At 39.5% G+C, this 121,896-nt stretch overlaps 1 long non-coding RNA gene across 1 annotated transcript; it reads left to right on the top strand.

Moving 5' to 3' along the window:
- The first annotated feature begins 2,260 nt into the window (after window positions 1–2,260).
- Window positions 2,261–62,922, top strand: LOC122182948. The gene is made up of 3 exons (XR_006180045.1): window positions 2,261–2,305; window positions 16,406–16,463; window positions 62,906–62,922. It is a non-coding gene; the product is annotated as an uncharacterized LOC122182948 (long non-coding RNA).
- Window positions 62,923–121,896: the final 58,974 nt, after the last annotated feature.

Genomic DNA, 121,896 nt, shown 5'->3' with positions numbered 1-121,896 from the left:
AGGAAAGTTCTGTTTTATTAATATGAGGAAAGCCATTATTACAAAAAGAACACTCGACCCTGCCAAACAAACCAAGATAATTCTCTTCTGTTGGCATTTGTCTGTGAGCTAGTTGTCATGTGTACATAAATAAGAGTTTTCCATAGACAAGTTGATAATAATTGAATAGATGTGTCTTACGTTACAATTTGCAATTGTAGTGTAAAGTGTATTGTAAAGTGCTTGCTGTAGGTGTAAGGTATTCTTGCTGTAGAAAATTGAGTTACCTGAATTAAATGCCTTATTGCATTTATTAATAAATCTAATCAGTTTGGTTTTGGTTTTGTTGAAGGAAAACAATGAAGACACAGATGTTTATTTTCTTCCACATAGTACATGCAACAACATAATTTCTGAAGTCTATTTAAGACTTCCAGATATCCAGAAAATATATTCAGTGTTGTGGAAACACAGAATTAGTGAAAAAAATTCTATAAACCTGTGCATATCAAGATGATGCTCTCTTTCAGGAATGCCTGTTACATGTTGCGGAAACATTTGGTGCAACTTGGATGTATTTTTTTGTCATGGATTTTAATAGCTAAATGTGCAAAAGTGGCTACTGCAAATATTTCAGGAGTTTTTCTGGTAAAAGTTACAGATATTAATTCAAAGGCTAGATTCAAGGGACAGATTCTGGCTTTTTGGAGCCCGAAGCACATTATGCCATAAGGATTCTGTGTTCTCCTCCAGCCCCCCTTCCTATTTCTTTCTTCACACACTCATGGAACTGCAGTGGAAAGAAGACTTTCCCCTGGGGGAAACATCACTGATCCCTTTTTCTTTACATACAGGGAATTTCTTGGAAAGCACACAGCTATTCTCCCCCATTCTTTGAAGGCTCTCATGATCTGGGACAATGAGGAATGACATTAAGCTGTTTGTATGTTAGCCTCTTCTATCTGGAACTGTTCCCCCAGAGTCACATTTACTGGCAACACCACAGTTCTTAAATTTCTGAAAAAGAAAACTCTTCTCTGTAAGGGAAAAAAGACAATGGCAGAACAAAACAATGTTCTGAACATGAAACAACAAGATTAAATTATTCTTATTTTCTAATCTGAGATTCTTTGTTTCTGTTGATTGTTGACCATGTCTGATTACTGATGTTTCCACATAACCTATCTCCAATTCTCACTGCAACTTTTTCTCTCTTCCAAAGAAAGAAATATTGTTAGAGCAATAAGTGACTTTTTGACAAATGCATTCTCTATTATTTAGAGCAAAATTTTACTCTATCAGGTATTTTCAAAAGTCATTGTGTGTTCATGGCAACTATTGCACTGGAAAGCTGGGTATTTGTCTGATCAAGAGCTGTCTCTTGGTCGTACGGTTAGGATTAAAGTCATAATATTCAGGCTACTGACAGTGGTCTTCAGATGCATTAGAGATTGGGAATAGCTGGTGTAGACTTGCAGTAAATACTAGTTGCCAAAAGTGGCTTCATCATGAGACAAAAGCAATGAGCAAACTGCTGAAATGAAGCACAGTGCAATTGTAGGAAAAAATGATGCACAGGTGTTTTTGCTAGTAGTTCCAATGAGAGCATAGACATATCAGATAAAGAGAGATGCCATATGTACAGTACTACAAATAAATCAACAGTGCTGGCTGTGAAAAACGCGTCAGCATCAAAACAGGAATTTGCCCAATAGTTGACTAGCAGCAGTAGTTCATGCACTAGAAACTACAGTTTTAAATGAAACAGATCCAGTACTTGAAAGGAACTTATAAGCAGGAGGACCAGTTTTTTACATGACCTAACAGTGACAGGACAAGGAGTAATGGAATTTGGCATTGAACAAAAAGAGTGGAGATTTAAGTTAGATGTTTGGGAGAAATTCTTTACTCAGAGGGCGGTGAGGCCCTGGCACAGCTGCCCAGAGCAGCTGTGGTGCCCCATCCTTGCAGGTGCTCAGGGCCAGGTTGGATGGGGCCCTGGCCCTTGGGGGTGGGCAGACCTGCCCATAAAAGGGAATTGGGGCTGGGTGGGCTTTATGGTCACCTCTTCCAAACCTCTTCCAAACCGTTCTGTGAGATCCTGTATTGGAACTGTTAGGCTAAGGTCTGAACCAGTGATTGAGCACCTGGGAAAGGGGCATAGCCAGCCCTGGGAACACAGGTGGAAACAATTCATCTGTTCCCCAGCAGGGGTGGAGTCAGGCCCTAGCTCCCCTCACCTCATTTAGGGGCTGGCCTGGGATGGAAGGTGTTCTCCTTGGTGATCTCTCGGGAGTTTTTGGTGAGCCTTGGTCCTCAGAAGGAGGTAAGCAATTCCTTCTTTATTTTCTGGATTGTGACCTTTACCTTTCCTAGGTAACTTAAGACTGATTAAAAGCAGCTATATCTGCTACTGCCTTTCCCTATGGATATGTGGTAAAGCTGTGAGTTCTTCAGGAAGCGTCAGATGCAAAGGCAAATGGTTTTCAGACAAAAAATGTTAGAGAGAGAACAGATTACAAAATCACAAGGTGTAATGGCTAAAGCGGTGGAAAGTTGAGAGAAGGCAAACTGTGAAAAGATAGGCGGAACCCTATTAAAGCAAGCAGTTGAGCGTGGTCCAATCTGAAGATTGCTGTTGTCCATGAGAATACCATCAGGCTGAGCAGAGTGGGAGTGCTTGCCTTCTGGTATCTTCTCTGTATTGTCAGACCTTGGTCAGTGTTTACTGACAACTGAAAATTTCTAGAAAGCATGCAGTAATTACAGTGTATTATCATCATATGTAACTCTGATACACAGATTATCATAAAAATCTTCTTAAGCAATTGCTTGTTTTTCCTTGAGTGTTGCTGTGCATGACTTCATTTGTGTGTGAACTTCAGTTGGTCACAATAACACCTTATAAAGTAGTTTTAACAAGACAGAAATGCTAAAGTGAAGTTTGGATTTGGTTTCAGAGATCAATCCTTTAGGAGACTACAGTAAATTCTTCCCCTGATTGATGCCTAGTTCTCTGAATAAGTTTAGTTTTCCATGGGTAACATTTTTTTCTTTGTGCAATTTAATTGCTTTACAAGAAAAGACCAGGATAGCGCTATATAGCTATAGTGGCTTTGCCTAGCTTTTGGAAAATGTATGGTTTTACAGTTAAGCAACATGGATGCTCTAATGTGTCACATATTTGGGTTTGTTAAATCCATTAGCAAGCAATAAAAGCTCTGCCATTCAATCTTTCTTGTTATTTATATATTATTTTGATCCCACCCTTTCACCCTCAGCTTTGATTTTTCTTTCACTTTTGCCAGTTAATTTATAACCGTGAAATAGAAACTGTACCACTCCTGCTTCACAGCTCAGCAGACAGGTGATTGAGAACCACCACACTGGGCTATGGCTGCTCAGCCTCTACTGCCCGTACCTGTTTCATAACTGAGCCTGGGTTTCTCTATCACACCTTTAAAGTTTCCCTAAATGAATTCCATCCGATAAGGCCTGTCTCTTAAGATGGATGTAAGTACGACAGGTTTCCTGTAGTTCTCTGTTTTAAGCAATCTAAGCGCAACTGTCTTTCACAATATCCTTTTTTGACCCTATATACTTGTATGCTCTCCAGCCCAATGTAATCTATCAAATGCTAGCAGAGTCTGGGGATCCCAACTGATTCGATAAAATACCAGTGTATTTTTCAGGCCCAAATCTATTTTTTTAATGAAATAATAAAGAGAATGCTGAAACGGAATAGATTGTGTACACAGTCCAAAAGCACATGTATGAAAAACAATGCTCCTTAGCTGAAAGTATGCGTAATTCCCTCTCTCTCTAGACTCTGACTAATCCTGGACAGGATTGCACAAGAAACCCTCACATATAGTGTTTAATTTTATGAGCTCAGAGCGTGTGTATCCTCTCTTAAAAGGCAAGAAAGGGAAAGGACCTCAGCCTGTTAGTCACCATGGCGGTTAGGATATGTGCTAGTTGTGGATGAGAAAGAGTAACCTGTGACGCTTGCTCGCTGTGGACGTGCTAGCCATTGGGCTGGTTATGGGGAAAGGCACTCTTTGGCACAGCCTGTTGGTATTAAGGGTGAACTTACTTTGAATCCTCCCTGAAATGAAGCAGGCATCTAGCAAAATCTCCTTTGTTCTGAGCAGATGCCATTCGCATTGATGTTGAGGAGAAAAACTCAGAGAAATACTAGTCATGGGTATGTTATTGAATCTGAAATTTTACCAAAAAAAGGTAGAAGATCAAATTTGATTCAGATAAAATGTGTATGTGAATAACATGTCACAAGTTTCTCTATGCCTGAAGTAAATACAATTTCTACACAAAGCAGAACACAGATGGAGAAGTACTGTTTTACTTTTGTCTGTGAGACAGTAGTTTATAGTTGTGGTCAGTGTGCTGTTGTTGTCAACACAGTACTGATTCAGAAAAGGCTGTAGGCAACAAGTGAAATGAATATTTTACAACTAAGGTTTTCTCAGTGTGCGTTCATTAAAAATTTGTTGAGGGTAACATTTGCTGTTTTTTTTTTTTTTTTTTTCTTCAGGACAGAGTATCTTTTACTAGATCAAAACCATGTCTTTCATCTCAAAAGAATGCACTCATAGGAAAAATAGGGAACTTCAATTAATGAAGTGTTTGAACGCCTCTGTCAGGCAAAAGAAAAATTCCCAGCAGAGTTTGAAGTGATCCAGGGAATGCCCCTAGGACTTCCTGTATTATGGAAGTGGATTCATAAAAAGCCTCCTATGTGTGTGGCTCAGAACTAGTAGACCAAGTAGCCAAACTGTGGAGAGTTATGGTTCCACTGTCTGTGGAAATGGAATAAGTTTATGTGTGCGCCTTTAATTGTGAGTGGTGGTGGGGGATGTCTTTGTCTTGCTTAGAACTGCATGGAAGAGCTGAACTGGGTCTTCTAGGCATTCCTTTGAGCCACCCCAGTGTTCCTCTGAGGAGCCGAGGCCCGTTGGGCAAATTGCCTCACTGGGCATCAGTTCAGGAGTGCTGCTGGAGCAGGGCCTGAGGCTGAGCCCCACTGCACTCAGCTGCAGAGAAGAGCTGGGTTTTACTGCTGATTTTTTGCTGGCCTTGCAGAAATGTCACCTCATGTCCCCTTCCCAGTGTGCTTAGTGGGACTCGCAGCCCAGGACGTGAGGGAACTCAACTCCCCCTTGGAGCCAATTCAGGATTTGGGGCTGTTGCTTTTCAGGTTACAGGGAGTTCAATTAGAGTTTACTGCAGGCTGCTGACAAATTGGCAGCCGTTATCTTGATGATCTGTTTGTGAGTATCCTACTGAGAGTTTAATTTTATTTCATTTGCCTGTTGGTATTTGCTGTCCCAGGCGCAGGGCATCATATTGCACGCTGTGTGTATGATGTTATGGCTACTCATCAAGTATGTAAATGGAGATAATTTGCATCTCTCAAATCTCTAGCTATGAGGACTCATTTTTAATGCTATGCATCCCTCAGTATCTGAAGCCCTTGCTTCTGTTTTCAAATCTCAAATTTTATCTAAAAGTAGTACTGGAACTGATTAACTGTAAAAATCTGTTTTTGCTATTGAAAGCACTGTCCCTAAACATAGCAGATAAATGATTGCCAGTGGCTGATTCAGGCAACACCACAGCTTTCTCAGTCTTTGTAGTTACTATTATGAATGCTATAATTTAGTTATCAAGACTGGTAGTTTCTTCTCACAGAAGAATCTTTATTACAAGGTTGACTTGCCTAACACCTTTCTATTAGTAACAGAAACAAATAAGAGTTGATTGTTCAGCTGCTGTCATTTAAAAAGACTAAATCAACCTGCCACAAAAAAAATAATTCCCCCTGGTAACTTTATCCATTTGCCCTTGGTGGTGACACTGTGGATACCACCCTGGTTGAACTATATATTAGTTCCTGGAGCAGCGCTTTGAAATATATAGGTCTGTACAACGTTGTAATTGAAAAAAATTGAATAGCCATGCATGGTTCAATAATCTAAAATGAAAGCAAAGGTTCAGTTCTAATTGCTTTCCACAATTTAATGCCATTTTGCTGCATTTTCCAAATGGGTATATTCTGCTCTTCTAGATTTATCTATTATGCTATTTGGCAGTGCTGGCTCTGTATTAGTAGCATGGAGTTTAAATTTTTTTGAAAGGAGGCACGGAGTTTTTATTTTATGTTTGGGCCACATTTTTAAAAGCCTTATCTAATCAACTGTACCGGTCTGGGTGCTCGCTCTTCCATTGAGGAGGGCCCTTAGAAGGGGTTTGTAACCTGTGTGTTGAGTTAAGGGCAGAAATTTAGTTTTATCCATTAAATTAGTCTTTCTTCTATTATGTCTTGAAGGGAATCGAGTCTCTAAATTTTCTTTGGATTGAGGGAATGTTAAAAGCTGATGTGAAATACGTGCTTTTAAAAATGAATACACTTTTTTTAACAACCTTTCGCATTGACTTTTATTTTAAATGCAGTACTTCTAGTTATTTTTCTGGTTATTAAACACTGTACATTGACTATCTATGGACAGAAACTATTGAAATCTATGGAGAAATGGCTCTGAACAGCGATGGCTTAAAATGGAACTTCAGCTTCAACTTAAAATTGCTTTTGTTTTGAAACTGTTGATGTTATTTTGATGTCACATTTCACTTTTGGACTATTCCTCACATAAATCCTACATATGGCTGTACTTGAGACTACTTTGTTTAAAAAAAAACAAAAACAAAAACACACCACAATAAAAAGCTGTTTATATAAAAATCTGATATAGTTTTAATAGCTATGAATACCATAGTCTAAATTACCATGGTTATTTTCAAAGAAAATTATATCACTGCTGATTGGGATGATAATAAAAGTTAGTTTACATGTATTTAAAAAATATGTATTTCAAGTCTTTTTTTTTTTTTCTCCAGACTAAGTAGAGGATTCTTTTGATTGCTGGGTTTTTGCATCTGGTTGGTTTAAAGTTTCTGTGTTGTTTTTATAATGATATGGGTGAAATAAAGAGTGAAATGCAGGGATTTAAAGCAGGCTACACCAATAAGGTCAAATTGTTAAGAAGCTTAGGAAAAACACTTGCAATGTTTTGAAGGTCTGTAGATGTATATACACAAAGGGCATGAATATAAATACAATTATATGTTTTATGTGTGCCAAAATGTATACTAGTAAATATTACAGTGCTTTTGGGAGGCTTACTGGAAACATAATCCAAGATGAGGGAAGTGTAAGGGAATAAGCATATTGTCAGACGTTCATGACGTGAATTGTACAATGGAACAAAGTGAACAGCAAAGAGAAGCAGCTTCCACACTTATGGTGGGAAGAAATGATGAAGGAAAAATTGCTGACAGTTAAAAGAAAGATGAGATTGAAGCTGTTTGGGTGTTACTTGGTGGAACTGTGAAATGTTGTTTATTCTTAAACAGGAGCAGGCATTAGAAAGCCTGTAGGAGATGTGGTGTTCACTCTGGAACTTCTAGATGTTGGAGTCTATTTTGTAGATAAGTCAGACTCCAGGTGGTTCTAAATATAATTCTTGAAGTATCCTTACATTCAGTATATTTGTATACCAGTGACACTTCCTTTTCTTATTTGAGAATAAAATAGATAATAGTCCTGGTACGCAAAATGATTTCTGATTGTCTATTAGTACCTTGTAATGCTGTTTTATGAGAGATGTTTTTCTTTTCAATCAAGGCAGCACACTGTAATTTTGGTAAGTTCTTCAAACAGTTTAGAACTCAGATCTTGGCTAACCACTGCTCAGGGGCAATCAGTGTTTTGCAGAGGGTGGTATATTATTCACTAAATGTTGTTTTATTGTTAATGAGGAAATACTGGATTGGAACTCAATAATAAAACAGAATGAGAGAGTTAACTCCTACAGCTTCGTAGCTACTGGTCTGTTGTAGGGACATTATTAACAATGGCTTACTTGTTATTTTAGCTGCAAGTATTAAGTACAAAAGAACTTTATGAAGGTCCCAGACACAGACTGGCATTTAGACTGACTGTCCTTTTCCAAAGCAGCTCTTGTATTAAATGAACCCACTATTAAAACATGGTAGTTTTAATTAAATGTTTATGGTCTCTAATCAGGAAAATGGCACTAGCCTGCTAGCCAAGGAAAACATGGTAATTCCAAACGGTGCCTGGCTATTAGTGCTGGATTGTCTGTTGAAGTATTTGATCAAAGGCATGGAGAGTTTGATGTTGTTCTACAGTAGGGCTAGCCTAAGGTATTCAGAAGTGTGTGTACGCAGGGGTTTATAGCAATTACAACTCTAAGTACCTGAAATCCTTTAGGATGTACAAAAGTACTGGCCTAGCTCTTCCTTGTGTGTGACTGCCCCACTGTAGAAGCACTTGAACTAGCGTTATTTATGGCATGTGGGAAAACGAGTAAGTGTGTAAAATGCATTTGCCTAACAGTGTCCAACTACACGTTACTCTGAAGGTGTACCCAGGTCATCTATCTCACCAGATGGGCTAATTCTTTCTTTTATGTTATTGCCTATCTCTAGAAGGCGATGGAGCTGTTTGTGCTGGAAGTCCCCATGTTGCATGCTCATCTAATACCAGAGTCCTTGCTTCCCCTGAAATCCCTGACAGCTGCTGTTGAGTTCAGGGGGATGAGGATGAAGTCATACATGACAAGTATGAAAAAGTCATTCTAGACTTCTGAGTTTTAAAGAAATGCAGTTACCTTATGGGTATGGGTTGTTATTTCTGAAATAAAAATCCAAAACAAACAAAAATGCTCCAGAAAATGGTGATGGTAGTGGAGGGGGATTGGGTTACCCAGAAAGCATGTGGTACACTTTTAATTAATTAGACCGTTTCAAATTCCTCAGTATTTTTCATTTTCTAGACTAATTACCACATTATGTATTTAACGGGTCTCTTTGTTGTAACTCATTTGCTTTCAGGTCCAGATTTAATTTTTCACTGTATTCTGATTCTCCACTATCATATCCTGTTGCTGTGCATTTTACCTCTCTCTACAGATGCTTACTTGACAGAAAGTTTCCGTTGACTCCAGAGAATGGATGGCATAAATAGCTTTTATGGTTCTTACATGGGCTACTTGCAAAATGGAATTGATTTAAAGGTCAAAAATCATTTCTGTTTCAGGGTCTGAACTGCCCCATCAAAGTGGTATTGTGACAAGTGTGTGCAAATCTTTTCAAGGGACTGGTAACAAATCTTTTAAAATGCAAACATTGGGTTTTTGGTGATTCCCAAAGAGACATTTCAATTTATGGATACAAACAAGTTCCCTCTTACACTAGTGTCAGTAGTAACTCTAAGAGTAATGAGGTTTCTGTCATTTGAGTTACAATATAGATTGAGATCCATAGTATTTAAGCTGTGTTCTGAATTCTGGCTCTGTGTTGTTCAAAATAGTTTTTAAAAATTTTCAAAATAGTGTTCAAAACATAGACCCAGAATAGTTTTAGTTTTGAAACCAATAGCATTATTGGTATAATCAGCAAAGGGGTGAATCAGTACAGAATGTGCAAGTAACTGGAGCATATCTGGGTCTTAGAACATCAGCATGACTGATCAGGACCTGCTAAGCGTAAATAATTCCAGGTGTTTTTTGCATGTAGTAGATGACATGGAAGATGTAGCAGCTGTATGTCTGTCTGTCAGAAAGTCATAGAAGGATAATGATGTCTCAAAGGTGATGATATTTATTTACAGGGATAGCATGACCAGGGTTTGGAAGAAACCATGAGCATACTCAGCAGCTTTTGCTATCATGTTGTTTAGCCACTCTACTTACGAAGGTAGATCTGCCCCTTACCATTTAAAATACATCTCCCATGAATAATTATTAGCTACTGCATGTTCATTGTCTGCATTAAATCCCAATGAAGACAACATGATTGCAACTTCTATTGCCGTCTAGGTAAGACCTACATTGGGCCTCCTCTCTGTGACTTTTTTTCTGTGAAGAAAGCAAAGGCTCAGTGTGAATAACCTGTGTCTCTCCGTTCACTGGAGAGTAGAGAGAGATAACTTATGTCTGTCTGCAGCATCGTTAGTGAACTGAGCACCTGAATTAAGCATCAGGGACTTGAATAGAAAATTGTTTCCACCTTTCCTATATGCATTCTTAAAAACAGAGCTTCTTTTGGAATGCAGTAGGTCAGTTTGACTCACTTTTTTTATTTAGTTAGGCAACTTCTTGGCAAAATGTCATCAAGTGAGACCTGTCTCATTAACAAATTATTCGCATTCTTTGGTGAAGTTCAGATGTGGTTTGTGTGGATTTAGAAATGGGCTTTACATGTGAGTTTGAGGGATGTTTCTATCAAATTCTTGTCACAATGTCACAGAATGGCTGGGGTCAGCAGGGAGCTCTGGAGGCTGTCCGATCCAACCCCTGCAGGTGCACTGGTTTCATGCAGTTTGCTCAGGCTCATGTCCAGGTGGCTTTTGAAGATCTCCAAGGCAGGGACCCCAGAGCTTCTGGGCAGCTTGTGGTAGTGCTTCATCACTCTCACAGCACAGAAGTGCTTCCTGATGGTTGGAGGGAACCTTCTGTGTTCCAGTTTATGCCCATTGCCTCTTGGCCTGGCACTGAGCACCACTGGAAGGAGCCTGGATCTATTATCTTCATAGACATTGACGTGATTCCCCTGAATTTTCCATTCTCCAGGCTGATGAGCAGTCTGAACACCAAATTCTGTCACCACTGGAGAAGGAGCTATTTCATTTTCTCTTATAGCTTTTTCTGGACAACTTGAGGAGCTGTACACATAAGCTTTTCTGAGTCTTTTTGGTCTGCTCTTACACATCTGTACTACAGTACTGCTCTTAGCTGATTGCCTGTACCCTGGAAGCTTCTTATCTTCTGCCCATCCATTCTCACAAAAGATTCAGAGTTGGTCTGAGATGGACAGCATGTTTTCATGTCCCTTAATATATCTTAAGGTGCCAGTTCTAATCTTCTTGTAACTCTGTTTAGTGTTCCTGCTTCAAATTTAAACCTACTTTGTTGTAATTACAGTGGTATAGAGAAATATGTGAGCAAGTAAACAGGCAAAGCATTGTAATTTATGTGCTGAAGCATGGCTGTCATCCCTCCAATTCACCTGCTCTAACAGCTCTGGTCGTTCTCAGCTATCACATATGGCTCTTGCTGCTTTGCCAGCAGTGTTGGTCTCCCCTCATAATGTCCCTGTTCTGTTGCTGTTTTGGCAGGCCCCTAGCATTTTCCTGAGGAAGGAACACATACATGGGAGGAGGAACAATGAACTGAAAAGTTTAAGCTACTTAAAAATAAGGTTCGCTGCTGCCTCCCCCACCATTCATTGCTGTGAGTAAAGCTTCAGTGCTAACGTGTACAACAATTGCAGCGCAAGGTTGTCAGTTCTCATTACTGAGAAACTGAGCAAGTGGATTGCATTACCTCTTCAAACAGTCTTCTGAAATCAGGCTGTCGAGCAGAACAAGGCACTCGTGCAGCCACAGACTTTCACATGGTTTGAATTGAAGCAGTTGTCTTCCCTATACTCTCCCAGCAGCACCAAGCAGTGCCAGAGTTGATGCACTATCACCCGGGAGGTACTGAGCTGAAATGCGGAATAATCAGGTTTCATCATTATCTGTGAAAGTGTAGGACTGAATACAAGTTTTAAGTGAAATGTTCAGTTAAGAATAAGCCTCCCAAGAAGTAAAATATAAAAAAGCCTATAGCATGCACTGGAAATCGTTGCTTTTGACTGAAGCCTTGTCAGCTGTAAGAGTGCAGTGGGTATAAGAAGTCCATTGTTTGGATTGTAGTCTTAACTTACATATGAAAGTGTAATGGGAGGTGCTGCTGTCTCTGCATGTGGGAGAGTCATTGCAGGGGTATCTAGATGCTCTGGAGAATTGGACAGTCAACAACAGCATAATGTGCAACATAGGAAAATGCTGGGTACTGCATCTGGGACAGAGTAGTGTCTTCAGTAATGTGTATTAACTTTTGATTAGCCATGCCTGACATTGTCAGGCAGTTGGACTTCGTGGTCTTTGAAGACTCTTTCCATCTGAACTATTCTGTTCTATTTCTTTATTTATTGAGTGGAGACAGGACAAGGGGAAATGGCCAGAAACTGGAGCATAGGAAGTTCCGCACAAACATGCGCAAGAACTTCTTTACAGTGAGGGTGACGGAGCACTGGAACAGGCTGCCCAGGGAGGTGGTGGAGTCTCCTTCTCTGGAGATGTTCAAGACCTGCCTGGATGCCTACCTGTGCTACCTGGTGTAGGGAACCTGCTTTGGCAGGGGGGTTGGACTCGATGATCTCAGGAGGTCCCTTCCAACCCCTACAATTCTGTAATTCTGTGATTTACATTGTTCACATGACCCAGCTTTTTCTGTGTTAAGTTGGAATCACGTACCAAAATATGGTATGCACGACCCAAAGACAAGGCTGTTTATCACTAGTTTTTATGATGTGTGGACATCTTGTTTCTGTGAGACTGCTGTGGTCAGTGGCACTGATCTCTCTGCTGTTTTCTCTTGGCCTTTTGCTTAGGGGTTGCGCAGAGCCTGAAACATTTCAAAAGGAAGTTTAACACTATGAAGCTATAATTCGTCATCAAAATAAATGAGGAAAAAAACCTCTGTGTATAAAACATCATGTTAGTGTTAATGCTAGCTTCCTATTTCCATTAGCATCTTCTTTGCCAGCTTGGAGAGAGACCAGTATCTTCTCCAGTGATAGTGGCAAGAGGGGCTGGATATAGAATTTGACCATGCATGAGTTTAGAAAAACTCAGATACTTTTATGTAGAAATAGTTCTTGCTTTAAGTGAAAATAAGAAGCTGAGAACGGAATAAGAAATCATTCTGTTGTTCTAGAATTACAAAGACTTCTTTATTAAGCCATGATTTAAAAAAAAAAAAAAAAACCAAACAAGCAAACACCCTCCGAAAGCCCCAGTCAATGAAGAAATCCCTTTTCATCATAGAGGAATTACTCTTGTGAAGCGTGATGCTGCAGTTTCTTATTGATTCACTTTTGTATGTATCTACTCGTGTCTGGGAGGTTATGGTGTAGAATAGAGTTCTACATTCATTACTGAAGTCCAGGACTTGTTTCTTTGTGTGCTGCCTCCTCTCAATTGTCACTTTCAATCAATAATGCTGTGAGCAAATTGCTTCAAGCACATGTTCCTCCTTCAAAAAGATACATGTTGTTATTTTGACAGACAAACTAGAACCAGAGTAGTTTAATCTGATCCATGTATTTATTCATTTTCAGCAGGTCAGATTGTAATAGCAACAACAAAATAAACATGTAAAATTATTAGAGAGACAACTTCAGTGGAAGTAAAGGAGAATCAGAAGGCTGGGAAATCAATTTTATAAATCCATCATGGTACACATGTGCTCTTGCACATGAATTTTAGTTTATTTTTAAATATAAAGAAAATGAGGGGAATAAGGGTAACTTTTCCTTTTGTCTATCTTCTGATTTACTGCAATGCAATTTACAGCAGATAGGCAGTGCCACTGTAGGCACTATAGACAACAACTTGAAACAGATAATAAAAATTCTCAGTTTATTAGATTTGTTCTTCTGTGATTAAAAACATATCTTAACAGCAGACATCTGTTGGACAACTTACGTGGTTCCTTATTGTCTTGGTATGTGAGAAAATACTGCAGGCTGTATTGCTTAGCCTTGTTAGACACTGATACTTTGTGGATGCACAGGAAATTAAGCATATGCTCTCTGGTGGAGTTGTAATAATGTGGAAGTTTGGTGTAATCTGCTGAAATGAAAGAGTGCTGTTCCGTGTGCCATACCCTATGAAAAGGAAAAGGAGGAATGATAGAATCCCTCTTTCCTTTCCTGATTTCATGCAACGTATCTGATTGGCTGTGAATCAAGTTTGACAGAAAAAATGTGTGTGAGATAAGCAGCATGTTAACATCAAAATAACTTTGCAACTACTCCTCTGAAGCCCTGTACTATGGCTGTTTCGTAAAGAGCAGCATTGCGGAGGAGAGCACTGCATTCCCTGTTTTTCACAAAAGAAGTTGGATTAATTTTTTTTCTTCAGTAATCACTCTTTCTTTGGACTTGCTCAAATGGGGTGTCTCTTTCCTTAGTATGAGTGGGTTTCTTCTCATGAGCACAGCTGACCACATTTTTGAAGAGTGACTGCTTTGAAGTCAAAATAGCACTGTGGGCTGCTGACATGCAGCGTAATCAAGGCTATGCTTTCAAAGCAAGAGAGACCTTGTTATATCAAGGTGTTTCAGAGATATCCAGGACCCGTTCTGTGTTTTGCAAGTAAATGTGCAGCAATACTCGTAAAAAAAAACCACTCAGGACATAGTATTTATTTACTTACGTATGATTCACTGAAAGTTTTTGTTCGACAAAGATGTCATTGCAGGTAAAAAGCTTCATGGGCCAGGGTTTTTAAATGTTGAACCTTATCTGAATAAAAGTACACTGAAACTTATGATAGAGAATATTTCAATCTTTGTTTCAGGATGCAAAACAGCCTCTCTAGAGGTTTAGGATGGAACTTATCCTGAATCTAAATAATTATGACTTCCTGCTAAAATATTGTGATATTTTCCATCGAATTCAGGTCAAGGATGGTATTAGCAGTGGGCCACCATTTTAATGTTGTGGTGATTGCTGTTGAATGGTATCTCTCTATACTTCCACGAGGATGTAAAACTACCATAATCTTGCTGACAAACTAGTAGCAGCAGTAAGTGCAGAGTCCCTTATTTTTTTATTTTTTTTATAGTGAATACCAAATTAGCAATGAGCTGAAATTCAGTAATGGGCAACTGTGCTGTTCTAAGACATGGAAAACAACTGAGATAAGCCTTTGGATCTCAGGTCTTGCATCAAGTTAATGTGGTCATCAGCCAGGAAACATCAAGGTGAGAGTACTTTCTAAGCAGCTGCCAGTCTGCCTCTTCATGACTGCTGGTCATTGCTGCGGAAATGCTCATCAGAACTAAGTAAGGATCAGATAAGTAGTGGCTTCTCCATTCTTGCCATTTTCAAGTTCACACTGGAAATGTCTGGATTTTGTGTTGTTAAATCAGAGTGCAATAGATTCAATACCAGAACAACCAAGGTAATTCTGTGCAGTGTGGTATATGTTCATTAGGAAGAATCAAAGTTAAACTGGACAACTTTCTTTTTTGTTGTTGTTTAAGAGTAGAGATGGCAAAAGACTAAGGTAATATCCTGCCTAGTGGTTTTGTCTGGCTCCAAAGAGTTAATTTTCTACATGCATTTCAGCTGGATTCTCTCTGCTAGCTATATCTGAACTGAGTGATAGAGAAATTCCTTGGAGCTAAGCTGTGAGTGTAATGTGAAGAAAAATCAACACATGCTATGAGAAATCAGGAATGTCTTTTTAAAGTGTTTACCTTTAGTATGCTGTGTGACTAAGGGTTTTCCTTCCTGGGACAATGTGAGGAATATTGGTGGCATATACAAAAGACTCAGTGAGGAGAAAGTAAGGATGGCTGAGAAATTCTTCCTCTGTGAAGTGATGAAGGCAAGGCAACCAATACCTAGCAAGCATGGGGAGATGTTTTTAGCTGGTAGAAGCTGGAAGTGCCTTCGGGCTATGTTATACTAAATTGTATGAATTGAAAGTTGCTTATTTTTGCTGAGAGTTGGAGCTTTTCCTTTTCCAAAACTTTCTAAATAGGTGCTAGATAACTAACCTGCAACTTCTGTAGACTGTGGAACTATTTTCTTCTGCAAGATTTTTTCCTTTTTTTTTTTTTTTTAATTTATTTTTCCCTGGGTCTGATTAAGCAGGTGAAGTATTTTGTGTGTGTTATAAATAGCACATTTTTCCTAGAAAGTGGATCTTTGGTACCTGATGTCAGAATTATTAACTTTTTTAAACATACAGCCAGTGCAGCATTTTTCTGCCTACTTTCTTACAAATAAATATTCCAGACTAAGTGGATTGAAATAAAAGCACAATCTGCAGTTGCTTCTTTCAAGAAATACCAGATTGGGATAGTCAGTTTTGCTCTCCTGAGTTTTCTGTCTCTTCTGATTAGACGTTATCCAGCATTTAACCAAGAAGTCTAGGAAAAGCTTACACTTGTTTTTGGACATTGGTCAAATCTGACTGTGTTCTGATAAGGAAGATTTAAAACAGCAGGTATGTATGTGAATTGCACATTTTCAAGCAAAGTTGCATGGGCAGATGTAACAGTTATACAGCACTGCGTAAGCCCGTAAGCTTTCTTATGCACGAGATCCCTAAGTCTCTCCTTTTGATCTAAGGAATTCAGCAGGCATCACGTAGCGAATATTTGGCAAAACCAGGAATTGTTTCCACTTTGGTCTGCCACAAAAAGACTTATTCTGTCTTTACTGGTTGACTGAGTGATATATTTTTTTTTTTTTTTAGGAGGGCTGCTTAAAATGAGGAGGAAGTATAGACTCTGATTCTGAACTTGGTTGTCTTGGTATGTTAATTTTCATTAGGAACTAGAAAGCTCTACCTCTTTCTGTTTTTGTTTTTTTTTTTTTTTAATTTTTTTTTTTTATTTTTATTTTTTAACTCCCTGAAGTTGGAGCACCATCCTCACATGTTTTGCTGTGTCTTCTGACTGTTAATAATACTGCTGACTTCTTCGCCTTGCAGTGAACCAGTACCACAAGGAGATTGCCACATCAGATTATGGGAGTTTGCTTCACTTCCAGGCAGCTCTATTTAATATACATCTGCTATGTAATACATGCAAAAAACTAAAATGATTTTCAGTTGCGTTAGTCTTTATTGGATCTGACCTCTGGTCCAGGAGGTGAAGGGAGAGTGGAAAATGAAAGCTGATTTGGTATTAGCCTACTATTCGTATTAGAAAAAGTAAATGCTTCTGCGGTTTTCCTTACAGAGGTGTCTTTATTCATTTGACATGCCTTTAATAACTAATTCTAGTTGTCTGGTTGCCAAGATGGATTTCCTACATGCAGACTTAAAAGTGATTTTGTCCTCTTTGAATGTATGGCTTCAAATGATCCCAGAACAGCAAACATTAAACTTCCCCCTAGACCTTGAGCTTTTCTGAAGCGCTATAATAATATAAAAGGATAAGAATATTAGAAAAAATAAATAAATGAATTAAGCACACATCATATGATATAAGCAGGACAATGAAACTCCTTGTTTTTCTCTGCTAGTTGATATCTCTTTTCTAACATTGGACATATGCTGTGGATTTCTCACTGTAGCTATCTTATGGATTTTCATATTGTCATTCAGATACTCCTGTGGATGAGAATGTTTTGTATGTTTCATCTGAAAGCGAGAAGTCAGCAGACCCCCAAACTTCTTCACAAATGTCTTTGTCCACATGTTTTTCTCACACTATCACAGTTTTAAATAAGTATCAGATATGTGCTAGCTTGCACAGTACGAATCTGCTTAAAGAATTGTCATTTTAAAAGCAGAGCAGTTGTTTTGAAATGTAATTAAATATCTTGAAAAGTTTCAAATAAGTATTGCATTATTCTTTAAAGAACTCTGATTTTCATGCCATGCAAGTAATATCCATTTAATTTGCTACCGAATTGCAGTATTGGAATGTTTTTTGTTGATAAGGGTCTATGCAACATTACAGCACTTACTGCATCATGTGTGACACATGTTTCTATGCTTAACCTTTACAGCTAGGATATTTGAGCCTGCTTTAATCAAATGTTATGCTACTAAGTGGGTGTTATTCTTTAAAGCTTCCTTGCTGAGGAAACGGATCTGAGTTTTCTTATGTCCACCTGCTGGACCTTGCTATCAAATTTAATAGACTCATAATTTATGACAAATTGGCACATGCTGGAGACCAAAACTTAAATTTGGTTGCCTCTGTTCCTTTAGCCACCCCCCCTTTTTTTTTTTTTTTTTTTTTTTTTTTTCTCTTGCAAACATCCCAATGCTCCTGTTACTAAGCAGGTATTTACTGAAAGATGCATGTTGATGTTCAAGAAATGTGTAGATGTGACACTTAGTCAGCACGGGGGTGATGGGTTGATGATCGGGCATGATATTAGAGGTCTTTTCCAACCTCAGTGTTTCCATGATTCTGTGCCTACATTCTTGGGAAACCAGCAGCTCCTTGCAGGAGACAGAGTGGAGAGATGCTGAAGTTCTTCAAGTGCTAGAAGTCTTCTGTCCCTTGCAGAGGTTTCTGGCCATCCCTATGTTGCCTTTTCACAGCTGTTAAGACTGGCATCCACTTCAAGCAACCCTTTCAATGCTGCTGCATGCAAAGTCGTTGGGGTTGAATTTCACACCTCTCAGGGTAACTGAGAGGAGGATTTGCCCGGTTACTAAAGAATGTGAGGCTAATAATAGAAGAGCCCATGCAAAAAATGTTGCTTTCAGCTCCAACAAGCTACAATGTAGCTAAAAGTAATGGCCCCACGAGGGCCCTTCTTTGTGGATCTACTGATCGAACTGACAAATATTTTTCCATGTATACCACACAGTATTTTATACCATCTTTTGGGAAACTTAGGATTTCTTTAGCGAATGTGATATTGGTATGATGGGAAGAGTCTTGTGAGTGCCCTTCAGAACAGAAGGAAGTCAAACCCTGGGTAAAGAAATGCTCTCCTTTCTCTGTGTCCCTGGGTCAGCTGTGCAAATGTATAAGAAATGTAGCAAAAACTATCCCAAAAAGCATGACACGTCTGTCAAATTTCTTCTAGTATTCTCGTACAGTTCTAAAGCTCTCATGTACTGAAAATTCAAGTCTAGAACTTGAATGTGGAGATAGCATTGTGCTGGAAGGGTGCCAAAAAAGCTCCTTGATGAGCTGCTGATGTAGAGCAACATGCAGAGCTTAACAAAAGCATGTGGGATCTACTTCAGGTTCTTATGTGGAAGAATGGGGCCTCTGACATCAATCTCATTTCACTTTCTTCAAAAAAGCTTTTTAAAAGTTATGTACTTAGATATATTGTGGAGTTTCGGCTTAAGGTTTAGCCCTGTTAGTGAAATCAGCAGTGCTGTCTTATGCGGTTTCTTAAAGTAAATGTCCAAGTCCAAAGCCCTTTCCTAAGGATTCCCACATGTAGAGATGCTTCTGCTCTGTCCTAATTAACATACACCAGGAAGTTCAACTCCACTGTGAAATAAATGGAGACATCAACTTACTTGTCTGGATCCTAGAAAAATCCTAGTGTCAAAGATAGTAGTAAATAGATAACTATCTTAAACTGTTCTCCCAGTAAAGAAGGCAGTGCATAGATAAATTATCAAGTTACAGATTCTCTTGACTAAAGTTTAACTGTTTAAATAGATGCAGATTTTTAAACAGTTTTGTGATAACACATCTTTTGCCAGTTACTGTGTTTGTAAACACTGAATGTTAATTGAGAATACTGCTACCTATGAGCCTGCATGAAGTTAAAGGAATTATTGGAGGATGGGGTGTGGGGGGCTTGGCTGGTTTATTGCTTGACTAATCAGAGTGTTTCAGTGCCATTAATTACACTCAGTGGCTAAGCCTGTGTGTAAGTTAAAGACTTAAAAATGATCTGATTTGAAGTTCTTTTCTATTTCATTTTGTAGGTAGTGTAAGTGATTTTGTGTCATGAGAAAATGTATACAACACTGATAAATCCATAAAGTATTTGACCTTTAATCAATCCTAATATTTTCAATCCACAGAGCCTTCTTAAATGGCTGTAACCTTAGCCCTTTCACTGCCATTCATCACAATTACTGTTAGAGCTGTCTGATGCAATGCATAAAGCATTGCATGTTGACATCCAATATTTGATCATTAATAATAATAATAATAAAAAAAAATTGTTAGAAACATTCCAAGTGCTTTTGCTGTTCTGATATTTTCCAGTGCAGTGCCCAGGAGAAGAAAAGGGACAGTTTTGATTTATGTCAGTGCTGGCAGATATTGTTAATTGATGTTTACTGTTGGCAGAATGTAGGCATAGTTGATTCTCTAAACAACTTGATGCTTGATGCTACATTAATTTTCAGTGATTGTTAACCCTTTCATAATGAGAATAGCGTTTGTAAAATATTAAGGTAGTGTATGGTTTACATTTTATGAGAGTTTTGGAATCCCCAGATAGTAATAGGCATTAATTGAGAGCTTCTGGCCAAGCCAAGCAGACCTTGCTTGTGCTAGAATACGTGAGTTAGGGCTAGCAGGATGGTTACAACAGATCTACTGTTTTCTTCCCTTTCCAAAGGCTTTTATTGCTGTCTTGATCAAGGAATGCTGCCGCGATGGAGAGAAGTGTTAACAAAATTTACCCGTAGAGGGGCTGTTTTCCATAGATGACTAAATGATCTGATGCAGGGAATGCTGGACGGCTTGTGGAGAAACTTGTAGTTTTGCTGCGCATGTGGGCATTTCTTTTACCCTTTCTCGGGCCTTTTACTTTCCGCGTGCTTTGTCAGTGGAGATTTCAACATTTTTTTTTCTTGGGCAGTCTCCTTACATACATTCTTTTGACAAGTATGAAGAATAACACATTTGGATTGAGATAAGTATGATAATATTTCTGAAATTCTCTCTTGTGTAACATAAGCTTTCACATTCACCTACGATTCATAACACCCTTGAGGCTGTAGGTGCTGCTCAGGTTTTTTTTCCTGAAAGAGAACTTCCATTGTCTTTGCGTCCTGAATGAAATATGACCTGTCCTATATGAAAATAACACTCAGATATGATATCTCACTGCTATTTGTCCCGTTTGAGACTTACAACAAGCTCCCCACATCTCTCTCATACAGAACCAAAATACTCTTTAATTAAAGAGTATTACATATATTTATTTGTGTAACTTTATATATTTCAGAATAAGAAAGTATCATGACTACTTCAACAAAGAAAGGTCAGAAGTGCAAAGCAACGGCTATATTAATGCTTTTGTACATGCGAGCTCTGTCTAAGCTAGAAGGGCTTTATGTTCTTTTTCTCCATCTTGTAGATTTTTCTTACCATAGTTTTTATAGGTCTTAACAATTTATTAGCAGGAATTATACTTTTACAGAAATCATGAAAAAATGACATGGGAAAATGATCTAAGTCCTCTCTCCCCCCCCAGCTATAGTTCTCTGTTTTCATAGCAATTTTGCCAAGCCAAACAAAAATGATTAAAACTGAGCAGTGATGTGTAAGAATTAGCATGATATGTCTCTGGAATACTGGATGGAAGAATGAACGAGATTTCATTTTTACTGTAGTTACCCTATAGACTCTCTGTCTGTGCTGTTTGTGTTGGTGGAAATTTCACAGGAACGTCATGGAAAGATTTGCAAACTTCTGGCCAGGTTGATCACTAGCTGCTCTGACATCCTCCCTCCGTTGACAGGGTTGATATTAACTTCAATATAAAATCAGCTCTGTTCCAGAGTGCTCAGTGATCACATCATTTGAGTGCAGGAAATACAGATTGTGACTGTGTGAGGGCACCCACAGGTAGGAGTGCCAGACCTCCAGTTTTGCATAAAAGAGATTCTGAGAGATCATTCTATGTGTAGCAGTAGAGAAATTTGGATCATTCTACTGTCTTTAATGAATCTAGAGAATGGTAAGGGAGCTAATAGTGTTTTTTTTTTTTTTTTTTTTTTTTTTTTTTTGAGAAATAAGAACTGTAGGAGCTACTCAGTTCTGCTGAATACTGAGTATCCTTAACTCCCAGGAGAAAACGGCTGATCATCAGAACTCACATTTTCAACCATTCTTGCAGTAGACTTGAACTTCAGGAGTCCCAAAAAACATCCATACCTATTGTTTATGCACTAAAACTTCACTGTGCATATTTAACATTTTTGATAGGCTTTATCAGCTAGTGTGTGCTGTTTGTCCCAGTTTGGTATAAAATGGAGGAAAGGTTTTTGTCTTGGTCTGTGTTGGTAAGGTTTTCCTTGTCAGAAGCTTTGGAAGGAACCTCTCTTAATAGCATTTCCAGGCTGGCAAATGATACTGGATTGCGGAAGCAGTTTCATATTTACCAGTACGTGGGTAAAAAATGATCTGGTAGATGTTAAGAAAAAATTATTCTCAGAAAGAATAGTAAAGCAATGGAATAGGCTGCTCAGGGAGTTGATGGAGTCATTCTCCCTAGGGGTGTTCAAGAACTGTGGAGATGTGGCAACGAGGGACATTGCTAGTGGGCATGGGGGTGATGTGTTGGCAGTTGGATTAGATGATCTTAAATGTATTTTCCAGCCGTAATGATTCTCTGAAATTGTTTTCTGTACAGTGCCTAATTGTAGGGCCAGTCTGTGACTCCACTTGTGATTCCAAGTGGAAACCAAAAGGATTCTTTCCTGTGGTGCCACCATACAGTTTGAAGAGTTCTAGACCTTGAATACTTATCAGAAGATCTGATATGTTCTCAAGTACTGCGTAATGACATCTTCCCTGCTCTCTTGGGCTTTGCAGTTATATAAGTGCTGTAAGAAATTGGAGCTCTTGGCTGCTGTACTTTGTGTTATTAGTCCCATATTTTACGGCAAAAGTATTGCTTGTATTTGTGAATAAGAATTACTGTTGCATAGCTCTTGATTAGTTAAATTTGAGTTAAGTTTGCCGCTGCAGCTGCTTTCTGCTGATTTATGTAAGAAATGCAGTACTGGTGAGACCCATGTCTTGTTGTAGACCTCTGTTCATTAATCTTACTGTACAATGAACATATAACCATTGGTGAGATATCTATTTATTCCTGCATAAAACAGAGCCAGTTATCTAGGAATAGATCTGTGGGGGAAAATAGCTGTGGAAAGTAAGTAGTCTGGACATACTGATGGGCAGGGTGTAAGCAGGGTGGGGAACAAGGGAATGTATACTGCTTTATGATAAATTCCTCCATGCAGGAGGATTTTACATTGGGGTATCTGAGCATCTGTACGTGGCAGCTCTCTCGTGCACCCTGTCTTCCTATAAATTCTCCCTCCTCATCCTCTTGTACAGAGCAGCTGTTCAAGCTGAGGTAGGACACTGCTTGTTAAGTACATGCAAGAAGTTTCCTCAGACAAATGTTTGGGATATTAATAAGAATGTTGCCTGGGCAAATAGAGCAAGATTCATCCCTCAGGCTCAACTCTGTTTTTCACTAGTTATGTTTCCTTAATGCTCACAGGCGATGTCCTTTCTCTTCCTGTTCCCTGCCTCCTGTTTCCTTTCATACCCAACACTCATTAGAAAAAGCCAAACCATATACAGACACTGAAACTGTTTATCTTGGTAGAGGAAGTGTTATCTATGCTGTTCAGCTTTTTGCCTGAAGTCTTTAGTGTCGTCTTTTTCCCTGAGTCCTGTTGCTTTTCCACTTGACATCTTTTTCCAGATACTAAACTGAAGCAACCTTCTCCTGCAGCATCTTTCTCTCCCAATCTGAGTTTTTGTTTTTCTTTTTTTTTTTTTTTTTCTTCTCTTATTTGGGGGAAGAACTGAAGCTGATTTAGGGAGGTCAGTAGCCACGGACAGGTTATGCCTAGCCACTCAGCAAATACATTTTTAGGCCAAGTATGGTTTCAGGTCAGAGTGGGAGACTTGGTAGTGTGGTAACATTACTTTCTGAAGATGATATGAATTTCACCTACTCCTTCATGAATTTTCCATGTGTTTATATTGAATTTTCTAATTGTACTACTTTTCTTCAGATTCTAAGCTGAATGAATTCCCAAGGACAGGGCCAAAGGAAATGCATGTTGCTTTTCCGGTGCCCTTAGACTTCAAAAGGTTTTACAAGGATCTAGGGAAATATGACTCTAACTGTGCATTCCAGTTTGGGAGTTTAGGGTCACCGTTGCCCAACTTTGTGCAAAACAAAGGGAGAAATGCATGTCACCAAGCAGGGGGTCAAATGTTCTATCTGAAGATATTTATGTGTATGTTGTGGTATATGAAACTCTCCCCTGAAAAATCCTATAAATCTGCTCAGTAATGACCCTTGAAGAACTCAAGAACCCTATAGCAAAAAAAAAAAAAAAAAAAAATTTTTATTCTGTAGAGCTGCTGAATTTGCTCTGTGATCTTGGTGCGTTCCTGTGGATCTGCCTCACAACAGCAGGCAAACTGGAGTCGTGTGGGTAGTACTGTGTCACATATGAAAGTAGCAATACTAAAATAAGGAGATGCAGCTCTTTGCTAGAAATTAGTAACTTGTATCCAAGTTTCTGTGAGGAGTTCTCTTCCAACAGATGAGACTGCAGAGGCATTGCGGTTGTTCATGTCTACATGTATGGCAGCTTTATCGCTGAAAAATCAACAGCTCAGAAACAAAAATCAAAGTAAATAAGTTTTCTTTCACTTGATTTCTGTAAACCATTCACAGCTGTTATTTCAGCTGTCATATGGGAATATTATGTGAAAGAAGAGGAATCTTCGTGGGCTAAAGTTCAGTTCCTTCTTATCCCTCCACCAGTGGCTTGCGGCAGTGCCTTGTGCATATGTGGAGGGGCCTGTGTTCCCCTGCTGAGCTCATGGAGCTGCAGGAAGCCTGGGCTTGTATGGATGCATATCTTATATGTGTTTTGTGCTGCTGCTAAGAGAGCCTGAAGCTGAGCTCTTCTTGCAGACCTTTGGACAAACACAGTATGGCAGCTGATACACTTTACTTTCAAGGCTTGTGTTCTCTGGACGACATGATGTAGGAGGGTGCTGTGTTCCTCAGGGGAGTGCAGGCAATCTGGAGACACCAGTTCATTTCCTTCTCCTAACCCTGACATCTTCAGAGCAGCATGGTCTATCATACAGGGTTTTCTCCAGGTACAGGAGCTGTGATTCCATCCTGGTTTGTGCATTTACATACCTTTCTCATCCCCTAAGGTAGTGACTCTGTTATCTTAGGAGACTTGATGTTCCAGAAAAAACTGAGTGTAAAAAATCATGTGGCATACTGAGTTTCCCCTCAGCCCCTGCTAGAGTTATGAGAATTCAAAACATGCACTTCCCATGAGCAGCAGGACTTTATAGCCCTGTGGCTGTCCCTGATATAAATGTATGAAACTGTGGCTGAACCTTACGAGGCGCTTCTATTTAGAAGTTTCCTTTACCACTGCCTGCTTTTGCAAAAGCCACAGAAATTCCACAAAAGCTCGTGGATGTGAACCTCTGGATGGGACTTATCTCCAGATGTGCAGAGCTGAGTGTGTGTACATGCTATTTAAACTGGTGTATCCACAAAGAACTGGGTGTTTACCTATGAGCTGTAAATGAGATCAGCTGCTGCTGCTGACAGCAGAGTTACAACAGGTCTGGTCTGTGACTTCACCAGTCGCCTATCGTGATCAATACAGTATCACTGGTTGCAAGAATGGGACATAAAATGTATACTCCCAGCCTTTATTCCAACTATGGGTAAAATTGGTCAGAGAGCTATAATGGTGTTAGGAAGAGATTTGATAGAATTGTATGAACTTATGCATTTAGAACTGTTTTTTTCAGGATGCTAGAAATTGTGTAATGAATCCCTTTTGTTTTGCTTCTGATGCCTTCAGGACTGTTTTGACTTTACATTCCAGATTTTCTCATTGCCACATGAGATAAAATTTTACATTCCTCTGAAGCAATAAAGACAAAACCCCAAACCTGCTCTTGCTTCCAGAAGCTGAAGATGTGAAAAAACTGCCAAACAGTTAATCCTTGCAGTAAAATACAGCTGGAAATGCTGCAGCTTTTCTCTTGTACCAGGGCATATAGTGCATGTTCCTGTTTAGAAAGTGAATGTTCAGCTTCCAGAGAGTGTGCTCGCACTTCCTTTATAAACCAGCAACTACATGGAAGAGGCAGATTGAGTGAATCTGCTAATTAGTAAATATACCCAGGGCTGTTCATTCCCTACCTCCTGTTTTGACAAAGATGTACAAGCTATTTTGCCAGTAGATACCACTATGTGTATCCAAATTGCTAGTGAGAAAAAGTTTTTCTTTACTCACAAATGACAGACTGATTTAGGAATGCTGTCTGGAGCATATGTGCACTACTGGGCACATCTTCAATTCTTTAGTCAACATCTATTATGAAGTGGTTTCACATGGGTACCAATTAAAGAATAATTTTTCACCTTCCTGTTCTTGATTCATCAGATAGATATATTTTTAATGTGTTGCGTGCTCATGGCCCCTAGAACAATCCAAAAGCCTTTAACTGTCTGAACTGAACTACTGTGGCCTTTCTTGTCAAAAAGAGCTCTGAGATTTATTTCTGTGCACAATGTCACCATAAAATGCTACTTTCTTTTCTCTATTCTGCAGGCAATGACCTATAATAATCAAGTTTCATTGTCATTTCAACCTTTGTTCTAAAACATTATGATGTGTAGAAAATTGATTAACTGGAATTTAGTATATACAACAAAAGGAAACTTTGTTGAAACCCAGAGGGCCATTTCTGTTCAGTTGATAAATGTATGAGTTTCTTTGGTTTCCTGAATTACCAGGTAAAGGGCAACATTTTCCAGATCTAACTAATTTCACTGAAACATATGAAAGACAAATACCAGAAGTCAAATCTAACATATTCTTCCCAGGGGCCTTAAGGAAGAAAAAAAAAAAAAAACCCACCCCAAATTCTTTATTTTGAAAAGCTAAAGTGAGAGTGCAAAATTAAATGGCTGACTCGTGTGAGATATGTGAACTGAACAACACATCAAGCTGTTGTACCAGCTGAAATGGCCTGGGTTTCCTCAGCACTATTACAGAAAAGAAACGAGGTGAAAAGAATACATCACTGTGTTATTCCAGCCAGGCAAGCCGTCAACGTATCTCAGGCTCGCAGCAAACCAGACCCACTGCAGCGAGCTCTCCATGTAGGGCTGAGGCATTTAGCCCCAGAGACAAATTTTTCTTCTTGTGTCCCCTCAAGGCATGGAGGAACTGGGTCCTGGACAGGGTCCCTGAGAAGGGGAATGCTTAGCACTGGTAGCCTTGTGAAGGCCTTGCTTGTGGTGGTAGCTCTCCTGCTATGTGGTCAGATACCATCCCCCTGTTAGGCTCTTCCCTCCTGCAGCTACTCGCTTTATGAGGAACAGCCAGATTCCACCTTCTCTCCCAAAGGAATTTCTTAGCCTTACAGACTTGTGGATGTACACAGAGAGACTTGGCAGGCTTGGTGCTAAATGTTGCTGCCTTTGTGCTTAGGTAGTAGCAAGTAAGAGCAATCATAAGCAATAGACATGTTATTTATCAATTCCTCGATGTGATTGTGTCATGTTTCTTAGTGAAGACAAGCACAGTAAAAAGTATAGCGTATGTTGGTGCTTTTTTGCTCAACAGCAAGTTTAACGTGAGTCAACATGTGCCCAGGCACCCAGGTAGGTCAGTGGTACCCTGGGGTGCATCAAGCATGGCACTGCTAGGCAGTTGAGGGAAGGGAATGCCCCACTCTGCTCTGGTAAAGCACCTCTTGGGTGCTGTAGTACAAAAAGGACTTAAAACTATTAGAGAGCATCCAGAGGACTGCAGAGATGATGAGGGGTCTAGGGGTGAAGAGCTATGAGCAGCTGCTGAGAGTCCTGGTTTGTTCAGCCCAGAGCAGAGGAGTTGAGGAGATGCCTCATGCTGGCTGCAGCTCCTCGCAGGGAGCAGAGGGCAGTGCTGAGCTCTGCTCTGTGTGACAGCGACAGGGCCCGAGGGGATGGTATGGAGCTTCGTCAGGGGAGGGCAGCTGGGGGTTAGGCACAAGATCTGCACCAGAGGGCAGTGGGCACAGCCCTGAGCTTCTGGAGTTCAAGGAACGTTTGGACAGCTCTCTCATAGGGTTTGGTTTTTGATGGTGCTCTGTGAAGCCAGAGATTGGACTTCATGATCGTTATGGGTTCCTTCTAATTGATTGTATGACTTTTTGAGAAACAATAATTTAAGCAAATGTAAATGCTCTCAGCTGGGCAAATGAGAATCCTTAACTTAATCTTCTGTAGGAAATGTCAGCCACCACCTTGCAAGGCATGAAAGCCCTCTCCCATTGTCAGTGTCTGTTGTGTTTATTTCAGTCCAGCCAAAATAGCTCCTAGGTATCATGGAAAGAAGCAATGGCGTCTGAGTGCCTCCTGGACAACACTTGAACCCTGGGCATATTTTGTTTTGTGCTGGAGTTGAATTTGATGTGATAGGTCTGGAAAAATACAGAGCTGACAGTCTATATACACAACCAGGATTTCAGTCCACAGGGGTAATGAGAACCAAGTACCCAGCCACTTTTTTCGTCCCTCTGTCAATTTAAAGTGCATTTTTAAATGAACAGTGGGGTTATTTGGGTCTATTAATTACAGTAATTGTTTCCTGTGTGCAAATCACATGTATGAGATGTGAAAGGCGCGTGTGTGTACGAGGGAATGCTGGCGTGTGTGAGACCAGAGCAGTTCCCCTTTGAAGATATTTTTTTTGTCCCTAGAGATGGAGCCTGTAATGAGCAACAACATTTACAGTGAAGACTTCAATGCTCCTTGTTGCCCTATCGTTGCCTTGCCTTTCACGTGGAGATTAAAGCCAGTGGTTGAATCTGCTCCTCCTTTTCCCATGTGGTTGATATAAATTCTACATCAAATGGAAAGGAGGAAGGGCAGGTTTGGCTGTCAGCAAAAAATGAAGGAGAGGTCTGACAGCAGCAGGAGCAGGGGCTCAGTCCTCATTAATCTGGAGGGTGCCAGAATAGTAAAAATAAAACCTGAGGAAGATGCCTACTGTGCCCTTTAAACAGAGAGCCCGTGACTGGCATAATGAGAGGGCAGCACTGATAAGTACATGGGGAAAAATGCTTTTTATAAGGCTTACCTACTGGTGGATGTGATGGGGAACTCATGCAGGTTTTGATAGGTTATATAAAACTTTGAATGCTGTGGTTTGTGTGTTATGGAAGTACAATAATAATTCTGTACCTAAGTTTCTAACCTGTTTTCTGTTACAAGTCTCTGCCTTTTAACTTTCATAAGAAAGCCTTCTTTCTGCCTGATTATTATATTTTTTTCTCAGCACAAAGTGATGCCAGAAAAAAATTGTTTGGGGAAAGTTTGGGATTAATCTGGATTTTTGCAGAGCGTTGTTTCCCCTTTTATGTCTCCTTTAGCTGCAGTGCGTCATCTCAACAGTGGCCCAGCTCCTGTGCTCCCTTGCACTTCTCCTCTGGAACAGCCCAGTTTGGAGGGGAGAGGAGAGGGATGGAAAAATACTCAGCAATGCATCCTGAGAGAGAACAGCCAGACAGTGTGACTTTATTGAATTAGGAAAGAGCTATGCTGGGAAGAGAGGCAGATCTCCTGAGATAGCTAAGAGCAGATAGTGAGCCCTTGAGCTGTGTACATGGTTTGTGCATTGAAGTCAGGATGTGGTCGTAAATCACCCCTCAAAGGCACTAGGGTTCATAGATTGTCAGCTTGGTTCTACAAAAATTTGCGTATTCTCAGTTCTGCTTTTTAATTCAGTCCTGAGTCCTGTTCACTGCTCCTTCCTGCAGCAGACAAGCAGCACCGACTCTGTTGTGAAATTCCCAAAAACTTAAAAGCAAGAGGTGCACAGACATGGTGCAGGGTTTCTCTCCATCCTTGGTTTGAGATGGTTCCTGTACATGAATGCAGCTAAACTCATTTTCAATGCAGCTGGAACAATAAACGCTCAAAAACCAGAATATTAGCTACTCTAATCAGTGTTTTCTTTCTTCTCAGAGGAAATTTTTATAGGTAAGAATATCACTCTTTTTACCCCTTCTCACCTCATCTAAAGAAGTATGGAAAGGCTTCAAGGTTCAAAGACAAAGCTGTGAAATAAAACTCTCTTTGTTAGCTGAGCCAGAAATTTGAGACACTAGAGAAGATTATTAGAAGAGGGTTAGGTCAGGGTACACTTTGGTTCTACTCAAACATGGAAAATGGAGGGGCTAAGGTCCTATTGCACACAGAACCCAGGCTGTACATCAGAGAAGGTTTAAGTTAGCAGTGAGACCCAATTAAGAGGAAAACACATTTTCTCTGTCAGAAACCCTCTTGCTGCCTAATATTGTTTATTATCAGTTAAACTATTTCAGGCTTTACTGATTTTTAGCAGCACAGCTTATCACATTTGAGTCTCTACTATTTTTAATGAATAGTTGGATCCTTTAAAGCCACTCTTAGCACCAGGTGGCATCATGTCATGTGAGCACTACATTCCCAAATTGATCAAATGAAAGAAGTGGCTTTGTTTCAGAGATGGTGTCCTTTTGCTCAGATAATTGAGCAGCTATGCAAAAGATTTTGTTAGAAGGTGAAGTTTGTGGTTGTGTCCAATGTTCATTCAGGGACATCAGTGGCAAGAAAGGTTGTTCTCACCTGGGCTTAGTCACCCATAAGAAGGCTGTTAGAACATGAGTTGAGCTGTTAGAGCATGAGTTTTCTGGGATGTGAGTATTCTGCAGAAATTAATGTAAGTTAGAGGTACCTTCACAGATGCACAAAAGGGCAAAGTTATGAGCTCATTAAGCTCTGGGTATTGGAAAAGGCAAGGCAGGAAGATATTAATCTGGTAGGGAATCCTGATCAGTTTTACTAGGTGTTCTGGATGAAAGTGAAAAATAAAAAAGACTATTCCTAAAAATGTCATTTATTTTGAAATGCTGCGTATTATGAAGGATTTTTGTGGTGATCAAGTAATCCACCCAAGTCTTAGATGTAACTAAAATGAAATAATAAAATTAATTCTTCTAAATAAATAATTTTCAACAAACGTTTGAAACTGAAAGTGTATGAATAGTGTCTTTGTAAGTGAACTGCATCAACCTAGTGGCTTGCTACATTTTGTATTTGCTTTCCTAAGTAAGAAAACCAAACTTCAGTATGAGTTGTTTTATGTTTAGGCATGATTAAAGGCTCTCGTAGTATCAATGGGATATTAATGGGCAATTATATCTTGAGTTAAAAATGGATGGATTATTCTTTTTTGAGAGAACACCACTGCACAGACAACGCTGCATAGAAATAACATGTCAGTAATATCGCACTACTGTACAGATTTTAAAGATAAATTTCCATCTGGCAAGCAGACATTCAGGAAGGAACTGTGGCTTTCTCACAGATCAAGTTTGTAAAGGATAAAATACAGCTTGAAGCTTCATTTCTGCTTCTCACTGTTGGCAAATGTAAATACGCTTTAGATGTATCTCAAAGAAATTGAACACAAACAACTGATACGGAAAAAACTAGTTTCCTCAGCTTGTCCCACTGGAAGTTTAAGTCTATTCACATGGTCATCCCAGAGAACAAGAGCCAAACAGAAAACCGAAAGGAATTCAAAAAATGACTACTACAAAGCAAGAAGAGAAAGCTCTGTTAATGCTTTACTGAAAACTTCAGTGTGCTCAAAAAACATCAGTTAATTTAACCCCTGTGAGGTAAGATAAATAATGAAAACCACATTTAGGTACCAGAAGGCATTAATAGGGCCTATCAAATGATGCTGTTGCTGACTTCAGTGGTCTTTGCAGAAGGTCCCCTCTGGTTTATGCAGAGATGGGGCTGGTGGCTGCTGTGGGATGGAGGAGCCTGGCTCTCTTTTTTTGCTCTTTTGCCACAATAGTAACCCAACACGATAGGAGGTAAGATTGTGGAATGCTAAGTCAGAGTAAAGCAGTGTGTAAACCTGAGCTTTACTGTTTGCCTAATGTACGTGCAAAAGACAGACATGAATAATGATATTCTCTGTTACTGTAGTAGCATTTGTCCTAATTATTCAAGGATAGTTTACGAATGATACACAGCATAGTTTGAAGAGAAAGAAAAATACATTTACATCAGACAAAAAACATATGGTGTTTATAAAAAACATGCTGTAATCTGGAGTTGTCTTTGCTTCCAAGATTGAAGTTTAAGAGTAAATGCTACTTGTAAATGATGTAAATATTAAACCTAGGAGCAACAGATAAGACTTGATTTAAAGATGCAGTTTCAAACAGAAGTGATAGCTGTATTTACCTCATGGTGAGCTGAAATTAAGAGTCAATCCCTGAATTTCCTATAGAGGAAAAAATCAAATATTTATATTAAAATATGTTCAACAGTATTAAACTCTTCTGTTTCAAATTCAGGTGAAATCGGTATGCTAGTGTAAATATTATGTAAAACAATTTTGGTCTTATTCTGTCTAGGAAAACCTGTTTGTCACTGATCTTATAACATGTCAGCTTTATGGACTAGAGAACAGATTTGAGTGGCACTTACATGCTTATCCACAATGAAATAGGCAACTACTGATTCATAAGCACCAATGTCTTCTCTTTGAAGACCACCTGAAAGATTTCTGATTAAGCATGATCAAGGTGTCTTATGAGATCTCGTGAGATCTGATGGTTTAAGAAAATAGGTTTTGAAATCGTTGCCCGCTAATAGGTGTTACACGAATGTTTTTAGGGAAGAGTATACCTTATGGATATTCCCTTACTTTCATTCAGTATTGCCTCTCCAATGGCCAATGTAGATTTGTTCTTCATTTTGGAGAAAGCTGATTTATATGCTGATAATCTCAGCGTGGTTCACCGAAATGAAGGCTGTTTTAAAAGGGAACATTACTGTAATTCTACCTGATAAGTGTGGATGACAGCTGTCAGCAGTTCATAGTTGGAACTACTGTTTTAACCATTTTTTCTTTTCTTTTCCTAAATCAGTGATCAAGTATTACCATTCTAGTGTTTAGGTAGAAGCACCTACTTCTAAGAGAAACAGACTTGCAGTGTGGAGCTTGGAGATGAGGCACCTGTTAGTTATTTGCTCAATCAGTGGCAAATTGGGATCTGAATTCAAAATAATTCCCCTTCTCAGCTGTGAGAGTTCTTTAGGAAATGGGATTACACTGAATTTAGAAATGTTGACTGTTTAAATCAGTACAAAACTAAAATAGATGTGTCAGTCTGTGGCAGTGGAATTGCTCAGCGCTTGGCTTTGGGGAAACAGGATCTTGTGCTTCTGGATCAATGGGCCGGAGTCCACTGCAGGTCTGCCTCTAAAAATAGCTGCTCTCTCTCTGATAGCTTATTGCCTGTTGATGTGGAATGAAGTCTGTGCCTTCAGTGACAGCTCTTCATCGTAAAACTTACCTGTGCCATGGGAATTAACTGACACTTAAAGGTCAAATCTAAAATTGGGCTCAGCATCTGTTCTCACAGTACCTTTGGCATTGGGAACAAATTTCATGGGGATGACCTTATTTAGATCCCTTAGACTTGAGGCATCCCTTCATCTATCACATGCAGGTGCTCAGTTTCACATAGGCAGGGGAGGCTTGAAGCGGACCTGGAGAGCATTTGGCGAGGGCACACAGCAGCTCGCGTGCAGGCAGCCTTTGGCTGAAGGGCAGTGATAGTGTGTGAGGCTGTCTGTGGGGAGCCAGATGGGGAGGGAGGCCGACATCTGCAGAATGGCTTGGATGCAGTTCAGACATTTGCTCAAATGGAAAAAAGGATTTAGCTAGGGATACTCAAGATAGAAAATTTATCTCTGGCTGAGCATTGGGCTTCAAAATGAAGGGGGAGAGGAACAGTCAGGGGTTTCTTCCTTTGTGTCAAGGTAGGGCTGGATCTGTCAGGCAGGTGAGGTGGAACAGGTAGGTCAGCAGATCCAGTTACGTGTCAATGCAGACAGTGACCAGGCTGGGTGTAGGGTATAGCTCTTAAATCAGCTGTGCTTGTTCTCTGTGCAGGAAGCTGGAAGTACTCAATGGATCTGAAAATGTGTTGACCTATTTAGAAATTTGAACCTACATGAACTTGCCTAATTTTTGCTAGCTGAATTCTGATGTTTTGCCCTAGAGATCCTTATTTATTCATTTATTTTTGTAGTCATTTACTGAATTACTGCAGGGTATAAATTCTAGAAAATAAAAAATAAGAGCTTGAAACATCAGTATTTGCCACGTTACTTGATTTTTTTAGTACATATATATTTAGATCCTAAGATTTCTTGTAGTTCTGCATTGTTGACTGTTAGAGCAATTAGTAATAAGTTTGTAACTGTAAGTCACACTTGAAAGCTGGGAAAGAATACAACATTTTACTAGTGTCGTAGAATGTGTAGTACAAATAGCGATCCTGTTTTCATACAGTGGCTGTGCTTTCAGAGTTGTTTTCTGCAGCTCTTTGGGTACAAGGGAGGTGATAGAATCAGCATGAATATGTGAGAGAAAACTACATTTGGGGTAGAAATGAAGATAATTTGCAACACATTCAGATAAAGCAAGATCTCCACGTTTTTGTTTCTTTGCTACCTCTCCAGTGTTGTATTTTGGGGTTTAATGAGTGTTTAATGATGCATGTTCTAATTGCAGTAGGCCTTATTCAAAATGTGCAGTAGGGCAGTATTAATGTTAGTACTTTATGCAAAACCAAATACCAAGTGGTGCTCAGCATGAGGCTTCAGCACTGTAATTGGGCAGCACACAAAAGACTACTTCACTTTCTTCTCTTCTGTAACTGTGGTCTAGTCTGGGTCCCTGAGGTACCAGGCTTGTAAATGTCTCTGCACCAAACTTGGTGGTGAAATTGCTGGGATTGCTGCTTGTAGACATTTAATTTTCTTAGCTTTTACCAGAACTGGTGGTTACTTATTTGGAAGTCTCAGGCATGGGAAGTTATTTGATTTAGGGGGCAGTCCTTGCAGTATGTGATTACTGCTGTATATCCCTTGGCTCCTTAAGAAATATCATAATTAATACCATTTTCTTGATTAGCTGATTCATAATTAAATTTAGCATACAGCATATGTTTATTTCATTTGATTTAATTTTGTAATAAATCTTTTAGGTTATGTATCGCATGTCAATTAGCTTTGAAAAATGGAAACAGATGCAATTTATGTTTTTTGAAAAGAAAAAATGTTAAACTCACTATGGGCTTCAACCCATGACAGATTGAGGAATATCTGTTATGTCAGTGGAAGAAGAACAGTCTGAGCCCTCGCAAAATTATACCCAATCCGTGTGTGGAGGGTGGTGATGGTGAAAGTGGAAAACTGGGAAAGAAGAGGGGGGATCTTAAGCAAAGAAAGTATTTAATTATATTGGAATTAACTCTAGATCACTCAACTGGACTGAAATAAAATTAGTTATAAAACATTTATTTTGAAGAAGCTGAGCCAGAAAAAGCACGATGCTGCCAAATAGTATTTAATTATTGTATTCAAAATTAGAAAAATAAGCCTTTGGGACTCTCAGTAGATCATTGAAACCAACTGCTCTTTTGATGAAGTATGTGTCTTTCTCAGATTAAATTACAAGTGCTGTCTCATGTTCTCATGAGATTCTGTAAACCCATATTACATTATTTTAGTAAGGGCAAAACAAAAATAATTAATTGGTGATCACAGACTTTCTAAGAGGGGGCAGAGGAGAGTTTTAACGAGCAGTTACTCAACTGTCTGCTCCACACTGATTTTCCCCAACCTGAGCCTCACACTTTCTACAGTACTGGGAGAAACTACTTTTCTTGAACAATTTCATATTTCCTGGCCCTGCTTATGTCCTGTAAGTGATGACGTGTCTTAGAAAATAGAGCAACAGAAAGAGAATGACGGTTGAGTGAGTTGGGAAAAACACAAAGAAGCCTTTTCAAAGAGAGAATGGATGTGTTTACCTTTTGCTTTGGCTTCAACCATGTCTAGACACAGCTTTACATGCTTAATGGTAACTGCAGAGCCCAGGGGAGAGCCACCTTGCTCATTAATGCCCAACGCTAATGCCTCCTAGAACTGTTTTCTCCAAGGAGGTGTTACATGGTGCCACCAAAACTGCCAGAATCAAGTTTGGCAGGGCCTGGCAGGGGTCATTTTGGCTTCTCAAGAATGGAATTTCGCAGGCTACTGATTTGTTCTGCGAAATGCCTCTAGATCTGGGACAGGATGTTCACAGACAATACAACCCCCATTCCATGGGTACATATTCACTGTCAACAAATTTTAAGCCATTCTTTGGTGTTTATATTGATTTGATGACTGAAGCTTTCTGAATTGTTTTGCATGGTGAATTGAAATGCAGTTACAAATGGAAAAAATGTTAATTGGATTGGACAGTTCTGTGTTAGATTTCAGGTGCCCAACAGCTGTGAGCCTTTTTTCTTTTCAACAGTGTTTTAGTCAAGAAGTGGAATTAACAGTAGGTTTGTCTTAACATTTCTGATTTTTCTGGCTTTGCTTGCCCAGTTTGAGACTCCCACTGGGAGATAATTGAAGTCCCTCCTGGGAGAGTTTCTGCAGCAAAACTGTTTGCTTTTCTAGTTTTCTTTCTGATGGGCCTCTTAAAAATTGACCGAGATGTGGCTGGATGTGTTGATCAAGTTTTAAAAAGGCTTTAGGTGATGAAGACAGATCAAATAGCTGATTTTGAATGATACCTGGTGCGCTGTTTTTGGTCAAAATCGAGTATTGCTTTGTTAGGATTTTTAGATGTCGGATTTGTACATTTTAGTTTATTTTATTATTTTTTAATTAAATTGATAGTCTGATTTCCATGTTTTGCATTCCATTAAGACATGTCTTGATAACATTTGCTGTGTAGGGTATGGAGTTTGTGGAATAGTTTGGAGGATGGATGGAAAGATTAATCTGGCACTTCCAGACTGGTGCCGTTTACATTTTTCACGGGAGCTATCCTCACAGGACTGTAGTCCAAGATGTTTCCTCTGCATAGAGTTTTACAGTAACTACTCCATATTTTGGCAAAGAAAATCCATTGATAACTCTCCTGACCTTGGCTCTACATACAAATGCTAAATATCTGTCTGAAGTTGAGACTGGGAACTCTCATTAAATTTGGAGGGATTTGGGAGGTTTTCATTGGTACTGGATCTGTCTATCATGGCAATTTATGGTCTTAGAAGCCTTTGTGGTAATAATAACTGCAAAACAAGGTGAAAATGAGTGAAAATAAAAATTCAGGGCCCAGGCTGATAATTGCTGATTAACACCTAATCTATGAGCTCTTCAGTCAGTGTTCTTGGCTCTATTCTTGTCTAACAGTTTATCTGGGAAAGGCCATAGAGTATACTGGAAGCAGATAATTTCTTTCCCTTAATCCATAATAATTTTTGTTGCAAATTCTGTGAATCAGAAAAAGATGACAGAAATATAAAACTGAGTACTGAAGATGGAGAATCTTGGAAAAAAAACACATGAGCTGTGTCTTGCTTTCTAAAGGTGCAACAGTGCTTCCCTTTGGGTAGAGGATCAGGTCTCCTGTTCAACTTCTGGCCATTGAACCAACAGGATTTGGAGAAAATTTCAAGGATATTTTAAAAACCTATGACTCCTTGGGGAGCCCAGCCATTCTTGCACATATCAGACTATCCCAGCTCCTAGGCTCAGACACAAAGCAGTTCCCAAATGACTTCCTCCAGGGAGCATGGGGCTTGGCTACTGCCCGTTCCTGCCACCTCATGATCATCCCAGCCCTGCTTCTCCTGGGTACTGCTGTGTAGTATGCAAGTAAATCTATTACCAGGGCCATTATAACAGCAATAAAACAGCTATAGAGAGAAAGTAACACCACATCACTGAGGACTCGCCTTTGAACACGTTCTCAAAGATATAATTAAAACCACCAAGAGCTTATTCCAAAGCCAAAGTTTGTAAGTGATGGGTCTGGAATCATGCCTATTGCAGGAAGGCTAATTACACCATAAATTAAACTTTTTTTTTTTTTTAGCCATGCATTATGACCTTTAATAAAATTGTTTTTACAACTAGCTGTCAATAAATCATCCAAGAAAGCTAGTGAGAAATGTTCTGTGAGCACTTCACTTCTGCGATTTTCATTAGCTGCTGTTTATTTGGTTTTGTGAGCTATTATGGTTTTTAAATCTCAAATTAAAAGCTCCGAACCATAAAAACTAATTTGAGAACATTAGCATCTTAGTCTTTGAAAATGAGCCTCTTTAATTGCAGAAATTAGTCAAGATTGTGTAGTGATCAGGAGGTCATTAAAAAAAATAGTGCATAGGCAGTGCTTGGTTCAGCTACAGCAGGTCCGGAAAAGCTCTTTTGAGTACATCCCTAATGCCAGAAAAAAAAAAAAAAACCTTTGGTCACATTGATTTTAATGCCTTTTAATCTAGTGGTTTGATTTCTCAGGCATCGGTTTTCTGGCCTTACTTATTCTCCTGTACACATCAGGCCTTTTGAATTTGGACACGTGCAAGAAGTTATATTGCATCTTGTAGCATTGTGTATGTAGTAATGAAGTATGGGGTAACGTCAATAGGCTTTATTTCAGGAACTCTTTTTGTTTTGCATTCTTAAGGCTCCTGTACTACCTCATGATAATTACAAATATTTGGAGGAAATATACTATAATGCTTGATTTGTGACTTTGAGATGGACATATTTTAAAACTAGGCACTTTTATTAGAATGGTACCAGAAAATGAAGCTGTTAGCTTTCTACTCCTCTGTCTCATAAAGCGCTCCTAAGTTGCAGAGTAGGTTTATTTTTTGCTTTAGAAAAATCTACAAAGCCTTCAAATATGAATTCAATGAGACAAGATATCAGTTCTTACTCTTATGTTCTCATTTCTTTTTGGAATGTAGGTTTCCTCACATTTCTATTTTACTCCCTATAATTCTTGCACTCACTGCTCATCTGACTTTCTATAGCTCATTTATCTGGGATATAGATCATAAAAATCAGATATACCTTGCTGAGCAGTGCACAGCTTCCATGCATTCTTGTTTATACAGTTGCTGACATCTCACACAAACAGCTCCATTTTGCCCTGTGGTTTACAACCAGAAGGTCCCCTGGAGTTCATCTGTAAAGTGTGATTACTCCCTCTCTCATATTTGGTTTCAGGGACTCTAAACTTTTAGAATTGTAGAATGGATCATTTAGGCTGGAAAAGACCCTCAAGATCACAAAGTCCAATGGTCAACCGCACTGAGTCCTATCACTAAAGCATGTCCCTTAAGTGCTACAGCCACACATCTCTTGAATACCTCCACCACTTCCCTGGTCAGCTCATTTCAGTACTTGGCCACCCCCTCTGTGAGGAAATTCTTAACATCTAGTCTAAACCCCCCACTGGTTTAACTTGAGACTGTAAGTGAATGTTTAATCAAACGGTGAAGGAGAACACAAGACTTCCTAGCACATATTTCTTAGTATCAAATTTTAAAAACTACCACTTTTCTTGTATTCTCCTTCTATTTTTCTTCCAGACCACTTATATGACTTGCCTTTACAGAGCATGTTCCCCTAGGCTGGCTGCAAATTACAGCTTTGCTATGTCTGAAAGAATCAACATTATGTTTACATTTCTCCTACGTGTATTTAGTGAGCTTGGTGTCATAGCTATTCTGATGATCTTTAATGTTTTCAGACTGAATTTCAATTAACACAATGTTTTGTTTTGTGTTTATTTGTTATTATTATTATTATTATTATTATTATTATTATTATTATTATTATTATTTTTTCCCCAGGCATTTGATTGTACGACTTGTAACTGTCATTTAAATGCTTTGGAAAAGTAATTTGAAAAAAGAGAAAAACCTAAAACCAACCCAAAAATAGGATATTTGGTTGTCAACTCTGAAACTTACCATGAGAAAAACAGATTAGTTCTAAGGAAGATGTAGGCTACTGATGAAAGCAGAAGAAATCCAAATGTATAAATATCATTTACCTGAATTCCATGAAATATACACACATACACGTGCCTGCATGTGCACACACAATGATAATGCTGATCTGGACATTTTCCTTCTGCTTCATTAATCAACCAGCCAGTTACTCTGAAATATTTCACTTCAGTTTCACAGATCTGTTTTATGTATATACATTTTTCGGCTCTTATTTTGTTTGAGGTTTTTAAATATTACTTGGCTTGCCCTTCCATTATTCTTGAGTGGCTGGAAAAAAAAAGTAGATTACAGACCCCCATGGACTGATCTAACACAAGCAGGCAGATGTTTTTCCCTTTTCTTGGGTCACATAGTGCATTCAGTTTAAAAACAGTAATTCCAAAAAGAAAAAAACAAAAAAACTCTTGAGACAAAATACTAATCTCATGTAATAGTAGGCATCTCTTTCTACAACCATTAATCAAATGTGGAAACCATAACCACTTCAGATGAATAGCTCCTATTTAGTTCCTATTAATTAACCATTTGAATGTATATAACATTTTCTGTATGAAATATGCATCTTAAATATCAGAATCGCCTTGATGAGCAGTGTATGGTTTCACAAGTTCTCTGTCTAGCAGTCTGTTAATCTCTTTTTGAAGTTATTTATGTTTTTCTAAATTTTAAATAATGAAGATTTGACTCTTCCAAAGATACCACATAGAAAAATACTCTTTCTGCAAAACTCACTTCCGTTTAATTTTTGATCCTTTAGCATCAGTGGAACTACTCTGTCTATTATAATTCTTTGTTTTGTTTTGCTCATTCAGTGGCATTGTCTGGCAGCAAAAACCTCAATTCCTAGAAGAGACAGTATAAAAATTGATTGTATTAATTGTTAATTAAATAGAAGGCAACATCTACTATGTGCATAAAGCTTGAGGGAGACTAAATGCAAGGAATTCCAGCAGCAATGTACATGTCCAAGTTTTTGTGTATCAGTGTGAGTTTAAGATTTTACCTGAGGCCTGGTACCAGGGCAGGGGAAACCCAGCACTTTTAATGAGTAAGTGATTCCTGATAGCTGCAGGCTCATTGCAATTGCACTATTATAATATGTTTCCTTCTGAACTTTCTGAATTGATGCTCTTTTATTACATTTTTACCCAAGAGCAAAGTTTTTTAACTTCTGAGTTAGTACCTATTACTTCATGCATGCTCTGTTATTTGCACTCCAACCTAAAGTGAAAGTAGGAGTTCTGTAGACTGCTTAAGAGTTGCTGAATTGTGGGAGTGCTCAGGGTAAAGCCAAGATACCAAACACCTGTTTTTCACTAAACTTGAGGATGTTGGGCAGGTCAAGAGGGGAGCTGTGGGTTAGCTCATTTCACTGTAAAGCAATGAAAGCCATAAAATATTATGAGCAAAAAGCCACCTGTTCCTGAATTAGTACTTGCTGTCTGACTTTGTGGTTTAAATTGAAAGTTCAGTACCTAGGCAGACTGTTTTCCTTTTACTCAGACACAGCCTGTCAATTGGTACATTGCCTTCACAATCAGCTCCATCTTAAAGCTCTTTGAAAAACATAAAAGCAGGTGCACACATGCATCCCTTCCTTTCCCAAGCACAGCACTGTCAGTAATGCTATTTTTCTGTAAACAAAGCTTAAAAATCAGACGAGTGTCAAAAACTAAATCTGATACCAAAGTACTAGGAAAGATTTTCAGAAAGATAGATCCATCACAATGAATGGCTGAGGCAGTGCTCCTTGATTTGCTTCAGGTGCTGTATTTTACAAATGCTTTCTAAGCAGTAGGTCCCCTCTGGTAGCCTCATAGCCTTTCTCTGTTGGACAGAAAAGCTGATAGTCTCGGTCTGTACTGCCAGATGTCAGTATGGAAAGACATCAGTATTTTTATAACTTGAAATTTTGTGTTTGAGCTTGGAGCATTTTTGATATTCGTTTGCTTTTTTCATATTTTTTTTTTCCACGACAACATATTGATTTGTACAGATTCAAAATGTAAATGTGGAAGAAAATGTGCCAGTCTTACAGAAGAGCCACGTATGTGATGAGAAGTGTTCTGTAGTACAAGGAGGCAGGATGCCATCATCCCCTTACTACACTGGCCAAAAGACAGCTTAATGAAGGCAAGAAGAACAGCCTAAATGGGGTTTATTGTGGCTGGTAATTCCTGAAATGCCTGCAGAGGAGGGGATGCTATAAACAGATTTACTCTGTCTTGTTCTAAAGGTGATGCCAGTGTGATTGACTGTCAGGGACTTAAGGACTAAATGCTCTGCACATCTTCTTAAAAAATTTCTTTTACTTCATATCCTCAAAATTTTGTTCTTCCAAAAATGCTTACTGATAACCATCTCAAATGATCGAATAATTGTAGAATTTCCTGAGTTGGAAGGAACCCACAAGGATCATCCAAGTCCAACTCCTGGATCCATGCTGGATCACCCAAAATTCAAATCGTGTATCTGAGAGCATTGTCCCAACTCCAGCAAGCTTGGTGCCATGCCCACTTCCACTGCTTTCGGGGAAGAATCTTTTCCTAACATCCAACGTGACCTTCCCCTGACACAGCTCCATGCCATTCCCTCAGGCCCTGCTGCTGTCAGAGAGAGCAGAGCTCCCCTTCACTCCCTCTGAGGATCTGTAGGCTGCCATGAGGCCTCCCCTCAGTCTGATTCTCTAGGTTTGCCCCATCCCAGGTACAGAAGCCAGCACTTGCTGTTTTATATTGTATGCACTTAGTGATTGCCCAGCCCGCTGGTCTGTCAAGAGCTCTCTGCAAGGTCCCTCTACCCTTGAGGGACTCAACTGCTCATTCTAATTCAGTATCAGCTGCAAGCTTAGTATGCTTCTGATGTATGTATGTTAGTAGTCTTGTGTAGTAGTATGCTAGTAGTCTTGTGTCCAGATCATTCATGAATATGCTGAAGAGAAATGGCCCTAGAATGGAGCCCTGTGGAACCCCACTGGGGACAGGTCTCCAGCCTGGTGTAACCTCATTTAAGCCAAACTTGTCAGTGAATTGTTCACCCCCTGTATTATGTATATTGTGTATTTGTCTAGCTGTGCACAGGACGTATTGTCCAGAAGCATACTGTGAGAAACTATTGAGAGCTTTACTGAAACTTGAAAATACTACATCATCTGGCTTCCCTTTGTTAATTAGGTGAATAACACTGTCATAAAAGGAAATTAAGTTAGTTAAACAGGACTTTTCCCAGAGAGAGAAAGGGAGAGGCGGAGGTACTGGGACAATGATTCAGATCTCACAGAGCTGAGGGAAATGATTTCTATACACACTTCTCTTCTTGTATCTCACTGTGCAGAGAAGGTTGGGTCCATGTCCTTTTTAATGCCCTCATGTGAAAAAGATGCGTTCTACAACTGGGACTTAGCAGTTGTGGGAGGATTGGGAATCTTTGCTTTTTAGCTACACAAGGAAGTTTGTGCCAGTGAAATTATGTTCTCATCATCTCATCACTCATCTTCTGGTGGGCTTTTCTTATCTGGAAACATGAAAGAGGAGCTTTATCTTTAGTACAAAAAAAAAAAAAAAAAAAAAAAAAAAAAAAAAAAAGAAAGAAAACCTCCATGTTTTTGAAATATGATATATTGGGTTTAAGGAATAGCCATATGAAGTTCAAGCTTGCAGTACATCATCTTTACTGTTAACATATATTTGCCACGCAATACGACATGCTTAGAAGAACCTAAGCTTGGCCGTGTTTCAGTGGTTTGATATTTTCACATTTCTCTGTGTTTTTAATCTTTTTTATAATATTTCTTCAGAGAATGCTCTAAGTTTTAGTCTCGCTTTGATTCCTCTTATTTTGTTAGTTCAGTGTTATTTAAACGGCAGGATCAAGTAAGACAATAACCAGGTTAGCTTTTCAATCAAAAGAAATGAAAAGAAATAGACTGGTTAGAAAAATTGGAAGGATTGTAGTTCTCTGTAAGAACTACACATAGATATTAACTAATGAATTTTAATGCCTGTATTTTAAATTTGGCTTATATGACTTTTATTGGAAAAGCCTTAGAAAAACCTTAAGAATCCCCCCCCAAAATCACAATAAGATTAATGAAGTGGCTATTTGATTTAGTATTTGTACAGGCTGATATTTACCAAAAACAAAACCTCTTATTCTTCTCTGCATGCTCCAGATCCACTTGCTCAGTTTCTAAGATAGGGCTGTCAACCATTTCCAAAGCTCTGCGGTAGCACGGTTTATAATTCTTTTGATAATCTTTTCTCTAATAAACATAAATAATCATGAACTCATTTGGTGTTAGCATGGATGCCGTAAATATTTCCAGGGTATTCCATCACTTAGTAGAAATAGTTAGTCATAAATCTGACTAAGACTGAAGCAGCAGCATAACTGTGGATGAAAGCTTGGAGGAATCCCATCCTGTGTTATGAAAATGAGTGTTGCCATGTACTCTAATGTGAAATGGAGCAGGAGAGTAGCAAGTGAGACTGTGCAGGAGATGAAAGGCTGACACTGAGCTCAGAGAAGGTTCCCTATGGTATCCTGGGGGCTTGCCAGGGCTCCAGGCAATGTTCAGGGTGGAAACCCCCCTGCCTAGCAAGTGGCAAAATAGAAACCCTGCTCTTTAAAACTATTGAAGTGACATATTTCTCTGTAGCTGCATCAAAAATAAAGCCTGTATTGCAGTTGCTGAGGGGCAGTTTCAGCTTTGCTATTTTGTTTTTTGCTTCTTGAAGGGCCAGGTGTTTACATTTAGACTAGAGTAGCAGGAAGGCTTAATAAACTTCACTTTCCTGTTTTCTATAAACGGGCTATTACTTTTGCAATGATTGTATATGATCTTTGCACTGCAAAAGTATAAAATATCAAATTCTAGGCATCTACTCAAATTGAAGGAACATGGCAGCTTTTTAATGAGTCCAAATACTGGTCCGTGTGATTGTTTTATTTTTGTGATTTAGGTCATTTACATCCTATTAGAACACAAACAAAAGCAATCCTTTAAATATTTCTGTAGGTCTTTAACTGTGGTTTAATGTTTTTTTCCTAAACAGCTTCTTCTAATATCTTTAATTTGCAATATTTTTGCTGGTGCCAATTGTTCTACTAAAGTTTTGCGATGAACGTAAACCACAGTGGTTTGTTCATTACACTAGATGCCTACAGATTTCTTTTTCTCTGTAGCTGCGCTGTATGATTTTATGTGAAATTGATTCTGTACAACTGTAACTAATAGCATTTTCCTGGAAACCATCAGAACATCTTGTACCAATGTTTACAATAAATATGTAAGAAGAAACTGATATCTATCTCAGGGTTTCCAGGAAGATGTAAATTAATACAACGTCATCCTGTGACTATCTTCCAAAGGGAAAGTTTGGGTTTTCTTTTGTTTGTATGGAAACTTGTCATGTTCTTTGAATTCCCTTAATATTTTTTTTCAAACTTCAGAGCCTTTTTTAACATCGTCCATCCATCAGACATGCTGGTCTTACGTTCTGCCTGGGAAATGTTAATTGAACAATTCTGAGCTCAACTCCCCTCCTTCGAATTCTTTGTAAAAATACAGCTGTTAATAACATTTATTTGGCTTCAATTTAGATATGAAAAAAATCCATTTCAGGAGGTTACTGAAAAAAGGTTTAGACTTAATATGTGTTCCCCACATATTAAGAGCAATGGCATGTGCTGTAAAGAATAAAAACCACAACACACAGACATCGGTCCTCATGGGCTAATGGAAATCTAGACCTGATTAAAAACCCATTTCATGACTTTTTTATTGCAGGGGTGGGTTTGATAGCTGTCAGTGTACAGGAAAATAGCACATCTGGAATCTTACTGTGTACTTGTGCAGGCTGGTATAACTCAACCTGTGTGTCAGATTTTTTTTTTTTATTTTAATAGCCAAGATTTATTTGGTTTCTATTAATTTTTAAAAGTCTTTGGTAAGTATGCTTATTAAGTACTAAATTTTTACCCTTCACAAATTAAAAGCTATATTTTAGTAGTGAGCAGCTTCCTTTAAAGAAAAGTAAGAAAGTCAGAAATATGCATTAGTAATGTGGAGAGTGAAGTTATTTGGTTACAAATGCACCCCAGTGGGTTCCCAGGGATGACTATTTTGCAATTTGTTTAATGAAAGTTGCATTTTTCTTGTGGCATTTATATCTAGTTATGGGAAATCTAAAATGAGATACTGAACAAGTAGCAAACTCTCTGACACACAATAATATCAGGAGTTTATTTTCCCATTAGGACAGTGTATGTGCTTAGGAAGTTGTAAATATAGTTTAAAAACATTCAGATTTGCTTGTAAAATATGAAACTTCAATAAAGAAGAGGCTTGTTTCCTAAGCACTGCTTTGGAGAAAAAAGAACAGAACTACAGAGATCAAGAACTTCGATGCTGCTTTTGGTATCAGATCTAACCAAAATTTAAATTCAGTATACATATTTTGTAATCATTCTTGAGTTAAAAGCAAGGACAGAGCAATAAAAGTAATTTGACACTCCCCACATCGTTAGATTTATTGTCTAGTTAAACTTTTAATACTGCTGTTTCAGAGCTTCTCTAATTACTTTGAAGATATATATATATTCACATATACAATCTAAAATCAACAATGGCCTGCATGTTGCCTGTCCTAATTGGTCCTAAAAATGCCCAAAGATTGAGCTATACACATAAGCTAGTAGCGTTCCGGGTAATTTACTCTATAAAATCATTTAAGCTCTGTCCTACTTGGCAAAGCCACAGCGTTGTACAGTTCTTTCAGGTTAAAGTTACCAGCTGAAGTTGTAAGTCTTCAATGGGAAAATAGCCAGAAGGGGATACATTCTAATCACATTCTATTATCTTCAAGATAGCAGTGTTTTTAAAGCAAATTACGTACTGTTTATTAGATTTATATACAGTACATGCGGGCATACATTTAAGTGTAATTCCAGTGTTAAAATGGCTAGCTATAAAAGTCATAACAAAAGACCTCAGAACGTCACTACAAAGTACCCAGAAAAGTTCAGCCAATTCATTTAGCTGACATGAAAAGAAAGAAAAATATCCTTTTTTTGGGTGAAGCCACCTACAGGAACAATCATCCATCAAGTAGTCATAACCTTGACATAGCAAAATGTCCACCAATTTTAACTGGATGAAAACCAAGTTAAATGCTTGCATGTGAGATATTTGGGCGTTTCGTGCAACACTATATTACTTGTCCCCAAATATGCCAGTGTTTTCAATTTCTTAAAGACTTTAGAGCAGAGTGCAGTTGCAACTTCTCAGATAATTATTCATGTTTTACAAAATGTATGGTGTGCATTTCTTAGTATCTTAGGAAAAGTTATGCATGAGGATTAAACAATACTTGTCAAAATAAATGAGAAACACATATGTAATGAAAAAATAACCTAGATTTTGGGCTTCTTACCAAGGAGAAATTTTAAGAAGTAGCATTTTATTTTATGATGCTGTGGTCAGTGGAATTGAGAGAGATTCTGGTGTTGTTTGTTTTGTCCTGAGATGCTGATCAACCTTTGCTCTGATTTGTGCTGGTCACCAACCTGGGCTTTTTCTCTGCTTTCCTATCTTCCTTTACAGATTCCTTTTAAGAGGTCTAAAGCTAGAAAATTTTGATAAACAAAGGCTGCTTTACCAGACGAGTGGTAATGTGGCCACTCTTTAACCCCTTCATCAAACTGAGCAAGGTATAAATTTACTGGTAGGGTTTAGGGACTTTGAAATTATTGGAAGGTATTATTTTTTTTTTTCCACGTGTATCAATGAACTTCTCTGCTGATTTTTGTCAATACCAACTTGTATAAAATTTTGCAGTTCAGTTGAAAAGTGTCAATCCAGAGTCAGCACTCCATGTTTAACCTCAAAGTAAGATGAAGATAAAATAGGTTGTACACAGTAGGAGATATGTTCCACAGTGTTTTCTTGAGGCACAGGTCTGTGTTAATGAACCAAGGAGTGTGGTTTTGTGAGACACTCTCTACCAAAATCTTACAAACTTGCAAACAAGGAGGAGAACTGATTTTTTTACATGGACTGATAATGTTAGGACAAGGGGGAATGGGTTTAAACTAAAAGAGTGGAGATTTAGGTTAGATATTTGGAAGAAATTATTTACTCAGAGGGTGGTGGGGCAGTGGCACAGCTGCCCAGAGAAGCTGTGGTGCCCCGTCTCTGGAGCTGCTCAAAGGCCAGGCTGGATGGGGCCCTGGGCAGCTGAGCTGAGGGGGGTGCTCTGCCCATGGCTAGGGTTTGGAACTAGATAATCTTTAAGGTCCTGTCCAACCTAAGCCGTGCTGTGATTCTGTGAAAATCCTGCTGGTGTGCTCTGGTGTGCTCAAAAGGCTGTGTGGACTGTTTTCCTTCATAACTTTGCTGGGTCAGAGCAAAGAGCCAGTTCTGCTTCACAGATCATGGCAAGTAGCTGTCATCAAGGCCGCCCTGCTAGGCTTATCTAGTATAGGTCAGCAATATCTGGCCCGGGAAAATGATGCAGGATAGGTGGCCTGAGCTCAGTAACCTAACAGGAAATAGCAGGTCATCCTGCTTCTGTGCAGTACCATGATCCCAAGGGCCATGCATGGAGCCTCTGTGCTCTGCAGGCAGTTTTGGTGGAAATCTTACGCCAGGTGTGACCTTTACCACTAGTGAATGTCACTCAGTGGGCTGCTAGTCACTAATAAATCAGAACTGTCTTGACTTTACTCATATTATAATTCTGTGGTGAATGAGGTGACGTCATTTGCCATTGCTCGGGGATGCTTCTATATCCAAATACCGTACATTTGGCAGTGTTTGCATAATCAGACTGTTAAAGATGTAAAAATATAACCACAGGATGGCAGATCTCATGTAGATTCCTGGGATTTGAGAGGGGAGCGAGCTTAAAGATAACCTCATAGCCATCTCTTTCAGCCATTTTCACATCAAACTTACATCAATTACTTGAATTCCACCAAAGCTTATATTTTTTTGACATTTGGTTTTCCTATTCAGACTTCAAGTGACAAGGAATATATTGTATCCTCAAGTAGACTATTTTACTTCTAATTTACCTCTTGACTAAAAATGCATGTTATTTTCAGTCAGACATCTGTTCTCGCTCGGACTTTTTCATATCCCCATCTACAAACTTAAAGTAGTTGGGGTGATTTATAAGATGAGAAATATTTTTGGCACGGATGAGCTTATAAATGATGATCAAGTCCAGCATTCAAATTATCTTGGATAGTTTTGAATCTCTATAGCCTTTCAGGAAAAGACAGGTTTTCCAGCCACAGAACCATTCCTCTAACCTGTTTTTGAAGTGTTCCCAGTTTCTGAACACCCCTTTTAAGTACAAGTCTGCTAGAGACCTCAAGCTCAGAAGTGCAGCAACTTTGTCCCATACTTTTTTAGTACTCTTGTAATTTGCAATGCTAAGATGCCTCAGAGTACAAAATAATTTTCCTTTAAAAACTGAAATCTTTGTAAGCCTTAAAGAGCTCTCTTTCAGGACAGTAATTCTCATCATTACAACTGTCATATCATATTTGCTGCTGTCACTGTTTTCTGTTAAAATGATGAAGCAGTGTAATGCCTGCGATTGTTAACATCATCCTTGATTCAAAATGTCTTATGGTTCCTATCAGACCCTAAAATAGAAGTAGACTGAGGAGGACTGAAGCTTTGGCAACCCTGAAAAGCAAGAGCAGAAAATTGCTGCCTAGTGACAGTAATATGAAAGAGGAGGCAAGGATGACAAATTGTGAGCCTGTGAGGGAGAGAGGGGGACGTCTCAGGACATAGCCATAGAGAGCTCTCTTGGGTAGAGAAGGGATTTTCTTGTGCCCCATTATGGGAAGTTTGGTTGCACAGGCCAGAACGACAGGATTTGCTTGGTAAGATACAGTTGAAAGAAAGGACACTTTCAGCCACCCAGTTGAAGCAGATTTTCTGCTTCCAAAAATGGCATAATAGCATGACAAGCAATGTTTGTGGTACTAGTAGCTCTGCCACAATCTGGCAGTCACAAAGCACTGACCTGTTGATGTTACCTTAGATAGCATTTGAAAGATAAAATATTTTTTTTAATGTTCTTTTTCTGACGTTCACAGTCACTCTGACTGTTGTACACCTTTATTAACACTTATGTTCTGTAGAAACTTCTTCACATTTTTTCTATGTGGAGAAAGGTTTGTTGTCTGCTTGCAGGAAGGAAGCTTTCAAGCCTTGGACCTTAGAAGACAGTAAACATGATCTGGCATTACATACCTTAAGGGTTTTAACACAGCCTGAACTGCAGGTCTCTATGGATGAAGGACTGTCCTTTGTGAATGGGCCATGTCTGGCAATGGAACCCAGTAACACTGCTGAACAAGAGAGTAAAAGCAGTCTTTTGCTCCTGTTAGATTTCAAAACACTGAACTGAACTCAAGTTGAAGATGATTTTTATAATTTAATATTTTGTTCTCCTTGGTTGCTAGTAGTGCTTATTACTTTCTTTAGCTTATTTTCCCTTTGCTGTCTTAATTGTTTCCTCAAATTCCACCCACTTTTGGCTTTCCCACTCAGCTGGAAGTATGCGTCTAAATGTCAGTAGAAAAGAATAAGTGAATTCAAAAAGGGTCTTATAAGATTCTGTTGCTGCTAAGGTGAATCATCTATAATATACCAAAACCACAGAGATGCCCCATCTAAACTAAAGCCAGTTTAACTAATGTGCTGATGGGAACGTTCTGTGCTTGTAAGCAAGTTCACAGACTTCCTGCCAGAAGGGGGTAATTATACAAAGGCCTCTAATAAGCTCTAGAGTTTGTTTCATGGAATAGAGGTTTGAAAGCTGAGACAAATGATAGACTTTCTTCCAGAAATATAGTTTTGTGACATTCAAAGCTGGAAAACATTAACCCTAGTTTATAAGTGGGGGAACCAAAGTGTGGTGATGATTATCTAGTTTGCCAAATATTTCAGAGACAGTATGGAAGACAGCTTATGTGTGACAACCCTTCCAAGGACAAATGATATGTGTGTATATGATAATATGTGTAGAGTTGCTTAGCTCCTAGTTGCCTAGCAGAGTCCTACATTTCCTTACTTACTGGCTTTAAAAAAACACCTAATCAAAATGGTAGCCTTTTTTTCTGTAAATACAAACACCAAATGGAAGGAAAATTTCAGCTGACCCTGGCAGTTTTAATAGCTGTATCAATGTCAAGCATTATTTTTCTTTATTCCATTCATATTCAAGAAAAGCATAGATTTACTACTTTTTTCCTTAATGGAACAAGTCACTGAAATATTTCAAATGATGGTGCTTTTCTAAGCAACCTAGAATAATTAACTGCACTAAAATGCTTCCTGGCTTGTGTTACCACAAAAATTGTAAAAACAGTTTTACAAGCTGTTGCGTTTTATTGCAAAGCAAACACATTAAAAACATTTAATGAGCATTACTTCTTGCATCTTCTTGTTAATTTATATAATTTGGTCCTATGATAAAAACAAGAATTGTTTGGAGTGGCTTAAGATGTTTCATAGTAGTTATGGTTGTGCTGTACTTGTAATGTGAGCCTAGGTAGGAACTCATGGTTGTAACAGTTTTATGACATCAAGGGAAGTTAACTTTGTGTTTGCTTAAGAATGTGGGAAATAAACCATTTGTGACGGAGTAGAATGCAACGAGTTTAGCCTATTTGATCATAATTTGGAATTTGACATTTCAGTGCTTTGCAGTCCTCACATCCTGAGCCTACGGGACCTTACATCTCCACGGCATCCTTTGGGTTCAGCATGGAAGCCCCAGGCAAGTGGTGATGAGGTGGCCACATGCCCTTAACTCCTGTGTTGCACCAACAGGTTCAAAGGCCCTCCTACGTAAACAGCCCAGAATGGTAAGGGCATGACATAGATGACCCAAGAGATCGTCTCCCTTCTCATTTCCAGGCTGGATGGTTCAGGCCAGTGCTGATTCCAATTACAGCTTGAGCACAGCTGCCAAATTCCAATGGCGCCCACATCTTAGGCAGGGCTTTACCGCCTCTCTTCCTGTATCACCAGGCTGATAGGGAATATATGCAACTGATTTGGTGGATATATAGATTCAAGAATAACTTGGCTTCATCCGCACGTATTATTGGCAATTTTTCAAACCTTTCCATTTGTGTGGATCTCAAAGCCAGTCTCGCTTCATTTGTAAATGCAGTTACTTGCCTAAGTCATGCATGATGGGTTGTAATAAAGTTATTTCTCCAATAAGTTTAGAACTGTTGGACAGCCTTGTGCTGCACCTTACCATGCTTCCTGACAGCCACTGAGGAGTAACTGATAATTTGCGTATGCTTGCCTTGTATCACAGTTCCCAACCTTTCAGCTGAACTGATTCTATACAGTCATATTGCATTACAATGTGGCTTCTTATAAGTCTTTCATATTGTACTTTTATGATCAGTAGTTTCTTTTTGTCAGTTATCTTTGATTATGCTGTTCTTATATATCTTGGATACAAATGACATCTACAGGCTCAATAGGTAGGGCTTTATGAACAGTGCTGGAAGTTTTCTACTGTGAGAATTTAAATGCACTAAAACAAAAAACCTGTATTTTTATGTTTTAAATTTCTGCTCTAATGCAGTAGAAAATGGTGAAGTAGGAGAGACAGGAAATGCTTAGTGCTAGGAGAAATGTGAAGATGAGGTATGAAAGAAGCTGGGGCAACATTTTCTTTTCTTTTAGCCGCTCTGCGTAAGGCTTATAACCAGGTGTATATACTACAGTAATTTACTTTCCATATCTCAGTGAAAAACGTCATAGCTAAATTTTAGGCTGACTTTCTGCATAGTCCCATTTTCCCTGTTGTTCTCTGTTTTTCTTTACTGGCCTCAGCGTCACTGATGACAGCTTGTATTTATTATGATCAGTCTGGTTTCTTCCAGCGCAAAGGGCAAGGCTGAGCCCAGTTTGGGCTGGAGTATCAGGAAGAAACAGTACATATGAAACTAAGTTTAATCATGTCAAAATAATATCTGGTAGCCTAGGGAAAAATGCTGCCTCTTCAGTAAGTTTAAATAAGTCTACAGGTGATATTACTGGAGCAGTAACACACCCTCCAACTCATTGAGTGCAGCTTGTGATAGGGCCATGATGTGCCAGCTGGATAGGATCCTGATAGAAATGTCTATAAACCTTTTTATTAAACATGATTCAGCTTGTCTTTACTTCCCTTTCCCCTTTGCTAGCTTCTCTGAATTGCAATTTCTATCTTCTTTTTTATATGGTAGGAAAAATAACTCAGATGAAAGCTTTCATTCTTTGCCTTATGAACCTCTTTCCTCAGACCCCCTAATGGGAAATTGTTCCTGGAAAGTTTGGACAGTTCCTCTGTTTTCCTTAACTTTCCCTACTTTCAAATGCAAAACCACTGCTTCAGAAGATATATTTGTGCTGCCATATGCTGTTTGGTGATTTTTTTATTTTATGACTTTTGCTTGTCTCTTTCCCCTCTCTTCAAGGGTATTTTCACAGTTTGTGGAAATATGTCATGTTTCTGTGGTGCAGCAGTGTGGGAGGCAGCAAATCTAAATCTTATTACCAACTTGGCCATAATTTTCCTGTGTGAAAAAGGGCAAGTTATTTACTTATGCAGGGTTGCAATGATGTTAATCACTCACTTCATGGGGCAAGAGGAGCTGGTCTGTAGCACTGTCAGAGTGATTGAGCAGCTCAGGTGAGACTCTTAAAGCAAGTCTTTATTCTGTGTTTGGGGACTTCTGGGCAACTCGGAGTTCCTTGCTGGGACAAAGCAAGTGGGTTATAGTTGCTGATATCACCCAGATACCCTAGAATTCAGTGGTAAAGTAGCCCAGAGATTTTCAGCTCTTCAGCGGGTCCTTGGCTGAGTTGTCCCCGTGGTCCACCCTTTTGAACTGTTGATACAAAATGTGGGATTAGAAAGGCTGAATATCCCTATTATGAGAAAATAAATGGTAATGAAAATACTGAGCTGTCGTGAGAGAAACAGACTCTCAGCAAAGAGGACTGGGAAAGAGCAGGTGGTCCATTCCCTGCCAGATGCAAGTTTATTCCTGCATGTTTGTCTAAGCTATGCTTTAAAAAGTCCCAGTGATGGACCAAGCTGGCACCAAAGTGCAAATATTAGGGTTGATTCAACTCATAATGTGCTTTTCAGCCATCTTCTGGTTCCCCAAAATAAACAAACTGCAGGGGTTAAGGAGTGCATTCCTCCTCACACGTGTCAAAAATCTCTGGCTTGCTGTTTGCTCAGTTCCCCATGTCCTATAAATTGTGGAAACTGTGCAGCTTGGATACATACTGCCTTATTTTTGCACTTATTGCACAGCTTGTCAGTGTTAGAAGAGACATATTTTTTTCACCTCTTCCTTCTTCTTGACTTCTTCTTAAGCATTTCATCTAAACGAGACTGTAAACCATAAGCATTAATTGCAACTTTTCACACTTTTTTTTGATAGTGAGCATCTTTCATACCACACCTTAAAAAGGACATACAAACCCACTCCTTTGAGTAAATCCATCGTTGTGGAGTGCGCAATAAAATGGCCCACACTTGGGATTGACAGGGATTAAGAATTAGGTATAGCAAAAACCTCACTTGGTGCAGTGAAGTGTAGTTCTACTGAGGCAGGTGTAATTTCGTGGTTCTGCCTTATTGATCTTCTATAAAATCACAATTAGTAAGAACTTGCTGAGAATCTTTAATTTCATAAATTCTCTGTGTTCCTTGCTAAATCTGTGGCAAAAAGAGTTATATGAGCGTTGATTTATTTCAAGAGCAGCCTTGTCTATTTTGTGGTACTACTTGTGAATTCTAATCTGTCCCACCTGGAGATGTCTCCCTTAACACTGAACTACACTGAAGAATAACATTTTCTGAAGTGTATAAACAAGTGCAAAAGTCTTAAAATTGCATTAGTCCGCAGGGTGTAGCTGGTTTATCAGTTACCAAAACAATGCTTCTATTTGGACACAGTGTGCAATTACACGCATCCATCTTCTTCGAAGTAGAATTGAATCAGCTTCCAGAATTCAGCTGTTCTTGATATAGGCATGTAATACAGGATGGTCTGGAAAAAGCTTGCCAGGCCTTTCTTCTCTTCCTCAATGTACAAGGAACTGCATAATTAAATGGAGCAATATAATGTGAAATTGGGGCTGGCTGATGTGGGTTTCAAGGAAAAACTGTAGTAATGAAGGTGTACTGCTTCTGAAGAAAATCACCTTATCTCTTTATGCAAGACTTCTGAGACAGGCTTTGTAGGTTTTCATAGCTGGAAAGAAACGTGATACTGTCCGTGGCCTTTGTGGACCAGAGAGCAGGTATGGCATGCTCGCATTCTATCGATTTTCCAGATCCGAGAACACTCACACTTTTCACATGTAATCACACCAGTGTTTACATTATTTGGGAGATTTGAGGTCTGTTTTGATGCTTTATGAAGTCTGACATTGCTTGAATAAACAAATTCTTAATAATTGATTAAAAACTTGGTTGTACCACTTAATCTGTCTGTGCAGAGAGAGACTTTTTTCCTCTGGGAAAGGAATAACGCAGCATTTAGTTAATCAAGTTTTAAAAGCTGTGAATTTAAGCTCTTTGGGATATATACATTACCAATTGCAGGAAGTTGGGAAATAAAAGGAACTTTTCAAATAAAAAGATGTCAATTTAATAGCCGAGGAGCTGGAAACAGATGTTTCACGCAAAGCATAGGAGTTGTGTCATTCCTTTATGTTTTCAAAGTCACTTCTTGTCAGATGCATTGGTTAAGAGAGAAAATTAATGAGCTGTGTTAAGTTTTATTACACAATCTTCTGATGTGGGAAAGCTTCCCTCCAGGAACAGCTCTGTGCATGGCTTAACTGATTTAGGCATGCCTGCTGCAGTACTCACCAGAATGTGTTGGAGATCAAAGTAGGGGGAGTTATTCAGGTTTTATGGCAAGGTAATTAAAAAAATATGGGGATTATTACATATAAATCATACTTGCATAGATTTGCTGGCAAAATAAAATCAAATAAACACATTTAAAAAATGAGAGCAGGAAAACGTTCATGCACTTTCATTTCTGTTACAGATGCAAAGCTGTACCCTAGAGTCTACACAGATGACCTCTTTCTTTCACAGAATTTGGCCAAGTTCTGTTTTTGTGGTGTTTTCATTTAACTAAAAAAAAAAAAAAAAAAAAAGTCGTACCAAACCATCTTATGTTGTGATAATGTGAAGATTGGAATTTTACACTGGGTACAATAAATGGAGACGTGGTCCTAGAGGGCATATTGATTTCCATTGGTTTCTGAGATGACTTCACCCGAGAGTCAACTCTCACAGAAGTAGACTTGTGTGCCTGAGCATTTATCTTGTCAGTACAAAGTTAGTAAAATACAGAAAAGACACAGGAGCTGACACTGTGAGTTAAGTGCAGGTTTGGATCCAAGCATCTGAAAAAGGGGATGAAAAAAATCCCTAGAAAACTGCAAGAATTTATTTTCTTATGCATGCAGAACTTTTGAGGAGAACATCTATGAGCTCAGGGAAGGACTGTAGCTTGTGCTTTCTGCACATAAGGGAGAAATGGATGCATGTACTGTGCTCCAAATAAGGGCTCAGAGATTGCAAACTAGAAAGAGGAAGAGATGATCCAGTTGTAAACGCTGAAGTCCAGACTGTGAAATGCAGAAAGCATTTCTCTCTGGGTGGGAGAGAAATAAAGAGTATTGTGAAACTTCTGTTTAATCAGAGGAGAGCTTCCACATTTCTGTCACATAAATATGCAGAAAGGATAAGCTTATAGCTTCAGCTGTCCTGAAGGCAGTGACACCATAGGAAGACAGAATGCACATGCCTGTATAAACATATACACAGTTGTAGCCAAAATGTATAGCACTGTCAGGATTGAGCTTTCTTTTTCCAAGGATGTGCATGTGCCCTCTTTAGTCTAATTGGGTTTATGACTCTACGTGCATAAGTATGTGCAAGAGATATAAAATACAAGCACTGTTGCTTTTGATGTGAGATAACATTTATTTCCTTGTACCATCTACATGTCCCTGAGAGGGTATATGTAAATTTCATACTGTAAACTACATGGCTGAAGCACTGGCAACAGAATAAGCAGAACATGCTTGGCTGTCATTTTAGCAATCTTTTCTGCAGCAGTCCTAATATGCGTGGAAGAGAGGCTATTGACTGGTACCTCTGCATGTAAAAAGAATTCAATCCAGACAGTGAAAGCCTACATGAAGCATCAGGTGAAAATTTCCTTGTGCTCTGTTCTTTCAGGCAGTGAAATAACTTCCTGAAGAAACTGAGGAAGCCATTCCAGAATATCAAATATTTGAATGTACTTGACTGTCAATCTTGTCCTTAGTGCTCAAGACTGTGGGTCTTCCATTGCTAATAGTTTTCAAAGACCCAGTAATGTTGCATGCAATTATGATAATGAAGATGTACTAAATATATATTATCTGAAGCTGGAAGATGGAAGCCAGACCTGAAAGCGTAGCAAAACTTCGTTGTTTTTGCACACTGTCAGATTATGCACTGCTATTGATCACATAGTCTCAAAAAGAAGGACAAGAGAACTCATTGAGATTTTGAAACAACAATAATATAAAGCCCTTTGTAAGATTTAATATAAAATCTTAATAGTAAAGAATTTGGTGATGCATCTGGTTCTTGTTTGGTGTACTTCTACTGCCACAGTTAATATAGTGTTTGCAATGCACACATAAAGCAGATACCCCTAGATTCCTCTCTAAAAGAGTTAAATATTTTTATGGTCGTGTGCTATCTGTCCTGTTTGTTTGTTTGTTTTTCTCGCAATTTCTACAGATCTTATTTAGTTTATGTAAGTTACTCTTAATAGCTTTCAGTAGGATTTGCTATATGGATGATGTAGTTAGTTATAAAGAAGGCTATGAAGATGCTTCTGAGAAATTTCTAAGCATGAGGGGAGTCTGTTCTTCTTGGTAATTACTGAAATCTATGGGAAAAGTAAGTCTCAAACCAGGTAGTTAGAGACATACTGTTTTTGTTCTCAGGTGCTAATGATTGCGTATTTCACTACAGCAGAATAAAAATCACTCTCCTACAAACATAATTCAGCCCCCAAACTAGGATTATAGTATCTAAATTTTCTTGAAGTTTGACCCTTCTGAGTTCAATTTCAGCCATACGTTTTGCATACTGGAAAATATCACTGAGCTGAAGGTTTTGTGGGTTTTTCTGCAGAAGTGGTGCATGCATACACAAGCATTTTCTACAAGATGTGCTAGGCATTCACCACCTGGACCTCCACGGTCAGTCTGACCCCAGCCTTCAGGATACTTAGAACAATAGTTAATATTTAAATCTTCATGTTTAGGTGGAAGCTTTGTGGTTTTTACTGCTTATATGGGGCTTATCTTAATGGCTGCAAATTAGTAAACCGGGGGCAACATCATTCTTTCATGTCTTGTTTTTTTTGGTGCATGTCTGCTCCCCATTTGTATCCTGAAGTGCTGCATTTCATAATTATTTATTGCTATCAGTCTTGAGTGTGGTGGTTACATTTCTCCACTTCCCAGTTTTTTCTGCTACCCTGTGTGAAAAAAAGAGGCAGTGTGGTGGAGACATCTGCCAACCTCTCTGCTCTGCTGGAGGGACTGAGGAAGTGCAGGATGAGGCTGGACAGGCAATCTGTTGATAATTCATGGCTCAACCAATCTGTTGTCTCCTCAAGGAAAATGCTGGAAGTCATATAATCATAGAATCCTTAGAGGTGGAAGGTACCTTTAAAGGTCATCTAGTCCAACTTCCCTGCAATGAACAGGGGAGTGCATAGCTCGATCAGGTTGCCGAGGTCTGATCTAGCTTCCCTTGAAAGTCTCCAGGGATGGGGCACCAACCACATCTCTGGGCAACCTGTTCCAGTGCCTCACCACCCTCACTGTAAAAGACTTTTTCCTTATGCCCAATCTAAATCCACCCTCCTTAAGCTTGAACCCATTTTCCCCTTGTTCTGTCACCACAGACCCTGCACAGAGCATGAGCTCCTCATTCCTCTGAGCACCCCAGCACCATGCAGCAATCTTTGATTGTCTGTGTGCTGCTTCTTTTCTTCAGCAAGAAGCCTTGGGCGCTGCAAGCTGAGGTGTCTGTGTGCTGGGGGAACCCTGATAGATGTGAGCATAAGGACTTCCTCCCACAATCAGCGTGAACCCTTTCCACAGTTGTGTTAAGGGTTAGCTAGACTCTTAATCAGTTAGCATTTCTCCCTTCGTAAAATGGCTTCATCCCTGCAAAATGCCTTGAAAGTCTTAGCTAGAAGCTGCTATAAGAATTGAAACTTTATTGTTATTATTAGCTTACTGTGGAACTAGAAAAAAAATTTATCCCAGACTTTTTCTCATGCGTGTTTAGGCCTAGCAGGCAGCCTGCATGGACCCAGATCCAGGCAGATTCACGGGCACTGTGTTTCTCAAGGCATAAATCATTTTAGAGACTCAGTAGGTTTAGCTCAGACATAGTCATCTTCTCTGTTTGAAAGAGAAGCTAGCTGCAGTTGTTAAAACCCATCTGTGGACATAATTTTGTTTGTGCATTAATCTCAGTGATCACCAGAGGTTGTTCTATTAAACAAGCAATGGCTTCTCAGTAACAGTGACTAAGAGCTGTGAAGGGGAGACAGGGCCTTATAAAAACTTCTTACTCTGATCCTCTGGAAAGGATCAGACACAGTCGGGAGCCTGCTCTGAAAAATGGGGATGATTTTTTGATGAGGTACATGGCTTGGGCAATCCAATTATGGACCATCAGATTCTCACACCTCCCTGGTGTCTGGATTTGCTCTTTGCCTGTTTTTAATTTGAGCTATCTGCGCTGATGAGATTTTGATAGTTTCATGTACAAAGCTAAGTGATAGAATGGTTTTGTGTAAATGGAGCTACACTGATTTGTGTGAAGCAAGGGCATGCCTTTCTGACAAAGATCTCTCTAATCTGTTGAACATTTTATGTTAGTGGCTATTGATTTTCTGATGAGTGTAATGATTAGGTAATTATCTATAAGTCCTTTCTCTTCCAACTGTGCTATGTGTCGTGTATGGTTTTATGGATTAAATAATGGCATACACTTAGCTAGCAGCACTGTGCTCCTGTACAAGATCTTTCTCACCTGTAAGTTAGATACACTGCATATTCTAGCATGGTATCAGTTAAGCTGACGTGCACCAAGAACCTTGCTGACCAATTTCTGGTAGAGGCGTCCAAATGAGTGCCTAATATCGTGCACTGAGGTTTTCAAGACAAATTCAGTTGCACTAACAAAGCTGCTTTTCACATTTTTGAGCAAATAATGCTCAGTGCAAGTACTTTTCAGTGGCATTTTTGTTGTTATTGAGTGGCATTATAGCTGTAGCTGGAATTTCTGGTGACCGTGCAAAGGCACAATGCATCTGCTCTCCTACTTGTCATGATGTGCTCAGGAGTTAGAATACAACAAAGCCTATGAAAACCAGAGTGAAAATAAATGTGAAAGCTGATCCTAAAACTGTTAGTGTCATTACTTATTACAATTTGATTGAGAAACTAACATGCTTATTTACCTCCCTTTCTTGCAACACCCTTCCCAGATATCCCCTTCTCTATGTTGTTAAAGAGTAGTTTTCATTCAGTTTGCACGTAATCATTTACCTTTAGCGTATACGTTTACAAAACGGTAATGCAACATGAGTTTAAAGTCAAATTCTTACCAAACATGGAGTAAATCAACACACTAAATGTCCAAAAAGCCCCCACAAGATGTACTTCGAAAATCTGAAGCTGCTCAGTTAGGAGGAATTTCAGTTCTTTGCAATTACCCCTACTCTAGTAATCCTACTGCAGGAGGGCACACACATCTGTTTGTCTTTGCATGCAACGTGCATTGTGGCAGGATGAAAATCAGAAGCAGAGCTGGTTGCCCTTCTAGGAACTCTTAGATCTATTGTAAGATTACTTTCTTTGCGTTTAGATTTGTGTAAGATGGAACAAGTAATAAAGAATAAAAACCAACTCAATTGTCACTGACTTCCAGAGCAGAAATTATTTTGAAACCCCCTCAATACACTTCAAAAGAGCTTATGTTATTTTCTTTACTTGTTCTTGTGTTCACTGCAGGTAAGAGACTACTTTTCAGCTTTGAACTAATTATCATTCCTGAAAGCATTTTCCAGACCACAGCCCATTTATGGCCTAGCTTCTGTGCTCAGTAAGTTGCAGGAGCAGTGTCATGAAGTAGCTCTATAGAAGAAAAAGTGGGAAAAAAAGTGGCAAAATACTTAACAGTGCATTGAGGCTATGATTAGAAGAGTGATAAATAGTTACAGTAAAATGATTAATTCTGCATCTTTTTCTTTAAAATAAAATGCAGCATTTGTTCACTATGGAAAGGTGAGGGTTGACCTCTTTTCCCATGTAACTAGCAATAGGACGAGAAGGAATGGCCTCAAGTTGCACCCGGGAAGGTTCAGGTTGAATATAGTGAACGATTTCTTCTCTGAAAGAGTGGTCTGGCACTGGCACAGGCTGCCCAGGCAAGTGGTGGAGTCATCATCCCTGGAGGTGTTCAAGAAACATGTAGATGTTGTATTCAGAGACATGGGTTAGTGGGACATATTTGGACAAGGTGACCTTGGAGGTATTTTCTAACCTTGCTGATCCTACCATTCTATGCATATCCTGGCCTCTGCCTGTGTACACATGCTCACTACATATTCTGATTTTGGCAGAAAGCAGATACTGGAGTCTTTTTTGCTTTGCATTTGCTACAAACAAGTTTTTTGGCCTCCACGTGACAGATCAACTATTTCTCCCCTGTTGCTCTCCAAAGTTTTTATAACATCAGCCTTAAAAATCTCATTTCTTTGGCAAATTTCTCCAGGATAAAGTCTGCCATAAAGTGGGAGAAAAATGCCTTTGGGCTTACGAATTCTTCCTTGCTGTTATTTTGAGAAGTGTCTGTGTTCATTGTTTCTCTGAAATCTGAACTTTTCCCACTTGGAGACGGTTGACTCCCTGAGAATCTCGCGGGAATGGCATTAGCTGCTGATCTCGCAGGAGGATGGGGTGCACAGAGAGCCAGGCCACGTTGATCCAGGCCGTGGGGCGTGTTTAGTATATAGGCTCAGCTGAGGGTGTCAGCTGTCATTCTGCTGAGCATCTGTCAGAGGAGTATATGCTTCACTGCCGTTGAATGTGAGTAATGCTTTCACAATATGGCAGTGCGATGCTATAGATTACAGTTGTAATGGAGCACATCCTGAACAGCTGAGCCTGCTCTCTCTCGCTCATTCAATAGCAAGAGTTGCCTCGCTAAAAGAGCTTGGGGGATTATGTACTCCAAACAGCTGTCTATAGCACTGTGGATTTATTTGGGCTAAATGAGAACTTGCTTTCTTTAGCTAAATCAAACTTTATCAGACAGTTTTACTGTTGGCAGTTAAAATAAAATGTGTTTGCTGAACAGTAAACACCTTGTTACTGTTAGGAAGGATTATATAAACAAAAGGCATACACAATGAAGTCTTATGCCAACTGACTTACTGTCAAAATAATATACTGCTGCTAGCGGAATTGTGCTCACTTGAAGGAAATTATAGGCCTAAAAACACATCTTGAGTGACAAAGAAACCATTTTTCCACAAATAATCTTTAAAAAGTTTAATACGCTGTGCCTCGTCAAAGTGGTTTCAGAGATGCAGGATGTTGTGTCCCTATAAAGGAAGGTTAGGAACAACTGAGTGAAATGCCTGAAATCTTCAGTTTTACTGTATTTGTGTAATGCTCTGGCTCAAGGAGATTCAGCACTTTCCTCTCTATGACATATGTGAAAGTGGTTTTGTTGTCCAACAAAAACTATAAACTCTCTCTTTTAAAATAGGATATGCCCTCCTTCCTTCATTTATTACACTACATAATCTATGCAGCTACAGAATAGATTTACATTTCATAAACCAGCTGCTTTTCAGTCCTCAGTAAACTGAAAATAAGACAGCTTTTCTGTTTTATAATCACAATAGGGAAGGAAGGCAGGTCCCAAGCCCAATAGAGTCACTGAAAGGAGTATCACTGACTACAAAGAGTTTTGTGTTATTCTTCAGAAAGTTTGAAAATGAGTTTATTTTCTTTGTGTTAAAAACAGAAGTCCCACTTCAGGAAAGCATAGAGTTGATGTTATTTAAACTCACTCCAATTCTACCAAGCAGAATAATTTGAATTTCTTTTAACTAACTAACTTTAGAACAACAAAATCCAGCTGAAATGACCAGAAAATGTCTTCTTTTTGCAGAACTTGTTATAAGACCTCTGTGCAAACTGGAAAGATGATTGGAACCTTGAAGGAGCAGTAGACAGAATCTGCAACAGTGAGTTCTGTTATAAAGAGCTATTTGAGGAAAAAAAAAGATTGATCTGTAAATTCTTGAGGACAGCTCTGTAATCTACAGAAATACGTGTCATTGAAAAATCTGTTAAACATAGTTTAGTGATACTAGGTTTGTTCATTACTAGGAAAATATCTTTCTCTAGGTGAAGAGTCTGCTGGAAGCTTAAAAAGGGGAACTTTAATGGTGCCTTATAAATTGTTCTTTGACTAGAACTGACTGTATCTGAAGTTAAGATGAAGTGTTCTACACATCTCTCTACTGAATATGGATTGCTTTCTTAATGTTACCCATGATCTTTGAAATGCTTCTTTTCCAGATTCTCATTTTAAAACTCATGTGACATTATTTCACCAATTTCATTGCAATTACTTTTTGCATGTCTTTGGTTTAGTTTTAGTTTTTTAGTTTGAGGACCCAGTAATAATCCCTCTATGCTCCAAATCATGGTATAGTTTGCAGAGCAGTAAAACGTAGGCAGATTCCTTAAATCCACCTTCTCACAAAATAGCCAGGAATGAAAAGACTACTTCTAATTTATCTTTCAGTAACAGACAGGGAAAGATACCTGGTTAATAAATATCACAGCTGTAAATTTAAGGACAAGGCTATCATTTAGTTGTGCTAACCTGACAGGGGCATTTAGATTTCTTTCCATAGGAAATCAAGGATAAATTGATTTCATGAGTATTTGCTGTTGGTCTTCTTTAAGAGTATGTATAATTTATGCTGCTGCACAGCTACACTATGTTGGCTAATTAATTAGGGTCAAACCTGTGACAGGTTCACACTGTTGACCTTTGACATAAACCTGAAGGATTAAGAAAAATGATCACCTATTTTTAATTATTTTCTGAATTCAGTTTTAAAAACACGCAACTATGGACGGGGTACTTTAGAGATAGCATAATACTTTAGTGTTTTGTTCTTCCTTCAAACCAGGCATTAAAAGACTTACTGCTCAAAGAAAGGGTCTGTCATTTATGAAACACAATGCTAACTTGGTAGTACAGCATACTTCTTTTTTGCATATATCAAATTCCTGCTTACAGTGTGTCTGATAACAGAACAGAGCTGTGACAGAGAGAGGTGCGTAATAAAAATCAGTTCTCTCATGCACTAACAAGATCCAGAGAGAAGCAATTAGCATTTCCTGAGCAAGCTGGTCTCTAAGCAGCAGGTAAGGGAAGCACAGTTTCCTTCAGATTTACTTTTTTTTTTTTCTTTTGTCCATTTAATTTCTTGGTTGCAAAAGCTCTTGACACTTCAAGGGAAGAGATAAAATGTGTCATGTATTTGGAGCTGCTTGCTTCCCAAGTATCTGGTTTGTTCATGCATTCTCTTAGGCCAGGTGCTACTGCTCTGCTGAGCGTTTAATTGCAGAATTCTGCTTGCCCCTGTTTGGACCATTGCACTGACCTACCTACTGATTATCACTGTATCTCTAGGAACTTAGTTATCTCTGTGACCTGTAATCTTTGTCAAATGTGGTTGACATTTGGGAAAGATTTCAGAAGTTAGAAAGAGAAAAACTGTGTGATTGTACAGGCTCATTTCCTCAGGGAAGAGTAATACACAATAATATATATGTATTTGCAGTGATTTATCTGGTAACATATGTACCAAAGCTGTAGGTAATTTGAGATTTTGTGGTACGTATAAATGCTGTGTTCTGTGAGTAGCAAAGTGAACTGAAGTTAAAAAGTTGAAACACGAAGGAGCTCAGAATGTTCTTACCTTGGATCTGCTGCCAGAAACATAAAGCATGTTACCTTCAAAAATATGAGCCCTGTCTTCCAGATGATGTGTGCTTGGCCTTTAAACAGGGATCAAGCTCTTTGCTTTTCAAAAAAATAAATGGACACCTATACTCTGTCTTCTATCTCTCAATTACTCTCCTTGGGAATTAGACATGGAGTCTAAAAGCCCTAAGCAAGAATAACCAGTATCTCTAGGTAGCTGCTTTTCTGGATTTTCCTAGACTGCATTCACCTTAATTTAAGCTCATTTTATATTATCTCTGGGGCAGATTCTCAGGCATCTCTCACTGCTGTTCTTGAGTCCTAGTTGTTCTTCTTGATCACTATTAAACTATACACCAGTGGTTCTATTTTTAATTGACGTACTGGTGGTTTGCAGCTGTTATGTATTTCTACCGGTGACAAACGTGCGCATCTTTAGTACTGTTCACTGGACTGTGCTTTTGATTGAAGAGGGCCTGATTCACATAGTGCTGCAAGCCACTGATGTAGTGCAGTCCCTCGTAACAGCACTGGAGTCCTCTTGCAGTGTCTTTTTCCATGTTTCAATATTCAGGTGGTATAGATAGCTAGCGCTTCATCAGGTGGTGATAAATCAAATGCTTTATGCATTATTGCTCCACCTGCAAAAAACAATGCCTTGACTTCATTAAATTAGCATTTGGCATTCATTTCCTAGGTTGTATGGTCAATAATTGCTCATAATTTGGGTCCCTGAAACTAGAATGTCCTCTGGATTCAGTATGGAGCATAATGAGGTACAGGAAAAAAATGGTCTAGTTCAGTTCTTTGGTTTTTAGGAAAGGGGGAATGGCTTTATACTAAAAAAGGGGAGATTTGGATTAGATGTTAGGAAGAAACTCTTTAATCAGAGGGCAGTGAGGCTCTGGCAGAGCTGCCCAGAGAAGCTGGGAGTGCCCCATCCTTGCAGGCACTCAAGGCCAGGTTGGATGGGGCTATGGGCAGCTGAGCTACTTGGGGGGCAGCCCTGCCCATGGAAGGGAATGGAGCTGGATGGGCTTTAAGGTTTCTTCCAACTCAAACCACTCTGTGATTTATAGTATCTGCTTCTCGGAGGAGACTTTAGGAAGAAAGTGCTGAAGTGCACGCAGTCGAAGGTCTCATGGGGAAGGGGAGGTAACTAGAAATCACCAGACAAAACATTTAAATCAGAAGGCTATTTGAAGAAGACACACGATGTGAAGTACGTGTACTTTCTGATCTGCAGGCAAATTAATTCATATCAAAGGCAGGTTATATGCTTTGAATTGTTAAAAGCTCTGTAGCTCTTAAAATAGCTGCCAGTCAGAATATGGTTTTGCATGTTTTCGGTAACACACATTAGTTCTGACCCTCCTCCAACTGAAATCAATGGGAATTTGGCCAACTACATCAAAGGAAACAACACTGGGACATGTAAGCTTGATGCAGATGACTGATTATTGAAAAATATGTATTTGTATGCGTGAGAAATAGGACAAAATAAGAACCAGGAACATAATCCCCATTCAATTTAAATAAGTGTTTGGATTTAAATTTATTTTTTTTTTTAGACTCTGTTCCAGAGCAGATTTAAAACTGCACAGAAAGCTGCCCTATTCCATTTCCCCCTTTTTCAAGGTGGCAGTAGTTTCAGAAAATCAGATTGACCTGTGAGATTACTGGCACTGTGGAAACCGAGAGCTTGTCGGCATGATTAGGAACTTTCTCATGATTGCTGAAACATTGGAGTTTTCCCTTGATTTGGCCTCAGATGTAAACTTTGATCCTGAGCCTGAAATGTGCCCTGCTGTAATGTAGTTATCTCTAACCTGAACCACATACTGAAAGGTATGCTCTGGGATCTCCAGAGAGCTCTCCAAGCTAGAAAGTCTGTAAGATTGACTTAACTAGGCACTGAGAGATGGAGTGCCCTTTGTCTCCCTGCACGTGAAATCAAAGGAAATAACCTGGGGAAGATGTACAGTTAGCGCAGTGAGAGAGAATGCTTAACATGAGCACTGGGCATCTAAGTGCAATAGAGAACTGAATAGAGCTGAATCCAAAGGGACTTCTGAAGGTATGGAGAGAATTCTACTGACAGATGCATGGCTACGTACAAGAGATGGCCACTTTTGTTTTTCCCTCTCTGCGTTCCTAATTCTAGAATGTACCATTTTATCTAAAATGATTTTGATGGTAATGCTGTGGATTTTGCTTTATGCAACTTTTGGCGGTGCCAACAGCAAAAGATGATCTTTTGGGGAATGTTTCTGTTCGCAGTGTTCATAAAAATTGGACTACCTGCATCTGCAAAAATGAATAAATAGATCAGGAAGCATTCCATTTACTTTCCAGTTTTGACTTTCTACTAATATGCTGTTTCTCACTGCCCATGTCAAACTATCACAGACACCCCAAGTACACCCTCCCATAACAAAGAGCCTGCACTGCATTTAAAATCCTCAAAATAAATAGAAAATAACTCCTTTTTTTTTTTTTTTTTCCACCCCAAAGCACTCACATTTGTTTCTTCAAAATTAGGACTCAGCAAATAGTTGGAATACATCTGTACTCAGAGGAATCCACATCAGATCATAAATTTGTTCATGTTAAATACAAACATATGAATGCACTCTTACATCCAGGAACTATAGAGGGGTTTAGAATTTGCACACTTCAGTCTGTGTAATGCCAGGGCAATGTTTCACTCATCTATGTAAATAGAAAGCAGGCCTGTTGCATTAAAGGCATAAGTATCCTTATGCTCTGCATAAACATCAGAGGATTCAATTTTGGGAAGGAATCACATAATTTGTCATATCTTTTATTGTGATTGACTTCAGTGACGGGCATATACAAACATGATTTTCCACTCAGTGAACCATTTTGTCTCTTGGTGTGCATTTGCTGCCAGGGTAGCGGAAAAAAGATTAACTTACGATATGCAAATCCTAAAGCAGGACGTATTTCCCCATCACAGGAGTAGTTTCTAGCTTGGCTATGCTGCATGCACCATAGGGGTACTGGAAGCGTGTCTGCCCCTCATTATTTCCCCCTCTCCATAAAAACAAAACAAAACCTAAACCAAGCAACTGACAAGCTTTCTTCTTAAAGTTTATTGTTTGTTGAAGAGGGTAAATGTGAAAACAGTTGGTACAAAAGCCCCATTATTTAGTCTTTGCTAAGACAGTTAACTGTAAGTTCGTACTTTTTCAGTGTTGGCAGTTGTAATGAGAGCAGAGGATTTTGGCTCGTGTGGGGTGGCAGCGCTGGCGGTGTGGGAGGTGCCCTTGGAAGACCTCTCTCATGCCTCCTGGGGCTGCGGGAGGAGATCGAGAGATTTGCTGTAAAGCCCTGACCTCAAGCTCTATACATTGAGGTTATTAATGTTATGCCACATATTTAAGAAATATTTGTCATGAAATGTCATTTATAACTTTCTCACCCCTGGAATGTCATTCTTTTTCTTCCCCTGGCAAAACTGGACCAAAAAAAAAAAAAATAAAAAATTAAATAAATAAAGAAGTCTAAGGAAACCTAATTGTACATGTACGCCAGATGGAAGTTTTGCTAAGCCATTCACTTATTATGAGTTGTCTCCCTTGAGGCTATTATTTATCATCTTTTACAAAACAGATAAAGAGGATTTCCTGCTTCAAAAAAACCACAGAACTTAGGGCCCAATGCTAAAAAATATCATATGAGGACTCCCATTGAAGTTAGTGAAATTCCTTATATGGGAAAGCATCTGCAAGATCAGCTATTGGGAACAGAAATTAGTGTATTGTAGATAAGTGTAATACTGGGGAAAGGCAACAAGATGAAGAGAAACCAGGACATAGGGTGTTGTGAATATCTAGATGAACCATCTTCAGAAAACAAATTATTTTCTTTAATTTTACGGTGTATCTACATATGGTGAACAAAGCATTGATTTTATCAGCCTTGTTAAAATGATTTTGGTGAAATTACTGCAGGAGAAAATAGAATCTAATCTTATCAAGCTAAGTTTTTCTATTTTCTTCAACATCCAGATACAATAGCTCCAGTACAGGTTTTTCTTACTTTCGAATGAAAAAGAAGGTTTTTAATCTGAAAAAAGGGATTTTTTTGAATCAGTAAATGAAAAGAGGGAAGAGATGTGTAATGCCCTTAGAGTCAGAGGGTTGCTCTGCTAGCATTAGAGAGCTGTGCAGATAGTGAGTGTGAGGAGGAGGGAGTTGCCCTCTTTTGAAGGCTCAGACATCAGTCAGTTGCATAGGTAGGATACAAATGCGGGATTCAATCACATTGAAATCTTGTACTTCCAATCTGATGAATTTTAATCATCAAGCACATAGATCTGTTCTTCACAGTTCTTATTTGTTCTTCAATTTCTTCTCAGGGATGTATGCTCTCTGTTCAAGGTTGCGTCAAGATTTTCTTAGGTGAACTGGATTTACTTGCCTGGGCTGGATAATGCTTTGGCTCAACAAGTTGGAGTTATTTTACTATGAAACAGAGTCACTCTAACTGGAACCCTAAAAGGTAGTTGCTTGTGGGAAATCTTTCTAGAGTTTTAAAATGCTGCATGCTCTAGCCGTCACAGCCTTCAAAGCAGCGGTAGCCTGTTGTAGCTCTATGATGTGCTATGCATACACGACTGGCAAACCCTATATGGAGAAATACCTTCTGTGTAGATGGAAAAAAGGATAATCTTTCAGCTATGCAACCCCTTCCTTAAGTGAGCAATGTAAGTAAGTGAAGGTTGGAGCAATTATTCCCTAGTTGTATTAAATGTGATGTTTGTTCTTTTTCAAACTCCAACAGGCAATTTTGTGCTCAAAAGTGTGCCCATTCGTTTAAAAATATCAGTCAGTCTGACAAAATCTCTTAGTAACCTTGCTGTCTCTTGGAAGAACAACCACCATCCTTAAGCATGTCTTGGACTATAGTTCATCATAATAATCACCGCAAACTGTTTATACAACCAGTCCTTTTTTGGCTCTTGAACAGTTGCTTTATAATACTACATTTGACATTTGTAATTCTTGAGTTGGTGAGATTTGCAAATGTATTTGATCTGGGAACTGCATGTACATGCTTTGTGCTTGCTATTCTGCATTCACTTTCCCAAGGTCTGTGATTGATCATAATTTTGCTTTTTTGGGTGTATGATTTATGTGTTTATAGAGTATCTCTGTTTCTCAGCTTCCTATGTTTTCACTTCAGTTCCTTTATCAAGCCAACTTCTGATGCTAGCCCAAGAAATATGCTCTGCAGATCTTTGCAGGAAACAAATTTGTTTGTGAACTTATGGGAGTTGAAATGCAGCAAAAATTCCCCTGAAATGTAAGGGCGTTCTATGTTCCCTCTTTTTTATTTTTTTGGACAATATTTAGAAATGGAAAGTTAAAACACCTGAATTCAAGCAATATTAAATGTGTCCTTTCTTCTGTCTCAGTTTCTTCTGTCAAACTAATGCTGTACCATCATGTTCTAAATATAATAGTAAGTGGTAGGATTGTTGCTTTGTTCAAATGCGCATGAAATTATCTGTTCTAACTGGTGAAGTAAATGACACTGAAGAAATTTTTGCAAGTTATTATTCTGAGAAATCCATGCCTGTATTAATTGTTGCAATATCAGAAATCACTTTGTTTATTCCTTGGTACAAATTTCACGGGTAACTTTCTTGTGTATGGCACATAATATTTTTTATCATTCTTCTATGTAATCTCAAGCTTTTAAGTTATAGGTATTGTGACTATTTTTTAAAGAATTTGGTAAATATGAAGATAACTCTGAAAAGGGTGTGACAGTTAAAAAAATCCTTTGTATGACAGAGTGCATTTATCTCAACAGTTCTAGCTCTGTAGATTCTTCCTAAGAAATTGAATTTACACTTATTTGAAAAGCACCAGATGAGAAAAATTCTGCATTTAACTCTTATGAACTCTGTCATGGAGTGCAGATGAAATTGTGTATTATGTTAACTTTTTTCTCAGACTTCTTTTGGAATGGTCTGTTCCAGAAGCTATATATAATTTGAATTTATACACATATAGACAAATTTCATCATATACATATGTGTACATGTCAGCTCATGCAGATGCTTGTACTGCATGAAAGAATGTCTGGGTAGTTAAAAATTCACAAGAGACAGATTTGTTCCTATGTATTATCAGAAATTAAACATCATGCCTATGGTCTCCTTCACTTCTATTTTTCCATTTTGGATGGTTCTGTTACCTAAAGTAGGTCTTTAGTCAGCACTATCAAGAAATGAAATCTGTGGTTTTAACTTAAAATATGATGGGATATTGCCTGGAATGATTTTTTCATATAGACAGCGTTATCTGAGTCCTTCCTTGGCAAGAAGTTTAATCTAAAGACAGTTCTCAAATGTTTTCAGCAGTTTACTTTGTGATGCCTCTGGAAGCAGAGCTCCCTTGTTCTTGTAAGGAATTGTCCCTTCCCAAATTCAGCATTTGAGAAACTCACACTTGACCATGAAACCTCCTTCAATGACTGTAAGAAATTCTGGAATTCTATTAAAGAATTAGTCACGTACTACAAACACAAGAGAACATAATCCACATGTAGAGGATCAACGTGTCATTCATTTGTGTCGCCCATGTGGCCTTCACTGATGTCTGCAGTGTGGGATGCTGCAGCTTGGGTAAGCCTGAAGAAGTGTGTGTGGACATCCCTAGATCAACATATACGTTAACTGTTGTGGGAGTACCCACTACCACAAGCACTCCACATATGGGGACAGATTAAGCCTTTCACAACCTATAAAGAATGCCTGAAAAGAATGCCCTATGAAAGAGTTATGTTGCAAATTTCAGTGGCTTTCCATTTTTATCTTATTTTATTTTTGAGAGACCAGAACTCATAAAGCAGTGTTGAGAGGGCATTATATTGGGGAAGTCAGCAGTAAATCTGTAGCTTCACTTCTAACAGCTGGTTTGGGAAGGACCAGCCAATTGGAACAGAAGAGGAGGAATGTGGGACAAGGGAGCAAAAGGGAGATTGTAATAATACTCCTAATTAAAATACTGCATTCTAGTTGCTGGGGAAAACAGTGCTGCAGATTTCTGGAAGAAATTTGATTCCAAGAAGTGCAAGAGGCCGTGAGTGAAAATTCTTTCATAAGAAGGAAGTGAGAGGGAGAACTAAAAGGAAATATTCTGTTTATTTTGGCCATCATTCTAAAAAAACTGGAGTAAAAGAAAAAAAAAAAAAGAAAGAAAGAATATTGATAAATGACGCGTGAAACATACCTCAAATTTTGGACACTGCAAAGCCTAATTATGAATGCGTGTCATATATTCGTGGGTTGTCCCAGAACTAATCAATATTTTGCACTTTATTAGGAATAGAAACTTGCGTTGTCTCTTTCAAACATACGGTAGTTAACTGATTAATTGGGTGGTTTGTGCAGTAGTATGACCAGCTGTTATAAATGTTTCAGTAATTTTTTAGCATTAAAAGTAAACAAGCCTTTTTTTTTCTTTTCTTTTGGCTGGGCTGAGTAGGAAAGTACAAGGCCAATAAACCTAGATCTTGTTTCATATCCTGAATTTTGTTTTGAATCTGTAATAACTCTAAATGTGTTGCTGTAGGTCTATGTAACATCTTGCAAGATACAAAACCAGGTAGTAATTTTTCATCATGTAAAAGTTCTTTCGCTATTGTATTTTGCTTTGTTAGCTGTTCTCCTACCAGAAGTACCCATAGCTTAAGAGGTACTTCTTGTAGAAACTTGAGATGTGGCTTTTGAAGATGCTGATATATATTTTTGGAGTAGACATCTTTTCTTTCAGGATTGATGTCAAGGAAGCAACTGGAGATGCTCACTGTTTGCAAGACAAAGGCCTACAAGGAATGTCCCCACCAACCTCAAAGGGCTTTGTGCTGTGCAGTGCACAAAACTTGGGGCATTATAGAATGCATATTGCTGAGTGCGGTCTACGAGATTCAATGCCTATTCAAGGCCTATTCAATATTTGGAAAGCGTGTGTTTTCTTCACAACACAGAATTTTGTAGGAAGCTGGAGAACTGCGAGCAGCTCTAAGCAGTGCATGTGTCACCGTTTGTTCCCATCCCATCATTGTCAGTTCTTGATGTCAGATGCTGCCTTCTGAGTAGCTCTGGGAAGCCTGAGCCCTGCACATTTGTTTTGGGCCTGAGGATGTTGCTAGGCTGAGGAATGTCATTGTATAGTTTTCATTGTCGGCTGTCACACCGCATATGTTTTGGGACTGATCTGAAGTTTTGTTTGACATCATGACTTTTATAAGAATCAAAAGCCCCAAATCCCTCAGATGAAATCCATATGGCTTTGTTCACAGGCTGAAATAAAATCATGCTCACAGCCTTTACTGCAACGGAGGGATATTTGGTGGGAGTGGTGTTTTGCTCAATAAAAGTATAGCGTTCAAATGCTGGAAATGTGGATATTATTAAGTACCTGCTCTGTGAGAATAACTCAAATGCAGTTTTATTCCCGGCCCCTTTCGTTAGATTATATGTGCAAGAGTCAGGTCTGAGACTGACATGAAGAACGATCTCCACAGCCTGGCAGGGACCCAGCTTCACTTGAACTCTGTTTTAGACATTATTGGGTTTTGTCTGCATTTTGGCTCCTTCCAGCCCAGTGCTGAACATTTGGCATAATGTGTGGTAAGGGTTATTACGATGCACAGAGGTGAGGTAATTCACATGATTTCTGCAGTGTAGGCAAGTTTGCTTGGCTGCTGGAGCGGCTGAAGCAGGAAGCGCAACGGTGTGCCGAGATCCTGATTACCAAGGGTCAGATCTGTGCTCACCATGACATCATAAAACACAACTGGGGGCTGATTTATTTAAGAACTATCATGTCACTTGTTTATCAGGAAGAAAACAGGAGACAGAAAAGGTGAGGGGAGTATAGGCTTCTGTAGTACATCTCTTAGCTTAAGAATAAAATACTAACAAGTTCTTTGCCAGTGATGCATCAAGAAATGTCACTTGTGGGCCTGAGATACATGATGGCATGCTTCTCCTTCTGTCCAAACTAAGAAAATGTTAACAACAAGCCTAATAAGGGGAGCCATGGTAAGGCTCAGGCCAAATATTGAGGCCTCCTTAGCTGTTTCTCCAGGCAAATAGAAAACCAATGTGCAATATTGGCCTAGGCTTAAGGACAATTATGGTCCTTTCAGAGATAGTACAGCGCTGAACAAGTAAACCTTAGCCTGCATGTCCCCTGGCTGTGGGAAAGAGATGCTTCCACTGCTCCTCTATGGACTTCTGTGCCCTTCCCCATATTCCTTGTGCAGGATGTTCTCTGTGGTACTTAACTAGACTGCTGGAGAATGTGCACTGAACGCTGACTGAGGTGCACATGTACAATTTTAAGCTGAACAGTTCTGTAGTATCTTGTTAGAGAAATATATTCCTTTAACATTCTGAGCAAAAATTCTGAGTGGTTCCTAAAGATCAACTCATCATCAGTCACAAAAAAAAAAAAAAAAAAAAAAAAAAAATTGTCAAGGTAATTAATGACCTGTACTCTGATAAAACAATGGAAATTACCATTTGTTTGAACTTGTACCCTGAATAAGGGAAGATATTTATAAATGGATGATACCAATCTCAATGCTGATAGATTACATCTCATTTTTTCCATGCAGCCAGTTGTAAAAACATCTCTGGTATAGCTAACATTCAACTTTACAACCATTTTCCTGACTCAATGCACTGGATTTCAGTTTCAGCTCTTTAGTGCAACACATGAAAAAGTATTGCTGGCTCTTATGCTAAAGAGTAGTCAGCATTTGGTTTGATACCCTATCGACTAAGTTATTTTTGTTGTTCTAGCACTTCCTTTACTTGACTGTCTCATACACTTTTTGAAATGTGAAGTAGTGCTTGCAACAGGCAGGTGGTTGTATTATGAAGGGTAAATTAGACCCAGGCAGCTTCACTGATTTCCTTGATGACCTCTAGTATGGGGCTACAAATGCCAAAAAGAGAGATCTACATTCTATGCTCTGGTCAGGAGATTATCCCTACTATTGTTTTGTGATCTGCAAACAACCCTAGCTGAAAATCTTATTTGTGCTACAGAGCTTGAAATTCATAGATGTTTGAAGGAGAAAATACTAATACGTTTCAGCTTATTGATGGTAGAGATGAAGCTTCAGAGCGTTCAAGGACGTGAGTTATTTAGTGGCAGATCTTCAGGCCCTGAGTGATTAATTAATGCCAATTAATTAATTTGCTATCAGTAGTGTTTTACGAGCTCTATAGATAACAACTTGCCCAGTGCTGTTTTTATTTCTTCTTTCCTTCTCTAAGCCTGGAGTAGGTTCCTGCATCCAAGGTAAGTAGATCTGAAAGCTAGGTCTGACCCTGGGTTTTTACAGAAACTATAGATAAGCACATGGGAATGCCAGAGTTAGTATTATTGGAAAAGTAACTGTTGTTCTCTGAATGGTTTTGATTATTTGCTGATAATCCAAAAAATAACTTTACCGTCTATTCACTTAAGGCTTTGTAGTGGTAGCTAAACTACCTGCTAATTTAAATAAGTAATTCAACTGAAATTAATATGCATGTGCATCCTAATCTGAGAGATTTCCGGAATAGAGAGTTTAAGCTGGGTTGATACACGTGTCTGAATTTCAGTGTGATTTTTGGGAAAAGGATGTTGAGGAGTAAGTAGAGCAAATATGAGTCTTCTCAAATGGGAACTATAAACCACTCTTGAATTCACCTGCAAAAGATGTTTTTTTTTTTTTTTTTTTTTTTTCAATCTTTTAGTTAAGATCCTGCTTTAGGATATTAGAAAAGAACACAACTTTTATCTGTAGATCACTTCATTTCTTAATTAAAGGCAGTGGAGCAGAGCAATGAAATTTTTGTTTATTTTGTACAAATGGCCCAGATACTCTAGAAATTTATAGAAGGCTTCTGATGATGATTGTGCATTTATCTTTTGACACTGTTATCCATAGGGATGCTGGGGACTATTTTCCTGCCCATATTGCAAGCAGTAGAGACAGGTGGAGACCATTACGGAGGTGCTAGAATCTGTTCGCTTTTGTTACTCATGATGACGACCTGAGCCAGGGAGGGAAACAAATGCATGGGGTGCAGATTTCCCTTTGTATGCCCTGAAAGCATATGCTTTTTAGGTGCAAGAAAGGAGACTCGTTCACCTAGATCCCTTTCTCTCTCTAACCTTCTGTTTTCTTTCATTAAAAAAAAATGGTTGGTTCAGTAAAAATGTAATTTGTTACCTTTGCTGCAAAAATGAATAGGAGAGCTGTGATTTTTGTACAACGTTTTGCAAAACTCTCTTAACTGCTCAGGACAGTTCCCAGATCTGCATCAAGGGGAAAGTCTGGCTGGAGGGAGGAGTAGACACCCCAGCTCTAATTGAAGTCAGTGGGAACTCCAGATGCTTTATTTTACAAATCAGAATCTACCTGTCCCTAGTGTTATCTCTTTTTGATTTGAGAAACATTTAGGCCTTGTCAAAATTGTTTCATTAAGAGAGGAGAAGAAAAGAAGTATAATTCAAACATTCCCCCTGCTGCAGTCCTGTGTTTTTATGAGAGCATATGGTAAGGCCTGTGTTTCTACATGCAAAATACAGCATCAGGTACTTATCATTCCCCTCTCCTTTCTTTGGAGGCATAAGGATGCTCAGGCACTAGTCTACCCTTGACCAAATATTGCTATGCTGAGTGATGCAGTGAGGTTACTGCTAAACTGACTATCAAATATTTTTTTTTCTTCAAATAAAATAGACCCTTGGACTGTATATTTTGCTCCAGGTTGGAAAAAGTGTAAGGGCCAGACAGAGAGAGGCTCAGTTAGAAATCTGTTCTCTATAATTGTGTGGTGTTAGTTTGTCTAAACATGTTTAATGGACAGATTATAAGAGACCTCCTTAAATCAGTATAAATAAACTGTATTTTAATGTTAATTAGTTACTGCAAAATCACCTTGAAAGCCAATTACTTTGTTATTCAATTTTAGCAGTTCCTGTGACAGTCTGTGTATAAATCAGCATATTTTTCTTAGAATTTCACCCTTTGTTTCAGGGTTTAGTTGTATGCTAATGCAGCATGAGAATTACTCCCTGGAAATTAATTAAGGATTTTTGTGTCAGATATAACTTGGGTTATAGTACTTTGGTCTGGTAACCTTGTAAGTTTGCAGCACCACAGTGTCACATTCAACAAAGATGAATTCCAGAAGGTCAAGAGCTGGCTAGCTCACTTTTTGGATGGTGACTTCAGTTGGTGGTGACCCTTGGCTGTCTGAAATCAGGAGCCCAGAAATACAAGAGAACTTTTTCAATCTTAGTCGAGGCTGTGTGCAAACTCTTGTTTATATAATAACAATAATAATCTTGTTTTAAATAATAACAGATAGTTTAACGTTCATCATTCAAAGTGAACTCTTTGTAACTTTTTCGTACAGGTTTGTGCTTGTTTTCTGACCCTGCTGCTCAAATAAACTTCAGGGTTTGTTGCTCTTTACATACCAGCAGTTTAAGTTCTAAAGCCACTCTTACTGACCTGAGATCAGATAAATACTCTCCTGGGAAGTTTTAAGTTATTTGCTGACACACAGTTGGATTAGGAAGGATAAAATTTGGTACGAAAGCAGACAAAGGAAGAGATGTGCCTCTCTACTATAGATCTTTGACCCTTGGTCTTTGCCCTGGATGAAGAAGGAAGCCGGGAGAGCATTTTTGCAGGGTGTGAAAATGGTCTATCAGCTTTCTTCTGATGAAGAAGACTAAAACCTCTACTTCAGCTCTGTGGGCATTGAGACCTCTGTTTAAGTCTTGCTGAAACTGCCAGAGAAACCGTAATGAACTTCTGCAGGAATTGAATTGGGCCCAGGGGGCAAGACTTTGGGATAGGGCTTTATTTATTCATTCATTCATTCATTTATATGTTGATCGTCTTGAAGGATCTTGTGTGTCTGGGATTATTCTGACTTGAGAGGAGGGGGGGCTCAAGGGAGACCTTTTCTAACACTCTACGACTGACTGAAAAGAGGTTGTGGTGAGGTGGAGCTCAGCCTCTTCTGGGTAACAGCAACAGGATGAGAAAGAATGGCCTCAAGTTGTTCCAGGGGAGGTTCAAGTTAGGTACTGAGAAGAATTTCTTTTCAGAAAGAGTGGTATGGTATTGGAACAGGCTGCCCAAGGAGCTGCTGGGGTCACTGACCCTGGAGGTATTCAAGAAATGTGGAGAGGGTGTTCAAGACATGAGGCGTAGTTCTTAAGGAGATGGTTTATTGGGCAAAATTGGTGGTAGGTATATGGCTGGACTAGGTGACTAGAGGTCTTTTCCAACTTTGCAATTTCATGATTCTAAGTCTCATAACACAATGAAATGAGAGGCAATGACAGAATAACTCAGAAAATTAAGTCTTTATGCAGTACATTTCAGAAGGAATCTGGATGTGACAGCGAATGAAGTGCACTGCACAAAAGAGGTTTTCTCTTGTCAGAAAAGTGTTCTGCAATGGATAGAAAGCACTGTAGTTTAAATTCATGTGTTTTAACATATTTCTTCTCTCTGCCTCCTCCCACTCTTTACTCTTTCACGTTTTCTTGGAGAAGCTTTTTACTGATGTGTATTAAAGCAATAATATTTTATACTCCTAGGGATACTTGCCTGTTTTATGTCTCTGGATGAATGTTAAAAAGCTGCATTACTGCCTTTTCTTTCTTGTTGTATATATGTGAGTGCCAGATTTATCAATTCTAGCTCTCCCTTTGCTGGAAAATGAATTTGCTTCAAATTATAGCTGCTTGAATGAGACCAGTACATGAATGAAAGTTATTACTGTATGCCTTCAATAGGGCCAAACCTCTGATCTCAATTTCAGTTTTGTAAATGAAGAGTTGACTCTAATAACTTCAGTCCAACCACTTTGGATTTACCCCAGGGGAGCAGAAATCAGAATCTGGACTTTCATGTTTAGTCTGGGCAGAATTTTGAAATTTTTGTGGATGAAAAAAACTGAAAATGTATGTTATTATGTTGTTCCTTTTCCATATTCCACTTCACATCATAGGACTGACCCAGTATCCTGGGACGTTTCAGCCCACACTCTTCTTAAACTTTACCCACTTAATTTGATGATTATAGCTTTTTTGTGTAGTAACTCTACAGCTAAGGTTAAACAATCATTTTTATTTGAAACCATTCTCTTCAGTACTGCCCTGGGAAATGTGACTGAAATCTACTCCACCATTTTTTGAGTTAGAACATGGGAAGTAAGTGATTTTCCCATTTTCAGTTTATCCAGCCTTTTCTTGCCAGGAGTTTACATGAAAACCTCTTAATAGTAAGTCTGCAAATCTGGCGTGGACATCTGAGGAGTAATTTTGAACATATTAAAGCTTTGCTAATAATAGTTCTGAATGAACTGTAAGAGCAGAAACTGCTGGGTTAATGTACATTAAATATAATAACTAATGGGATGCAAGACATTCAGAAAGATTTTTAAAAAAGAAAATATTGAAAGTCATCGTGCAACCACAGGAAGAAGCTCTCTTCAGCAATGAGAATGATAAATGTGGCAACTGTGCTCAAGCTTGTGGACTTTTTGCCTAGATCTGTCAGTCTGCAAATGCATGTCTTAAAAGCTAGTCTAAAAATTAAATGAAAAAATAAACCTTAATTATATGGAGGTAAAGAGGAATTTAACATGAATGTGTGAAGTTATGGTTTTGGAACAGACATAGCTGAAGCCAGTCCTAAGTCTATAGGATCACGTAGATCTGCAGGGATGGAGTTTGGAGTACCTGGATCCATGTATAGGGAAGTCTTGAAGCATGTCTCCAAGTATGGGATTCACTCATTTTTACCAGAACTTACGTTGCCCTCCTGCATGACACATGCCCAGTCACATTTTTTTTCCCCTACAGTTTGGTTTTCCATACCTAAAATAAGTTGGCTACCCCAAGTCTTTTTGTTTAGATCAGTACGTTTTAAAGTGAGCATCAAAATGATACTCTGTAGATCTTCTTAACTTTGGGTTGCTTTATGACTTCCTGCTTCTTAAGTTAATAGTTCAGAGAAAGGGGGAAAAAAAAAACACGTGCATGCACACACAAAATTTCCAATGCTGCAGTTATTTCGATATGTACTTTAATTTTTTGAAGCAATGTTAAACTTTGTTCATGACTGCAACTGTCTAAAATCAAACTAAGATAAGACAGGAAGATTAGTGATAATGTTTCTACCAGAAGATTTTTTTGATATCTCTTACTCATGCACTTGTAACAAAAAGATTATATGTCAATCTTCTACAGAATTTTTCTTCTTGAAATGCTTTGCAAAAAGTCTTGGTGATACTAAGTCCATCTTAAGTGGGAAATTGTGGAGTACAGTCAAATTTATCCAGCAGTCTAATGACAGGAGTGGGACTAGAGCTTGACCCTTCATGTGGTGTTAGTTGTACTCACCACTGTTGCTTCTTGCCAAGTGGTTGGGGTAGGGTCTGTTCCTGTGGTCCTATCTGAAGAGGAAGGGAGCTGTCTGTGCTCCTCTTGCAGTTAATGCCTTCCTTTGAGATGAAAGCCCATCTTCTGAATTTAAAATTCTGCTTGAAACTAAAACAGTTGTCAAATATGTGGCTGTGGTAAGAGAGAAAGTATCTAACACAAAGTATTTCAAGTTGCTGGCAGTCTGCTGAAAACTCTAAGAAGTACAAACCATAATGGGTCATTGAAGGTCTTGGAACACAATATCCTGCATAACAGCAAGCATTTGTTACTTTTTGTATGGTTAGGTTCTCAAACACATAAGACAACTGCTGACATATGTAGTAGCTTTCACTGAAGACAAGTAAAACTTTATCTTGGAGATGTGAAAAGACTGGTAGTTGATTAAGTTAGCTTGGAACTCCCTAAAGAGTAAGAAGCAGTCAACCAGTACCAGCCTTTGTTATCCTGTTTCAAAAAAATAATCACTTCTACTGTGTCTGTGAATTGCATGCATTTTGCTCATATTCCTTAGATAAAGTAGTTGTGACGAGAAATAGCCCTACTAACTAGCAGTGGTATAAAACAGCTTTCCCACAAGTGTCATCTATTGAAAGCTCTCCCCACTGCCATTTCTAGTCAGTTCTGACAACATTTAAATCCACATTTAAATCCATCCTTTTGCAGCCTTCACGGAGAGAACAACTGGTCTTGTTGCATTGATGCGTATTTTGAATAGCTTTTATTGCAAGTCTTTTCCAGGCCTATCAGTTTCTTCTGGGCTCTTGCCCTGCAAAAGAGCTGTATTATGTAAACAGGAAGCATAGAGGAACTTGTGAATTGCTGGTTTATTTTCCTTATGCAGCAACATCGACTGCTGATTGTCACTGACAGTATCAAATTGCAAGATAGAACTTGGATGCTGGAGAAGAATGTTAATACAGTAAACTTTTGTACTGGAGGAAGCAGTGAAGGTCAGGTCCCTGCTTCATTGATTAAACCCACGAGTTTTTTCTTTAAAACTTGCTTCAATCTTGGTGAAAATTCAGTTTAGGAAACTGTTCCAAATATAAAGGTAGTGTGGGAAAAATTGTTTTTTTTTTTTTGTTTGCTTTTTTTTCTCTCAAGGGGATGCCTAATGCTGAGGTTTTTAAAGCTGTTTTGTTGCCTGCGGTGGCCTGCATACCTGGGAGGGCTATGGAGTGGCTTAGATTGTATTTTGGCTGTGCTGGAACCCATGCGTACTAAGCTTTGCTTTCAGCTGAGATAGATGCTTTTTTGAGGCCTTATGGTAATAACATTATTAAAAAAATAAGAATAGACTCTTTGCTGAATAAATGATGGAAGAAAGCATGCTCACTGATAAAGAAACCTGGAGCTAGTTTTGTAGACTGTCTGAAGATCACTTGTCTCCAGTTCAGAAAACTCCCCATTTAATCAGGAGAAATTCTTATATATGATATTTTAAGTTCAGACCACGATCAGCTTTTAAACTGATTGTAACACTGACTTTGGGAGTAGGCTCTTGTCACAGTTATCCATAACTTCTTAATTGAATTATTGTGAGATTCCTTACTTCCAGTTTTGAAATAGGCTACAAACAATGACTCTCTGTATTTATTTTTAGGGCCCTTGCTTGAGATGCCACAGTTAGCTGTTAGTGCTGGATGTTGTCCCCTTCTGTCCTCCCTTTTGTTAGTGAGCACCAAGACAGCTGCAAGAAACCCTTGGTGAAGGTAATCATGTACTTACACCTAGTTTGCTTCTATGTTGTCAGAGAAGATACTCATAGAGCTTTTGGTACAATGAGTCTGATCATGACTGCTCTTAAAGTATGCTCCTGCATTCATATCTGAGGCAGTAGATTAGATTGCCCAGCTAATAATTGTTTATTTGTCTGGCAAAGAAGCAAAATTATTATTACTTGAGCCTTTGAGAACCATCATAACTAGAAGAAGCATGTAGTACAGAGTGATCTAGTGTCTCTTGAAGCCCACCTAGCTAGTCTCCCAGTGGGGACGTGCCTTGGGGTAATTCTTAGAGGAAATGAGTGGTGTGAATATTTTCCTGTGAGAAACAACGGGGTTTCTTACAGTGTACCATTAATGCCAGAAGCAGAATGCTATATGCTACTGAAATGTATTTAGTGATGTTTAAAAGGCCTGAGGAGATGGGACTGTTTCAGAGAGTGTTTTAGAGAAAATAGTCTTTTAATCAAATGAAGAATGGGGCCTAATGAGACAGAGTGATGATATGATGGAAAGTTTACCAGTAGATCTCAGCCAGGGATTTCTGCTCCCTTCTGAAACTGTCAAATTCTGTTGCTGTAACAGTGAAAAATATCTGAAATGAAGACGAAGATTATCCATGGAAAAAAAAAACAGTAAAGCAACAGCTATAATGAAGACCTCATCAAAAACTTTGAAAAGTAACAACCAAGTAGTGGGGAATGTTTTATTAACCTAGTCCTTCTGGTTGGCTACAATTATTGATATAAAAACTTCCTTGGAGGTCTATGGCTCTCTTAGGATGGCAGCCCCTCAGACTGAATTGTGTGTTTCCCAGGCAACAAATGCATTTTGCTTCTGTGTTTTAGGTTTATTTAGGGAGAAATGAGCCTGTCAGGATGTAGGGGACCTAAAAGGGGAAGGAAGAAAAGTTGCAACAGGAGAATATCAGACAATGAGAATGAAGGAGGGTATAAGCTTTATTCTCACTTGGAGTCTGAACTGGTGTACCTCTGGCCAAAGATTGCCTCTGTGAAGGTAGAGGGAAAACCTGTGCAAGGCAAGAGCAAAGCTGGCTCCAACTCAGAGGCATTTATCTGGAAATACCTTAAAAGTAGAAAATCTATCAGATTTCAGTTTAAAATAACAATTCTTTGCAGGCCTGCCAAATGTCTGCAGGCTTTGGGTGATTTATTCTTGAATCAGTGTGCAGTGAACACCGAAGTCTGCCTTCCTGTCTTTCCACACCAAACAGAGGAACCTTCACAAGACCTTGGCACTTGTCACATTTAAATCCTTAGGGCTGTATTTCTCACCTCGAGTGCAAAATTCACCACTTCCCTGCGAAAATCGGTGTCACTGACAGTTATATGCACAGAGTAGAGCTTGCTGCTAGCATTTATACAAGATTCATTATGTGGGTATTGGTATGTGCTCAGTAGTATCAGAAACTGGTGAGAACTGCTAATTCTTTTCCACTGTGTTCCCCAACATGCTTAAAGTAGTGCTTGGGTTTGGGCTTGCCTAATCTCAGTGCTGCCTTTTAGAAATAATCCTCTTGTTCCCACTCTCTTGTCTTCTTTGAAACATAATAAATTGGAATTATATGTAAATGCCAGCAGTATTTCAAAGGGAGGCTGAAACACAATGTCTGGTCTCTAATTAGTTTTGCAGTGTGTGGCCTGTAAACTCGATGATAAATGAAGCAATTAGCCATCAGTGGCTTCAATTAGACGGCAGTAAAAATGGTAACAAAATAAAGTCACCAGTGACGAAGTTTGCTCTGAAAAGTGCTGCTGTTGCCTGGCTTCAAGCTGAACAATGAATTGGGGCTAATTGGCTCATTTGTTCGTTGTTTCTCAGGGGCAGCACAACTGCCTAATTATGTGAGTGCTTTCCTTGGCTCAAAGGAAATGGAAGATATGATGTTGCTCCTCCCATGAAATGCCCAATCTCCCCACCTCAATCCGGTCACTATGGGGATGGTATATAATGCTTTTGGAAGGAGTCATTGGTTTGTACTGTTTTCAAATAGTTGCTCAAACCTTGGGTCCTAAATCATTTCACAGAAGCCTATTAATGAAGCAAACCTCAGCTGAGCCCTTCCTGCCCCCTTTTTCTTGAAGCCACAATTGGGTCAGGAATTGGTTTGCTGGCATTCTTGCTTCTGGAAGGATACAATGGGGAAAGAGTGAGGCTTTGGTGAAAGCTGTTTTCTGTCTGTGATTTTTCTGTCCCCACCTGTAAGGCTGTGTCTATGATTAGCATTATTTTTACCGGGAGATATTGTGACTCACTTCTCATGAACACTTTGTAAAGATGATAAAGTGAAGAAGCCTGCATGAGATAAAAAGCAGTGTGTGCAAAAACACGGGGGATATTTGAATTGGGGTTTACGTTTTCAATTAGGAGACTTTGTTATTGAAAACAAGAAGCCAATTTGTCAGAAGCAAAGGCTAATTTGTCTTCACCTCAGAACACCAGAGGGAAACAATATACCCTGCTCTTTCCAAACTCTGTCTGGAAGAAAGGAAGAGGGCTGCTCAATTCCCATTCTCTAATTCCAGCCTCTTGTAAAGCCTGTGGCATGACTTTGAAGATGATGATTATTCCTCTTTCTAGTATCCTAAAATGCACCCTAATAGAAATACAGCAGCCAAAAGAGGAAAAAAATAATAATAAAGAAAGGACATGGTAGTGTCAGCACTGATTAGGTGATAAGAAGTGAACCACTGAGAGCTGGTGTTTGCCCTGCTGAGGTGGTGGATATAACATGCTGATGGTTTGGGTTTTGGAGGTGTTAAGCCCATCTGCTTCTAGGAAAACTATTGTCTTTCGCTACAGATTTTACTAGAATGATACCAAGATCATTAGGAGAGTCTGGGGAAACCACAAATTCAGCCTGATAGTACAGAAATACTGCTAGGAAATGTATTTAACACCAATTTTCATGTGGTTTTGGCAGCTTTAGGTGGACGTTGCCAGTGGCGTTTCACTCAGTATGTGCATTCATTGTGCAGGGCCCATAATGCTTTACCCAAAGCAAAACAGTGCATTTTATCTATATGTGGTGCTTAACATCCTTGCATGAGCTCTCCCTGAAGTGGAATGGGGGGACAACCCCTATTGATGCCTGCCCATGGCAGGCTCCACACTCAGGAGATAAAAAGCAAATGTTCTGGAAGGGACAGATGTGTTTGTGCAAAGAGATTTCCAATTAGATATTTTTAAGCTCTGTCAAATGTCTTGTTAAGCTCAGGAAGTCCCTCAGCACTGGCTCTGGGGAATGCATCGCTGGCATTCTCTGGAGAAATGCCCCACACGCTCAGAGTTGTGCTGACTTCTGGGCGGAATGACAAATTTCCAACAGTGCTCTGCTTATTGATGTTTAGAAACAACTATGTGAAGAAAAATTAAAATTTCAGTGCTGGTTCCTCAGTTCCCTGAGCAGCTGAGCCATGCTGTTCAGACAGGCTTTGTGGTGTTTCAAAGAACCATCTACCATTTTGCTTCTCTTCAGGAAAGTGTGAACTGATGCAGTTAGAAATCCTGGCTGACATCTGAATTCTTAACAGGAGGAGTATGTTCTTGCAGAGCAAAGAAATAACTGAGGCTGCATTGCATCCCCTGCTAGTTGTGGTTATTATCAGTATATATATATTACTAGCAAACTGCTGGGCTGGACGCTTAGCCCATAAACTAAAAATACTTTAATGTTTTGCTCCTCTGTACAGAGATTTGCAATTGGAAGAAAATAAGGTTGTTATTTAAAAACAGGCTGCTAAAATGAGACACATAAAATATTGGAGTATTTTTATTATATATAAAACGAAGTCTCTGCATTTGCTTTTTATTACTGAGTTACACACAACAAATGAATATGCTCTGAGCCAACAAATTTCTACTCTGTTACACATGTGCACTGTGTTCCTCTGGCTGCAGTGGGGTTTGACTAAACCCTTCTACCCAGTTGAAAGGGTAGGCTGAATGATATTGGCTTAAGCAATGAGAGTCAACAGGAAATAGGGGATTTGGGATCTGAATGGTAAAATGAGTATTGGAGTATGTTGTTTGCACAATGGCAATTCTTGGCATTCAGTGGCTTTGTGCTAAAAACAAGAGCTTATTCTTAAAAATCTCCAAATTGGGGAATGTGTGGTGGGTTTGAGAGGGCTCAGAACCTCTTGCCTAAATGATACCGCTGGGGCTGGGGAGCAGATGAAGATTTAATCATTTCCAGTCATCTCCTTTAGATGGCTCAACAGGAATGAGTTAAAGAGCACTACTGCGAGCAATGTCAGCACGTAAGATGTTTTGGAGCACTGCTGTGTTAGAACTGGTTGAACTTTAGAGCTAACAATATTAAAAATACAATTGTGATCTTTGTGTTTTATCTGCAGCAGGGACACAATAACTTTCCTACCCACTCCACAACTTCCTGCAGAATAATGGCTGAAGACCAGCTATGATTGTCTTAATTGCCCAGAAGAACCTTTAAAAACAAAACGAACAAACAAACAAAAAAAAGCCCAGTATTTATTGCAGAGAGGCAATCATGTCAAAATAAAGAACACAGTTCCCTCATCTTGAAGTAGCTTCTGGGAAGCATATGAAATCTGGACCTCCTTTTTCTTACTTCAATATTACACTGTCATATCTTTGGAAAGATTCCTGATATACATCAGTGGAAGCCAGTAAAGAATAATGTCTGATAACTTCATGCAGAGATGAATAACAGAGTAGATTAACATTCACAAATGTTTCAATATTAGAGGAGAATAAAGCTTTTCATCACAAAACTGTATCTGGATGGAAACAGCAGAATAGGGGATTGTCACATCAGAAAGTCTTTAAAAAAAAAAAAAAAAAAAAAGATCAAACAAATTTGAGAAGCTGACTTTTAAAAGGGGTGAGCTATTGCCAGTACGTTCCTTCTTTCCCACCACCGTTTAAAAAAAAAAATAATTAATCTTTTTCTTTTGTGTTCACTGATCAATTGACTGTAGTAATGCATTCTAAGGGGTGGGAAGCAAATCTGTGACCCTTTCTATGTTTCTATGTCAGTTTGTAGTCCAGGATTAAGTAGATTAGTACACAAATCACATGTCAAGAAATGACTTATCCTGTCTTCTAAGGTTTGGCCTAACACCATTCCTCATGATCCCAACCTGTAGCTGTACCTTAAAGACCTGCGCTAGATTTAAACTGGATCTGAACTCTTCAACCCCTGTATGTGCTGGTCTTAAATCCCATCTACTTCTAGTGATTACTACCTTCTTTTTAGTGATTGCTGGTATCACTCAGTGAAAGTAGTGGGAACAAAGTTTTCTATTCTCCTTGTTAATGGAAATGGGATGTAGAAGATTAGTACCTAGTTCTTCCCATTATTATATCTTTTAATGAACCATAAATCTATTGTCACTCCATGTAGACTGGTTATCATTGTGCCTGATTATGAGATTAGAGTACGACTAAGAAGTTATAAAATGGATAAGGAGTGTGAAGGCCATAATGTGAGGAGAAACCTCATTCTGGGATTAGGCCATTGCCAGCACAAGCCATTCCTCTACAGATTCACGTGGACTTAAGGTTTTAGCTGAATGTTGACTCCATTTACTGTCTGGACAATGAAAATTGCACTTACTGACTACCGTGTTCAATGGCAATTGCACTGAATTAGTGCATGAAAGGTGAAAATTTTGATGAAATCTTTGGATGGGTAGACGTGAATATTCTCCAAGGCTGGAACCAGTATTCTGAGGGGTATTTGTCTAAATCCTAATACTTGTTCATGAATGTAGAGTTACTTAAAACTTTCCTGTTTTTCCAGGAATAGACAGTTGCTCTAAAACTAGCTTACTAGACATCAAATTGTGGACCTGCCTGTTATCCTACCTGTAAGTTAGAAAGTTGAGAGAAATCTATGAAGCAAGTATAAATCTAGATATACCTTATCACACACAGCATTCTTTTCCACCCCTGTTCACCTGTTTCTACAAGTGTTAAAGCAGAAATGTCCATGTTGTGTTAGGATGAATGAAAAAGACTTCCAGTCCTTTCAGTGTGGTGTTATTTAAAGTTTGAATACAAGGACATGCACAGTGGCTTCCCTTTGGAGCCTTGCCTAAAGGCAAAGAGTAGCAGGGTGCCCTCCAATATACCGACTCATACTGTTAAGATAGATGTCCAGATGGGCCAAATAACTTCTGGTAAATGTCATAGGTTAGTAAATTCTCTGTCAGAAACGGAATAGTGAGGGAGAGCACAAAACCTATCCCATGGTTGCAAGGTATTTATCTTTTTGTATATGTGTGTTTGATTTCATGTATTTTTAAGCAACTCAGCCAACTTTCATTAACTTTCTGTCAGTATGCATGACATTGGTTTAAAAAGTTTCTGAGAAATTGGAGTTCTTCTTCTGCTAGGATGAGTATTTCCTCTTTGTGATTTGATTTCGCCACTCTTTTCCAAGTGAATTAGGAACTTAATAAATGACAAACAGTTTGAACATTTATTGGTTTCTACTGGGTAAAATAGTGGCTTCATTAAGCAAAGGTGATATTGCAATGGTGACTTTCTATGTAAGTTTGAAATATGATGTTTTAGCAGATGTGAAGGTCTTCCTGTTCATGGCATAGAGGTGTTTTCTCCAAGCCGATTGGAAAAGGCTTGATATTGACATTTTCGAGAAGAAACTTGAATCTACTGAAGCTAGTTCTCCTTGTTGTCATTACATAACTAGAAGAAAAGTTGTATTTTATGGACTTGCCTTAGTCGTATACTCGTGTAACCTTATCAAAAATATAATCAAAACCTGATCAGTATGTTTGTACATTTACATACATTCATTCAGTGGCTGTTCTAAAAACGTGAAACTGATAATAGTAGCATATATCACTTGTGTTGCCAGGGGAGTGTGTCTTTCAGAAGCCAGACTGAGAACAAGCTGCCAGCTCCACAGGTGTTTCAGGAGGAAGGATGAGGTTTGTACTCTTCTGGGTGACCTGTTTGGTAGAAGTGAATCCTTGCAGGACCCATAGGAACAGCAGAGTAAAGTCTGGAAAGGCCAGTAACTCTTGGGTGTCACTCTTAGTTTCAAAGAATGAGGTCTGAAAACACCTGAATTATATCAGCCTGTGTGAACAAAAGACAACCAATAGCTTGACTTTCTGGGCCAGCTCTACAGCTGTGTCCCTCAGCACTCCATGTCACCACCAGTGCTGGGCAGAGCCTGGAGGTCAAGGGAAGATGATGTCTAGTCAGAATGCACTGATATGCAGAGGAGTAACACAGAGCACATGCAGAATGCTGAAAACATCTCTGGATCAAGAAAGAAGTGGAATGTCCCCTGTGAGCGCTTCATTTAAGGGGCTGCCAGGAACAGAGATGTTGCATGCATGGAGGGCATGCACTGTGAAGCAACAGTTTGTGACAGAAAAGCTCTAATGAAGAATTTTCTTTTTTTCCTCTCTTACTCCACTTTCATTATATTTACTTCCTTGTGCAAATTTTATCTCTTTGGGATTTATTTTGAATTAGAGAACATGAAGCCCCAGTCAGCAGTAACTGCACACCCTAAGGAGCTGCAAAACATCCAGTAACATGGGGTAAAAACCTCTCAGTTATCAGTAGGAACAGTAAGAGAGATTTGGAAGCACCTCATTCACCTCCTTCCATAGGATAGAAGAAAAAATGCCAGGCATGAGTATTTCCTTAAAATTTAATAAAAAGATAGCGACGAAGATAGGATACTCAAAGGATATCTCAGGTATGGCAGATGTATTGTTTCACCAAGATACAGGACTGATGTGCATGAAAGGTGGCAGACAGTTATCTAATTGAAACTGCAGTGAATAAAGATCTGAGAGGGCTGCCAAACGTGCTTTTATATGCTTATTTTCTGCAACCAGATGAAAGTCATTTTCTAAGAACAAGCAATTGCTAACAGGGTGTGCACTGATGGGCTGTATCCAGAGGTGAAGGTCTCTTCCACAGAGACCAAATGCATTTTTGGCAGCTTATGTTGCTCAGAAATCAATGGTTTTTTGTAACCCATTTGTTACATGAAGGCTGTGTCATATTTTGCAGTGCTTTTTAGAGAAAGCTGGATTAGTATGGGGTTAGTACTGAAAGAAGGTTTTGCATCAGGCTCTTGTTGTTTAAACTTTCTGTAATTCACAGTGCAGGTGTGCACTGAGCTTCTCCCACCCATGGATGTGAGGAAAAAAAGATGGTTTTAATTAGTTGTTTTAATGCAGTATTAACTTTATTGTACTACAATATGATTTCCTGGTTTCTTAACACAGTAGAGATGGACAATGAGGTGACGCATACTGTAAAGGAGCTTGCAATATGGAAAGGTAAAGATAGTACTGGAGGGGCATAGAGGGGCATGAGGAGATGATGCAATTAGTTTCTAGTTTTGCTACAAAGTGAGGGAAAGAAGAACTAATGATTTTCCTATTGATGTGCCAATATGCGATCCGCCAGTCCACTTAAATGATGCTGACATTTCCTTTTCACACAGTTACATGCTGTTTGCTGTCCAGTACTTCCTGACATCTAAAGCAAAATTCCCAGAGATTCAGTGGAGTTGTGATTAAGGCCTGTGAGTCAAATGCTTGCTCTTGGGCGCAGATGTTGCAGGACCAGATCTGTGGGATGAAGGAACCAGACAATGAATGAGCATTGCTGGCAGATCTGGAGGCTACCCACTCCATCACATGGATTTAGTGACAACAGCTGGAGAAGAACCCTGTGATGTATGTATGAACAGAAACAGCACTGCAAACTAGCCAAATGAAGGGTAAGCTGGTTACCATCAGCTTGCAATTTTACGAGAGTAATCATATTTCTATAGTTTTTTACATTTTTTAATTCCTATACATCTGTAACTACATGAGAATCTCTTAGGGTTTTTTTTTTTTGTTGTTCCTTTTTCATCTAAAGCACATCTAGCACTTAAGGAAAAAGTCTTAAATGTGCCAAATGAATTATAAATTCTACACAGATCAGAAGATGAATGGATTGAATTGTTGCTTTGGTTTGGGTTTTAGAGAACTTGTGATTCATTATTTTTTTTAAATTATTTTATTAGGCTGATGTCCTGAATGTTTGAATCAGTTGTCTTTTCTCTAGCCTAGTTCTGAGAAGGCTCTGAAAAAGGAGGTGCACAGACCTGCAGAACAAGGCTGTTGTAGGCTCTCCCTGATTCAATTTTGCTGTATTTCACAGGAATCCTCACTCCCACTTGGGGAGATGGAGGCGTAGCTTGGACACTAGAAGTTAGAGGCTCAGAAATGCTTCCCTTCTCTCCTTAAAGACAGCAATAAGAGAGAAAGAGGGAGGCAGGAAAAAGGGAAAGACAAGCAAGTTCTGATATAGTGAATACCACTTTGCTATTCTTTAGCTGCTGTCCACTAATTACTAAAATATGCTGCTGGCTAATTGCATGCATTTGATTTCTAAAGACACTGTGCGGAATTACACACTATTGTGCATTTCGTATCTCATAAGTCTGAATATGAAAACAATAAGGGGAGACACCTGACTGTCCTAATGTGCCTAATGTTAGTCAAATTAGTTCTCCAACCAGCAGCCTGCAATATTTTCCAGAAGCACGACATTTTGTTGTAGAAAAAAACATTATTCATATCAGTTTTAAAATATTGATGCTGTTGTCTTTAGTCAATGTGGTTAGCATGGCAGTTCTAATTGCAAGCATCACTGGACCCAGGACCCTCACTTTTGCAGAAATCATTACTCCCTTCCTTGGTGCAAAGCATAGGGCAAGTCTGGCTTTGGAAAAACTCACGTTCTCATATGGATCTGAACAGCTGCTCACTTTTCAGCACTTTCACCAAGGCTGTGAGTTGTATTAAGAACACAGCTTCAGGAACTGCTAACTTCCATCTCGTTAGGTGTGAGGTATTTCACCTTACTCAGTGACTGGCTCTGATCCATCCCGCCTTTCTATTTTGATATTTCCTCTGGGAGTCATGCAATAACAATGTCCTCCTTTATTCAGATTAATAACGTTTAAATGACAAACTTCACTGTATTCCCTGTGGATATTCCGTCTTCCAAAAAGCCCAGACACAAGGCTTCTGCCTTAAGGACACAATTAAGCCTACAATTAGTAGGCACAGAGTCACACTAAGGCAGAGCTATCTTCATTTTCTGGAGGTTAAGCTATGTGGCTTCTATACTGGCACAGGTTGCCCAGAGAGGTGGTGGATGTTCCATGCCTTGAAACACTCAAGGTCAGGCTCAAGGGGGCTCTCAACATCTGATCTGCTGTAAGTGTCCCTGTTCACTGCAGTGGTGTTGGACTGGATGATCTTTAAACATCCCTTCCAACTCAAACAATTCTATGATTCTGCTAAGCACTCAGGTAGCCAAAGCCATCGGCACCCACAGCTGCTGTTTTGTGCTGCCCACCAACTCTGTTGAGTGCTTGCTGCAGGGCTCCCCATCTCTACTGGCATGGGCAGCTGCTTCTATAGCTCCCAGCCAAACAACCTCACCTAGTTCCAGGTCTGCCCCACTACTGTCTGGCTTTGCCCCAGGGAACCTGGGGCAGAGCTTGAGCCCTGGTGCATGTTGCTGACTGCAGCATGAGCTCCTGGGCAAGCAGGAGGAAGATTCTCTTGCCTGCTCACCCAATCTGCTGGCTCCTTGGGCATCTTGGGGTGCACGTGCACTGCTGGGGGACAGCTAAGACCCCCAGGGGATGATGGCTTCCTGTTGTGCCCTCAGGAGCCTTGGCTCCAAATCTACTTACCAATGAAGGCGGGGATCAGGGTGCACCTGAGATTTTAATCGAAAAAGTTTAGTTGCAGACTCGAAACTAAACTAATCTCACAGTATTGAGCCAGTGCTGTCATTTCCTGCCCCGTGATTTGTTCTGTGACAACTACAGGAGAGGCTAATGAAAAATGAGAAGAATGTGTTGGTGATCTTAGCAGCCATATTTCACAATGTGGTTTTGAAACCGTTTGTTTTCTTAGCTTCCTGAGGTCAGCAGTTACTGGCGATGGATGTCACCACGTGTGCTCATTTGCAGAATTAGTGATGGACAATCTTTAGTTGAGTGAACGGTGTTATGGGAAGGTAAAGAAAAAAAAATACTCATTTGAGACATGGTCAAGATTCCTAAAATCTCAGTTTAGGACGATGATTAGGCATATTCAGCAGGCCTTTCAATTAGTTTGTGACTTGCTCCAGAACTGAGTAGAAAATGCTTGAATATTCAAAACTACTTTAAATTTTTAAAAAATAATATTTAGGCCTTCTTGAATTCAGTGTGAATTCAGACAGAACCCCATTGCTTCAGTGTCAACTTAGTATGAAAACTTTTTATTAGTTCCGTACGTACTGGAAATTCACTGACTTAAGACACTTGAAAACATTGCATATAGGGAAAGGAGTCACTGATGTTACTTACTAAAGAGTCTCAAAAATAGCAAGTTTTAAATGAAGTATTTTAATTTAAAGGTTTGGATCAATTCAAGCAGCAAAAATACAATAGTGGTGTTTTGAGCATTTCTTTAATATCCTCACTCCCAGCTCCAAAATACTTCCCAAATCAGGCTGCGCAATGTCCTCCTTTTACATGCGTGGAGTCCTGATGCAATTTATTTACCCAGATAAGCACAGAGCTGCAGATAGGACTGAGAGGAAGCGTAGGGACTGGCTTCCTGTGTGGTGATTGAGATGGCCCCATCTTGGATGTGGGGATGGCAGTGGTCAGTGCTTTGTGACAGCGGTGCCGTACCTGGGTTTGATTCAGTGCCTGTTTCCCCTCACACAGGCAGGTTATCCTATTACCGATCATGGAAATCTGGGCTGGCTGTGCAGGAATTTGTCATGCAGCACCCGCTGGCACTCCCACAAGTAATGTAGGCTGTTCTCCTATGTAGAGAGCTGAGAATAGGCTGCTTCTGGCAGTAACACAGAGCAGCATGATGCTTCCCCCACTACTCCAGCTTTCTGGCTGTGCTGTGTGCCTGTACGATACGCAGCACTGGCTGGTGATGAAAAAGAAATGAGCTGAAAGGAAAGAGTATGACAAAAACGAATGGTATGGTATAACAGAAACTGGTTACCATGCGTGAGATGCAAATACTGAGCAGTTATGCTTCAAAATGCTGAACAGATGGCATTGGACAATGCAAAGATTGTTTAGAATTACTCTGAGGTATAATGAAATGTTGTCAGAGGTGTGGGAATGTGGTGAGATTTTCCAAAGAGGTCTTTTGGGACTGCTCACACGCCCTAGCGTGTTGGCAAGTGCTGGGAGACAAATTGAAACTAATAGCTGAGCAGGTGAGCCCTACAGGATCTGCACTTGTGTCACCAGAATGAGGCCTTAATAATGCCAAATGGGACAGTGCCACATATTCAATAGCTGGTTGTTGCCATTGCAAGTTATTATTTTATGTAGACATCAGATAAACTACAAGTAGCAGAAGCAATCAACATGTTAGGCAGGAACTCTGTAGCTCCTCTTTTGAGTGCTGGTGTACGTGGGAAAATATGCAAAGAACTATGGGAGCTACTTTGGAATGATGGGCTATTACTAGATGTAAACCAAATTGGAAGAAAAAGCATTTAAATGAAGGAAAAAAAAATCAACCTTAAACAGTCTACTACATGTGGAGGAAAAAAAAACAAAAACCCAAAGCCCAACGAAACAAGGCAACTGACTATAACCACTGGTTGTCTGCACACATATTTAATAAGAAGGAAACCAATGAATTGTGTTCTTTGTTTTCCCGTGCTAATTGCCATATCACATTAATTAATTAAAGAAGAAGTACAACCTTCTTGACTGCTTTCTGGAAGCGTGAGACAAGAGTTGTCAAACATTTGCATGTGGTTTCTGTGGAAACAGCACAAGAATGTTTTCAGTTAAAAAAAAAAAAAAAAAGCTCCAATTTTTTGCAAATTGCATTGGCTTGGGATATGATGGTGCTGGAGAAGCACTTTCTGTTTTATTTGTAAAAAGCAAAATTTTCTGAGGTCGTATGTCAAACTTGAGCTTTCCCTGTTTTCGACAATATCAGCAGGTGGTACTTGCAAACAAACTGTATCTTCTAATTCGGCAAAAATTCACAAGAAGCAAATATATGGGGGGATCTGCAGTTTGTTCCAGTGAGAAACTTGGCAAGAAAAGAATTGCCTGCAAAAATCAGGGCTTACTTATAACATTAGGCACTTTTTCTTTCTCAGTATGCAATAAGGACATGAAACTTAAGTCTCCTGGATACTCCCTAGAGATAGACACAGTTCTCTTGAATTGTTTTTTATGTGAAATGCATGCACATCATTTCTAAAAGGTTTCCATGAAAGAAAAAAGTGAAAACTAAAAATGTGGGCCATTTTTGTTGTTGTTGCCTTAATAAATCACTTTCTATCAAAACCCCAGAAATTCCAAGTGTTGTTTACTTACTCAATTTCTGCTGTATGTTTTCAGGAGCTGTTTTCTCTCTGCCTGTCAGTCCTCCTAACCTCTTCCTCTTTCAGGAAGCACCTCAAGCGTCTTTTTTAGAGGATTGCTTCATGAGCCTGTGTTGCTCTTTACAGATACTAAAACTCTCAACAGAAATATATTGTTCCTGTGAATTCTTGTGTGTATTGTACTTTAAAAGTCTACATCTCCAAAATTAGGTCCTTTGGCTGTTAAGTTTGATCCAACAGTTTTGATGAAGATAGTGCCTTCTGAGTGGATGTCAAGGGATGGATGTTAAGGCAATGGGACCAAGCCAAATTATTTGGGTTCATGGTTCTCTATGGGAGAACCACGGGTCTGGAGAGAGCACCAGCCAAAAGACTCTGCTCCGGAGCTGAATGGCATGACTGTAGGGCTCTGATGAGGACTTGCTCATAAGCTGACATAGGGTACATAACCCACTGTACACCATCCTGGTCTCCTTTGTGGGACCTCAGCTACCTCTGGAGCTCAAGAAGGCAGATCTAACCCAGTGTTTGTAGGTGTAAAACACTTCTTGCTTTTGCTTTCTAGCCCTTGAAACCTGTTTCCTGCTGGGCAGTGGGTATGTGCACACAAGCCCAAACAGCATTTAGGATTACCACAGTCCCATTCTTATCTTGTGGCACCCACTGTGAGCTCCCTCAAAAGCCCGGCAAGAGCCATCCCCACTTGACATGTGATTTATTGGTTCTCCTCCTCCCTTTGTCACCATGGGTCAGCTGCACACTGAGCCAATGACAGTCTCGCTGTCGGTGGTGGCCCCATTTAGCAGGGCTCTCCTCCTGGAGGTGGGTGGCCCGGCATGTGCTGAGTGCCAGCGCTGATGTCTGACAGACAGATGAGGAAGTCAGTGGGACATCTCATTGCATCTCTTTTTCTTTTTTCTTTTTTTTTTTTTTTTTTCCTGTCCTTCCCAAAGCTGTCAGGCTTTCTGCTTGCAGTATTTTAAAACCAGGCTTCCGACAGCTTCTGAAGAAGCAAAGATGCTGGCGTGCCATCATGGTAAACCTTCATCTTTAATCCTGTTTTCTCCATGACTATAGACAGCACAACTTTGTTCTTCACTGTCCATAAAACTAAATTGAGCTTTAAATAGGAGACAATATATCAGACTCTTCTCCATCTCATACCAGCATAGATAAATAGCGATGCTGGTGTTAATGGGGTTAAAATCTGACATCCAAGAATTAATTCTTACTTTTGATGCACTTCCGTGTTTATCAAACAGCACAGCTGTCAATATTCTTAAAGAAATAAATCAGCAAATTAAGATAGCAATTGTTTCTCATAAAATAAATTATGTGCATCCCAGACAACGTGTATGTGGGAATTCATGTCCACCAGGCAGTCTTGTTTGTCTGATTAACTTTTTAGATATGGTAAGTAACCGCACTAAAGTCAAGGCAATAAATAAAGCCAAACATGTGCTTCATCTTTGCAGAGCTGGAGTTTTAGAGGTATAAAAGGGCTGCTAAGCTGGATTTGTAAGCTTTCTCTCGTTTATTATGTATGAAAGAAAAGAGCTTGCATTATCAACAGCTTCACTTATCTGGAATTTAAATGCAGTCCCCAGAAAATAGCTCGCATTAAGATTTGATTAGAAGACACTGCCACTTTTTCTAGTGTGTGTTATTCTATCTTGCATTAGGTTTGTGGGAGTTAAGAGTAGAGATGGCGTTTTATCTTGAGCTAATGCAGATTTCAGTCCTGTACTGAGCCGTAAAATTGTCCCCTGAAGCCAGTGGGATGACTTGCATGGGAAGAAGTGTAACATAACTGGAATGAGCACCGTTTTGGAGAGAGAAATTTTAGTCTTAAATCTTTGCGAAGGCTCCTTTCAGCACAAAATTTCTATCTGAAAAAGTAAGCATAGACTTCATCTAAAAGTTAAATGGTATTTTTTATTGCAGAATCCTGACATCACGTTTCTAAAAGTGGCTTAGATATGACTGGTGCCTGTGAGAGCTCAGAAATGGCTCTCAGCGGAGGAGAGCTTTGAAGGCCAGTGCCTTTGTGAAATGTTTCTTGGTTAGATGGTGTGTAAGACTGTCAAGGTATAAAGATCTAACATGTAATCTCTACCACAGGATATTAAGATGCAGATAGGCTGTTTCAAGGTCTTCAGCTTTTCCATGGTTTTCGCTTGCATACTGATACATGGCTTTGTAGAGCCATGACTGGTCGGTACAGGAGGAATAGTAGAATCATTGAATATCTGAGTTGGAAGGGACCTGTACAGAACATCGAATCCAACTCCTGGCTCCTTCCTTTCACTCTGTTGACTTGTTCAGATCTGGGCTTTGCAGCCATTTAGCACGAGCACCATAAAGGCTGTGGAGCTTCAGTGCTGATAAAGGCAGTTTCAGCCTAGTTTTAGGCTTTGTTCAGGGGAAAAAGTGTTAAATACAAGCCCAAATTTTCCTATTTGTTGATTTACAGTGAGCTGCTTATTTTGGATCATCTCTGTTGGCAGTTTGGAGCTACTTTGTCATTACATACCATGCTGTAGTCGCGATGACATCTTGTAGTGGAGTGCAAGCAGTTTATTTTTTGGGTAAAATATAGAAGTGGTTTCAAAATATTTTGTTTTTGTTTTATTTTTTGAGGATTTTTTTAAAAGTATGATATTGATTGAACCCACGTCAGTAGTAATACTTTCCTGTTAAGTATGATACTGGCAATGTCTCAACTGTGTTTAGGGTATGTCAGGTTTTTGTGGAGCTCATCCCAGCCAGCCCATCAGTGAGCACTGGACTGGGGCTCCTGGGTAGCACAGGTTACCTCTTAAGTAAACTGGTCTGATCACCAGCAGCAGAGCTGTATGGGATACCCTCTGGTTCTGATTACCATGAAAGAAGTGTACTAGGGAAGTACTAAGGGGGAAAGTGTATCTGGGAGGGATGCATTAGCTGTGTAAGTATTATTCTAAGACCTTACCTAGGTGTACTGTGGCTTGGGCTGTATTTGCAGGTCCAACTTCTCTGGTGAGAGCCAGTATCAGGAGGAAACCCCCTGCACTGGCGGAACCCTGCTACTCTGAGCAGGTAGTTGAGGCTGTGGGTATGTTTTGGTGCCTGGTGAGGTGGTGAGAATAGCTATTAACATCTGGCAAACAAGGTGGGTCACTCAGGAGTGCTACGTATTGGTACTCCAGTCTGGCAATGGAGACACTGCAGCATTACCATCTGGTGACCAGAGCTCCACTGCCAATGCTGTTGTACAATTCTCTCACTGTAAAGGGGGAGGGGGGAAGTGTTATGCTTATTCCAGTGTGTAAAGGAAAATTCAACTGATCCAGACATTCGTATTGCAAGATTTTCACACAGTCAGAGCGTTTATTTACTGGTACAGAACATGTGTCACAAATCTGTTAAGTAACGGACCTTAAGGGTGTGTTTTCTTACTTGAAAACTGGGATTGGATTCTGCTTTGAACAGCTTAATTTAAAAAATTCATAAATGACCAGATGTATCAAATAATTTTATCAATATTTTTCCAGCTTTTATATATGCATATATATATGTACATAACAAACGTGTTTAGACAGTTTACCTGTAATTGATTTGGCCCAAATTGGTGCAATATTGGTCTTGTTTCAATGAATTCTCATTATACGCTAGGGATCTGGATTTGTCAGTTTAAAACCATGAAAATGCATGTCTAAGCTCACACATTCAGCAGACCCACTGCTGCACACAGAATGCAAAATAAAGTACATACAGCACGAGGCCTTATTTTGTATGACTTAGTCCAGAGTGTTCCTTTGTGAAGCTTTCCCATTTTCCATTAAAGAGGGTGTGCTGTGCTCTAACTTCATCCAATCCAAACACAAAGAAAAAAAAAAGAAATAAAACAGAGTAAACATGAAACAAAATATTCCTCAAAATTGAAAACAGGATGATATTTTTATACAAGCTGTAGATGTTTTGGCCTGATATGTGTGTGCGTAAAAATACACAAACACCAGTCCAAAAAATACATATTGCTATGTCTGTTAGAAAAGAGTTTTTCTAGTGTGAGAATTTGTGAATTTTTATGCAACTGGATGCTTTGTTGTGTGTTTTTTGTTTGGTTGGTCTTGTTTGTTTTATAAATATGTATGATTTACTTGGGGAACTGAAGGGAATAGCATGATATCTAGCTCTATCATTTCACAGAATCATAGAATGGCCTGGGTTGAAAAGGACCTCAAAGATCATCTAGTTTCAACCCCCTGCCATAGGCAGGGTCACCAGCCAATAGACCAGGCTGTCCAGAACCACACCTAGCCTGGCCTTGAATGCCTCCAGGAATGGATTTCTGCATTTAGTCTGAAGATTTTTAATTCAGAGTGCATTGAATGAATGATGCAGCAGCACAGATTTGCCTATATGAACAGGCTGCATAGGGAAATGGCAGAATCACTGTCCCTGGAGGTGTTCAAGAAAATGGTAGATGTGGCATTTGGGGACAGGGTTAATGGGCATGGTGATGGGTCAACAGTTGTAGTAGATGTTCTCAGTGGTCTTTTCCAACTTCAGTGACTATGATTCTAGTATAGGTAGGAAATTTTGCCTATTTGGTGGGCATTAGAAGATGACAATTGTTATTTTGTTCCAGTAAGAAATCAATACAGTCTCTTCATCCAAGATCTGTGGCTCCCCAGTTAGAAAGTTTTTACTGTTTCCTGCAGAGCTGGATGAGGCCATGGGTATAATTCTCACCCAACTGAAGCCAGTGGCAAAATGCCATTACCTCCTCTCAAGCTCTGTTCCAGGGGGTTAGGTTATTCCTTCTTCTTTCACAATGTATGAGAGTATTGTTTTCTAACTATCAGTATGCTGTTTATCTCAGAGATCTCTGCAAGGCATCTACACTAGCTGTTTTTTCTGTGAAACTGTCAGCTGTCAGAATTTTCACATGGTCATATTTGGAGAATGGTTGGAAAACTTAAAGGGCCTAATAGGAGCTAGTTGGAAAACCTTCAGGTACAGGAAGAGACCCTCAGATGTGATCCACGTGTAGCATACCCAGCCACGTATATGTGATTTTTCCAACCTTTTGTGTATTTACCAGTGAATTCTTCTGTGGAGAATTTGTGCACGTAGAGGATGTGCATGTGCATGGCAGAGAGGAGGGACAGCTGGTGACATAGCAGCATGGTCAGCCAGGAGATGGGCTCTGCAACCCATAGCAGGGCAAGACAGAGAGCTGAGGGGCAGTACATCTTTTGCTGTAAATCACACAGCGTGGGCAATAATCCTCGCCGTCGCTTAGAGCTGCGCTTCCCTTGGACTGCAGACTTCCCCTGTGATCAGGACAGGCAGAAAACATGAAATCGGCTAATTAGCCTTTCAGTTAGAAGCACTTTAATCTGCTGATAAAAATCAGTAATTAGGAAGGGTGGAATGAAGCAGCTGTAATGCTTAATGATTTTTCGTGGGGTATATAATTAAATCTCACTCGGGCTTTTCTTGCTGGTAAAATATTATGCAGGGAATTTAATCAATGTGTTACACATCTTTCAAGGATCCTGATGTTCTTTGTAAGCTGTTTCCCTTACAATGACAAATTACTGATCTATCACTCCGGGTTAGCTGGCCTCAGGCTCCTACGCAGTGTGGACAGACAAGGCGTGTAATTTCATTCCCGCTTTCTTTGCGCACTTCTCCTTGGCCTGCTGGCAAAAGCTCTCTGGTGCCAGGTCTCGCATTCCAGCTGTTGTGCATTTATCTTACTATTGTACAAATACTTCACCATCCCATAACTTTTTGGGAAGGGGACTGCAGGGCAGACAATATTTGTGGGAAAATTCACAGAGTTTAGCAGTTCTTCTGCAGGATGACACAGCTTGCTCCCCCGTAGCTTAGAAAGGGGGAACACAGTCAAGTGCTGGGGTGAAGACCAGCAAAATCACTTTCATTGAATCATGGAATCATGAAGGTTGGAAAAGACCTGAGATCATCTAGTCCAGCCATCGGCCCATCATCACCATGGTCGCTAACCTACACCCCTGAGAGTCATATCTATACACTTCTGAACACCTCCAGGGATGATGACTCAACCACGTGGCCTGTTCCAGCCTGTTCCACACAGCTTGTTCCAATGCATCACCACTCTTTCTGAAAAGAGATTTTTTCTAATATCCAACCTGAACCTCCCCTGGTGCAACTTGAGCCCAATACCTTGGGATCAATTTCTGTGTATTCCTATCAGCACTGTACACAGAGACAACGGGTGCTCCTGACCTGGCCATACTTTTCTGTTTGCAACAGGAACACTGCGGCTTGCAGCCCCACATCTTGCATTGTAATTGCCTTCTGACAGCTACCTGGGTTTACTCACCTATTTCCATTCTTTCCAGTGAAACATGAAACCAGGTGAAACTTGCTTAGTGTCAGATTTCACCTCCAGACTGAAATCTAAAGCCAAAAGAAGTCCCAGGTCTTCCAGGGATCAGCAGCCTCTTGTCAGCCCAGGACTCAGTCGCACACCCATGTAAGCCAATTTAAAGCTGCACGTGGAAATAATATGAATCAAAGTGTTTTCTCATCACTTTTGAAAGCACTTGCCTTTAACAAATGTTGCTTCCTTTGTATATTCCTCTTTTTGTGTGTCATCTGTCGGCTCGAGCCTGTTGATCATATTATTGCACTTACACTTGACATGTCTTCAAATTCCCATTTTGTAATGGATGACAAAATGATGTAAGTTCAAATATCCCACAGAAATTTGCATGACTCACATGAATGTGTCCAAGACAAATCTCTCACTAAACTGAACGTTTCACATGGGTTAAAAAAAAAAAAAAAAAGTGCGTCCAATTATACACAAAGTCTGCTCACTGGGATTATTTTAAGGTTTTGGTTTTGTTTTGTTTTAATAATATATTTTTATAAAAATAAGGATTACCAGCCGTAGTTTACTTTGGATAATTACTCTAAGCAGCTGGATTTTGAGGGGATTATGTAAGCTGAAGTAATTGCCAGACTTCTGATATGTGTTCCTTGCTAGCCATAATTTAATTCTATATTAAATGTTCTGGCTTTCACCTTCATTTCCGTATGACTTGTGCTTTCTGTTGGGCCAGATAACAATGACGATCTTGAAATTCTTTCGTTCTTAAGCCAGCCCTTGGACCCATCTTCTCTTAGGTGAGTGTTAAAACTGCCTTAGGGCTGTTGCAGTTTACTCCTGCTTGAGTCCCACACGGATACTTGTGCAGCTGGGAAGTGTGAGACTGTCCTTTCTGCACAGATTTTGCTTATTGTTTCAGGGCGAGAATTGTGCCACCCATAATTCACATTTAGTTTGGATAAAAAGTTGTCAGGTGTGATAGTTTTGTCAAGAAGCTAGGGAGTTAAAAGCATAGGAACTACAAAATAAGCTAGAGCCCAATATCTTGAAGGTATCCAATTCTATACATAAGCTTCATTAAATATAGCAATGGGAAAAGTGGAAAAAGCACCAGTGTGACAAGGCACCAGCTGTGAACAACAGATCAGCAGTCTACAAAAATGCTCCTGCTGTTGTAGCCACTTGCAGAGTGACCTGGGGGAGGGTAAAGCCATGGCAAGAAATGTGAACAAAAATGTAAATACAAGCCCTGCCAAAAAAACATGTTTATCACCATTTAAGATAGAATTTTTCAAGCATATACAAATTACTGTCTTGCACTGTTCCCAAGATATCTACTGAGAAAGCTCAAGATTTGATCAGCCTCAGAAGGGCTTGTCTGGTGCCTGTGGTGGGAGTGAAAATCTGAAACAGAGCTAAATCACTGTATCAAATCTGAGGAAAATTCCTGGTAGGAGAAAAAAACTATTCTTAACTCCCATTGTGATTCCTGGAGAAAGAAATGCTTCAGTCACAGTAGGAGCTCAGCTTCCCTCTTTGCCTGACCCTTGAGAGGATAAAAGACAAGTCCTGGAGAAGTGTGCAAGCATCTCCAGGGCAGTTCCACATAAAGAAGGACTTGATGATTAGGATGTTCTGTGCAAAGGGGACAAGGGAAAGTGGTTTCAAACTGGAACACTGGAGATTTAGGCTGGATATAAGAAAAAAGTTTTGACAATAAAGGTAGTGAAGCACTGGCACAGGTTGCCCGGAGGTGGATGCCCCGCCTCTGCAGACACTCAAGGTCAGGCTTTGGGGGTTCTGAGCAACCTGATCTGTTGCAGGTGTCCCTGTTCAGTGCAGAGGAGTTGGATTAGATGGCCTTTAAGGGTCCCTTCCAACTCAAACAATTCTATAATTCTACGGAATATGCAGAGCTTTGGGATAAAATTCTCATCATCTTAAATAAATCCATAAACTGCCAAAAAATCCTTCTCCTACAACCAATGAGTAATTAGAATTCTAATCACTATTTCAAAGGACAGTAGCTAAAAGCCAAAAAGAGATACTGTGGAGCCTGTATGTCGTTTTTTTCTTAGCTTGGTCTGAGGTCATTCATCATCCAGAAAAAAATAGCATTTGGGAGTGCAGGGTACAAACTTTTCCTCTCTGATAAGAAATCACGTTTCTTGCTTCATGGTAGGTAATAGGAGCCCTCCAAACAACAGCCAACCTACTTTCAAACCACTGATTCATCAACAGAATGGTGAATATGTTTTCTAATGTTCTAAAAGGCCGCCTCACATTTTCCTCCGAATAGGAAGCCAGTAAGCACTACCTGCTTCACAGTTGTGTTGGATTTGTTTTGCCTGCACTTGCTACTGCTGCTACATTTCACCAATAAGGAGAGGCAGCTATTTTCTCTTCTAAGCAGTTATTAAATTACATTTATTTTCTTGTGCTTTTTTCTCATCTCTCTCTGGAAAAGATCTCACATTCATGGCTTCATGCCTGAGTGATCCACAGAGCCCCATTTCCTGCCCGTTTCTGTACTCCAGGTAACAAAAGTCGTTTCTCTTTAGTCTCTGAAGTGGAAAAGCTAACTGTTCCCTTCAGAAAGAAAACCTCTTTTGTTCCTACTTTATTACTTATGACTAACAGCATTATGAAGGGTTTGCTGGTGTGTTTCTGTCCTTGCTGCTGCCGGGGTGGATCACAGCATTCACTCAGGGACTCTTTGGGAACGCATTCTTCAGAGCATTGCCTTGGGGTGCGGAGCACATGCTGTGTTTCAGGGAAAATCCTCATTACCTTAGCGAGGCAGTGTCCTCAGTACTCCAGATGGCTCCTCTTTGCTCATAGAGGATTACCTGGGCTGGAGGATCGCCAAGCAGCAGCCAGACCCAATGCCTTAGCAAAGGGCTTTACGAAGCACAGTGTGCAGCTCTCATCTCCGCGTCCGCTTAGGCCGAGAGTTATCTCCAATTCTGTCTGGAATTGCTTGTTATTGATTCCTGTAAATTGTCCTATTTGTCCGAGCGCTGCCCAGATGAACAGCAGACGCTTGAGAAGCTGAAATAGGAGTCAGCCACAGAGTTCAGAGATTAATCTGTCCCTTTGGGGTGCTGAGCAGCCAGAAATTCAAACAGCTTGTTGTAAGGGGCTTAACAGTGCAGAACAGCTGATTTCAGATTCAACCATTGAAAACATACATCCATGTTGTTGGATGTTGGAATAATGCTAAATCACTTTAATCTAAACCACATTTGAATGCAACTCCCACAGTTTAAAGGGCACTGAATTAATCTTGTGAGTAACAAAGTTGCCTTGTAAAATGCATTCGTGCAATGTTGTAAGAAACTTAGAAGAAACACGACTGTGAAGAGGGCAGCTCTTTGAACTTGTAAACTCTCACTGTTTAGAAATATATGGCTGTTTGAACATGAGACTAAACGCAGCAGAATCTGAACAAACTGTTCCTCTGCTTTCTCATGTTTTAATGTGCTCATCAGTGGATATTTATGTATGAAGCCTGCAGTAAGCGCAGTCGTCATTTCTCAGCTGTCTCCAATTGGCAGATCGATGAAAAATTTGGTGTGCTCCCACTCAATTGAAAAAAGTAACTAACAGGCTGCGAGGTCATTTTCTCTCAACGTTAATCCATCATTATCACCTGAAGTGCATTACTTTGAAGACTGAAGAAGGTCCATATTTCAATTTAAATGATGCCTAACAGGTATAAGCTTGACATTTTCAGTTCCCACTAAGTTTTAAACAGCTGACAACATTTTATTTTGTTGAGAATATATCTTTTCCTCCTTAAGGATTTCTATACAAAGACCTTGCAGTAGGCATGCCTTTATGCTAGCCAGAGACAAGTCTAGTTAGTTATTCTGAAATGCTTTCATTTTGTAGGGCTTTGAATTATAGTTGTGTAAGAAAGTTTCTTCTTTTTTTTTTTTTTCCTTTTTTTTTTTTTTTTTTTTTTTTTCTTTTGCTGTTATTTCTTTTTCCTGCTTGCAGACAAAATCTTTGCCTAACATCGCCTAAGATACCTGCATTGTTTGGGAAGGAAATGTGGGGATCTGGTTTTTCAGCAGCCCAATGAGTCTGTTGTTTAGCAGTGGTAGAGGAAGGCATTAGCCCTTTTTGGATGAAAAGGCAGAAGTGATTTCTAAGGACATTCTTTTGGAATATAGTCCGGGTTATTCAAATCTGCTGTGGACGAATTCCTACTCTATTGACTGAATGACAGGGACACCCTATGCCCAGGAGGAGTTTGGAGAGAGATTGGACTTTACCAGAATACTTTCAGCCCTTCCTTGCCTTTCCCCAGTCCGTATGCAGAAATGCATGCCATGCACAATACAGTCGCCAAAGGCTGAGAATGTCAGGTTCACTCAGGCCTTGAGAAGCTGCAGATGTTTCAAATCAAAATGTTACCTTAATACGAGTAATGAGGTGTTTGAGAGAATATTTTGGTCTGTGCCATTTGAAAGGGAAAAATTATCTTTTCTGTACTTTGGGTATTCTGTTCATCTGAACGTTTGAGTACCTTCAGCTCAAACCCTTTCCCATAAGTTATCCAGAAAAGAAAGGTGGTGATTTTTCTCTACAGCAATGATGGTGTAATTTACTACCTTAAAAATGTCCAAACATGTGGTAAAGTATTCTGAATGAATGCTGAGTAGTCTGTTTCCAGTGCTAGTAGATTGGGGTGCAGGCACTTTTCGGGATATGTATGCCACAGTGCCAGGCAGCAGGTGCAGAACTGCCTGTGGTAGGAGAAATCTAGGGGAAAAGTACACCCAGATGTACTTTATTTCACTGTGGGCATGGAAAAAGCATGCCTTGCAGCCACCAAATGGATTCCAGTCTGACTTTGTCACGTAGGGAAAATGGTAGCTCCTATTCAGAGAAAGGAAAGAACTGCAGCTGTTGGGACCTGCTGCCTAAAAGGTCATGGGAGAATACAGAAAACATTTTTACACAGCATCCCACTCTTTCTGGAAGAGTCCTTGTAGCCTGGGACACAACATTGACTGTAATTCACTCTGCTTAACTTGGAGGACTGGGTTTTTTTTGCTAGGTTAAACCACTCCACCTCTTCACACTACCATTCCTTCAAGAGGCTACCTCATGCCAGGCAGTCTTGCATAGTTAATTATTAACTACACATTAATTCAAAAGAGTGCTTTTAAATCATTTCCTTTTGTTTATTTTATGGAGAAAAAAAAAAAAAAAAAACACCAACCAAACCCATATCTACCCACCTCCACTCCAGTTAGAATGGTTCTTTTACTGTGATATTTTGCATAAGACTGTTGCTTTATGGGAAATTACATGGCTCATTAGCTTCTGGAATAATTGGTATCTACTGGTGTAACCAAACCACAGGCTATAAATAAAAGGAATTTTAAGGTAGAAAATCTTCTTTGAGCGTATCTCCGGAAGCATCCTATTTCTGAATGCATCATGCCAGCGCAGCAAAATCCAGTTTATGAGTTTTGCTTGAAATGTTTACCCATCTGAATCACTTATTCCTATGGGTATTAAAATATCAAATGTTTTTAAGCAATCTGTATTAATATAATATGAACACACTGACCTCCTAAATGTTATTCTCAACTGAGACTAATGAAGACACAACATAAATAGAAGGGGTGAAAGGAGATGCTCAACTGGGCAAGAATAGCAGTTTTTTTAATCCGGAACTTTGTGCAACTTTTTTAGATGTTACAAATGTGTATTTTCCTGTCTTTCATGAGTCATAAAACATCACTAATTCCATTCTATTTTATCTGCCTACCTAGTTTTATACTGCATTCCTCACTGTAATAGCTGAGCCTTATTATCTTAAGGAATTGTATTCATTCATTTATATCATCATTAAGAAATAGGTGTACTATAAAAATAAAATTCAGTAAGGTGAATTGAATTGTTAGCTATATATTGAAAGGTCTGAGCCTAATGGGGTATTGCAAATTCATTTTCACTGCCTCGGTTAGTGGTGCTTATCAGCTGAAGAGCCAATGGTAAGTACTGATACCAATAAGTAAATAAGACATTTTAAATGTAAGTGTATGTGTGTATGTATACGTGGAGCAAGACAGATAAGTAGACATAAATGTATAAATACGTATAAATTTAGGTGATGTCTTTCGAAGAAAAATATTTGAGAGGAGACTGTGAGCTCCTCAGAGGATGCTATGGAATGCCTAGTGAAAGGGGTCAAGCATAGGTTTGAAAACCAGTATTTTATCTACAAGGAAAATGATGGATTAGTTGTATGTGTGTGTATGCATGAAGACACGTGCATGTACATCTTTAGATCAAAATATATCTTAATTTCCTTGCACTGAAAGTGGAAGATACTGCTAGACAGATAACACTGGCCAGACTTGCATGAATGCCTCATGTGTCTGCTGAGTGAAAATCTGCAAGTGCATTGAGAGTGCAAACCAGGTGCTCTAATTTCTGCCTCCCTCAGCCTCCTTGCTGCTGCTCAGAGTTTCTCTTTTGTGGTGTTAGAGCTGAGACCCTCTGAGGGAGCGTCCATAAATATATCATTTCTATTCTTCCCACATGTGTTAAAATTCACACTCTGAACCCTCGTGCATTGTCCATATCTGTCCATCACTCATAGCCAAACGAAACAAACGACTATGAATAATGGTAATGTAAAAAGCAGCAGGCAAATGTAATCTGCAGAAATGCTGGGTGGGGAGCAGCATCTCTGACTGTACTTGGCTTGTATTTATATGGGCTGCTATTAATAATAAACATAGTCTGTGCTCCTTTGCCATATGATAACCATCATGGTCAGCATAGAGCTTCAAGATTTGGATCTGTCAGTGAAACCTCTGAAACAATGCATACATGGCCAGATCTGAACCATCTGAACTGTTAGAAACACAACTGTTCTGTAAAGTCCACTGCAGAGCCAGGTGCTGCTACCCCAAGAGCAGCATTTACCAGCCCTCCAGAGGAAAAAAGGTCATACTGGGCCAGGGTGGTTTTCAGTACTCAGCTTTCCTTTGGTAATGTTGTTAGACATGCAGAATATTTAAACAGGGTTTATAGCAACTGGTGAATCAACTGCTGCGAAATGATATGTACAAGGGACCTAAGGAAAGACTAAAAATATAATCCCTAATCTAAAGCATCTGGCATGTTTTCTGGACAGTAGTTTGGTATTACCCAGATGTACTCTCACAGAGCTGTCTATGCAAATCAAAAACATCCATCATACTGAAAAGAGTTTAATTATAAAAATTTTGCTTTTCTAGTGAAACTGGACTATAGTTTTAGGGTGTTTTTTTTTTTCTGATTTCACACCACTTAGCTTCTCCTTTTAAATTACATTCTGTAGCCCAGAATGTATGTGCCCATCACTGTAAAGCTGTTGGAACCATGACAAAACAAAGCTGATTCCTAAAAATGGAGAAAATCTTGGAAACATTTGTGTTTCTACTGGAATGTACTAATCAATGCAATATATTTAATTTGTGAAATTATGAAAACAGAGAGTATTAAAGAGCGTGGTATGGTGGTGAGCGTGCTCAGATTCTGAGGACACTTGAGCACTACCACAATCCTGGCTGACAGGGCAGTGTGAATGAACTGTTTCAGCAAACTTTGCTACCTCTGGCAAAGCCACTTACTGATCTTCTTGAGGCAAGCGCATAGATTTCACAGTCCATGTACAAAACCCCACCAACCCAGAAGCAGCCAATGTCAACACGATCTTTACACATGATAATTTCTTGCTTATGCTAAACCATTCCACTGGTTGGGGTCTCAGACAGATTTAGTTGTGCTGCTAAGATGTGCACTATCAAACTCCAGCCCTGCAGTTTATACATATACTAGAAAACATGTACTTTTATTAGATCAGCTAGGAAAAGCATGCAGGTTTTCAAATTCAGATTTGTTTTATAGTTTTGTTGTTGTTGAGGCTTTTTTGAAATTCTTTGCTAGTTTGACTTCTTAGGAACGTACCTCATTTCGGGTGGCCCTTATTGTTGGTCTGCCAGGAGCTTGCTATTTGGGGATATCCTTTCCTCTAGAGAAAACAGAAAGCAGCTGTAATTAGTAGATCTGGCTTTATACGCTGTCTGCACTATCCTTAAAGAGCTACTAGTAGAGATGAGTGGTTGTTACTTGCTTAGCACAACCATTTGTAGAAGCAGCTGCTATTTCATTTCTCTGACCTTGAGGAGCTGAGCTGAACTTTTTGCTAGTAAGAGTTTAATTACTTCTTCTTTTTTTTAATTCCTATATTTTATGGTGATTAATTGCCTTAACTATTGCTTGTGCCTGTAGAAAAGTATAATGCTACGTAAGCTAGCAGATGGTTCTGAAGTTTTCTGCGGTAAGTCTGAGTCTGTTGAAGGATCCTGATTGGCAATTTAAGAAACATCAGACTGAAGCGTTAAGCAGTGAAGTCAAGTGCATTTCTCTCAATGGCCTTTCAGTTCAATATCTGATGTTTCTTACATCACGAAGGTAACCTGGTGTATCTAAGGTGATCCAGGAAACCAACGAGTCTCATAAATGTGTACAGCTTTCCCTTTTGTGTACCCTGGGGAATGTATTTACTGGGTGATGGTGTAGAAAGTGCTCAATAGAGAGACTGCTACTCTGTAGCGTGGGCTGTCTTCATTTTCTGTCTGGCCTAAAGGTCCAAGATTACTTCATTTCCAACACTTTCTGTGGCAGTAACCATCCTCCCTGTGAGATTTCGTATTTGCTGAAATCGTCTTCTTCTTCTATCTTTCCCCTGTTGTTATTCAATATTAATGTAAGCTTATTTTAATAGTGTGCTCTACTTACCATTTTGTGAAAATGTGACTAAAGTGGGATGGACGCTGATTTCTAGTCTTGAAAGCCACCAGAGCATTCCTTTCACATGGCATAGCAATTTGTGGCAAAATCTTCTTTTTGTAAAGAAAATACAGCTTCTACTGAAGCAAGGTGGAACTGTGTAGCTAACTGGACAGCTCTGCAGGGAAATGAGTGCTTAACATTCACTCCACTTTCTCCACTCTTCTATGAATAGTTAAGTGCAGCTCAAAGTAGCTTTAAAATAATGTGAAGCGTCACTTTACTGTGAAACCCTCTTTTGATTGAGAGCCTATTTCCTTCAGGACAGTAAGGAGAAGACTTCAGTCTGCATTCTCCACTGAGTCCTTATTTGTAACACAGCTATTTTAATTAACTTTTAATTTAATTTTCTTCCTTTGTTTATTATGGCATGACAGTTCTAAGCAAAGCTGTAACTTAATATAGTATGGGCTGGTTATTGCTGCTAAACTTCTCCTGCTCGATAATAACTGGACAGATGGTTAGTCACCATTTTATGAGCAGTTAAACCATTTAGCACATCGCCACTAGTTTTGCATTAGTGCCGACCCTGGGATTCATTACATGGTTCAGCAGTACGGAAGCCTAATGCATTATGCCCCAGCAGGGTTCACCTCTGGCTGAATTCTGCTCAACTTCTACTCTTATGGCTGCAAAAAAACCAACAATCTTGCAAGAGTTACACTGCACTGCTTGTCTGTGGACCATCTTTCTGTGCTTGCTATGAATTCAATGGTAGTGAAAAGAGGACGAGAAAACGAGAAAACGTTAGTTCTTGCGATCAATCGCCCCCACACACTCACCAGCAAAGCTTCCAGCAGTTAGTGCTAATGCTAACCTCGGTGATGGTGTTTGTCATGTAAATATGCAGCCATTAGAAATATGAGAACCATCTGGTTCCTTTCTCCTCGGAGAGCAAACAGCTATCTGCCAAGGTGGGCTGAAGTCAGATGGAGTATTTCAAGATAAAAGGTTTGTTTTCTTACTGTAGTTTCTCTAAGACACCCAAAATAACTCTGTATTTTTTTCTGGTGATGTTACTACTAAGTATAGCTGCATGAGCGTCGTTCTCTTTTCTATCAGACTGCCCTTCGTGCCTCACTGCCTCTTTCACTGTTTCTATTTCATTCCAGCCCAATTCAGTGTTTGCCTCTGAGGAAGGCACAGAAGCAGCCGATTAACCATATGGATAGTAAAGATTAATCTTAACCAGTGACCTGAATTTTTAGATGATATTTATTTCTTTAAGAATGGCTGGGATTTTGCAATTGAGAACTGTCTCTCAATAAGGGTAGGGGGGAGGATTGGGAAAGAGGCATAATTGTGAAAGACTCCTATTTTTCCAGAGACTGCTACCCCAGACAAAGAAGTCTTCTAACTAATTAGACAACTTTTCAGGACAGTTCTTTAAAGAAGATGATTATATTGGTAATAATGTAGGCAAACTCATTCTGGTGAATCATTTTGATTGAATTTTGTGATTCTCTTAATTCATTGGAACAGGCTGCTCAGGGAAGTGGTGGAATTACCATCCATGGAAGCATTTAAGAGACATGGAGGTGTGGCACTTGGGGACATGGTTTAGCATGCATGGGGGTGATGGGTTGACAGCTGGACTTGATCTTAGAGATCTTTTCCAACCTCTTTTGTGTTGTTTGTCCTTCCCCCAGCAGGCTGATTTCTGAGAGGTGCTCATCTGAGCATGCAGCAAGGATGCAAGATGCTGGTGATGTCCCCTAGCACCCTTCTCTTAGGGAAAACTGCAAACTACTAGTTGTAGTTGGAAAGATTAACATGGAGGAATGGCAAAGGAGACAAACAGGGAAAGAAAGCACGCCTGTATCTGAAGAGCTGGGTTCATGAGAAAAAACTTCACAAGGGAGGGATCTCCAGAAAGAGATCCTTCCCCAGTGGCAGTCAGCCCTTAAATGGGGTCTAAGAGAGGTGCAGCCAGGCTCCATTCCTTCCAGGGTACCTTCACCTGTGCTGCCAGGCCTGACCCAGTTCTTTCCCCAGGTGATCAATCAGTGGTTCAGGCCATGACTCAACAGTTCCCATACACCACTCGAGGCTCAAACTTCCAAGAAATTTGCAAAAAGAGAATTTTCTGGCAAACTGAGAAACAACAGTTTGCACGATGGAAATACATTTATTGATGTTTCATTTCTTGCTGCTCAAACATACTTTGAGGCTTCATTTAGCCTGTTGGTTGTTTATATTGGCTACTGACTGTTTACATTAGGTCAGTGCACAGGATGAGCTGTTTATACCAGACCAGCAACAAATTCCGCAGCACGGAGCTGGAAAGAAAGAAAAATTCAGCTCTGGAAGTAAACAAGTAACAAACCCTGCTATGTGTGGAGTATTCCCTCTTGCCTAAGAAATGACCTGCACCATAACTTTTTAATGGTATGTTCAAAAATACACAGCATGAGGAATTAGTCAAGCACAACGTGAATGGTAAATATGGGGAACAGTAGAACAGTCCAGGCTAATGTTTGTCTCCATCTACAGGGAACTGCAGGTGTAGATGGTTCCATCTGCCCAGTGAAATGAAAAGGCTCTTATGTTTGAGTTCTCTTTTAAATGATCCTAGGAAATCAGAAATCTCTTACTATTTCTGAAAAATGCAATCTTGATGCTTATATGTTCAGATTTGTGTATTTTTCACATATGTTATCCGTGTTGTTTGTGTTTGACTTCTAAACTTCTATCTTGAAATTAATTTTTACTTTCTTTCAATTCTGGGCCACTGCTACCTGTGCTTCCCCAGCTGTGGCCCTAAAGAGGAGGGCAATGAGAGAGTACATAAGGTTGAGCAATATCCATCTGAAATAGGACTTATTCCACCTACTGCTGGTCAGCTACAACCACTTATGAGCTGGTGAAGAGAAGAGGCATCCCTGAGGGTGATTTTTTTTCAAATCGACACAGAGATGAATAAAATGCATCTGAGGCAGATGCCAACTCTGGCAGTGAAGGCTCCTCATCTATAGACTATTAATTACAGAGGAAGCCTGAATTAGTAACTTGCATTAGATATCTGACTCCTGAATGACTGAAGCAGGAGTGGAGGAATCCCATTCCACACATCAGTGTTCAGTGAGTGTCTGTGTGCAGCAGCCTGGCTGGAGCTGCAAAGAAAGCTGTTGGCAAATGAGTTTGATGAGACTGCACAACGAATTTGCAAGTCTCTCCTACTAATGAAACCCTGCATTTGGTGCCCAAACCTGTCATCACAGATGGGTTATTTGGAAACTATGGCAACGCTCCCATGCCTGACTGATCTAATTCCCCTGTTCCCCCTGTGTCTTGTTTGCCACTGCCAGATGTGTATTTCTATGCCTGTGTCATGCAGGATCAACCCAGTTATATTGTTAATGACAGATTTTATTAATGGAGCAACTGATTCAGCATAGCTTGCTATATTCATCAGGAGGTTGAAGACTACTGGGGCTGCTCTTGTCCTCAAGCTGAGAAGTGATTCAACAATCTTCCTCTAGAGGTTGATTTACAATGAATTCTGAACAAGAAATTATTGCCATACTAGTTACTCTCTTTTTCCCTGCAGTAATATCATTGGGGCGAATTTAATATACTATCAAAGTTTTGGCTGCGTTTTAGGTTTCACATGAAACATTCTCTAACACCCCATAGTTACATCACTGGGTCACCAGCCACTTCATTTGCCAGGTCTACCCAAGGTTAGCATTTCTTTCTTGCCCTTCTAATGGCCATTGCTAATGACCTGAAAAATCACCATCTTTTGCATTTAAAATCTTCCAGTGAAACGATAAAAGAAAATTATTCATGAAGTAGGCAATGTTGGACAGATTCCTGACAGTTACACAAGAAGGAACTGAAGCTCTCAGAGAAACAGAAGCTCTTAAATTTTGGCAGCATTCAGTAAACTGTCTCACATTAATAAATAACTGACATAATTTTAAACTTCTTTCTCCTTTACAGATGCCTCTCACTTGGCAGCTGGCCTCTTTGCAGCCAAGACAGGAGTAAAAACTCCTGATGATTTCAGCTGGCCTTAGGGTCAGGAGGCTGCAGTGGGATGGCACGATGCAGCACTGGGGGGAGCAGAGAGCAACAGCCTTTCAGAGAAGACCACGGTGAAAAGTGAGTGAAAAGGTTCAGTCTGATCTTCTTTAAAAGCTGATAGAAGCTTTATTCTCAGGCATGGATGCACTCTGTGGGGATCTGCTTCCAGAACTGCTTTGCTGACTCTCTTTGCTCATATTTCATTCTAAGAAAAACAAGCTGTGTGGTATGTGGCAGCTGTGTGGGTCAGATTTGGGGAGGTGAGGTGTGCATCCAGGCAAATCAATACTTGCCAGAGGGGATAAGTGGCTGTACCTTTCTTTTCCCTTTCCCCTATTTCAGCTCACTTCATCCCATGTGCTGCAGTCTAACACATTGTGAGATGTTGTACAGCTGCTAGTGCTGCTAGTTCTTGGCGCCCACTGAATTCAGGCGAAGGAAGCATGTCCCTTGCAGCTTATAGACTTATAGCCAGTGTGCAGGGGCACAGATGCATTTAAAATGAGAAGAATAAAAATCCCACTCCTGTATTTAAGCCTCAGGTTGCAGCCTCAGCACCGTCATCATTTATTTATTTTTTTCTTTCTTTCTTTTTCCTTTAATGTTTGAATTTTGGTATAGTGCACAACACAGGTTGCATGATTGTTTTGCATGAAAATTCAGAGCACATCCCTGCAATGTGGCACCTACTGATACCCCCCTAGGGAATTTCATCTGCTTCCTATAGGATTGAGCCTGCAGCTCATATCCTGGCTTTTTCATTCAGTGCATGTAGATTACTCTGAAAATAATGCCTCATCTTTATATCCATGGAAACTGCAACAGATACAAAGAGCACAGTAACTCTACTTGATAAATTCTCAGCTACAAAACACTTTTTCAATGTAGTCACTACTGTTAATGGATTTCTGCGGATGAGCTGATTGAGATGCTCTTCATTTTGTGGTGTGACAGCTCTGCATGGTCATCCAGAACATGGTTTGTCCATGAATATCAATGGGTGCCATTCAACCTCTACTGTCAGACCACCAACATCTGCCTCTGATGTTGTGGGCCAATGTAATAAAATAGGAGGCATCACTTTTGGAGCAGCTCTCCTAAATTTGGAGTAACTCAGTACTTGAACCGTAGTAACTGAAACAGAAATTTGCCCTTAGCAAATGTGCTACTGTTTCATTGGGCTCTTTACTTGCTTGTTTAATGTAACAAATGCACTAGTTTTCTAACAACAACTTTAAACACCATTCATCAATAAATCCGTTGCACTGCTCAGCTTGTTTTACATGCCACTGATTAACTACCATTAAATTAGCAGTTAGTGTAATCAGATATAAACATTCCTTTGTGGCTAAGCTGTTAAACTTTTTTCCTTTTTACAATTGCATGTAACACATGTCGGCACGAGACAGGCTCTGTAATTTCACATTACTGCAGCTAAATTATGTTTGTGGGCTCCAGAAACGCTTCTGGTGCTACCAGGCTCATAAACACCTACCTGGCAGGGAAAAGCTACAACTTCTGCCCCAGAGCATTGGGAATTTAACAGAATTCAGCATAGTACAGTGGCTCAATTTATTGCACGAGTATATGCATGGGCTATGGACAAAAGATTGATATGAGGAGCTCAGAAATGGTCTGTTGCCCTTCTTTGCTAATTTTCATCCTGTAAGTAAGTACAGGGATGTAAGTAAGCCAGCATCCACCTTGTTATGAGGGGACATGACAGAAAAGCAGACGTCTGGAGTTTAAAAGGAGAGCAGTGTAACTCTGATTTTCAGCTCAAGGAAACAAGAGCTATTTCAGGCTGTAGTAATCAAAGTGAATTCTGATTTTACAAACAGAAAAGTTTATAGATGCTTATTCGTACCATAGAATAACTATATTTTATGTGTAGGTCTCAATTTTTAGGCATTTTAGAAAATCTTTTATAGACAAACAAAACACACAGCTGCAGTGATACTCAGAAGTCATTTTCCAATGTGCCTGTGCAGTACAGAACACGTAGAAATACTGATACAAATTGTGAACTGAGGATTGAGATACTAAGATGAGTGTTTTAAAATTCAGTCTGCTTCTTTAAAACATAACAAACAATGCATGTCATTTAAGGTTTGGCTTTTGTTTGCTTTTATTTATTTATTTATTTATTTATTTTTATTTTAGTTGTACTGCTTGGAAGTAGGGCATGCATTGCTACACTTTGATAATGTGCTGTCACTTGCTTTCATGGAAACTGTAGTTTCTCCAGCTTTGTTCAAACAGCTTTCCTGGGCTGTCAGCCTTGAAGTGGGAAAGAGAGAATTCAGCTTAGCTGCATACATTGTCTTGATATTATGCTCGGTTTGATGATTTAAGAAACACATGATACAAATGACTTAGATTTCCAAAACCTTATAGTGGGCCACTCTCCAAACTTATTCTCTCTCTCCCTATGAAAAAAAGCAATTTATATGGCTGCTCTTAATGCTTTCTTCAGGGGGTGTAAACCTGTAGAAACTGGATTAGTATGTTGACTCCCTCAATTAACTTTAATCTAATATCCTGCCTATTTAAATTAGTGTAAACATTGGTGTATAGGGCTAAGGGAAAGAGTTGAACTGAAGAAGATTTATTTAAGGATTAGTGTAGTAGCTAAATTAGAATTAAATCCAGGAAGTAAACATCCCAGCAATGCGAGTTGTGGGAAACAAGAGACCACAGCAAAGATCAGCGGTTTGAAACAATACTGTGCCACCATGGTATGAGAAAGGCAGAAGGGGAGTAACAAGTAAATCAAGCATTGCTGTACAAATAAGACTAGCTTATTACTTGCCACACAGGTTGTGGGGGAAACTCCTGATTAAGCTCTATGGAAATAAACTTGTATCCTTCCTGTCTTCCTTGTTGATTTGCTTGGCTGAATTATGTTGTGAATCAAAGCACACAGAGCAATTGAAATATGAAAAAAGGATACATCTGTAGAAGAGTCTCTGAAGGTACAGAAATCCTTGCTTGCTGGCATCAGATTTGTTACAACATCTAGTAGTAATTTGCAAGAACCTTTGGACGATAAAAAAGAAAAACTGTGCAACTTCATCCTATAGCATTAGGATTCGTATTTTTTTCTGGTGATCATTTTAGTGTGAGAAAGACTTCTCTAGTTTAGTAGAGATTTTTGTCTTTGTTTTGTCCAGAAACACCACTGTGCTTCGCACAGAACGTGGCTGAGCCCCTGATTTCAGTTTACCCTGCAATGCAGCATGCAGCAGACCAAGACTTGCTCTGCAGTGCTGCTGGTACAGAGGGTTCATTGAGGGGCTCAGCTCAGTGTGAGGCTGCCCTGTTTGACATTTACCAAAGGCTTTAGAACAGCTGTGGTTTCCATCCTCTGCTCTGAGAGCTGGCCAGGTGTTCCTTCACCTGTATATTTGTCTTTTGTGAAATGAAATGGTTAAGGTTTGAATACAGTCCTAAATGATGTGCCTAATGCTGAAAAGATGACTGTATCCTCTGACTCTGGAAAGCCGCCTCCAGAATTCAAATAAAAATACTAAGCCTGGCTCTAGGCGTGTGCTTAGTGATAACTCAGACAGAAACATGCCATCTACTGAATTATTACTCTGAGACCTGAATTTTTGTTGGCAACTTGTCGTCCAGATTTACCAACTTAATCAAGTCCTACTGAATAAGTGATAAAAATCTCACAAAAATCCAGCCTAGGGTAGTACGGCCAAAGGCCGCTTTGCTTGACTAATTTATAGCTTAGTGAAGGACCTGCTCACTCAATAAATGCAGTTTTAACTGTTTTTCTTATAACCCAAGACAGTTAGCAAATATTGGATGTCTTATTTGCTATCGCTGCTTATTGACTGACAAAGAAGTGGCCAGTGCTCGCTGCAGTGTTCCCTGAGGTGAATCACAAGTTGCTGCCAGGAGCCAAGCAGCCATGAGGACCTGATGTGAGGGGAGGCCGGTGCTGGGAGCACGTGTGGGTTGATCCACTCCAGCAGAACACACAGATTGCTTCTCAGCCACATATATAACCCAAGTTTTAATTGTTTTGGCAGTTTCTTTGCACTTCAAACCCCCAGAAGGCTGAAAAGATCCAGCCAGCTTATTCTGAAGGAGAATGTCTGCGTTTCAGTAATGCAAACCTCTCACGTGAGCTATCGTCTTGCAAAGGCAGGCAGCTTAGCATTTCATCTTTCTGGCTAAAGCAGCTTTTAACAAGCTCTTTCTTGGCAAAAGGTTTTGGAATTAACGATGGCTGAAACACACCATGTGTCTCAGCAGCATACTTTGCATGAACTGGCACCCTGCTTGGCAGGAGATGCAAAGAAATGTTGGCCGAGGGGTGATGTGGATGAACACTCACCCGCCTCTGCAAAGGGGCTGGTGGGGGGAGGACTGTGGCATCCCTGCTTATGCTTCCTTTGCTCCATGGGCAGGCGATGATTTGTTTCAAGAAACTGAGCTCAGTGTCTACCCTCAGGGCTGAGACCCTCCCACACCACACAGCTGGCACAAGCCCTCCGGCATGTCCTCTGTTCTCCCAGCACATGACCTGAATCAAGATCAGGCTTGTGTCCATCCCCAGTCATACTGGGCCATCTGTTTTAAGGCTTTGTTGCTCTTTTTCATAGTGTGCAGTATCTTGCTTTTGGAATAGTGCCCCTGGGCCAGTTGCTGATGCCTTCCTCAAACCTAAGAGATTTGAATTTTTCTGGCAACAACTGAGGACTTAGATCTTTTATTACAGTCCTTTCATCAAATGCTAGAGAAAAGAGGTCTTATTATAAGCGTGAACAGGGACTGATATGTGTAGGAACAGCAAAATCTGCCCAAAGATCAACTCAGTGAAGTACCACATTGCATAAATAATATCTCCGCTTAATTCTACTGAATTTGAGTTGTACAGAGTTACAAGAGGCTTCTTAGTTCTAAGTAGAGCAGAAAGAATATGTACTATTGCAAAGCTAAATCCCACATACTCATCTCTGAAAATCGTATCTGGAGGGCCCTCAGTTGAGAAATGCGAGACCCATCTGGAGACCTTACTACACTCTACAACTACCTGAAAGGTTATGGCGAGGTAGAGGTCAGCCTCTTCTCCCAGGTAACAGCAATAGGATGAGAGGTAATGTCATCAAGTTGTACCAGGGGAGGTTCAGGTTGGATACTAGAAAACATTTCATAGAAGGAGTGGTGAGACACTGGAACAGGCTGCCCAGGGTGGTGGTGAAGTCACTATCCCTGGAGGTTTTAAAGAAAAGGGTAGATATATCACTGAGTGACATTGCTTACAACAGTTCCAGGCACAGATTGGTGGTTGGACTAGATGATCCTAGTAGTCTTTCCAACCTTAATAATTCTATGATTCTGTGCTGCCTCTATGGGTGTTTACCATATCAGTAACTTACCAGTAGCTTGGCAAGAGGAAGCTTTTGCTTTACTGCAACAGAATACTTAAGATAACCTGGCATCTCTGGTATTTGTTCCTTAGTCTGTTTCCCTGTGTGGTCACAGCATCACTTGTACTGGATGGAGGGAAATGGTTTAGGAGTGATGGGATGAGGCGACTGGAGGAGTTAGCAGTGCTGCCACTGTTGCTTAGCTTACTTATGGCAAGACTGTGAACTCAGTGAGACTTTTTGTATTGACATCAACAGATTTTTGGAGCAGATTAGAGGAAGGATCAATATGGAAAAAGCTAATTTACTTGTGGTGTCTTGCAGCACATTGCATTAATCCTGTATGTATATATATATAAAAGATGCATCCGAGTAGTGAGTGGTTTCCTTCCCTTGTTTAAATAAATTCAATTGCCTAGCTTCTGAATTCCCCCTCAAAGGAATCCACAATAGCTGGCCCTATTTGTTGAAAAGTCAGCAGGAATGTTTCAGCCAGCGTGGGATATTAGTGTAGGAAGCCACTGCTGGATTGGTTCTCCTTGTTATTGTTACTGGCTATAGAGTTTCACAGCCTGGGATATTAGTAAATATTTATGTTTAATTACTTTCACTTAAGAAAAACAACCACAGCCAAGAAAACTACAGAGCAATTTAATGGGTTTTAACTTACAACACTAAACCGCCTTCTTAAACATAATGAATTATATGAAGTCATCCGGTTTCAGACTCTCTTAAAGAGGTAATTTAATTCAAATAAGGTTGCATATTACTAGCATCAGAGTCTGAAAACATTTGTAATGCCAGCAACTGTTCCATTGCCCTGGGTTATTCTACAGCCTGAAAGACAATAACAAGCTAAGCTTAGAAAAGTGTGCTGTGGTTTGGTATAACTGATAGATGAAATTGCTAGGTTCATCGCCTCAGGCAAGAAGCTCTGGATGAGTGTGTTGGAGTCTACTTTTACATAACACAGACTGGGTTAAAACAAAAACAGGAAAGTAAATAAGGCATTAGCTGCTCAGCAGCATTGCTTTTGAACATTTTCTGGACAAAAACAGCTTACAAAATAACTTTGCGGGTTTCTTCCCTCTGGTTTCTAGCTACACTACTGCCTGCCTTCCTTACACATGGTGATTAGGTTCCAGAATATGTCCTTTGATCCTTTGCTGCTGTATAAAATAAAGACACTTCTGTTCTTCAGAACAGCAGCACTGTAGAGTTCATATTCAGGGAGAAAAAAAATGGGGAAAATGGGTTAGCTATACCACTCTTCTCTCTGACAGGTAATCTAATAGAAAGAACTAAAATAAAATATTTCTACTCTTGTCTCTGGAGATCTCCAAGTGCTGTGCTATGTGTAGGATTAGAAATATCCAGCACAATAATTTTTTTTTCCCAGGAGACAAGCTTATTCATTTGAGTTTGGCAGTTAAGAGCCAGAAGGTTTTGCCACATAGGCTGTAAAACTTTGTGAGGCTTTCAGTATCTTTTAATTTGTCCCTTAAAGTAATTGCATACTCTAAAGCTCCTTACTAGGCTTAAGGGCTTTATTTGCCTGGGACAATTGCACACCTTGTGAAAAAAAGACGTAATCCAAATCCCAAGCTTGGTTCTGCCAGCCTTCCAGATGTTGACTGCCAAACTTGCTAAGGCTGCTAAATGTTGAGCTAAGGATGTGGTCTGTGTTTATGTCTATTGACATGGTAGGTAGAAGATGTATTCTGTATGTTTCTGGGGAGTATGATCACTCACTTTTTGCAACTTCACTCATCTTATTATGAGCACAAATATTGAATGCAAACTGAGGAAACATCACTGC

This window comes from Lagopus leucura, unplaced genomic scaffold (genome assembly GCF_019238085.1).
Source record: "Lagopus leucura isolate 7727_CA_CO unplaced genomic scaffold, USGS_WTPT01 Super-Scaffold_73, whole genome shotgun sequence".
Classification (NCBI taxonomy): domain Eukaryota; kingdom Metazoa; phylum Chordata; class Aves; order Galliformes; family Phasianidae; genus Lagopus; species Lagopus leucura.
The sequence above is the reverse complement of the archived record's forward strand: the minus strand, read 5'-3'. Positions and strand labels throughout refer to the sequence as shown.